The sequence below is a fragment of the Cnephaeus nilssonii genome (genome assembly GCF_951640355.1).
Source record: "Cnephaeus nilssonii genome assembly, chromosome: 17".
Lineage (NCBI taxonomy): Eukaryota > Metazoa > Chordata > Mammalia > Chiroptera > Vespertilionidae > Cnephaeus > Cnephaeus nilssonii.
In genome coordinates this window covers 13175502-13289417 of record NC_137088.1, presented here as the reverse complement: position 1 = coordinate 13289417, position 113916 = coordinate 13175502, and the positions used below count along the sequence as shown (strand labels likewise).

Below are 113916 nucleotides of genomic sequence, written 5' to 3'. Positions count from 1 at the left end.
ATTGATTTTCAGACAGAGTGGAAGGGAAGGAGGGTGAGAAGAGAGAGCAAGAGAAACCCAGGAGGCTAAAAGGGGTAATTCCAATGTAACCCTCCTATTTGGAGGCTAGTGATCTGAATCCAAGCCAGCAAGCTCAGTGTACATTCCTGATAACCTATAATTAAGTCACTACCACTTTCCCAGATACTGGTCTTGCAGAACCGGTTACAGAGGCCATTGGACTGTGGACAGTGCACTGCCCAGAGGGAGGGCTATTAACTCTGACGCCAGGCCAGACCATCAGATATGGCCTGGAGACCCCCAACACCTGGGGGCCTTCTTGCAAGGCCCGCGAAAAGGATAATCCATGTTTGGGGACAAAGATCACAGGGAGGGAGATATAAGGGAGGGCCCCATGCGTGTTCCTTCACTCACATTTGGAAGGCTGTTCCCTGAATCCGCTGGCGTATTAAACAGTGTCCCTCCTACTTCCTCAGAAGCGTCCTTGGTCTTCTTGGTCTTCTGCAACAAAACATTGATTGATTGCCTTTTGCACGCACCGGGAATTGAACCCTCAACCCTTCAGTCCAAGGGCCAATGCTCTAACCACTGAGAAAACCAACCAGGGTGAAACCTTTTAAATTTAACTGAGAATTGTTAAGTTTTTTTTTCCTACAATCTGCTGGGAGGACTTGATTTCTCCCTCCCTCCCATGCCAGACAACAATGACAATTGTGCGTTATTTTACTTGGCTGTTTCTCAACCTCTTAAGTATGAGCCATCCTCTGCCTCTAAATATGAGCCAACCACCGTTATGATCTGAAGAATTTGTTTTTAATATAAATTTCCAAGGAGGGAAGGAGATTGGTGAACCTTAAGGTTTTTATCCTCAGATCTAAGAACTGGTTTTCCCAAAGTTCAAAAAGAAAAAAGACCCTTCTAAAGGAAATCCATACTGCGACTCTGTATCCCCCCACCCCCACCCCGCCCCCGTCTACACAAAGAGGGGGATTCCAGAAAGAAGCTGCTGCCATGGGTGGAGGTTTCTTTCTGGATTAAACCTAACATTCAAGTTCATTTCTGGAAGTTGGAACTACTGAAGGAAGAAAACAAAACTGCCTGAAGCAAAGGCCCAAAAAGCAGTAAATAAAGAGGTTCTACTCTCCAGAGAGTACAGAATTTAAAAACAAAACTAATTTATATATATTTAAAAAAAAAAAAAAAAAAAAAACTTGGCAATTATTCTGGACAGGTAAAAAGCTAATTTTTGTGTGAACTCCATTCCAAATAGCAATGAGGTTGTGAATCTTGAGAACTGACGCAAAGCAGCTTCTACCCTCCGCCCCACTCATATTGGGATAGAAGCCAGAAGGAAGGAAATGATCATGGAGACTCATCTTGATGCAAAGGTGGGTGCCTTTATTGATAGAGACTGTGCCCTTCTTGCCGCCGAATGGCTTACTTTCTGACAGGACACATTTAGGATCATCATATGCTCAAATTTACTAGCAGGCATTATGCAGTACATCATTTCTGGCGATGAAAGCATGCCCGATTGATGTGCATACCAGGGCCCTATAAGTATGACTATTCCAATGTCGAGAGATGGTGTTTAAGTTCTAATAGTCTCCTTGTGAGCATTTATGAACATCATTTGTTTTTTAAGGAGACAGAGAAGAGTTAGTAAATTGGCAGATGTCAGACAGAAGGAGTTTTTATTTTACTCTCCACATCAAACAGCCTGCTTACTACAAATATCATCAAACAAACATTTCGGGATAGGAGACAGAAGAGTTGTGGCATAGTGGCCTTTGGGGTGCAGGGTATTTGGCTTTGCCTTTTTTCTTTTCACGTGGGCAATTCTCTCTTGGAGCCCCAGTATTTTTATCTGAAGATATGAATGAGAGCACCCACCTCACAGTGCTTGAGTTGGGCTCAAATAAAATATTTTGGGTTATGCTTTGTAAACAGTAAAGTACTAAGAAATGGGAGGGAGAGTTTGGGTTTTTATTTTCCTTTCAGCATTTTTTTGCCCCCAATAAAGAGGAATGTCCTCACCATCAAGTACCTCACACGTAGCAATTACCCTGTCAAATGAAAATCACTCACTAAATAGTCCTCTGAGTCCTGAGTCAGTTGATTTCTTGCTAGCAAAGGAGAATTGTTAAGTCAGAATTTGAGGTGGTTGTAATTGGGTTACAACTTAGAAAGGTGACTTTGCAACTATGTTAATTTGGGATTGCAATGATTGAGATACTTCATTCTGTCACCAGCAAAACCCATTAGCAAATTTCAACCCCCTTATGTGTTCTGCTTAGATATTTTTCAAGTAGTTTGACTGACAAATGCAAATGTGGTCCTTAGATAATTTGAATTTTCTGTTTTGTAGCTGTTCTTTCCAACTGGCTCCCCATCAATTGAGTTAGGACAGTGAACTTCACCCTTTCCATCTTTGACTCTAGCCTCCTATTCCCGATTGTTCCCACTGGACTGCATCTATTGGATTTTCTAGCTTTATTGAGGTTTTCCTCTTTGGTTACAGTAAATTAATGCAGAGTTTCTATCTCAGTTCTTTTTCAACTATCTTAGATAAACAAAATTTATTTTTCCAAAGGAGTGCAGTCATTTGCATAGTCATTCACACTTTAATATAATTGGATCCTTAACATCTCTTTAGTTCATTTGCATTCATAAGAGAATGCAAGGTTGAGGAAAATGCATAAAGGAAGAAAGACGAGGAGGGATATAATTTGCAAATTCAAATCAGCCAGATGTGGATGACAGTCTCCTGATTTTTAGTTCTCACTTAATCCTGTGCAGCTGGCACCACTGCTCTGAGACTTACAGACTTGATCAACTGCCTCCCCTCTGCTCTCTGCATGGCATTATGTTAAGTCTGGGGACAGGCTACACTGGGGGCTGCAGCAGCCACCTGGGGTGTGGCACCTGGCAAAATTATCCCTGTCCTGCCAGTTGCTCGCCCACTGGGTTCCCCTATGTCAATGGTGATGAGATGGCCATTCATTCTTTTCGAAAAATGTGATTATTTATTATGCTTTAGAATATTTTTTTCCCAAAAAAAATCATTTTAAAAATCAAAAGCCAACCCAGCCTGTGTGGCTCAGTGGTTGAACATCAACTTATGAATCAGGAGGTCACAGTTTAATTCCCGGTCAGGGCACATGCCTGTGTTTCAGGCTCGATCTCCAAAGAGAGGTGTACAGGAGGCAGCCAATCAATGATTCTTTCTCATCACTGATGTTTCTACCTCTCTCTCCCTCCCTTCCTCTCTGAAATAAAAATATATATATATATATATTTTAACAATAGGAAGTAAACAAAAAGCCATTTATATGTCTTATTTTGGGGGTTCAAAAATATGGCTGTCTCAAATACGCCGAGGTGCCAGGAAGAGGATCCCTACCCTGACAGCCTGGCCTTCCCGGCGTGCCCCCTGGCTGGGCAGTGAGAGCGAGAGAGCGCTCTGCGCTACAACAGAACTCTTCAAACTGATTCAAAATCATTTTACTGTGGTCGCAGGACTGGGCCTGAAGTCAGGGTATTAAGAGGGTCATTCAATTCCCTCACCTTAGGTCAGTGCCAAAATGTTCAGGAGAGGCCTCTTCAAGACTAATTCCCTTCATCTCAAGAACTCATGCTGTGGCCTCTGCTGTTTCTAAAGGTCTGAGTCTCATGGTCTAATGATTATCTTTGTGGGAGACATTATCTCCCGGTTAGAAATTTCAGCCTTCATTTCCCCTTCCTTAATCATAGCAGTCTATTCCATTTGAGGCTTTCTGCCTGCACCCAGTAAGTGAGGGTTCATTTTCCTGGGTCTTAGACAAGCCTCAGTCCCACTTTCTTTTTCCATTTACTGCTGTACCGGTTAATAATGCGGATGTTTTTCAATAGATGGAGTTACACATATGTTGATATATATGCAATTTGATATGTATGCTATTTTGTTGTATTGACAACAAGCTTCAAAACTTCATATGTCAAATTTGCTGAAGGTATTAACATCACAGATATTTTTACACTTAAAAATGTTGAATTTTGTGCCAAAAAAAAAAGAGCATTTGCGGGAAGTTTTAATTCATTACATTATTTTGAAGAAAAGTGCTGGAAAGTTATCATATACTTCAGGAAGCTTATGGTGAACATGCTCCATCTCAAGATACTTGTGAACGCTGATTTAAATGCTTTAAAAGTGATTATTTCGATGTGAAAGACAAAGAACGTCCAGGTCGACCGAAAAAGTTTGAAGACCAACAATTACAAGCATTATTGGATGAAGATGCAGGTCAAACTCAAAAACAACTTGCAGAAAGATTAAACGTTGTTGCTCAGCAAGCAATTTCTGATCATTTACAAGCAATGAGAAAGATTTTAAAGGAAGGAAATGGGTGCCACATCAACTGAACAAAAGACAAATGGAAAACCGAAAAAGTCATCCGAAAAATGTAGCTTCCACGGCACGAAAGAAAGTCTTTTTTGCATCGAATTGTGACTGGCGATGAAAAGTGGATTTATTTTGAGAATCCCAAAGCACAAAATCATGGATTGATCCAGGTCAACCATCAACATCGACTACAAGGCCAAATCGCTTGGGAAAGAAGACAATGCTCTGTGTTTGGTGGGATCAGGAAGGTATGGTATTATGAGCTTCTAAAACCAGGTGAAACGGTTAATACTGATTGATACTGACAACAAATAATCAAAATAAATCCACTTTTCATCGCCAACTACATTGACTAATGATCCCCTGCCCTGCCATCGACCAATCAATGGAGACCATGACCCTGAAAGAGCACACCTGGAAAGCTGATGAATATTCTATTGAGACCCTCCCCTGACCTCCCCTAAGATTTCCACCTGCAAGAGAGAGATAAATATGCTCAGGACAAAGGGCCTAGTGCGCACTCTCCCTCCAAGGAGCACACCCATGGCATTCCCTTCCCTCTCTTCTTCCCCCAAGGCACGGACCCCCTAACCTCTAAGGGACCCCATGAGGCTTGCAACCAGGGGAGCAATGGGCAGTGGCAGCTCGTCCCGAGCTAACCCCCTGACTTCTCCAAGGCCCCCTTTTCTCTGACTTCTCAGTGAGCCAGAGCAGCCCAGCCAAGGCTCTCCTGTTGCTTCTTCTATGCCCTTCCTTGTTTCACTGTTTTGCTGCCATCATGGACCCAATAACCTCTGGCTCAGTGCTGTGTAGCCCTTCCCTTTGGATATCCCCCTGCCCAACCCCTTTTCCTTAAATAAATTCAAGTTTTCTTGATTCACCATCTGAGGCCATTTAGCCTGCCCTCATACCACGGACTTGAACCTTTCAGCCACCACTGAACGTTCTGAGATGGACAGCTTCCCAAACCACTGTGAGTCTTTTCTGGAGATCTTTGGAACTGGAATTGAGAAGAGACTGTCTTTCTCTCCTGGTGGCAGCCTTGGGGAGGGAGGCTTGGGAGCTTTGGCAGCCAAGTTCCTGGCTGTGTGGACAAGGTCAGTGTGCAATGGCAGACGAGAGAGGAAGAGATGGCACCCTGGTAGCACAGGAGTCCTTGAATAAAGGTGTCCTCAGGTCCAGGTACATGTCTGCTCTTCCTGAAGGCTGACTATTCAACATGTGCTTCATGGCTTGACCTCCCCTCCTGATTCCAGGTGGGGTCTGTGCTTCAAACTGAGAGACACTAGCCAGCCAGTGTGGCTCAGTGGTTGAGTGTCAACCTATGAACCAGGAGGTCACGGTTTGATACCTGGTCAGGCACATGCCCGGGTTGCCGGCTCGATCCCCAGTGGGGGACATGCAGGAGGCAGCCAATCAGTGATTCTCTCCCATCATTGATGTTCCTATCTCCCTCTCCCTTCCTCCCTGAAATCAATAAAAATCTTTTTTTTTTTTAAAGAAAGAAAGCAAGCTGTGGGAGAACTGGAACTATTTGGAGGATATCACTTGGAACTTCCACAATTAGATCTACCCAGACCCAGAAACATCTACTCTTCTACGGTCCTCAGACAGATTTTGAATCCAGCTTATACTAGACTCAAAAGTGAGCCAAACAGGTTTTCTGCTTTTTCTAGTCTCCAAAACAACTTGCACAAAGCAAGGATTACACGTTCCTTGCGAGATTAAAATAATACATTTCACCCTGACCCATTTGGCTTAATGGACAGAGCATCGGCCTGCGGACTCAAGGGTCCCAGGTTCGATTCCAGTCAAGGGCATGTACCTTGGTTGCAGGCACATCCCCAGTAGGGGGTGTGCAGGAGGCAGCTGATCGATGTTTCTAACTCTCTATTCCTCTCCCTTCCTCTCTGTACAAAAAATCAATAAAATAAAAAAAAGAGAGATTGGAAAAGATACAAAGAAATACTTATAAAAAATAAAATAAATAAAAGAACACATTTCCAAAACCATCGGCCTGTGATGTTTGATGTGGATAGAAGATCTTTGAGATGCTCTTTCGCAAGCTACTAATACATCCGTTCAAGTTTCCTATTTCGTCTCAAGTGGATGTTTGCTTTTCATATTTTTATATTATTTTATTGCATTTAAATCTCTCTCATATCTAATTTCCTGCTTTTGACTTTGTCATTTGTTTATGTGCATGTTTCCTCTTGCTCAGTCTTTCTAGAAGTTTGTCTATCTAATTGATTATATTGGTGAAACATTGGTCATGCTAAAACACTTTTTGGTTTTGTTGTTATTATTTGCCATTTTACTGATTTTGTCTGTTTATTTATGACTTCCTTTTGCTTTATTTTTTCATGTTTCTCTGTGCTTTAGGTTGATTCCTGAGTTGAGTGATTACGACATTTGGTTTCGGTCTTTATTGTTTGATGATAAACGTATTTAAAGCTATAAATTCAAAGGCACACATTTTGACATATCGTCCACTTGGGAAGCATAAAACATTCTCTTTAGGCCTGATGAAATCTTTGTTTTTATGTCGATATCCTTTGCCTGTGAGATACCACTTCTCAGAATTTGTCCTACAGATATAATCGTACAAGAAGATAAAGCTACGCATACAAGCCATTTGTAATAACTCTTGTGTATAGTGATGGAAGTACCCTAAACGTCCATCAGTAAGGGAATTATATTCACGTCCTGTGGCTGCTGTAACAAATTACCACAAACTTGGTGGCTTAACATAGCACAGGTTTCTTCTTTCACGGTTCTGTTACCAGCATTCTGAAATCAATGCACTGGTCCAACATCCAAGTGTCAGCCGGGCCTCACCTCCTCTGGAGGCTCGAGAATAGAATCTGTCGCTCGTACCTTCCAGCTTCCAATGGCGCTGACGCTCCTTGGCTTGTATCCACAAGACTCTAATCTCTGCCTCTGTCTTCACATCACCTTCTCCTCTGAGTGCACCAAATCTCCACCCAGATCACCCAGGATAATCTCTCCATCTCAACATCCTTAACTGAGTCGCCTCTGCAAAGGCTATTTTTCAAATAACATTTACAGGTTCCAGGGATTAAAATGTGGACATTTGGGGGGGGAGGGGCATTATTCAGTCTACTGTAGAAATAATGAAATAAATCATGATATAATCCTACAAGGAAATATTTTGCCATCATGAAAAATAATGAAATGGAACTCTATATATTAATATGAAAACATGTCAAAGACATACTGTTAAGAGATTAAAAGTACATTGCAGAATAATAAGTATAGCCCTAGCCAGTTTATCTCAGTGGATAGAGCATCAGCCTGCAGACTTGAAGGGTCCTGGGTTCGATTCTGGTCAAGGGCACATGCCTGGGTTGTGGGCTTGATCCCCAGTAGGGGGCATGAAGGAGGCAGCTGATCAATGATTCTCACTCATCATTGATGTTTCTATCTCTCTCTCCCTCTCCTTTTCTCTCTGAAATCAATAGAAGTATATTTCAAAAAAATAAGTACAGCATTATCCTACACTAATTTACATAGATGATACATCTACTTACATGTGTTTAAAATATATATCTTAACAAACACACAAAAGTAGCAATAATTACCTCTGGGGAATGCAATTGGGGATGGGTCAGGAAGAAGAGAATCTACTTTTCCTTTACACTTTTCTATATTGTTTAGATTGGGGAGGGAGGGTGGGAATTGTGGACAAGTGTGTGATTTGTTTGTTTTTTACAATCACTTAAAGTGATTTTGTGATACAGTAAAATATTCCCTAGCCCTCCTGCCTACAGAGCCCTGGCACTGCCTTGCAGGGACTCTTTGCTTCCCAAGCAATCCTATTGTGCATGAGAAGCAGAACAAAACCCTTTTTCCAACACCCTGTGAGGCTCTGTAGTTGTCCTCTTTTGCCACCTGTTGTTGAACCTGCAGTGATAAGTCATAATGAATGGAGAAAGAGGCTGAGTCGGCTTTCATACTGAGCAAACACAGGAGCTATTCAATTAATAGGCACATAAACCTTCAAATCCATGCCCTCCTCAGGCTGGTCGCTCCACTCTCATCATTCCCATTCAACACAGTTCTGCAAGTGCTTGTCCGAGCAATGAGACAAGAAAAGGAAATACAAGATGTCCAAATCAGAAAGGAAGGAGTAAAATTATCTCTGTTCTAAAGTGACGTTATCTTATGTATTGGAAACCTTAAAGATTCCACACCAAAAACAAACTGTTAGAACTAATAAATGAATTGAATAAAGTTGTAGGATACAAAATTACTTGCATTTTTATACACTAACAACTATCCAAAAAAAGAAATTAAGAAAAAAATCCCATTTAAAATACTTGGGAATATACATAACCAAGAAAATAAAAGATTGGTCCATGGAAAACTATAAAACCCTGATGGAAGAAAATTTTAAAATCACAAATAAACGGAAAGAAATTCCATGCTCATGGCTTGGAAGGCTTAGTATTGTTTAAAATGTTCATACTTTCCAAAGTGGTCTATAGATTCAATGCTAACCCCAACAAAATCCCAATGACATTATTTTTACAGAAATAGAAAAAAAATTCTAAAATCCATATGGAACCCAAAAGACCCTGAAAGGCAACGCAATATGAAGAAAGAAGAACAACATGGGAAGCATCAGACTTTCTGATTTCAAAATATGTTACAAAGCTACGGAAATTAAAGCAGTGTGGTACTGGCATAAAAACAGACATATGGAACAGAAGAATAGAGAGCCCAGATATAAGCCCCTTCACGTACAGTGAACGGATCATCAACAAGGGTGCCATGAATACATGGGGGGAAAAGACCATCTCATAAACAAAGAGTGCTGGGAAAACTGGACAGCTACAGGCAGAGGAATGAAGTTGGACCTTTATGTTACACCATGCACAAAAATCAACTCAAAATTGATTAAACTTAAACATAAGATCTGAAACTGTAAAATTTCTAAAAGGAAAAGGGGGAGAACTTCTTGACATTGGTCTTGTCAATGACTTTTTAGATATGATAACAAAAGCGCAGGCAGCAAAAGCAAAAATAAACAAGTGGAACTACATCAAACTAATAAGCTTCTGCATGGCATAGAATACAATCAACAGAATGAAAAGCCAACCTACATAATGGGAGAAAATATTTGCAAACCATGTACCTGATAAGTGGTTAATATCCAAAATAGACAAGGAACTCATCATGGAACTCAATATCAAAAACACAAATAACCTAATTACCAAATGAGCAAAGGACTTTAGAATAGACATTGCTCTAAAGAAGATATGTAAATGGCCAAGAGGCATATGAAAAGGTACTTAATATCACTAAGCATCAGAGAAGTGCAAATCAAAACCACAATGAGCTATCACCTTACACCTGTTAGGATGTTTATTACCAAAAAGACAAAAGAGAACAAATGCTGATGAGGACATGGAGAAAAGGGAACCCTGTGTACTATTGGTGAGAATGTAAATTCATGCAGCCATTATGGAAAATAGTATAAAGATTTCTCAAAAAATTAAAAAAAAAAGAACTATATGACCCAAGAATCCGACTTCTGGGTATATATCTGAAAGAATTAAAATCGGGACCTCAAGAGATAGCTGCACTCTTACATTCAATGAATTCTTATTCATGATAGCCACGACATGAAAACAACCTAAATGTCTACTGACACATGAGTGTAAAAAAAAAAAATGCATTATATACACATAATGGAATATTACGCAGCCTTAAAAAAAGAAGGAAATTCTGCTATATGCAACAACATGGAAGAACCTGGAGGACATTATGCTAAGTGAAATAAGCCAGTCACAAAAGGACAAATACTACTTGATTCCACTTTATATGTGGTATCTAAAGTTGTCAAACTCATAGAAGCAGAGGAGAACGGTGGTTTCCAGAGGCTGGGGGGAGGAGGAAGAAATGGGGACTTGTTTAACAGGTATAAATTTCAGTTATGCATGATAAATAAGTTCTGTGTACAAGAGATCTGTGTACAACACCATGCCTCTAGTGAATAATACCATGTTTGCACTTAAAAATCTGTTGAGGGTTGAAACGAATACAAAATAATGAATGTAATCAGTAATTGGGGGAAAAAAAGTTGTTGGGGGCAGATATCATGTTAAGTGCTCTTACCACAAAAACTAACCAATACACATGGAGAGGAGGAGATACCAGGGATGTGTGTGCACAGACACAGAGGAAGGGCCGTGTGAGGACACAGCAAAAAGGTGGCCCTCTGCAAGCTAAAGAGCGAGGCCTTAGGGAGAACCAAAGCTGCTAACACTTTTATCTTGGATGTCCCGCCTCCAGTAGTGTGAGAAAATAAATTTCTATTGTTTAAGCCACCTGGTCTGTGGTATTTTGTTATGGCAGCCTAACCAGACTAATCCAGAATTTAAAAGCCAATTGTGATAGAAGCTTCATTTGGGAATGCTTAAGAGATTTCATGGAACAGTTAAAACACTAAAAGGGTTTTTCCTGGCATTATAAGAGCCATATATAGATGTTATCGCTTGTTGGTTTTTGGTAATTAGAATACGTTGTCAAAGCTACTGCAATATTTTATAGTTTCAAGTTTTAATTCTGCCAACACTTAAGTTTGGGAAGCAGAATTAAATAGCGCAACATTGGGTAATTCATTTCACTTCTGAGCCTCCATTTCACCATTTGTTAAATAAAGAATTTAGATTAGATCACCTCTAATTCTCTGTTTTAATGTTCTATCATGCCAGGTGAATTTTTAGCAATTACATTCATCGTATCACTAAACTTAAATGAGTGATTACAGTCTCCTAAAAGAAAACCATAGGCCCAGTACGTCAGAAATCAGCCTTGTGCATGGATTGGTGCACTGATAGATATATCAGACTGAATATCTGTGATCTTAGACAAGTGTTCATTCTCACTCTGCTTTTTGGTTGTGCTCATGGCTAGCTGAGATCATTCTAACACCTGTATGTTCACTATAAGCAGACTCCTTCAAATATTTTTTTTAAAATGGGAAACAGCCTTGGGAAAAAAGTTAGTAAAAATGCAATACACGCCCTAGCTGGTTTGGCTCAGTGGATAGAGCATCAGCCTGTGGACTAAAGGGTCCTGGGTTTGATTCCAATGAAGGGCACATGCTCGGGTTGTGGGCTTGATCCCCAATAAGGGATGTGCACGAGGCAGCCGATCAATGATTCTCATCATTGATGTTTCTATCTCTCTCTCTCTCCCTTCCTTTCTGAAATCAATAAAAATATTTTTTAAATGCAATACACTATCTTTGAAGAGATCTTTTCATCCCTGGAACTGGACATCAATGGATGAATTTGGAATTGGTCCACTGTGTCCATTAAACACAACAACAAAAAAGAAAATAATGCTTCCTGTGTGAAAACAGTGGAAATAACTGAATAAAAACAACAGAAATTAATTTAAAATTTTTTCAAAGAACTGAGTAGTGAAAAGTTAAGAACAAGAAGTGAAGAAAGAAAAAATTACAATTGGTAGATATTCCAAAAAAGGATTCATGGTGGAGAAAAAGGGAAAGTGAGAGGGGAAAAGGAATGGGGGGAAAAATAGAGAAAAGAGGGGTGGTAATTTCCACCAAGAGAGGGCCCCGGCCACTGTTAATATGGGTAGTTGTGCAAGCATTACAACATTACAATTTTAGAACATCACCTTCAAATTCTCTTGTACTAAATTTCACAAGTTGAGCCTTCCAAAATCGACAGTAGTTTGAGGAATCGGAGGACATCCTTTAGCAAAGTCTAAAGTTGTTTTTATTCTGTCCAGCCACCAGGGGGTGATACATTCCATTCAATTTAATAAACATTTAGAGAAGGTTATCAAGTGCAGTGTATCTTGAGGCTAACCCATGAATAAGGCACTGTTCGTTATATTCAAGGATACTTGATCATGTATTTACACAAATAATTATAACTCAAGAAGAAATGAGCTTCGGGGCTGCATTTGAGCTAAGTCTTTAAGACTGGGTGGAAATTCATAATAAGCAGAGATGTGTGGTAGGAGGAAGGCAAGAAATACATTTGGAAAGAAAGACTGCTGACAAAGATAAATTAAGCTTCAGGCTTCAATTATAGTTGGAATAGAGAGCATTTCCTTAACTCTATGTTTTTTATACATTCAGCATCCACACACCACTTAATGGAATCTGGTTCCATATATAAATAACTGAACAGAAGTTCGTTATTAAAAAAAGATTCAACACAATTTGTTATATGCAATTATAAAAGTTAGTAGCAAGTGTTTCTTTTCAATAGGTGAGGTGAAATTGTTTGCAGTCTCTCATCATGTTATCTCTATCTGGCTCCATAATCAATAGCTTGAACTATAGTCTGGTTCTTCATCAAATTAGTTTCTTTTCTTATCCTTTATTTCTATTTAACTACAAAATATAAATCACAATTGCACATCTTTCGCTATGGCAGTAAGGGCCTCTGGTTCTGAAAGTTGGTTCTGGATATTTGGATCAAACATGGACTCCAAAGTTTTGGAGAGATTTCTTTCCAAATTCTATGTACAGTGCTCTGTAGAAGCAGAGTGAATCAGCCCATCACACTAAACACCAGAAATCTAGATGCCTGGTCCCCTTCCTTGTAGGATACATTTGGCTCCAATAGTAAAATTTCATAGCTTGTTACAGCATTTCAATTTTAACTTTTGTTCTTTTTTATTTTTTACAGCTTTACTGAGGTATAATTTATATACCAATGTACATATACCTTATAAGTATACAGTTGAACTATTTTAAATAAACCTCCAAAGCTGTACAATTGTGACATTCAAATTTTAGCACATGCCTCCCCACTATTGGGGAGGGGGAAATTCCTCCTCTTTTCCCTCTTAGTCCTTCTGGCTGGGCCTAAGAAAGAAATTGACATAAAACAGATTAACAGGAGAAAATAAAGCAAATAAACCACGGTGGGTAGTGGTTTGGGAAGTCAAAGGGCAGGAAGGCAATTCACAACCAGCACTTCTTGGACACTTTTCCTACATAATTACATAGGACAAACTGGGCAGTTGAGGCTTATGTGCCATCTTGAACTAAAGAGAAGGGGTGGGTAGTGGGTAATGGTTTGGGAAGTCAAAGGGCAGAAAGGCAATTCACATGGAGATGAAAAAGCAAATGTTTGGTAAACAAAGGTTATCCTGGCCCCTTTGGCCTCCCTGGTCCCTCTGGTGATATCTGACTTGCTACATATTCTTTCCTACAAACAAAACACTTGCCATAGGGAACATATATCCTATTTGTAGCTACCCAAGCATCTGTATTACATTACATTGTTGTGCTGTATTATATTGTGTTATATTGTATTGTATTCCTTTTTAAAAAAATATAAAGTGCTTTATTAAAATAAAGCAGGAAAGAAGAAATATGGGATATCTTCAATTCTGTTTTAATTATTTTGTTTTGTAAGTTCTAAGTAGTACCAGACAAGAGTGCATCATTGCTTCATAATCCAGCAGCCCCATGATTTGCAGGCTCTTTATTTACTACATCAAAAATAGGGTGGATGAGCAGAAAACTCTGTGAATCCCGATTCTTTCTTTTTTTTTAATTTATCTTCAGTGTTGAAAGTATTACTGACATCCCCCTTTTTTCCCCCATTGACCCTCTCCCCTCCTCCCCCCCCCCCCCAAGGACTTCACCAAACAATTGTCTGTGTCCATGAGTTATGCATACAAGACTGATGAATCTCAGAGGGAATGGGGTGGGGGGGGGGTAAGCAAAGAATTTGTCTTACTTTTTAATGAAGTATATCTACAGAAAAGTACCTAAATACAAACTGAACACACTCAAGTAACCATATCTAGATCAGGAAACAGAATGCAACCAGCACTTTGGATGCCACCTTCTTGCCTCTTCAACCACTACTGCCCACTAAAGAAAATGCTATCGTTTATTTCCAGCACCATAGATGAGTTGGCTGGTGTTAGAACTCCATACCAATATTATTATACAGAATGTACTGTTCCTGAGCTTCTTCCATTCAACGTTGTTTGCTAGATCCATCCATCCTATTCCAGGGCACAGTGCATTAATGCTGATGGTTATGTCGTTTGCGTTGTGTGAACACTCAATTCCGATCATCTCCATTCTACTGTGATGTGCATCTGGGTGGTTTCCAGTTTGGGAACTACAAACGGTGTTACCATGAATATTCTGGTATCTGTGTTTTGGTGAACAAACGCATGCATTTCTGTTGGGTATATACCTTAAGCATAGAATTGCTGGGTCATAGAATGTGTAGAGTTCAGATGTAGTAGATGCTGCTAAACAATTTTCCAAAGTGGGTGTGTTAACTTTCACTCTCACCGGCAACAGATGAGAGTTCCATTGCCTGATGCTGTCAAGTCTTTTCCATTTCATTCACTCTGGTAGGTATGTGGCAGTAGTATTGTATCGTGGTTTCAGTTTTACTCAGCACCTCTTTGACACTCTTCCTGCATCAGCATCATTTCCTGTAAGTCCTGCCTCCCAGGGTAGAGAGGTCAGACCATCACTTTCCTAGTCTCCCCTGTGACCCAGGCTGCACCGATCAGACACAATCATGTAAGACTTCAACTCCGATGAAGGGAGTAGGTGCACGGCACTGGCAGAAACATCCGATCTGGAGGGACAACGTGCAGCTTCGGCATCTACACCCAGCCTCACGGTGGGAACCGTGGGGTCTGTGGTCAGCAGAGACAACTGTGATGCTTAGGCTGAAGCAGGGTGTCATTTGGGCATTGCTCCCTGCTACATGGCCTTCTAGCCCAACTTCTTGGCCCTCACAGAGATTCTATAAGAACCTTCATATTCTATGAGAAATTCCTTTTCTGCTTGATAGAGCTGGAAATCTGTTCATTTCTATTTAAAACCAGCCCAGCCGATGTGGCTCAGGGGTTGAGCCTTGACCTATGAACCAGGAATTCACAGTTGCAATTCCCAGTCAGGGCACATGTCTGGGTTTCAGGCTTGATCCCTATAGGGGGTGTGCAAGAGGGCAGCGGATCAGAGATTCTCTCTCATCATTGATGTTTCTATCTCTCTCCCCCTCTCCCTACCACTCTGAAATTAATACAATATATATAATTTATTGAAAAACAAAAAAACAGGTTGATGTGATTACAGGGATGCCTAAAGAGACAGCCAAAGGAACTATATAATTCTAAGAGAACCCTAATTGAGTATCACACCACGGTGCCTCCTACCACACACCAATGGTCATGAGAAAAAAGTACAGAAGACCCTCTACCAATTAATAGCTACATTACCTTTTGCCCAGTAAACAAGGATGGTTCTTGGGAAATGACCAGCCATGCCAGCGTTCCCTGCAGGTCACAATGGGAGGCCCACACAGCTGCCTTTGGCAGATGGCGAACAGCTTCTGCTATTTTTAGCTGAGACGGCTCTAAGCTGAGGAAACAGGCACAGGACCACATTCCCCGCGGGGTCTGCTTCACTTCCTCAGTGACACCTCCACGTCCGGCCCAGAGCGGCGGCCCCCCACATCCACACAGAGCCGCATCGGCCCCTCCGGAAGGCCGCTGTCGTGCTCAGAGGGAACACACCCTTCGAGGACTAGGACACGGGCTCGACCGAGAACAGCCATGGGCAGCTCAGGAGTCAGTATTAATAAAAATATGTAAATACTGTATATTCGCTATAAACAGTTATGTATGAAATTCACAGAATATGGAGGCCCTGGCTGGGTACACCAAGGTTGTGGGTTCGATCCCCGGTCAGGGCACGTACAAGAATCAACCAATGAATGCATAAATAAGTGGAACAACACATTGGTGTTTTTCTCTCTTTCTCTCTCACCTTTCCTCTCTCTCTCTCTCTCTCTCTCTCAAGTCAATAAATTTTTTAAAAGTATGAGCAAGCTAAAGAAAACAATACTCATTGGCTCAACAAGCAGAGTATGTCAAGTGTCCTTGCCAATGTTAGGGAAGAGATCCCTCTATCTTGTTCCTTTGGGGATAGTTCTTGTCCAGTGGGTTTTGAATGACCCGAACCTCTAAGGTTATTACTATCACTTACTTACAAATATGAGCAATGCCAACCTAATGCAGAGGCTGGAATCATGAATCAGTGTGATGTGCCTGCAAAGGTCATTGGTTTACTTTATTACTCTAAGGTTTCCTCTTAGGGAGTTCACCTTGACTGCCAAGAAATCTAATACTCGTGGGAAGAGGCCCCAAAAAATAAGGTGAAAATACATCACCTGACTCTAGGTCGTGTCCATTCCCTATAGGAGGGAATATCTGCCGCGGAACCAGAGAAAACCTACAGAGACACCTCGTTCTTATTTGCCAGATAATGGGCCACAGGGCAGTGATTATCGCTTCTCTATGTCTCACACAGCTCCAAGTGCAACCACCAGCAATCAACAAGTAATTTTTAATAATAATAATAATAATAATGTTATATCTGAGAGCAATAAATAGCTAACATTGCCCATTAAAAGTAGCCTATAAACCATTTGTTGAGATTGCTTCCCAGACAATTTCAAACATGACTATTAAACTATTATATAAAACAGAAGAGACTGAGTCATAAAATGAGAATGAGAAATGTGTCCAAGATGATTAGAGGGTGAATTTATAGCATCTAAATTTTCTTAAAGAAGCAAGAGATAAAATTTTACTAGGCACCACCCTTAAGGTATATAAAATATTTTCTGGATGGAATCACATTTTATCCAATAGCAATTCTTTATCCCAAAGGAGTGATGAGATCACATGAAATATTTTAACAAGGGAATTAGAAAGATTAAAAATAATCAAGGAGAATTTAAGTGAAGTGCACCTACTAAAAAAAAAAAGTAAAATAAACTGATGAATAAAAATAGATCCAGAGACACAGAAGCATTGAACAGACCATAAAACCTTAGAGGGAAGGCAGAGGAGAGTGGGACGAAGGGGTAAGAGATCAACCAAAGGACTTGTATGCATGCATATAAGCATAACCAATGGACACTAGGGGGCATTGAGGGCCTGTGCTGGGGAGCAGTCTGGGAGAGGTCAATGGGGGGAAAAGGAGACATATGTAATACTTTCAACAGTAAAGAATTTTTAAGAAAAAGTAAAATACTTCACAATTTTATCATTTTATGAGGAGCAACTGGATTTGTCCTATTAAAATATATCTTAAGCTCATAAATGAAGTCAAGGTCACTGTGTGGATGAAAAAGGGGCCATATACTAAACCTGACAAGCTCAGGGGAGGCCTGCATGGTGGGCCTTACAAACTCAGAGACATAAAGTAAGCACACAGGATGGTCTGAAACTAAAACTCCCTACCTAAAAGTGAGTCATGGCGGGTAGTCATGTCCTAGGCCTTCCTTGACAAAGGTCATGATAACTTACCTTTGGAATGTTAGAGTAATCCCTTTTTTTCCAGACCCCTCTGGGCACAATCTCTCACTAGAACACAAAACCACAGAACCCCTCAGTGTTATCTTGCTCTCCCGCATACCATCTCTATGTGCTATAATGTTGTTTACTGTCCTGTATCCACCAATGGAAAAAAATATGTGCCTATCCATTTTATTTGTTTTGTTTTGTTAATCCTCACCTGACGATATTTTTTCCATTATTTTCAGAGAGAGTGGAAGGGATGGGGAAAGACGGGGAGAGAGAGAGAGAAAGAGAGAGAGAGAGGGGTCGAAGTGAGAGAGACACATTGATTGGTTGCCTCCCACATGCAACCGGACTGGCGCCAGGGAGGCACGTGGGCTTGACCAGAATTGAACCCATGCCCTTTCAGTTCTTGGGCCGACACTCTAACCACTGAACAAAACCAGCTAGAGCTATCTGTTTGTGTTTTTATTTATTTGTTTGTTTATTTATTTACTAGAGGCCCAGTGCACGAATTTGTGCACCAGTGGGGTCCCTCAGGTTGGCCTGCAGGATCAGGCCAAAACCAGCTCTCCCACATCCCCAGAGCAGTCCTGGATTGTGGGAGGGTGCAGGCCAGGCTGAGGGACCCCACCGGTGCTCAATTGGGGCCAGGGAGGTATGTGGGAGGTTGGCCAGCCGGGGAGGGACCGCAAGAGGGCTCCAGAGCGTGTCAGGCCCCTCTTGCTCAGTCCCAATTCACGGACCCCAGCAGCAAGCTAACCTACTGGTCAGAGTGTCTGCACCCTGGTGGTCAGTGTATGTCATAGCGAGCAGTTGAGCAGCCTTAGCATATCATTAGCATATTACGCTTTGATTGGTTGAATGGCCGACTGGTTGACCAGACACTTATTATATTAGGCTTTCATTACATAGGATTGTTTTACTGATTTCAGAGAGGAAGGGAGAGAGAGATAGAAACATCAATGATGAGAGAGAATCATCATTGATTGGGTGCCTCCTGCACACCCCACACTGGGGATCAAGCCCACAACCTGGGCAAGTGCCCTGACCAGGAATCGAACCTTGACTTCCTGGTTCATGGGTTGACATTCAACCACTGAGCCAGCACCGCTGGCTGGTCTTCAAGGCATATTTTCAAAGAAAGTGTTGGCATATCTTCCTCCATTTCTGTGTCTTGCCACATTGGGCTCTTTACATAGCTACTGTCCATTTCCTCAGACATGGAGTTTCTCCTGTGCTCAGATTTTATAATTAGCATGTTACTCAACATTTCTCCTATTATTTCCAATACCATAAAATAATTTGAACTGTAAAGCTCAGCAGGGTGTTTTTGGTAGAATCATTTTGGTCCAACTTCTCAAAATTTAAGATCTTCAGAGCTGTCTCAATTATAAGAAGGCTTTCAAATATCTGTATTAATCTTATGATTAAATTCTATCTTAACAGGAAGTTTTATTTTTTTAGTATCTAGAATTAATTAACTTGAACTTTCATGATCCAATAGAATTTAAAATCTGGCAAACCATAGAACTAGTCCTAAGGTTAGGAGTTTAATTTTAAAGTATCTGGCACCTAAAAGGCACTCAATGAATATTTGTTGAAGTAAATTGGGTGGAGGGGTACCTCCTTGCTAATAAAAGGGTGATATGATTCTGAATTGCAGCCAATGAATGCTATACTGAAAAATAACCAAGAATATTCAGATTCACGCTTTGTTGTGTTATAGGTGACACTGACTTCCCCAGACAGTGTAAAAGAGACAAAATGCCATTAAAACTATTCATACTGTTTGTGACAGGTTTTCCGGGACATTTAGTCCCAGAGTGAGAAGATTAGTTACCCTTAAGACATTAAGTCATTAAAAGTTATGATTGGATTTTCATCTCTGTCTTTAGTGCAAAGAAAGAGGAGAGGAAAGATGAGAAATTAAAAATTTCTACAGACATAAATGCCCTTCTCTCCAAAAGTTCTGAGGCTTCCTGAAAGAAAACTAGTCAATAATTAAAGAGTCTAATCAATCGCAAAGCCCTGGACCTGAAGAAAAATCAACATCAAGATTTCCCAAACTGAATAAAATGATGCTTCCTACTGTGCTTTCTGAGAAAACTAATAACGTCACTGCTCTGGGTCCACACAATGGGAGACTTTAATTTGTCTCCAACACATTACCCAATATTCCGCAACCATTCAGCCAATCTTGGTCAAGAGACTGTATTTGCCAACAGGTAACAATTGCAGGGTCAGTCTGTGAATCCAGCACTGTTGAACTTACATTTATATCTATATTTAATGTCAGAGAGCTGCTATGAGAATGAGGCTTCATCAATGTATGCCAAATCTATTTAAAACTATAAAAATCTAACCCTGGCCAGGGTGGTTCAGTGGTTGGAGCATTAGCCCATGCACCAAAGTATCTCCAGTTTGATTCCCTGGTCAAGTGCACTTACCTGGGTTGTAGGTTCACTCCCCGGCCCCAGTCAGGGAATGACTAGGAGGCAACCAATCCATGTGTCTCTCTCACATTGATGTTTCTCTTTCTCTCTCTCCCTCTCTTTCTCTCTCCCCCCTCTATCTCCCTCCCTCCCTTCCACTCTCTCTAAAAATCAATGGAAAAACTATCCTCGGGTGAGGATTCACAAAAACAAAAACCTACAAAAATCTATAGAATACATAAAAGTAAATGTAGGGTATACAGCTATTCCATAGTCTACAAAAAAGGCAGTCACTGTACATACATAAATTCACAGAGTGATAATGCTGGGAACCGTGAAGATCTCTAATACATGACCATTGGGTTTCTCAGAACTGTTACTAAAGCTGTCTTATGGAAGCAGTAGCATCTACACTCAGACATTCTCGTCACATACGCAGCTGGCCCAACCAGAGAGGATTCGGAGACAGAAAACTGGGGAGACAGGACATACCAGAAAGGTATTTTATAGAAAAAAAATATATCTTAAAACAAAAAATACTCACAACTCTAAAGGAATCAAATAAGTCATTGGTAAACCAGGATTAGATACTGATGTTCTTTTTTAATTAAAATGTTGAGAAAAATAGTGTTTGGAAGAGACACTGAGAGAACAACCATTCATTCTATCCCCCGATCTTCTGCCTGCACAGGAGGAAGCTACCTGACCTCAGGAGGAACCACCGGAAAGGCGTGGGGTGAACATATCTAAAAATCAGAAGTACAGACACATGGATGGGCTTCAAAAAAATCGTATGCTCAATGAAGGAAGCCAGGCACGAAAGGCCAGATCGTATGTTCCAGTTATAGGAAACATCCAGAGCAGGCGAATCCACAGAGAGAAAGCAGACTGGAGGTTTCTGGGGCATGGGGGGAGGGGACTGAATGCTTAATGGATGTGGGTTTCCTTTTGTGGTGACGAAAATGTTCTGGAACCAGACAGTGGCAATGGTTGCACAATACTGTGTATGTACTAAGTGTTACTAATGGTAAGCTTTTTTTTCTTTTTTTCTAGAGACAATGGAAGGCAGGGAGGAGGGGGAGAAAGAGATGGAAAAGAGGGAAGAGAGGAAGAGAGACACATAGATTGGTTGTCTCCCACACGCCCCCCTTCGGGGCTGGGGGATCCGCCACTGAGGTACGTGCCCTTGACCAGAAATCAAATCTGAGACCCTTTGGTCCAGTGGCCAACGCTCTAATCACTGAATCAAACTGGTCAGAGTGCTGATGGTAAATTTTATGTTTATTTTACAAAAATAAATAAATAAAAGTAAAGCTGAGGTCAATTCTGAAGAAGCCAGAGGCTAGAAGCTCTCAGACAACTGCAGCTGGAGGCGGCCAGCCCTTCCTTGGAGGAAGATGTGAGGTGCACCGCACAGGTTTTTGAGGATCAGTTTTTCAATATATGAGGTGATCATGCCCCTCCCTGTTCACCCCGACTGCAAGGACCTTCTCCAACCCCAGGGTCTTTCCAAGGGAGACCATTCAGAAGAGTCCAATCTTTATCTTTGAGTCTCCAAAGGGGAGGTCCCCTTGGCATAAATACCAGAGATTTTGGAAGGGTGTGGTCAGATTCACACTCCCAGCCTCCGGGCTTCAATGCCGGATTAGATCTTAAGGAATCCTGTCCCTGGAGGGGAAAAGGGGTGAGGGGCAGCGATAAAATGATTTGCTGAAAGAACTTGTTTCTCAACGTTATTTGAAATAGTAATTCAATGCAGCCCCAACTTGTCCTTTTCAGGGAAGGGAACCCGATTTTCAAGGGCAAAAAGGAGTGAGAAAGAAAGATGCCAGATAGATTTGGAGGTTCTAGAGGGGACTGTCGCCTCCCTGTGGAGGCCTCCAAGTTCCCGAGCCTTATAAATGTCCCTGCAGCTGGCCTGGCACAGGAGTGAACCATCGCAGGTGGAAGGAAAAGAACCCCAACAACCTCCCGGAGTTCCCTGCAGCCCAGAGAGGTACAGGTGGCAGCCCGTTTTCCCCGTGTCCCTGTAAAGGGGGCAGTTTGAGCTGAAACAGGCGACCTCAAGAGGCCCTGCAGGCCAGGGACAACACAGCGGCACCCTGCTCCAATCCCCGTCCCAGACAGACGTCAACTTGGACGGAAATCAGCCCAGAGCCAGCTCCCTGGCCACTGCATACGCCCAGAGGGAGGAGGAGGGAGGACCAAGCTCAGCAACCCAGACTGGCCCACATCACCCAGAGCTGAGATTAGGTTCTCACACGCAGATGGAAGTTCTCAAAAGAAAAGGTAGACTGACTCATAGAAAAACAAAGCTTTGCATTTTTCTGTGATGTGTGGTTTGAAGATACAGTGCCTGCCACAAAGGCGGTCAAGATTTTTCACACTGTGGCCCAAGCCTACAGTCTCCCTTTCTGCCTCTTTCTGCCCCACACCCTGAAAGTCCAGCAGCGCCAGACTGCCCCACAGCTGGAAACACCCAGGTGCTCTCATGCTTTGTCAGCACACCTGTGACAGTTTCTTTCTTTCTTTTTAATATATTTTTCATTGATTTCAGAGAGGAAGGGAGAGGGAGAGAAAGATAGAAACGTCAATGATGAGAGAGAATCACTCATTGGCTGTCTGCTGCACGCCCCCCGACCGGGGATCGGCCCGCAACCCGGGCATGTGCCCTTGACCAGAATCGAACCCAGGACCTTTCAGTCCGCAGGCCGACGCTCTATCCCTGAGCCAAACCAGCTACGGCTGTGACAGTTTCTTAAATGGCCATACACCTCCCATGAAGAGATGAGGGTCTAGGCCCCTTCCTATGGAACGGGAGCTAGCTAACCTTAGTGCCTCTTTTGTCCCCAATAGGACGTGGTGGGAATGATACCACGTAACTTCCAGCGCTAGGTCAGAAGATGCCATGCGGCTTCTACCTGGTTCTGTGGGAACACTCACTGTGGGAGCCCCGAGCCGCCAGGTTAGAAATCGGACCATTCTGAGGCCACCATTCTGTGAGGAAGACCAAGCCACCCCGAGAGGCCTGGGTCAGGTATTTTTGCTGACAGCCCCAGCTGCTGTCACACCCAATAGCCAGGGTCAACTGCCAGACATGGGAGTGAAGATTCATCCAGGTAATTCCAGCTCCCAACTGTGGGGTCCCCCCTCTCCCCCTTCCTGTCTTCCTAGTTGAGGGCCCCAGACCTTGTGGAGCAGAGATGAGCTGTCCCCACTGCACTGGTGCTGAATTCCTGACCCCAGAGTCCGTAAGCATAATAAACTGGTTGTTTTCTGCTACTAAATTTCAGAGCAGTTTAGTATGCAGTGGTAGTAACTGGAGCATGCCCTTCTCCTCCATTTTGAGGGGTCAAAGTCCTACTCATCCTCCAAAGCCCAGCACAATCGTCACCCCCTCTCTTAAGCCCCCGCTGCCCCGTCTCCAGGGTCAGAATCGATGCCCTGGTCTGACTGCTGTGTGACTTAATCATATTTAGTCGCAGGCTGCTCTGCCTGTCCCTTGTCCAAGGCCAGCCCCTGTTGGACGCTGAGTCAGCGGGGAGCCCTGGACATAACAGGAACTCAAAAATTATTCCACGAAAGAATCTTAATCCTCAACTTTATTTGAAATAGTAATTGGATGCAGCCTCCACTGGAAATTTGCAGGGAAGGGAACCTGGTTTCAGAGAGCAAACCAGGCCTACCTCTAAATGAACGCAATGCTTTAAACAACTCCAGAGTAACTCAATTGTGTCTTCTTTTTAAAGCGGATGTGCCATGTAGACAACATTCGGAATTTAATGCAACATTTTGTTTGTTGCAAGTTTGCAAAATAAAAGAGGCCTTGCCTTTAAGATGACATAGTGGGCGGGGCCAGCAATGAGAACAGTCTGGGCTGAGCACAGAGATGTTTTTTAAAGGTTGTTCCAACTACGGTTCTCTTAGGATGTGGGCATTTCGCCGGAGAACAGTCCGCCTCCCTTTCCGTGTAGCCTCGCCTGGGCTTCTCACAGGTGCCAGAAAACGCTTGCCAGACACCAGGAGCCAGGTTACACCAATGCCTATTGTAAAAGTACATTTTAATAGCAGCTGTTGGGGTGATTTTGATAAGAGCAAACTGATAACTGAGTTCGAGCTAACAGATCGATCTGCAAAAATAAGAAAGCAAAGGCCGTTGGGAAAGAGCCTGAGAGAGGGTGTGAAAGGTGAGCCTTTGTGTACACAGCGATAGCCACCTGGAAATGAAGCCGAGATCGATACTGGAGTGACTATGAGCCTGCCCTCTCCACCGGAGGGAGTTCCAAACCGACAGCATTTGGCCTGGAGTCAGGATTCACAGGCATTTTTAAAGGTGGTACCAGCCCCTCCAACTTGAAAACTATGTCAGCCTCTCAAATTTTCACACAAAATCTTCCTAAAAGTGAGACGTGTGGCGTCGGCTGACAGGGAAGCCAAGCTTCCTACCCTTCTCTCTCACGCCCTGGGGCTGACAGCAGCATTAACAAGAACGCAGGAAGGAATTTGTACGGGTGTGTACCAGGTGTGAACAGATGCAGCCTAAGAATAAATGTACGTGATTAGTCAACAGGTAAAAAGTACACAGAGAATTTCAGCCTCACTGTTTGTCCTGAACCCACTTTCCTGTGGTTTCTTATTTCTTACTTATAGCACAGACTATTATTGCATTGCAAAACTGAGGTCCTCCGTAAATAAAAACACTGCTTGCTTTAAAAAAAAACAGACACTCGGCAAAATCTGTTTTGGTTGTACCCATCTATTCCTTTTGCTTATCCCACACTCCAGTGGCTCTAGTTCTCTCACTGTTCGCCTCAGTTCTACCTTTCCTTACAAAACAAAACAGAAAATCAGAGATCAATATCTGTGTTTTAAATGAAACCCACTTGCACTAATGTAATAACTCTCCCAGCCAGCTGCAATTTAAAGCCTCCTTTGCAAAATGAGTGGTTCTATCTCCTATTAAAATAATGTTTCTGCCACAGCAGGCAGATGGGAAAGGGATGAAGATGTGGGGAGCAGAGGGAGAGAAAAGGCCTTCCTTTTTCCGAACTGTCAATGTCTAAGACTGGCCCCAAGGCTAAACAATCCAACCACCCATCCATGCAGTCAGCAAACATTGACCACCCACCAAACAGTAAAAAGAGTATTTACTCCCATTTACATGATTTCATGTGTTTCTCCCATGAGATCGAATGGGGTAGGTACTATTATTCACCTTATCTTATAGATGAGGAAATTGAGGCAGAGAGTTGAGGTACAACAAATGCACAGCTAATAAATGGAGGCACAGGGACATGAACGTCGGCAGTCTGACCCCAATCTGCTCCTCTAATCACTATTCTCCTCCCTTTCCTTTCCCTTCTCCCTAACTCTGATAACTCCCCTCCCACCTCCCTGCCCCAAATATCCAAGACTTCGAAGATCCGGAACCCATGCTCATACACTGTCTTCTCCCCTGGACACCATTCCTATAGCCTGGCTCTTTCCCTCACACCCCTAGACCCCATCCCACTGTCTACTGATCATGCCATTGCCCCTGGGATTAGTCGTATCTACTCCACAGTGTCTACCCCCTCTGATCTAGACCCACCCTGGTGTGAAGGGCAACATGGAGGCTCAGGTGGAGGGCGCACGAGCCCAGGAGAGGATCACGGACTTTGCTCCGGAGCCTGAGGAAGAATAACCTATGCAAAGGAACCAGTCTGTGGCAAGAGTGACACTGACTTTTAGTGCATGGGCTTGAATGGGTATGCTGATAAGAAGAATTCAAAGAATTGATCATTCATGATGTTACCAGGAATTAAAAGCCATTGACATTCAAAACTCATCTAATAGGGCTCTCAAGATCTGTGTAGCCCTAGCTGGTTTGGCTCAGTGGATAGAGCGTCGGCCTGAAAACTGAAGTGTCCTGGGTTCGATTCCAGTCAAGGGCACATGCCTGGGTTGTGGGCTCAATCCCCAGTAGGGGGCATGCAGGAGGCAGCCAATCAATGATTCTCTCTCATCATGGATGTTTCTCTCTCTTTCTCCCTCTCCCTTCCTCCCTGAAAACAATAAAAATATATTTAAAAATAAAAAGATCTGAGTATTGCACTGCACATAAATTTTACCTAAAAATGTATATATATATAAAAATCTAAACAAGCCTTGATATGAATGTGAATGTGTTTAGGGATGAGGTGGCCCACGTCTACAACTTTGAAATGCATTAAAAAATAAGATAAACTGATGATGGCTAAATGGATAGACACGTGATAAAGCAACTTCAGTGAAATGTCAAATATAGGATCTAGTCTGTGGCTATCTGGGTGTTCTAAGTATAATTCTTTCAACCCTTCTGCATGTTTGAAATGTTTCATAACAAAATGTTAAGATGAAAACATTGACATAAATATGATTATAGATAACTAACAAAATGAGAAGAAAAACATAAAAAACGTATTTTGACTATAGAAAAGTCTGGGTCTTTTTGTGTCCTGATTACTTTTATTTGTTTTAACAGATTCTGAATCAGTAAGCAAACATTAAATAAATTTGTTGGGCTATTTGAATATGTCATCATATTGTAGCCATATATTCCCACTTCAGGCAGTATCATATCTGCTCAGAGAGAAAGTTATTGCGTGGCATTTAAAAAATATATACAAGTACATAGCTCAGAGACAGTAAAGGGAGACAGGAAAGAAAGACATGTCTGAAATAAGGTGAAACTGAGAATAAGAGTAAATTAAGGACATTAAAATGTAGGTGGAACATAAAAAGGACACTTGTCTGATGAAAATAGCCACTGAGTTTAAGGTGGAACAGATGTGACCAGATGACAGGAAATGACTGGAGAGCTCATGCACGCTGGAAATTTAAAGAAGTCAATAAAACTGATGATCAAAAACAGACCCAGAGTCATAGAAGCATGAACAGACTGTTGAACCTCAGAGGGAAGGCAGGGGAGGGTGGGTAGGAAGAGATCAACCAATGAACTTGTATGCATATATGCATAACCCGGGGACACAGACAATGAGTTGGTGAGGGCCTGGGATTGGGGAGGGGGGGAGATGGGAGCAGGCTAGAAGAAGTTTAGGGCGGGGGGCAAGGGGGTCCTATGTAATACTTTCAACAATAAAGATTTAGGAAATAAAATAAAGAAGTCAATAATAAAACAGTTTAAAGAATGAAATTTAAGAACACAACCCATTAGAAAAATAGTCAAAATATATATGAACTGAAATCTCACAGGACAAGGAACATGAGGGGTCCAACCTTGAGGATAAAGCCAGAGGAAAAATGGGGGGCAGGGACATTGGGCCATTACTTTAACCAGCTCTAGAGCTGCTTACTTCCAGACTTCTAAATCAGATAACAAATGTCTTTACTGTTTAGGCAGCTTTTTTTTTATTTGGTTCTTATGTTACTTGCAGCTAAGAAAGCATCCTTGATATATTGGTACTATTTTGAGGTTATTTATGAAGAATTTATTGCAGCATTGTTGGTGATAGCAAATGATGGAATACGACATTTCTAAATACCATCTGGAGGAGGCTGGCTAAATAAATCATATGCCCATACAATGGAATAACACATAGTCATTTAAAAGAATGAAGCAACACAAAAGGTTATACACTGTATAATTCCATTTATATAAATTTTAAGCACAGGCAAAATTAATCTAAGGATCTAGAAGTCAGGATAGTGGAGGTAGTGACTAGAAGATGCCTGAGGGAGATTTGTGGGGTTCTGGTAGTGTTCTGTGATCTGGGTGATGGTTATACAGATGTAAAATTATCTTTGTGAAAATTCAATGAGCTGTATAGATACTTACATTATGTACACTTTTCTGTATGTGCCTGCTACATCAATACAACTTAAAAAAAAAATGAGAGAGCTTTATATGTTGTAACAAGGGATGATAGCTAAAATGTGTATGTCCTACAATAATTCTTAGTTTTTACTAAGAAGACAACTAGATATTATATATATGTATGTAATGGTACATTGATAGGTTAATAAAAGTGATTGAGTAAAAAAACTGAATAAATAAATGCTGGCCAAATTCTTCTGTAGGTGAGACTTGGCCCATGCTGCTCTAGTGTGCACCTACCAGCTCCCACCTCCCACACATTTGCAAGTTAATTCAATGTGTTTTCAATGAGCGCATCATCTCTCTCACAACCTATCAGATGCCCGTGCCAGACACTAGCATTCCCAGTTCCTCCCCTTTCTTACCTGCACAGACACACACACACACACCCATGTTGGTTTTACCACTCCAGCCTCGGGCATCAATATTCTTCTGGATGAACTCCAGCCCCACTTCCTGTCTCCAATCTTTCTCTTCAATTGTAGCCAGAATTAATGTTCAAAAAGGCAAATCTGACCATGTCTCTCCCCAGCTTAAAAAATACTTTAGTGGCTTCCTCAGCCCAGACTTTTTGGCATGGGCCCCAAGGCCCTCCTTGATCTGATCCTGCTTGCCTCTCCCCCTCACCTGGGAGCATTCTCCTGCACCCACTCTGCCCTTCAGACTCACAGGCCTTCTTCAGGTCCTCAAATGAGCCCCACTGAGTCTCCCCTCCCTGACCTCACACGTCACCCTTCTCCCCATCTTACCAACTCCTGCGCCCCCTTCAGGCGCTTCCTCAAAACGGCCATTCATGAGGCCTAGACTGAGTTAGGTCCTCCTGCCCTGTCCCCTGAGCACCCATCTGTCCCCTCTCAGAACAGTCACCACACCTTATTGTAATTACTTAATATCTCTCTTCCAGATAAACTATAAGTACTGTGCAAAATGATATCTGCCTTAAACTACTATGTTTCCAGTATCCAGCCCCAGGCCTGGCACATAGTAGGAGTTCAGTAAATATTTATTACATAGATGAAATCATAAATGAGTGATGGGATGAACACATGCTTTTTAAATTATACACAGTAAAATTAAAGTTACTTATCTATCATGATAGTGGACAGCATCCAAGGCAAAGTCCTTGGGGGAAAACCTTGAAGTCTTACACAGCTTAAAACCCTTTAAAGGAATGCATTGTCCAATGTTGCCTCTCCACCCCAAAGGAGGGTGCAGGTCTTACACAAGTTGCTGGATTTAGCAACCTGGAGAGCTACTTAGCCTACTTAGAGAGAGGTCAGGTGGCTAGTTTTGCTTTTTAAGTATATTTTTATTGATTTCAGAGAGGAAGGGAGAGGGGGAGTGATAGAAACATCAATGATGAGAGAGAATCATTAATCAGCTGCCTCCTGCATGCCTCCCACTGGGGATCGAGCCCTCAACCAGGGCATGTACCCTGACTGGAATCAAACCCTGACCCCCTGGTTCATAGGTCGACGCTTAACCACTGAGCTGTGCTGGTCGAGCTTGTTTTTTGTTTTGAGAAAAAAAGATGATTTCTGGTCGGAAGAAACTAGAAAAAAGTAGAGGAAAAGAAGGAATGCGAATCAATTGTGTGCCTAATACAAGGCTGGCTGGATGGCAATTTGCGATGGCAAAGGGAAGAGCAAGGATAGAATTGGGAGGAGAAAAAGGGAAGTGAGCTGGATGTATAATCTAAGGGAAACCAGGGCAGAAATATAGGGTGCTCCAAATTGGAAACATGGAGAAAGGCAAGGCAAACAAAGACCAAATGAGCTATACACAGAGAACACTGGCCTGGATTCTTGGCTCAGCCCTGACACTAACTTGCTGGGTGGCTTCAGTCAAATCACTCAGTCTCCCCAAGTCTCAGTTTCCACCTTGAAATGAAGAGTTAAATGTAGACTAGGCTTACTATTAGTCCTATTAGTCCAGAACTTTCATAAATGCCGTTCCTCAATGACAACGCTTTTCTCAAAAGACAAAATGAAAGAACACTTGGGTAAATAGTTTCCTTCTTATAAGGCTCTCTAATCTTAGGTATTTTTTAAATATATATTTTTATTGGTTTCAGAGAGGCAGGGAGAGGGAGAAAGAAATAGAAACATCCATGATGAGAAAGAATCATTGATCAAGCCCAAGATCCAGACATGTGCCCAGACCAGGAATCGAATCGTAACCTCCTGGTTCATAGGTTGACACTCAAACAGAGCCACATGGCCAGGATTTAGGTGTTGGTTTTTTTGTGTGTTTTTTTACCTAGTACCAATTTCCCTACAAGTTTCAGTTATGTTTTCATTCACAATAGCTAATGTTTGTATAATATAAATTGTCTTTAGGATTTAGAAGGTTCTTTCACACTGGTCCAGACAAAAAAACTCTGAGTGCAGATATGGAAACTTGCCCAGGAACACAGAGCTCCAAAGGGGAGACCAAAGGTTGGGGTGTGAGCTTCTTGCACAGACCTGAACTTGGTGCCACGGTGGCCGAGGGCTTGGCACTATGGCTCACATACTTCCCTTCCAGCAAAAGACTTGTGGATAGATTATGGGATTCCAGACAGGACAGTAGCATTTGTCAATTATCAGATCCTTAACTTCCTATTTTTATTCCCCAACATGTGCTGCAAATATATGAAATTTAAAAATAAAGATCATCCATACTAGTTTGACAAGCTGATTCAGAAGCATGTGAGAATATCAATCCTTTCAGATGAAAGGCTTCCTATTTCCAGCATTTATTTTTGCCTTGAATGTACGGCCAGAGCACAAATCCTGATATTAGTCATGCATCTTGGATAACCTCAATTCCCAGCAGTTTATGTGCTAAAAGTATTTATACATCGCTTGGACTTGATGAGTGCAATAGAGATCTTTCAAATAGATGGATGCCGTGGGATGGAATAAAAGTTGACTTCTAGCCCTGACTCATTTCCAGTTTCAACTCTTGCCTCTTGGTTGCTGAATCCACTCTGGCATGTTTCAAGAGTAGAACAGAACATTGCATGCCCTCTGGAGGAAGCTAGAAGGGATACTGAGTTACTTCTCAAGAGAATAGGTGGCTGCAGACTATTTTGAGCCCCAGGAAAGAATGACCACTTTCCAATGTAAAACTGCAGTGAGCTGGGAGGCAGATGAGGGAGCTTGGGGCTTAGAGCCACGTGCTGAAGACCAGGAAGGCCACTAGGCAGAAGTTCCAGCTCTCAGCAAGCACCACAGCTCAGGAACTCTGGACCTTAACACAAGGAAGAGTAACCAGGCCCAGGGTAAATAGACCAAGGTCAGAGGTTGAGGGCAGGGCCTTCCATCTGATTAAGGAGGGTTCCTGCACCTCAATATGGGGGATGAACCAATGTTCCTCTTCCCTCAAGGTTCTTTTGGCTGGTCTAACAATCAACTAGACATTGTTAGGGGCAAAATTAGAATATTGGGGACTAGCTGTGGTTATGGGAAATATTAATCATGCTCTGTTAACTGTGACTGCCTTGTTCTGGTTAAAGAAAGGACATTCTAACCTGGTGGGAGTATATGCCCCAGGGACCTGGGAGTCAACCTGAGACCTGGGAGTCAACCTTGGAATGCAGTCTATTCTCATTCAAGAACTGCCTATTATCATGGAAAGATTAACAACCCTGTTGCCTAAACAATGGAGTCTCACCCCAGCCTGCAGAGACTACTTCCCCATGCCTGTAATCCCTACCTCCCCATGTAATCTTTGTCCTACCCTAGATAAGCAGCTGGCTTATGGGGGGAGGGAGGGGGCTGCAGAGTACACTTCTGTGAATGGCCTTGTTTCACTGTCTCCAGATTTAATAAACATCCTCTAAAAACCACCTGGACTCCGTGTTGTGAAATTTTTACTGCACAAAGTCAAGAACACTACCAGCCAGCCTTAGGCTGACCCCATCAGGGCCAGGTCCCCTTTCGGGTAACAACCACCCCCCAACTTCCTGTGGGACCTTTATATCCCTGCCCAGCAATCTCCTTGTGACTTCCCACAAATCATGGGCCTACCTCTGAAAGTTCACCCAAGGACTGGTTTCTCTTCCAGAGATCAGCTGACAAAGAAACCACCAGCCCTGTGTATTTCTCAGCTCTCTCTGAAGACAGCTGCCCACACAGCATGATCTAAAAAGTCAGAGGCCTACTCAGAAATCTCTTTATCTCCTCCTTCAAACAGACTCAGGAATTCCCACCATGAACTCCACTCTTTGGGAGCAGTGATTCTGCATCTTCTGCCCTGTGGGAACAGTGATACTGTAGCTTATGAAACCAGAAGAAAAGATATGTTTGTTTCTTCCTTCGTGTTAGGGTGATTCTGTATCTTCTGCCCTTTGGGAGTAGTGAAACTATCTAGCTACACTAATAAAAGAGAAATATGCAAATTGACCGTACCTCCGTGATGCCCACCAGCCAATGTTGCCCTGATCCAACAAAGATGGCAGGTTAATTTGCATATGCAGGCGCGGAGTGAAGACTGAAGGCTCTGGCCTGAGCAAAGACTGAAGACTGAGGACTGAAGACGACTGAAGACTGAAGACTGAAGAGGCTTGGCTTCTCCGCTGTGGCCAGAGCGGAGAAGCCTCGAGGCTTGGCTTCTTTGCTGCAACTGAGCAGAGAAGCCTAGCCTCAAGGCTTGGCTTCTCCACTGCAGCCGGAGCGAAGGCCTGGGTCCTGGGTGCTGGAGGAAAACCGGAGCCAGCAGCCAGGGGAAGGAAGGCGTATTGCATGAATCTTCGTGCAACAGGCCTCTAGTATATATATAAAAGCCAAGGGATCAGAACGCTGGAATGACTGGAATGACTGGAACGACTGGACAACCAGTCACTATGACGTGCACTGTGGCTGGCCAACTGGCCCGATTTGGGAGGGGGGGGGGAAGCCCCTCCCCCTGATCGGCCCCCCCAACCCCAATCGGGGGCAGGGCCTGCTGGCCAACCTCCCGCAGTCCCTCTGCCCCACCGGCCTTGCCCAATCAGCTCCCATCAGGGCAGGCTGGCCGGACCCCACTGTGCACGAATTCGTGCACCGGGTCTCTAGTATCTAATAAAACAAGAAAAAAAAGATGATGTATTTGTGTCCTTCTCCTAAGGCCTGGGTACTCCTCTTCAAATGCAAATACTTTTTAAAAGTATGTTTTTATTGATTTCAGAGAGAGGAAGGGAGAGGGAGAGAGATAAAAATCAATGATGAGAGAGAATCATTGATCGGCTGCCTTCTGTACACTGCCCACTGGGGATGGAGCCCACAACCTGGACATGTGCCCTGACCGGAATTGAACTGTGACCTCCTGGTTTATAGGTTGCCACTCAACCTCTGAGCAACACTGGCCAGGCTCGACCATCACCTGACACTCCTGCCTGCTGAGTCCTGTCCTGGGCCCACCAGAACACCTTACAGAACCCCTCCTGGATCTGTTTGAATCCAAGCATCTCAGAATCAGTGATGTGACACCTGAGCGGTCCCAAAGAAGAGTTTAGAGTCCTCCTCATCCAACACCCAGAGACCTGCACTCAGAGAATTGCCTCATACTTGTTTGTTCCCTCCCTTCTTGCTCCACATCTAGACCTTTAGCCCTTTTGATTTATCTCTGAGACACTCAGAACTCAGACTGAATGACGTGGCTCTCCCTTTCCAGGCAAGGAAATGTAGTTAGTTCTTTCTTAAATTGGCGTTTAGTGATCTTTATTTCTTACTATTTAACACCCCATAGCTAAGTTTAAGTGGTGACCTGATTAATGTAATTAATACTAAGGTATGAATGACGGGGAGTACTGGCACGTCAAAGCTTTTATCAAAGAGTTGTAGAAAGGAACCAAGACGGTGGCATAGGTAAACGCAGTACTCGCTGCGTCCCACAACCACGTCAAAATTACAACTAAAATATAGAACAACCGTCATTCAGACTGCCTGAAATCTGGCTGAATGGAAGTTCTACAACTAGAGAATTAAAGAAGAAAGCACATTGAGACTGGTAGGAGGGGCGGAAGCAGGAACAGGCTGTGGCCCTGACCAGGAACGGAACCATGACCTCCTGGTTCATAGGTTGATGCTCTACCACTGAGCCACACCAGCCAGGCAGTAAGAACTTTTGGAAGTAGAAACCAACAGGGTCTTAAAATAAAGAACCAAAAGAGTTGAAAGATAAAATATAGAAAGTGGAGACGGCGGCAGGCAAACATTTGGAGATGAGGAAAGGAAAGATGTTAGGAAGGAGATAAATGCCCAAACAGGGCTATAATCATGAAATTTCAAGACGTGAGGATAAAAGGCGGGTTCTAAAACTTTCAGTGGGGATGAGGGAGAAAAGGAGGTCATACAGAAAGGAACAGTGTATTGGGGAAGAATCTAAGCCACTTTAACACAGAGATATAAAAAAAAAATGGAGTGGCATACTCAAAATAGAAATTTAATCCTAACTCGTTTCATGGCTCAGAGGTAGAATCTAGGGCTGAAGTGGCAGCTCAGGAATCTTTTATCCAATTCCGGGTAAAAAAACCCAAGGCAATTATTAAGTCCAGGGGTGGAGGGAGAAAGAGTACATGAGAGGAAATCTTATTACAATGCACTCCTTGGAGCTATAGCTAAATATATTTACACATCATAATAAGTCAAAGTAACTGTGGAATTCACCAGAAACTGTGATGCAAGAATGGAGCAGAGAGGATATGTGTGTGTGGGGGGGGACAGGGGGGTGGAGGGGAGTGCATGTGGAGGTGGAGGGGTAGTGCTGAAGAAGTAAATCCATCCTCATTTACTATTTATTAAGAAAATCAAGAAGTAGCCGGAAACTTTATTCATACTAAGAGAAATGCAATGTAAAAATTAAAATGAGAATATTTTCAACCATCAGATTGGTGAAACCCCAAAAGTTTAGTAATAGACTCCCTTGGCAAGGTTGTGGGAAAGCAGACACTGCCATACATTGCTGGGAAGGGAGGAAACTGGCCTAACCTCTGTGGAGGACGATTTGGCTGTACCTATCAGAGTTACAAACGGGTGCACCCTGTGAACCAGCAATGCCACTCAAGGGAAATCTATCCTAGAGATATAATGCCCATGTTTGCAAAATAACAACAGAGTATTCACTGCAGCGTTTTTGTAAAGGAAATATTGAAAATAATGCAAATGTCCACCTGCTTTAAAAAAAAAGAATAAGGATGCTCCATTTACTGAAATGGCATGATTAATTACATGTTTTCTGAGCTGAAAAAGCAAGGTGCAGAAGGGTCCACATCTGGGGTAATCATCAGTGCTGTTCACCACATCTGGCTCTCCGAGCCCTGGGCGCATGGCGAGTTTGCACTTCCCTGCCCCCTATCAACTGTCAGTCCACGTGGAATGCTTTGGTCACTGAATGGGCTAGAAGTAACCTATGTCACCTCTGGGAAAAAGCCAGTGAGTAGGGGCCGGTGAGTGGTCTGTCATATTCCCTGCCCCTTGCCATTGTAAGCATGACTCTCCAGGTGGTAGAAACTCTGCAGTTTTGCAACCTGTGTGAAGAGAATGTGGAACAACCCAGAATGGACATGAAGCACGAATGAGAAAGAAGCCACTAAGATGGGGAAGGAGGGGGCGGCGGCGGCAGAGTTTGCCACCACAAAATATGCCTTTTTTGGGGGGATACTGATTATTTTAAGCTGCTTGTTTTTAAAAAACAAAAGAGCTCGGCTGACGGGGTTGAGCGCTGACCTATGAATCAGGGGTCACAGTTCCTCTCCCTGTCAGGGTATATTCCCAGGTTGCGGGCTCGATCCCCAGGAGGAGGCGTGCAGCAGACAGCCAATTAATGATTCTCTCTCATCACTGATGTTTCTATCTGTCTCTCCCTCTCCTTCCATTTTGTTAAAAAAAAAAAAAAGACTCAGGAGGAACCTTTGAGCTTCCTAACTGCCTAAAAGGATTTCCACAGAGGAAATTGGTCTCCTTCTCCCCATCCTTGCTGCCTGGATCACTGCAAGCAACAGCTTCTCTAACTATTCTTGTTGCTTCCAGTTTTGTACCTCCCAGGACACTTCCTTTGCTGCAACTCCAGTGATCTTGTAAAAGACAAATATGACCACATCATTTATCACTTTAAACACTTTATGATTCCCCCACTGCCTTAGAAATAAAATCCAAGCTGCTGTAATAGAACCTCCATCATCTGGTCCCTGTCCACCTGTCTGCCTCATTTATCTTTACCTCTTGCTCTACCCTCCAACGTACTGAACTTTCTCAGAGGGACCAATGGCTATTTTTCTTTTGCCCCCAAGCATGGTGTTCTCTCCGCCTCCAACACTCTTCCTCCGTTTGCTTCCCACTCACCCTTCAGTTCAGACATCCTTCTTCCAGAAGGTCTTACCTGACACCCTGGGTCCAGGTTGGTAGCCCTCCTATCTGTTCCTGGAGTCCCCTGTCTCTTATCAGAGCAACACCAGTCTGGGCTCTATGGAAGATACTTGTTTCTTTATCTGACCTCCTTTCTGGACTGTAAACTTTGTCTCTTTTCTTCAACATTGTATCGGCAGCTCTGGGCTCATGGTAGGAGTTCAGTGAATACCTGCTGAATAAGCAAATGAACAAGACACAAATCTAGAACCAAGTCCAGGTTGACATTTGCTTTTTAATCAAGTAGAAACCAAATAAATATCTCTGCCTTTCTCTAGTCAGGAACAATACTAAGCGTGGTAACTTCATCTTTAAAACGTCCAAGGTCTCCAAGTGACCCAAGTGCTTGGCTAAGAGCGGGCTGCTAGACTAAAGGTAGCTTAGAGTAGTATGATCTTTAAAAGAAAAAAAAAACTGATTCTCGCAACCTCCTGTGGCCCATCCCCCTGGCCAGCCCAGCCCCCCGACTCCATCAGAGGTGGCCCCTCCCCCAGCCAGCCCCGCCCCCGATTGTCCCCTTCATCGGGGACAGGGCCAGCCAGCCAACCTCCCGTGTCCCCTCCACCCTGCCTACCCCATCGGGGTAGGCCTGCCTGACCCCACCCGAGCACGAATTTGTGCATTGGGCCTCTAGTCCCCATATAAAGGACTGGTGAAAAGGAACAGTTGGTGAATAAAGTCTGGTACACAAACCCCTTTTATCATTCAATAAGCTTTGATATGAACAGATTACAATTGACACCTGCCTCTGCTAAGTGTCTGGGGCTTTATTTGGTTCTTGCAAGCAGCCAAAACTGCCTTTCATCCATTATGTCTCTAATCCCCAAGGAAGTGAGATGAAATCTCATGTATGTTTCCAGAATGAAGCATTGTTTTCTTCAGCCAAAAATCTGTAATTTCTCATTAGACTGTCAATAGCAATACTGAAGATGGGCAATTTCATTTGAAGCCAGTTGTACCAAGAACAAATGTCACCACTGGGATTGTACAGTGAGCGTGTAATTAGGAAGCAAAGTGGTGACATATGTACTATGAGGATAGAGTAGCTAAAATGTTTCTCTAGGGTGGTCCAAGTGTAAGTCTTACCTGGAGTTAGAGGAATGCATTCAACCAACACCAGCCTGTGAAAAAGGTTTTAGCACCACAGAGAAATGAGAAATAGACTTTGTGGGAGAGTTTTCTGAAAGCTACAGGTATTCTTTTTATTTTTTAATTTTGAGTTTTCATTACGTGCGTTCAATTTTTTTTGGCATTGGCTGACATTTTTACTATGAAATAAAGTTAAATGGGAGCAAGTAACAAAATGATGTGCATGCATAAGAAATTAGTAACGAGTTCCTCAAGAACCTGGAAAGCTACTGGAAAAGGGAGGGAGAGAGAATTTCACTATGCACCCTTTTGATCCTTTTAGATTTTAATAATGTGAATGTATTAATTCGTCACAAAACAAATTAATTAAATTAAAATGAATGAGATGAATTAAAAGAAATAAAGTAAGGTGAAATGAAATAGGAATTGTATATGGCAATAGTTTATGTCCTAACATGGAAAAAAAAAATGGGCAATTCTATGTCAGACTTGAAAACAAGTACAAACATTTTTCATCTATAGAATCCCAAGGTCTGGGAACTATTTCAAAGTATTTTTTCCAACAAGCCAACATGAACTAAGTGTCTTCTCATTCCAGCTAAAGAAGGCTATGTGTTGTTGGTTTGTCCTATCACTGGTAATGTTGACTTTGACCATTTGGTTAAGGTGATGTTAGCCAGTTTTCTCTAAAAATTCTTACTCTTTTATCCTTGTAAATAATTTGTGTGGAGAGTTTGAGGCTAGGTGAATATCCTTATCAAACTTTCATCACTATTCTGAGCAACCACTGATTGTATAGCACCGTCATTCCTTCCATCACAGGCCCCTACAATTTCATCTGGTCTACCTGCATCTCTGACTGAAATACTCCCCTTTCTTCACCTATTTGGTTTTTATATTAACCTTTGTTGTTGTTTTGTTTGTTTGTTTGAACCCTTACCCGAGGATATTTTTTCCAATGATTTTTTAGAGAGAATGGGCCAGAGGAAGAAGAGGGGGGGAGAGAGCGAGAAATATCTACGTAGGACACATGGGTTGGTTGCCTCCTGAGTGAGCCCCAACCAGAGCCAGGCATCAAACTCACAACCCTTAGGTCTGCAGGCCGATGCTCTAACCACTGCACAAACCAGCTAGGGCTATATTAATCTTTGGAACCAGTCTGTAAAACAAAAGACTACTTACTCTGTGGATAATGTGTTGTGTATAACAGGTGACGATATCAGGTGGTCGGTAAACCCCATACAATGATGTTGTATAGGCATGTCCACGGAATAGTCACGTAGCGCATTATCACGCATGTGCAGTCGCAACATTGGGGAACAGGAGTTTCCATATGAGGGATATAAATCTTCTAGGCAAAGGCTAAAAAATGAATCAACCACTTGCAGTAAATCTTCACAATGTACACTCCTCAAGTACATACGTTCATTATTTAACTTTTCCCATTTCGTAACACACATGCAAGAAAAAAATGAATAAAAGCTTGAACAGTCCATTTTCCCCAGCATCCCTGCTTAGGTATCTTCCCTTTAGTGCAAATCATTGAGAGCAAATCATCTGTGAGAGAGGACAGAATGGATCTCTCTCTCATCCACTCTACGTATTTCTTTGAGTAAATATCCTAAGTAACATAGATAAATCTTTCATACGATGTAGAGATGAAAACAAAAATATAGATAAATCTTTCATACGATGTAGAGATGAAAACAAAAATAAGTTAGTCCTCTGGGCATCAAATGAATAGGCCTCGTCTTTTTCTAGGTACTAGAATATTTGTTTCTTCAGCCAGTCTCTAACCGGTATTTTAATTCTCTGGTTCTCAATTTTGACTGCCTTTTGCAATCACCTCTTGAATTTAAAAAAAAAAAAATCTGATGCTTCTATCTCATTCTGGGAGATTCTGACGCACTTGGCCTGGGGTGGTGCCTCGGCAAGGGTTATTTTTTTAAAGCTCCAGAGACTAGTAAGCAGCAGAGTTTGAGAACCACCGGTTTAAACCACTTGGTCCTCCTCCCACAGGGTCTAGCAGGGCGCCGGGGGAAAGGGACGCTCGGAATGAATAGTTTTGTAGGAAGGGAGGGAGGGCGGGTAGTCTCACAACCACATAAGGAGAAAAGGCAAGTTCTGCAGAGCAAGTGGGTGCGGTCTCTCTCTGGCCTTTAGCGGCTACACTCAAGCGCAGGTACCGTCCAGCCAGGTCCCGAAGGCCTCAGAAGTTTTCACTTCATTGACAAGTTCAGGGGTGCCAGGCTGTCTTGCTTCTAGCCAGTGCGGCAGAGGCTGAAAAGACAGGTGTGGGTGTCTCTTCCCGCTAGGGGAGACGGCTCTATGGTAGCGGGTCACCGCGGCGAGCCGAGACCGACCTGCTCTGCCGGATGGAGCGCCGCCTCCGAGGCCGAAAGCTCAAGTCCTTGCGCAACTGCGCCGGGAGGCACGTGGTGCGGTGGGCGGGGCCGCCCCGCGGGGCTCGCCGCAGCCGGAGGGTGTGGACTACAAGTCCCGGCATGCCTCGGGCATGGGTGGGGCGGGGCGGAGAGGGCAGCCCGGCCCAGGCGTGCGCAGTGGTTCTCGGGAGTGGTGGGGCGGGTCCACCGGGGCTGCCCGCTGTAGCCCGGGGCTCCCGGGTGGGGGTGGCCACGGCCATTGGCGGAGAGGCGGGAGGGGCGTGGTCCTCGGGAGCTGCCGCAGGTCAGGCTGAACGGGCGGAGGCCAGCGGCAGACTGGAAAGGCACGCGTTGGGCTGCTGCGTTTCTGTCCGGTCATGGCAACGTCGCCCCTGAAAGTGTGCATCGTGGGCTCGGGGAACTGGTGAGCGGCGGTGGGCTGACGACACGGGATCCGCCTTCAGGAAGCCCCTCTCCGGGGCGTGCTAGGGCCGTGCGTCCCCGCAGCGGCGTGGGCACCGCGCACCACGCGCAGGCAGGCGGGGCGGGCGGGCGGCCTCGGGGCCGGGCTGGGCACCGCGCACCCGGCGAGGCCGAGACGAGGCCATCTCCCCGGAGGCTCGGGGCTCGCGTGTCCTCGGGGAGCAGCGCGGAGAGCGGGGATTGCGCGCCCGCGGGCACCTGTCTGCGCTCTTGTCACCGCGCGGTGGGCGCAAAGAGGCCACCTGCTCTCCACGCCTGGGTGTTATGCGCAACAGCCTAATAAGGGCGTTCTCCATTCTCGGCGGATCGCCCAGGTGGAGGAGTGGAAGGAGGCTCCAATAATCTTCCTGTAGCTTCGGTAACCGGGGAGAAAAAGGCAGAGAGGGCTAAAGGGCGCTTGCTACCCTGGTCTCTGGCGGGACGGCACTGCCCTTCAAAGTGCGAGTCTAGCCTCCGTCGCTGCTGCGTCCTAGTATCTTAGTAACGTTGTGTCAGGAAGAAAACCCAACTTCCAACAGGCCTGGCTCCCAGAATAATCCGGGGGCGTAGAGAATTCTTCTCTGGGGGGATGTTTGCGATGCTTTGCGTCTCTGCGAGGCTTTCTTTGACTTTCACATTTACACAGCACTTTCTGCCAAACACTCTTGTAAGCATTCTATGAATGTCCTGCTCTTTTAGTTCCCTTTATCAAACTTACACAATGCGATTCTCTGGTGCGCTGGGGGAGGGTGCAAAGTCTAGTATAAAATCTGATCTTTTCGATCTCTCTTCTGTTGCCGCGCACTGTTTTTCCCACATCTGAGGGACGGGTGTAGAATCTTCAGAGTGACATTCATTCAGTGTTTTTGTGTATCTGTTCAGGCTTCTAGGAGCGTGGCAGCAATTCCTATTACTACCTACTTCTTGGAGGAAACCTTAACTGGTTCTTGACCTTTCCATTCCTTCAAGTCCAGGGGCCCCTCTGACCTATGACCCCGAGGAAATGATTGCTTATCTGTTTCTACTCCTCCCCATCCAGCACTTGAGAACAGCATCTACCCTAATGTCTGGCATTAATATGCTAAGTAAATACGGAGTGTCTGAAAACGAATTTTTTTAAATACATGTTTTTAAAACTAATTTTAAAAATGCAATTATACTTGATTAGGTAATATATTCACGCGGTTAAAACCCAAAATATACCCCCCAAAAAACTCACAAACAAACAAACACCATGAACCATCTCCCACCCACACTTGTGCCCCAAGGACCTTCTGGAGGAAAACGGGTGTTATCGGTTTCTTCTGTCCTTTCTGGAGGAATTCCATCACCTGCAAATGAATGTTTACATATATTCCTTTCCCTCTCTGCCCTGCAAACACTAGGATATTAATGCACTTTCCTGTTAATAATAGTGTTCTGCACAGCATTGAATGGAGTTGGTACCCATCCACCACGGCAGAGCTTCATTTGGTCTCTCAGCCCGGCTTTGCCAGTTTTGATCCCAAGGTCACTCCAGTGAGATGTCAGCTGCCCGGTTGGCCATGAGACTGGAAAAGCACCCACTTAGCGAGTGTCCTTTTAACATTAGGTTCCTCTTCTGGAAGAGGACACAGAGCCACAGGTGACAGCACCTTTTCCTCATTTGCACGGTGCAGGGGAAGTGGCACAGCTTTGCCCTGCTGGATTTGGGCCTGGATCCGGAGCAGTGAAGTGAACCTCCTGCCCCCTCTGCTGGGATTTGGCTGCCTTCCCCCAGGTTCACTCTGTACTTGACTTTTCTTGGCCCACGCCAGCCCAAGGAGATGGAGTAAAACTTGGCCTGTGACACTGGAGCAGAGCAATTGAGAAATGTGCCATGCCGATGGTTTGGGCTGGCTGCCTGGCCCCAGGAACTAGGGATCGGATGGGAACAGTTGTTGGCTTCCTTGCAACCGCTCTGGGTTCAGAGCCACTCCAGTCCTAGAGAGAGGATCACAGCCTCGCCAGAGATTCAAGAACTTGGGAGCTCATTGCGCATTCAGCCCTGGTCCATAGACATTTGAGGGTTTGGCTTGTGTAGTAGGTATGGGGGGCCTTTCCAGGGATACAGGCACAGCTAGACACAATCCCTGCCGTTAAGAACTTGGCTTCAGATCTGAGATAGATAGAAACTTGGAAGATCAATTAAAAATAAACAGAAAGGGGAATGAAATATCTGTCATAAGATTAGGTGTTACAATGTAAACAGTGTTTCTCAAAATGTGATCCAAAAGCCACTTGCATCAGAATCACCAACTGAAACTAGACTTGTCCCAGAGGTTGGGACAGATTTTTCCCCTGAGAGACGTTAGCTCTTTGCTCATTTTAAAACAGAGCTCTACCTTTCCAGGTGTGGGCTTCTCAGGAATGTGAAGGTGATCGAGCCAATTTTCCACTTGGGCCTTTGAAGTAGCTCAGAATGCTTATGTCAGTAGAAGGGTTGTCACACCTAAGCTCCTAGCTCCCAGGTGGCTATAGCCCTCACATTGAGTGTAAGTGATCAAGAGGACTGAATCTAGCTGACTTGCCGGGGCGCTTCAGCCAGAAAGGACATGTGAGGGGAAGTCACCAGGTTGTGTAACATGTCCTTGTCCTGCCTTTGGCACCTCCTTTCCTCTAAGTCGGGGAGGAGGCTGGTGGTTGGCCCCCAGGCACCCACCCCAGCCCAGCCCCGCTATGCTGCACGCTACAGGGAATGCTGGAAGCTGCTTCCTTAACCTGTATGGCCCTTTATGGTTCCGGTGACGCAGAAGAAAACAACAAAACGCACACATCGTGACTCAGAAAAAAACAACAGAAAGAACATACATGTACACCAGAAAGGCTTCTTAAGTAACTCCTAAGATGAAACAAAGTTTCTTCATCAGAACCTTGGGAAGATCACCCAGACACAGTGCAAGATCCAGTTCTAGAACTGAAATGTCAGGGCTGTCTGTACAGCCAAACCTCTGTGACAGGGAGCGCATGTCCCAGGCCTGCTTTGGAGGCAGGGTAGGCGAAGGGACCTCGGTTTCCGTCTTGGCAGCTCTGAGGCCTTGAGCAAGCTGCTTCTCTCCAGGAATCATTGCTTACAAGGTTGGGACTACCTGCTGTCTAAGATGATGGTTGGGATTAAATGAGATGATCTAGGGAGAGTACAAGGGGAGTAGCACTCAATAAATGCCAGCTACCATTGTCGTTATGATTATTGATTTCATCATCCTTTGGCCAGCACCATCTTGGGTCATAAAGTGCACCGAGTTGGGGTTTGGCCAAGGAGCAGAGGCAGAGAAGGGAGAGAAGACAGAGCACCCCTGGTATGCAGCTGGGGTTGTTTATCTCTTACTAGCCTGAGGCCTGAGACTGAAGGTCAGGGTGAGTTCTGGCCTGTTTTGCATTGGTGACTCAAGGGCGCTGTGTGTGACTCATCTTTTGTGGTCTGCTGGGACCTTCGGAGTGCCGTGCTGTGGCTCTTTGCCCACCTTTGTCACCTCCTCGCCTGTACTACTGTTTCTGTCCTGATTCTCGCTACACTTCCACACGGAGAGCCCAGGAACGGTCTGAGCGGCTGTCCGTGAGCTCCTCGAGGTCACAAATAATCCCTTCTCTGTGGACAGGTAGCACGGACCCACTTCTGCTTTGGAAGCTGGAGTTTAAGGATAGGATGGGTGACAGCTGAACTTGGCAAAGACCCAGAGTCCCCTCTGACCAGGGGGAGAAAGTTTGTACAGTTAGAAAACAACAGCAAACTGATACAGAATCCCCAGTTTGAATTCGGATAGACAGAAAGGCTTTCTGCATCTCCTTCGCCCCCTCTTGATGCCAAGTTGTCCACATGGGTCCTCTTTCCTCCGTGGTTTCTCCCTTTGGTTTTAAGCTTAGGAAGCTTCCCTATCCAGAGATCAAATCAACATGCACCAGGAGGAATCTATTTGAAAAATGCTCCGTGTCTCACATTTGTGTCGGACACTCAGGCATTTGATTGTACTGAAAAGTCATTTGACTGCCAAGAATTACACAACATGCTAGCAGTGGTTCTTCCCCAGGCGGTGAGATTATTCATAATTGCTTTTTCTTCTTTCATGTATTGCTTTAATGAGCAAAGACACGTAATGTTACTTAAACCAAATCTGACCCCTCTGTGTCCTCAGCTCCACGGTTGGGATCAGCTCGTGGGGAGACCTGGCATGGAGCGGGGAACATCTGGCGTTCGGAACCCTTGCTCATTCTCCTTGCGTCTCAGTTTCCTCCTTGCTAAAAAGAGGGCTGGACTGTTGAGTCTTTTCTGGCCCAGAAAGAGTCTGCACCCTGTGAAGGAGCGTGGCCACCAGAGTTCTGTCGGGTTTGGGCCTGACTTGACCCGTGGCCATTCCTTGGGTGATGCAGCGCCTCCCCCAGCCTGATTAAAATATTACACCTTTTTATTTTTTATTTTTTAAAATATATTTCATTGATTTTTTTACAGGGAGAAAGGGAGAGGGATAGAGAGTTAGAAACATTGATGAGAAAGGAACATCGATCAGCTGCCTCCTGCACACCTCCTACTGGGGATGAGCCCGCAACCAAACCAAGGTACATGCCCTTGACTGGAATCGAACCTGGGACCCTTGAGTTCGCAGGCCGATGCTCCATCCACTGAGCCAAACCGGTTAGGGCTCCTTTTTATTTATTTTTTTAAATATGTTTTTATTTATTTCAGAGAAGAAAGGAGAGGCGGAGAGAGATAGAAACAGCAATGATGAGACAGAATCATTGATCGGCCACCTCCTGCACGCCCCACCTTGAGGTTTGAGCCCACAGCCTGCACATGTGCCCTGACTAGGAATTGAACTGTGACCTCCTGGTTCATAGGTCAATGCCCAACTACCACTGAGCCACGCCAGCTGGGCTAAAATATTACACCTTTTTTAGAGGGGTAAGGGTGAGAAGGCTGTGGACAGAGAGTGAATGCCAAGGAAGTGGGGGTGGGGTTGCCAAGGTGGAGGTTAGGACCTCCAACAGGTGGGTGTCCACCCAGCCAGGACCCAGGGAGGGAGAGGAGAGTGTTGAAGACAGGGCCTGGGGTGCGACTCTCTGTTCTTCCACTAACCACCTGTGTTCTCCAGGTTTCAGTTTCTTTGTGTAAAAATTCTATCTAATAAAGAGGGAATATGATAATTGACCCTCACACTATCGCAAAGATGGCGGTGCCCACAGCCAATAAGGAGGGAGTATGCTAATTGATGGCCAAACCCTCAAAGATGGCAGCACCCACAGCCACAAGATGGCGGCGCCTAGTCCTCTCAGCCCGCCAGCCACCCAGGGCCAGCCCGAGGCGCAGGCAAGCCTCAGATGGCAGCTGCTCAGGGCTGCCCGAGGCTCAGGTAACCAGGACCAGCTGAGGTTTGCACTGCCGGCAGTGGCAGCAGCAGAGGTGTGATGGGGGCATCGCCTTCCCCTGATCTCCAGGTTGCCTCCCACCCCTGAGGGCTCCCGGACTGTGAGAGGGGGCAGGCTGGGCTGAGGGATCCCCACTCCAGAATTTTCATGCTCCGGGCCTCTAGTGGGGATAATAATAGTACCTGCCTCAGAGCGTTGCTGAGGCTTCTGACAGATAACTAAGGATGAGGTATGTAAGACAGTACATAGCTGGTACTGAATCATTATTTCCCCCATGTCCCTTTTGAATTTCATTTGCACAACATTGTAGAACTTGTGGATTAGTCTATATTTTGAGGCCCAAGACTTAAGATAATCCATCATTTCCTGAGAAACGTGGTTTTGTTTTTTTTTTAATATATATTTTATTGATTTTTTACAGAGAGGAAGGGAGAGGGATAGAGAGTTAGAAACATCGACGAGAGAGAAACATCGACGAGAGAGAAACATCGATCAGCTGCCTCCTGCACACCCCCTACTGGGGATGTGCCCGCAACCAAGGTACATGCCCTTGACCGGAATCGAACCTGGGACCCTTTAGTCCGCAGGCCGACGCTCTATCCACTGAGCCAAACCAGCCAGGGCAGAAACGTGGTTTTATACATCTGTGGAAAGACCCATGGCTGGCCATCAGCAGACCGGAGTCCCCCTCCCAGTTCTGCGATGACCTGGCTGTCTGACAGAAGGTCAGAGTGACCCTGAGCCTCGTGTGTGCTAATCTGTAAGGTGAAGAGTTTGACTAGGATTAAGCCTCGATCCTGCAGGCTCTTAGGGCTTTGGTTGTCTGCTTCACTTTGTACTATTATTTGCTTATTATACTTTCTTTAAAAGTTTACATCAACTTTTGGTTAGAGTGTTGTCGCAATGCGTCAAGATTGTGGGTTCCATCTCCAGTCAGGGCACATACAAGAATCAACCCATGAATGCAAGTGGAACAACAAATTCTCTCTCTCTCTCTCTCTAAAAATTATCAATAAAAATTTGTTTAGCCCTAGCCAGTTTAGCTCAGACCTGCGGACTGAAGGGTTCCAGATTGGATTCCAGTCAAAGGCATGCACCTCAGTTGCAGGCTTGATCCCAGACCCTGGTTGGAGCATGTATGGGAGACAACCAATTGATGTGTCTCTCACATCGATGTTTCTCTCTTTGTCTCTCCCCGTCCCTTCCACTCTCTCTAAAAAATCGATGGAAAAATATCCTCAGGTGAAGATTAACAAAAAATAAAAAAATGTTTGAGGTTGACTTTAAAAGACAACTTTATGTCACTACTGTAAATGTCATATGTACAAGATAACAACAACAACCAGTAGAATGAAAACAAAGCAGTGCGATAGAATTCTTGCCAAGCACCACTCCCTGACAAGCCCTGAGTCTGAGGCCTCCTCATACTTTGTGAAGAAGGGAAATTAGCACATGTTGGAGAGATGGTAACCACAGAGTCACAGTCAAATGAGACATTCTATACCAGTGATGGCGAACCTATGACACGCGTGTCAGTGCTGACACGCGTAGCCATTTCTGATGACACGCGGCCGCATGCCGAGGATGAAACATTTGCTGCTCCTGAGGATGAAACATTTGCGAAATAATGTTTTTTCCTCAAAGTGACACACTACCCGAGTTATGCTCAGTTTTTTGGCGAAGTTTGACACACCAAGCTCAAAAGGTTGCCCATCACTGGTCTACACTCTCAGAAGGGCCACACGAGTTGGAAAGGACATGAGCAAGTCGGTGTCATTTGGTGCTGTGTGTGGGCACCCGTTCCTCACTTTGGACAACCTTGGACTCATCATAGACCTGCAGGGGACTTCAAAGGTCATCTGCCCCACCTGTCATGTGGTAGATGGATGAGTTGGGTCAGGTGTGGAAGTGGCTGCGCATGCCCTTGCCCCAGCAGTGTGAGGGTCCTTGCCTGACCCTGCTTGTACAATGGCAGGACAACGCCTAAAACATGGAGAGATCCTTCATTTGTGGCCATGGGACCCCAACCATGACCAAGCCACCCACACTGCCTTCAGAGGCTGCAGTCGGCACTTTTGTTTTAAGCTGAGTTCTAATGCATTTGTGCACTTTTTGGACTGGCCCTCTGCAGGCCAGTCACTTTCTTGAGAACAGGATCTGTCACTTATAAGTAGACCCCAGTCCCTCCAACATACTCAGGTTCCTCCAGAACACTCCCTTTGCTGTGTTTGCTCCTGTGTCTTCGTGTTGGTCAGAAGAAGTAACACGTAGTGCCATTTCAGAGCTAAAAAGCAGTCTTGGGTATGGAATATACTCTTTTATAAATAGCCTGTGAAGGTATAATGCTTATATCAAAACACTGGACATGTTTTTTGGGCGGGGTTATATATTAAAAAATATATATTAAAAATATATTTTATTGACTTTTTACAGAGAGGAAGAGAGAGGGATAGAGAGTTAGAAACATCGATGAGAGAGAAACATTGATCAGCTGCCTCTTGCACACCCCCTACTGGGGATGTGCCCGCAACCAAGGTACATGCCCTTGACCGGAATCGAACCTGGGACCCTTGAGTCCGCAGGCCGACGCTCTATCCACTGAGGCAAACCGGTTTCGGCTGGCCCTGTTTAATGTATATCATTTGATGGATTTGAAGATGGGAAACCATCAGCACAGTTGTGGTTCTTGGCTTGGCCGGGCTCACTCGTGTGTGTCCGCGGTTAGTGAGTGTTGGGTGGGAGCTCTGCGTTGCCTGCTCTGCCCATTCCTAATTCATGAAGCCTTTTCTGTTTCCCAGCAGAGGCATGGTCTTCCTCAGCATGCTCCCCATGCCTTCCCCCTGTACCCCACCTGGGGTCTGTCCGTCAGGGTCCTCCCAACAGAAGGCCCAACACGGGAGACCTCTCGTGGGTTAACATGAGTTGAGTTGATTGCATCCTGTGAGCTGAAGTCCATCACAGGGACCCTTGGCCCTTGTCTGGAGGACTGGCATTAACTAGTCGCAGTGCCTTCTCTTCCCTTGTTGGAAAGCCTATGGGGCACCTGGTTCGTTACCAGAGTGTTTAGTCAATAGAGATGCAGAAGATGGGAGCTTGCTGGGCTGGAGCCGGCTGGATGTCTGCTGGAGGGACCCAACACTCAGGCCCCCGGAAAGTGGATTCTCACTCTGCCCTTTTTTTGGAATCCACTCTGGTTCTTATCTTTCCCTTATGACTGCCGTTCCCCAGAACATAGTTTATAATCTGGGGGTTGGCCGTCCAGAGCGGTCATGGCATCTCTGCTCAATGGTATCAGTATCCAGGCTCCTTCTCTCGTTACTTGGCTGTGTGTGATCTTTACTCCTACTGTACGATCTCCTCACAGCCCCAGAGGGCTGCTGGAGTCCCAACAATCACGTTCTGTCTTCTAGCCACAGAAAGAAGGAGGGGACAAAGAAAAAGGAGACAAAGGGCCCCTTACAGTAGCTACATTTGTTATTTTTATTCCATCTCTTAGGAGGATTTCTTCCCTCCCTGTGATCCTCTCTTCCAAGATAGGTTGATGCTTACTCGTTTTAAGGGGTGGTGCTTTTTGACCTTGTACCTGATTCTGGGGCTTTCCTGATCACAGGGATGGTATTTGCAGGTGAAAACCACTAAGTTTTGCATGGCTCGTGGCTGACATTACATCTTGACTTACACGTTCGGTGCTTGAATCAGAACCAGAATGCGAGGCTTCTGAAGTAGAATCTAATGCATTTTCTCTTCTGCCCAAGTGAGTTTAACTTTGTTTCCTTTCCCCCTGTTTCTTGTAGGGGTTCCGCTGTTGCAAAAATAATTGGTAATAATGTCAAGAAGCTTCAGAAGTTCTCCTCCACGGTCAAGATGTGGGTTTTTGAAGAAATGGTTGACGGGAGAAAACTGACAGACATCATAAATAACGACCACGAAAATGTGAAATATCTCCCTGGACACAAGCTGCCGGACAATGTGGTAAGGCTGGAGGATGAAAAGTGCATTTGGTTACGTCGGAAAGCTACGCTTACCTGAATTAACACCTGGGACTTGAGGAAATACAAAAGCTATTTCCCTCTTCCCCTGTTCCTTCCACCTCCCAAGTTCTTTGCTTGGTCAGTTTTGGTTTTCTAGACTCTTGAAATGGGCTTTGGTTTAGTTCGCCGGGGCTGCCATAACAAAGGACAATAGACCAGATGGCTTAAACCACAGAATTTTATTTGTTCACAATGCTGGAGGCTTCAAGTCTAAGATCAAGATGTCAGTAGGATTGGTGTTTCCTGAAGTTCTCTCCTTGACCTGTAGGTGGTCACCCTCTTCCTGTGTCTCCACATGGTCTTCCCTCTGAGTTGTCTGTGTCCTAATCGTGTTGTATTAGGGCATCTCCTAAGGACCTTGTTTTAACCTAATTACCTCTACAAAGACCCTGTCTCCAAACACAAGTCACATTCCGAGGTACTAGGGTTATGACTTAGGAATCTTGGGGAGACACAATTTGGCTCATAACAGGTTACTATCTTCGCAATTCAAAGTGCAGGTCCCCATCAAAGCTGGACTAACAACCTTGCCTTTGGCTGCTCGTGTTCCCTGGTAACTCCTAATATATCCTTTCTGGCCCTAACTGCTTTGGCTCAGTGGATAGAGCATCAGCCTGCGGACTCAAGGGTCCCAGGTTCGATTCCGAGCAAGGGCATGTACCTTGGTTGCGGGCACATCCTCAGGAGGGGATGTGCAGGAGGCTGCTGATCGATGATTCTCTCTCATTGATGTTTCAAGCTCTCTATCCCTCTTCCTTCCTCTCTGTAAGAAAGTCAATAAAATATATATTTTTTTAAAAATTATATATATATATATATATATATATATATATATATATATATATATATATATATATCCTTTCTGGGTACGTGGACTTTGATCCACTCCCTAGGCTACTTGACCTTGGTCTGTAATTACAATCAGGGTCAAGGGCTAAATTACAGGAGATCATGGGGAAAAAAATAGAAAATTGTAAGACTGACAGTTTAAAATTCAAGCTTATTAGGTCTGGGAGGGGAAAATATAGGTTACTGCATGACCTCATTCCAGTGACTTGCGGGGGAAGGAAGAAATGAGCATGGGACATCAAAAGAGGGTACCCCGCTGCTTGTCGGAGTGGAGTTTATGAACTTCTGTTGCCAGCGTCACCCTTTGGTAGCTTTCTGTAATTGTTTGAAAACCAGACCACCGAGGCTGCCTCATTCCTGTGGTGAACCAGCAAAGCTCATCCCCTTTGTTAATGAAATACCCATCCCTGCACATATTCACTCACCAAACCTGGCTGAGCGGGCACTGTGCATGCAAAGCCCAGGGTTGGGTGCTGGAGACAGGAAGAGGAGTAAGATGACCTTGCTTCCCTCATGAGTCCGGCAGCGGGGGGCAGGTCTGTAACCTGACAAGTGCCGGGAGTTGGGAGCGACAGAGACCTGGCTCACTGAAGACTGTTGCTTGGCTTTTGGTTACATTGCTCATTAGTGTTAAGCACTATGCTAAGTAGTTCACGGATATTATCCCATCCTCTCAATAACCCTCTTAGGTTTGGTAAAGAACAAAATTCAACCAAGTAAACTTGAGGACCCAATTGGCTTTGATTAAGCTATTCATGAATTGCATCTAGCATTCCACCTAGCAACGAGAGAGATGCTCAGAGGAGTTGTACAAAATGGGAGGTTTTTATGGGCAGAAAGAGAGTGGGGCAAGAAAGTTAAAAGAGTGGGTTAGCCCAGCAGGAATGGCTCAGTGATTGAACGTCGACCTATGAACCAGGAGGTCACCATTCCATTCTCTGTCAGGGCACATGCCTGGGTTGTGGGCTTGATAGGGGGTGTGCAGGAGGCAGCCGATCAATGATTCTCTTTCATCATTGATGTTTCTATATCTCTCCCTTCCTCTCTGAAGTCAATAAAAATATATTTTAAAAAATAAAAAGAGTGGTTTATTTCAGGCACAGTCACTGTCCTATAGGGGAAAGCAGGGGATTTTAGGGCAGGTTACCTCACTAGTGTTGATCAGGAAATTCAGAGTGATTGGTTTAAAAAGTCCACTCCCCAGAGAGGCTGAAACTGCAATTAGGTTAGTTATTAAGTTTTGTTTTGGTGACCTGGCTTAGCAAAAGTGACTCTGTTATGGCCTGTTGTTTCTTTCTTCCTTCCTTTTTATTCTAACAGGTTGAAACTATGAGTTTTCCTGTTATGCTGATGATTCTGATTTCATAGGGGAGAAACCAAGGCTCAGAGAGGTTAATGAACTTGTCCGAGGCCACATAGCAAGACCTCGGGTTGGAATTTGATTCCTGGTGTACTCATTCCTGTGCCTGCTGAATCTGTTGCCTTCTAACGATGATGATTCTCTATTCTGTGTCACGGAACTAAGGCCAGGCAGCATTTCCCATGGTTATTCTTTTTTAAAATTTTTACCGACAGTTGACATTTAATATTATTTTTTACTAGAGGCCCGTTGCACGAAGATTCGTGCAATAGGCCTTCCTTCCCCTGGCTGCCGGCACTGGTTTTCCTCCAGCACCCAGGACCCAGGCCTTTGCTCCAGCCGCAGTGGAGAAGCCAAGCCTTAAGGCTAGGCTTTTCCACTCCGGCCACAGCAAGGCTTGGCTTCTCCACTCCAGCCACAGCGGAGAAGCCAAACCTCTTCAGTCCTCAGTCTTCAGTCTTCAGTCTTAGCTCGGGCCAGAGCCTACAGTCTTCTTTTCATGCCTGTGTATGCAAATTAACCTTCCATCTTTGTTGGATTAATTTGCATATTCACTCATGATTGGCTGGTAGATGTCATAGAGGTATGGTCAATTTGCATATTTCTCTTTTCTTAGTGTAGATTATTTTCAGGCCCACGGTTATTCTTGATGCTGGTGGTGGGGAGAGAAAGGATTCCTATGGTTCTGATTTTGGAAGTTAAGTTTGTCCAAGTATCTGATGGAAAGAATTAGGGGGGCAGCTAGCTATTCCCATGTCAGTGCGAGGCCTTCTATGTGCCCATTGGCTTGAACAAGTTAAAGGTCACCTGTGGAGCAAGGTCAGGGCCGGTTCCACCTAAATTGCAAGGTTAAAGTGGGGAAGCCTTCTTTCCTGGCATTTATGAGCCTAGCCCAAACTGGGGGTTTTCTTGCTAAGGAAGAAGGTAGAACAGACATCGGGCACCAACAGACAGCCTCTGCCAGAGACCACACGCTCCCGCATCCTTACTAGATGCCCTCACCTCTGCCCGTGTGTCTGTGAGTCTGTGTCTCTCTGCCTGTGTTAAATTTTAAAACTCGTTTCTATATTTAACTGAAGGAAACAAATCATCCTAAGAGCTGACACGTATTGAGTGCATGTCAGGTGTCGGGAATTTTTCTGAATCATTTATTCTTTTTTTTTTAAATATATTTTTATTGATTTCAGAGAGGAAGGGAGGGGAAGAGAGAGATAGAAACATCAATGAAGAGAGAGAGTCATCAATAGGCTGCCTCCTGCACGCCCCACTCTGGGGACTGAGCCTGCAACCTGGGCATGTGCCCAGACTGGGAATTGAACCATGACCTCTTGGTTCATAGATCTATGCTCAACCATTGAGCCACGCTGGCTGGGCTGAATCATTTATTCTTCACAGCAGCACTCTCAAAGTGCTTAACCAGGGAGAATTTACTGTGGGACTGTTCACCGAATGTGGGGAGAATCAAAGGAACCAAAAAGCATTGGTGAAGTGCCCAATGCTTAGCAACAACAGGAAGCCATTGCCACCCCTGAAAGGACAAGGCGACACAGACTGGTGTCACCACACCAGCCTGACAAGAGCTTAGCGACGTGGAAGAGGGGCTGTCTGTCAGGAGGTATAACTGTAGAATGATGCCATGCCAGCACGCCTGCGAGCCCAGGCAGGCGTGGCCCAGGGACACCGTGGCCTGTCTGTCGTCCCAGCTCGGGTCCCCTGACCGTGCCCCCCTTTGGCTGAAGCAACTAGAAGGCAGAGAGCAAGATGCCCAGGGGAAACAGCCCATAATAAGCAGCCTCCCAGGGAACAGAGTGGGGCAAAGAAGGGCAAAAAATGGTTTGGGGGAGCAACAGGGAACAGCCCACACAGTATTATGATGACTCCTTTTACAGGTAAGGAAACTGAGACATGGAGAGGCAGGACCCTCCTGGCTTCAGGAGCAAGTTGGGAATGAGGAAGGCAGAGCACAAGCCTACACTTGCCTGGACTGTCTGTCTGTACAGTGCTTGTGCTCTGCACATGGTCGGCATCTGATAAAGGGTCCGAGAATGAATCACTTGGCTCGGCATGTTTGGGTAGAGAAGTAACTGTTTCCTCCTCCTCGCCATGGCAGGTTGCCGTCCCAAATCTCCAAGAGGCCGTGCAGGATGCAGACATGCTGGTGTTCGTCATTCCCCACCAGTTCATCCACAGAATCTGCGACGAGATCACCGGGAAAGTGCCCAAGAAAGCGCGGGGAATCACGCTCATCAAGGTGACGTGCCCGAGATGGTGACTGGGGCAGGAAAACGTCGCCAGACGTTAGTTCCTGGGAAATGTCGCCTCCTCTCCCTTTCATCTGTTGGAGACAAGGAAGTGAAGGGGAGGTGATGGCAGGGTTTAGGGGTTTGGTTTTTGTAAAGATGCCTGGAAGGTCGTCCAAAACATCCATCCCAGGAGCCTAGCTTAGCTCAGATTTAGGAGGAGGCTGCTTTCTCGGGCCGATGTGGGGGTGGCTCCTCCTGGTGGGCCTTGTTGTCAGAAAGAACCTTCTAGACCAGGTCCTGGGTCTCACCCACATTCTGGAAATCACCAGTGGTCTGTATTAGTTCCCACGCCTGGTATTTTCCCTAAAGAGGGAGTTTTTAACTAGCAGCCCACGAACCACCGCCACAGATCCATGGACAGAATTCAGGAGGTCCATTGTTTTAACTGTGGGGGAGAAATTGCATTTTTATTAGTTTTAACCTCTAACTAAAATGAGCATTTTCCTCATTTGCAGAGGAAAACCACAAGGCAGAGTTTCAGTAACATTATTAGCAGGACCTGGGACCCTCTTGTCAATAGAAATTGGGGATATGTTCATGTCAAATAGCTCAAGGGTCATTTATGCTCATCGCTACTTTGAAATTACAATAATTGTTAGACCTGCCATGACATCTCTTTCTAATTGCATTAATAAAACGGCACATCTGTTACTTTTATAAAAATAATTTTTTTTAACCTTCACCTGACTATATTTTTAGAGAGAGTGGAAGAGAGAGGGAAAGACAGACAGAGGCCCTAGTTGGTTTGGCTCAGTGGATAGTGTCGGCTTGTGGACTGAAGGGTCCCGGGTTCTATTCCGATCAAGGGCACATGCCCAGGTTGCGGGCTTGATCCCCAGTAGGGGGCATGCAGGAGGCTGCCAATCAATGATTCTCTCTCATCATTGATGTTTCTCTCTCTCTCTCTCTCTCTCTCTCTCTCTCTCTCTCTCTCTCCCTTCCTCTCTGAAATTAACAAAATTACATTTTTTAAAAAATCAACCAATGAATATAAATAAATGGAACAACAAATCGGTGTTTCTTCTCTCTCCTCTCTAAAATCAATAAATTTTTTAAAAAAGGAATTAAAAAAAAGAAAGAAAGAAAAACAAGGAAGCGGTGCATGTAGAATTTAGGATGGTGGTTCACCCTGGAGAATGGATGGACTTGGGGAGAGACACAGGGGATTTCAGTGGTGTTGGTAATGTTCTGTATCTTAACCTGGGTGGTTCCACATGTTCATCTTCTTGTTATTCTTTAAGCAGCACGTTCTCAGCATATGTGTTTTCTCTTGCCAGAGATATTTTTCAAGATGTACATACTATTGGATGTCTTAATCTAGATAACTTACAAAGCAGTGATCCCATACCTCTTCTCTATGGGTGGTTTGTTTTTCCCTAACTTCTTGACCTCCTTATAGGGCATAGACGAGGGCCCCCAGGGGCTGAAACTCATCTCCGACATCATCCGAGAGAAGATGGGCATTGACATCAGTGTGCTGATGGGAGCCAACATTGCCAACGAGGTGGCGGCGGAGAAGTTCTGTGAGACCACCATCGGTGAGCTGCGGGGCGCGGGGACCTGGGCCTCTGGTATTTTTACCTGTACATTTCCCCTGTCTGAGATTTCCTGGAGTGGACTTTTCCCTGTCCCCTTCACATTCCTGTGGTGGACCTATAGGGGGTTGGGATTTTATGCAAAGAGGCCCTTCTGTGGAACTGAAGTGTTTCAGCAACTTCCAGGATGAAAGGAAAACCATGAGGACCATTTTGACCCGTCATGACCCCGTAACGTTATCGAGGTTAAACACAGAAATAAAGGTTTGCTTGTGCCAACGAGCAGGTGGTTACGTCCGTGGTGGGGCTCCCCTGGCCTTAGAAAGCCAGCTTTTCTTTACTCACAGATGCCAGTATCTGGATCATCATTGGGTTCCGTTGAGGTCTGAAAATGGGTGGGAATGATCCCTGTTTCCAGGTGAATAAGCTGAGGCTCAGGGGATACTGGTAAATTACCTGCCCCAAAATCACACAGCTCATACAGAACCCAGGCATGCACTAGGATCTCCTGTTTCCTGAAAGAGAAAGTTCTTTCTAGTCTTATATACAACCTTGATGTAAAAAAAATTTGTTTCTTTAGGGCTTTGGAATTCTCAGGTGCTCGTGTACCATAGTAAAGGGCTCGTAGAAGAGGAATATGTTTGTATTTGCAGTTGTTTTGCAAGAGTTTATTTAAACGTCTCTACCACTTGAGAACTTACTTCCACCCTTGTCAAACACTCGGGCAGTGTGAGTCATCTCGCCCTGGCAGACTTGTAACTGGAAGCTCTGAGGGAGGTCAGGCTCTCCTGACTAAGATGGGATGCATGGGAGATGTAGCTTCTGAGTCCGATACATGCCTGCAATTTCACTTTTTTTTTTTTTGCATTTTTTGCTTTATTTTTAATTGCATTGATATTATGTCATTAGTGTGGAAAACAGAGGTAATCAAAACAAAACCATTTTTATTATTTCACTTGATTTCCATTATTTTTTTCTGTTTGTCCACAAAGTTTATGGTTTGTAATTTAAATCCATATTATGTTATAGTTGCTTTATTAATATATAACAACTTTTAAAAAGTCCATCAACATACATCTTCATAGCTGCATAGTATTCCATTGACAATCCAATATGTGTGGACACTTAAAACTTTTTTTGAGAAATAATATTTTTGGAGAGGAGAGGTATCACAAATAATATAAAAAAGAAAACAAAGTGGCCTAGAACACCATTTCCCAGGTTGATATTTTCAAAAGTGATAGAGCCACAGATAAAGCAACTCAAACATATAAGAAGGTACAAAATTAGAATTAAGATGGTAATTTCCCATCTACTCCCTCTTCCCAAAGGGAATCACTGTTAGCAGCTTCTAAGTATCCTTCCAGAAAAAAAATGTACATATGCATATATACCACTGTATATAAAGGTTTTATTTTTTCACAGTTAATTCTTTTATCCATCTGTGATTTAATATAGCCTGTGAAATTATTATGCAATTCAGTTTTTCCAAAAAAAAAAAATGGTTAACCAGTTGTTCCAACACAGTCCTATTTGCCAATAATCGATTGGCAATCAGTTTTGCCAATTAGTTGGTTGGAATTGACTGGTTATCCCAATCATTCCATAAGGCGGAGCCTTGCGCGCCAATCCCTGATTTAAACCTTGTGTCTACCTATAGGTTTTGGTGAGGATTTTTACCTGCCTCTAAGCTCTGTTTGCTGTAGGAAGGTTTCCAGTGGGGCGCAATAGGCCCTTTTGGTTTGTAAAGACAGACAAATGCACAGAAGTCCACCTCTTTCCCTCTGGCTTCTGTTTACCCAGGGCTTCCACTGCCTTCGCTGTGGGTTGGATCATAAATGACAATAAAAGGGTTACGGGAGTGTCAGAGACTAAAGAAGGTCAGGGAGTGAAGGACAACACTGAAAGACAGCATTGCCATCATTGTTAAGATTGGAATATGGTTGTATGCCAGATCATTGCATTGACATTAAATTTCCTGTATTTGATCATTGCGCTGTGCTTACCCGGATCCCCTTTCTTGATGACATTAGCAGCCAACATATTTTTAATTATGGTAGATGCAGGCATTTCAGCCCACTTGAGTCTTCCATAGAAGAAGAGAAAATGGCATTATTGTTAGTATCGGCTATAAATATTAACTGGCTTGGTGAACTATGGTGCCCCCTTGTGGTAAGAGTTCCCTTCATTCTTGGGATTGATCTCGCAGAATCCAATAATACTTCTACTCAGTCGTCCCCCAAATATTTTTCAAAGCCTATTATGTGTCAGGCACGCTCTAACCAAGTAAGCTACCTGGCCAGGACTAACCATTTTTAATTTCATCTGTGTCCCCACAGTCTCTCCACTCACCCCTGGATTGTGTTGAGGGTTTTGACCCCTGGATTGTGTCCAGGGTTTCAAAGGAGTCATTAAAGAGGTTGACTCTCTCCCTGACTTGGCATGAAAGAGAAGGGGGTTTTCCTGTCCTTTGGTTCACACTGAGTTTGGAGCGGCCTTCCACATGGCGGTAGGGCATTACCTGTTTCGTACCAGATGGTCTGGGGCCCTGCTGGCCACATTACTGCTTATGACTGGTAATAATCATAATACGGTTAGGGCTTTCTTATCCATGATTTAAAATAATCTCCAAGTACACTTGAGAAACAGTGTTGATTGCTGTAAATCAAGCTCATCTCTCTAGTCAACACTGAATAATTTGCTGCCGCAGAAGAACTGACAGATCCCACTTTGTGTCTGTGGCAAATGGAGAGCGCCCTTCTCCCGGCCTGTTTCTCAGGTGGCTCACAGCAGCAGCAGCTCGATGAACGTCATGTGATGCTCAGAAGCATCCTTCATGTCGGAGGCACTGAGCAGTGGCCATGGTGAGGGACAGAGGAGAGAGACAGCAGTGATGTCATGGTGTGGAGGCTGGGGGCTCGCTGACCCAACCCGGGTGATGAAACAGGATTGCACAGAATCACCCAGGTGCTCTGGTGACTGTTTAAAAAAAAGGAAGAGGACAGTTTGCTCAAACTGACACAGTTATATTTGGAAAAAGGAGAACTCGGCTAAATTGATAATAGCAATGCATGTAGAATAGAAAAGGTGTTTCTAGGTATTGGGTGTAGATATTTTAGACATCTTGTTATGGAAAATTTCCTTGAAAACCAAAGTTGGCGATCGCTGGCCTAGAGGCAGGCAGAGCCCTAGTACTGTAGCCTTCAGTGAGCTGTCTGCCATCTGGTGGAGACGTTGGACTTGGGAGCCAGGACTTGGCTGGTGGGTTTATCATCTGATTTCTAGAGCTAAGCCCTCCCCGCTAAGCCCCCAACAACCAGAGCACCCTTCACATCAGGTTTTCTGTATAACATTTTACTTCTGTTTGTTTTTAACCCCAAGTCCCTAAACCACAGCAACAAAAAGTCAAAAACTACTGAGCATCCGTCTCATTCTAGGAACTGTCCTATGGGAGGGGGATCTAGCGGTAGCAAAAACAAGGACTCTGAATGCAGTTCTGTGTGAAAATATTTGTCGGTGTTGCATCCTTTCTCCATTGCCATAGTGATGCCAAGTAATAATCACAGGATCTCAGTGGCATACAAAATAAGTACAGCTACCACGTCCGTGGGCCTCTGGGGGTTGGCAGATCTTGGCTGAGACAGCCAGGTGGCTCTGCTCCATGTGTCTGTCACCCTCCTGGTGGGCCTTGTGGGCGAGCCAGGGCATCTTCTTCTTTTCTTTTTTTAATATATATTTTTATTGATTTCAGAGAGGAATGGAGAGGGAGAGAGAGATAGAAACATCAATGATTGATCAGCTTCCCCCTGCACGCCCCCTGGTGGGGATCGAGCCTGCAACTCAGCATGTGCCCTTGTCCGGAATTGAACCCGGACCCTTCAGTCCACAGGCTGACGCTCTATCCACTGAGCCAAACTGGCTAAGGTGAGCCAGGGCATCTTCTCACAGTGATGGCAGAGGCACAAGGGAACCAGCCCTACTGCACAGAGGGCATCACGCTTCTACTGCATCCTGTCTGTTAATGTCCCCTTGATCAAAGCAAATCCCACGGCTGAGCCCAAAGGCAGGCGGGGAAGTATGCCCACTCACTGTGAGTCTAAGCATGTTGTGGATAGTCAAGCATAACATCCATAGAAAGGGATGCACTCTTCTCCCTCGGAAACAGGGTGGATGATTTTTAACAAGAACCTGTAATAGAGAGAAGCACAGGAATCCAGCTTATAAGTGTTCATGGTAGCAAAAAGTTGGCAACAGTTTTAGATTTCAAACACTAAAAAGATACTTAGATATAATACATGGACACAGTAAAATACAAAGCGGCTCTTAAAAAATGATGTAGAAGCCCTGGCCGGTTTGGCTCAGTGGATAGAGCGTCGGCCTGCAGACTGAAGAGTCCCAGGTTCAATTCTGGTCAAGGGCACATGCCCGAGTTGTGGGCTCAATCCCCAGTGGGGGGTGTGCAGGAGGCAGCCGATCAATGATTCTCTCTCATCATTGATGTTTCTCTTTCTCCCTCTCCCTTCCTCTCTGAAATCAATAAAAATATATTTTAAAAAGAAAAGAAAGAAGAAATAAAAGAAAGCTTTAAAAAAGAAAGAAAGAAAGTGATGTAGGAAAGATATGCTGTCGTTGAAAATTAGTCATGTTGAGGCCCTGGCTGGGTAGCTCAGTTGGTTAGAGCATCATCCCAATGCACCAAGGTCTCGGGTTTGATCCCTGATCAGGGCACATAGAGGAGTCAACCAATGAATGAGTAAATAAGTGGGCCAACAAATTGATGTTTCTCTCTCCCCCTTCCTCTCTTTCTCTAAAACCAGTAAGTAAATAAAAAGAAAGAAAATAAAATTAGTTTGTGCCATAAAATGGGAACCACATATACATTATGTTCCCAGGTTTGAGAACAGCTATGTATATTCATACTTCAGTCCGTTGAAGATGTATGCCAAATTGTGAGTGATCATCTGTGGTGAAATTCTGGAATATTTTTATCTTCTACTTGTACTCTTAACGAATTTTGTAAATTCTCTATAATGACCATATGTTACTGTTATAATAAGGAAAAACGTATTTAAAACTGTGTTAGGTGTGAACAGTTAAGATTAGAGGCTGTTATGAGTTTCCTTTTTTCCTAACTTTTCAACAGGCAGCAAAGTAATGGAGAATGGCCTTCTCTTCAAAGAACTTCTGCAGACTCCAAACTTTCGCATCACGGTGGTTGAGGACGCAGATACTGTTGAGCTCTGTGGCGCTCTGAAGGTAAAGCCAGCCTTTTATTCCTGCTCAGGGGGAGGAGTCCATCATGCGTGGCCACTGTTAGCGTTGCTGAATCTAATCCGGAAGAATGGGCCCCGTGTTCCGTGCACTTAACTCCGGCAAAGAATAGTGAATGGAGAGCCTTGTTTATCACTTCCTGCTCTGCCCTCGCCTTTCCTGGGTGGGCCCAGTTCCTCTCTCACTTCTGGTTTGCGTTTATAAATCTGGGAGAATTGCGGTGTTTTGTTCTTTGGGCAGTTGGCAGCATTAATATTTGGGGAGCATGGCGAGCACCTCGATTGTAGAGGTCTACCTGGGGGCAAAGTCTCCTATTCATTCACATGTTTCTCCTACGTGTTACCTCGAGTAGGAAAAGGAACTGTTTCCTCTGAATTACACACTCTGTTGGTGTGATGGTTCAATGGGTTGGGTTGTTCTTGTTAAAGGAAAGGAGTCTACTGCTTAGGGAGGTTTCTTTTTTTAAGAATCATTTTATCTCAGGGGAAGATCAGATTCAAGAAGCAATTCCTATTGGCAAGGGGCTTGGGAGGGTAAAATAAAGGGCTCCTTACTTGCCTCCACTTAAAAGATAGATAGATAGATAGATAGATAGATAGATAGATAGATAGATAGATAGATAGATGATAGATTGATTTCAGAGAGGGAGAGAGAGAGAAACATCAATGATGAGAGAGAATCATTGATTGGCTGCCTCCTGCACACCCCTCACTGGGGATCAAGCCTGCAACCCGGGCATGTACCCTGACTGGGAATTGAACCGTGACCTCCAGGCTCATGGGTCAACGCTCAACCAGTGAGCCACACCGGCCGGGCTTGCTTCTACTTTTTAAAGACTAGGTCAGTGTCCCTCTCACTATCCTGGCTCTGGGAAGTAGCCTGGAGCTGGGTTGCTGAGTCATTTCTTTTGTAGCAAAATCTGCTTTTCAGGAATTTGAGTACATAGGGAAGGAAATTAGGGGATCTGGCATTCACCTCACTTTGTTAGGTGAGAATTGCAACGATGAAAAGAATGTCGAGGAGACCAAGATCCAGAAAAATGCCTTCCCACTCTTTCTCTAAACTGTACATCTTGTTTTCTCGTCAGAATTTAAAGCCACTTTCTAGAATTAATAATGTGTGTGTACGTGCGGTCACATGTCCCTGTACAATGACAATTTTTAAAAATTAGAGCCAATCAAAGACCTTGGCTCCCAGGTAGCACGTGCCCATATTTCTAAATGCTTGGGGGCATTCTTCTCATTCTGGGCAGGTCCTGTTATATATTTGAGATGCTGGCTTTGGCTGCTCTGTTTTATGTTTGTTGGTTGGGATTTTTATGTGTTTTTAACGGTCCTTCGTTAGTTTAATGACCACTGGGCAGCAGGACCATCACGAATGCCTAATTGCTTGCTGGTCTGTGTGGCTCCAGAGCTGTTTTTAGGTGACTGGATATTTTGGGTGGCGGATGGGGACGCTGTGAGATCCTATGCTGGGGAGAAGACTCTAGAAAGATGGACAGCTCTGGCAAAGCTCTGCTAATGAACGGGACCCATGCTGGTCTTGTGTCTGAGCTGAAAACAGCTTTTCATTTGTGTTGGCGGGAAGCCTGTGCGTGGATTGGTACCTGCTACCGCGGGAAAGTGGTTCATTGGGGTGCATGCGGGAGGGGTGAGAACTATCTATCGTCCTTTCCCTCAGCCATCCTCTGAAACGGGATCAGTGACCCTCATTCCTGTCGGCTTGCATCGAAGCTGTGGTTTTTGCAAACCGAGAAACAGGCATTTTGGCAGTAATCGAGTCTAACCACAGATAGGGAGATAGAGATCCAGAGGCCATAAGTGACTCAAACACAGCAAATACTGGCACCAATGCAGCTTTCAAGAGTCTTGGTCTGGCTCCTTGGTTACTATGTCCAACCTGACTTTTCTGGTTTGTGTCTGGGCCGTTGAATAAAATGAAGCCCTCCCTTGTCAGAGCCTTCCAAAGCAAGGACAAATGGACATATGTTCGTTTTATTACATAATTAACCATTGTGTTTTCCTGATTATAAAGTTGTGCACATTTTACACAACAGCAGAGAGGTGTAAAGAAGAAAGTGAAAGTCACCAGTAATCCTTACATCCTGAGATAACCCCAGTCAGTGTTCGCTGTGTACCCTTCTAATCTTTCAGCAAGTGTGTGTAATGTCCCCTTTTTATTTCAGGGAGAGGAAGGGAAAGGGAGAGAGAGAGAAACATCAGTGATGAGAGAGAATCATCGATTGGCTGCCTCCTGTATGTCCCCTACTGGGGATGGAGCCCGAAACTCGGAATGTGCACTGATGGGGAATTGAACCATGACCTCCGGGCTCATGGATGGATGCTCAACCACTGAGCCACACCAGCCCGGTACTATGTCCCCTTTTTATAACAAAGACTGGATCTTACTTTTCAAATAGTTTGACATGTTTTACTCCTTTTCTCATTAACCTTTAGTAATCTTCTCCATACTCACAAATTTGAAAAATGTACACTCTTTTTTGTGCTCAAAAACATGAGGTCATGTGACTGGGAAACAGCTCCTTACAAGAGTAACAATAAAAAGAAAGTGCAGAAGGATTATGCAAAATCTTTTGTACCAGTGCATCTCATTGCCTTCAGAATGTCCTGCGCCTCCTACTTATGTTCATCTCTGAAGCAGTAACGGAATGTTCTTTTTAAAGTGTCAGCTTTAAGCATAATTCCTGTACATTAAACTGCGTCCCTTTAAAGGATATAATGCACTGGGCTTCACCACCACGATACAGAACATTTCCGTCACCCCCAAGCAATTCCACGTGCCCCCTTGCAGTTCACACCTCCACTCCCCGCCCCAGTCAGGCAGCCACTGATCTGCTTTTGTACACGAGATACGTGCATTTTCTAGAAATTTTATAATGAAGTTTATACAGGGTATCTTCTTCTGTGTCTGGCTTCTTTCACTGGGGAGGTATTTGTGTTTTCATGTAAATTTTAAGAGGTACTTCATACAGAAAAGTAGAAAACTCCTAAGTGTATAGTTCAGCCTATGTTATCATTTTGAATAGATGCTTTATCCGGATTAAGTTTCTTGAACAGAGACCCAACATAATAGTGACTGTGAACAGGTGGAAGTGTATTTCTTAGGTAAAAATCCTGAATCCCTACAACAACTCAATTGCACAGAATTCTTCGGAACCCAGGCTCCTTCCAGCTCACAAGGGTATGGCCCTTTTTTTTGTGGGGGAGGAAGAGGTCCTTCTGTCTGGTCTAATCATTAAATTGACTATGAGCCAGATTAGCGAGAGAAAATAACAAAATTTAATTACATACTTATGTACGGGAACCCCCTATACCTGACCGAGTCGGAGACCCCCACATACCTGAGAGGTTCTAAGACAGAAAGGGGAAACGAAGTATACGTGACTTCCTGGGCTAAGGAAGGAGGCAAGGCTCCTGGGGTTTCTGGATTCACATGCCAAAGTGGCACATGTTGGGGAGGCCTGTGCTGAACCCCTTCATCATCCTCATGTTCTAAGATGGTGACCAGAGCTCCAAGCATCACATCTGCCTTCCAGGCAGGGTAAAAAATAGAAGCAAAGGACAAAGACCATGCAGCACCTGTCTTTTAAGGCAGGTCCTGGGAAGTTGCAATGGAGTCCTTTGCCTTCATCTCAATGGGCAGTACTTAATCGTGTGACCATACCTAGCTGCAAGGGAGGTTGGGAAATGCCCCCCCACACCCCCTCCAGAGCCATATACTTGCATGAGAATCAGGGACTCTATTACTCTGGAAGAAGGGGAGAATAGATTGGGGGATAAATCCATAGCCTGTGCCGCAGACGTTCCTTCATAGGGCTGTCTGTGGTGAGGTGAACCACCCCTCCTTGCTGAGGATGTAGGATTCCTCCAGGGTTTTGGCTGTGACAAACCTTGCTGTGAGGACAGCCTTGTGCCTAGTCTCTAGCCAGGGCCACTGCCAGACCCCTTTGGCCATGTATGGCTATTTACATTTACATTCAAGTTAATTCACACTTTAAAAAAATTTAATTCTGTTTCTGAGCCACAGTAGCCCCATTTCAAAGACTCGGTAGCCATGTGAGTGTCAGTAGCCAGTGGCTACCGGCTGCTGTAATGGATAAGCAGATATAAAATATTTACGTCGTTGCAGAAACGTGTAGGGACAACCCTGCTCGAGCCGAGACAGCTGCTTTCCCGGTGCCGGGCCCGGCGGACCAAGTGTGGGCTTGACTCAGCCCCCTGGGCTTCATCTCAGCCAGGCTGCCTTCTCCAGGGCCCAGCCCGCGAACCCCACGTGCTGCGCCTCCTTAGGGTGAGCCCACCCCCTGCAGACAGAGCTTCGTCTGAGGTCACGGGCACGGGGAGCTGGCCTCCGGACGAGCCGGCGGGGTTGTGGACTTACAGAAAACAGTGAGCACTGACTTGGTTTCCGCGGAGCCATTCTTCCTAGGTGGTGAGAGTGTCGGCGTGGCCTGCCGGTAGCCTGGGCCGCCTCGCCAGTTTTACATGCCTTTCGTGGGAGAAGAGGATGGGAGCGGGAGGAAGTGAGTCCCGCCTAACCCGCCCCCATTCAGAACTGCAAAGGTGGCGCTTCGGGGTGGATGAATGCCACCACCCGGGAAATGGAGAAGGGCTTAAGCACGTCTGTCTCCTGAAAACCGTGGTATTTTTAGCTCCAGAGCAGTTGAAAGCAGATTTAAATGCACAGTGGATAATGATAACTTTCACAGCTGAGCGACCTCGGAGGACATCTGCTCGGATGCTATGCAAACACGATCTGACTGGCTCCGTGTGTTTATCTTTCTTTTGACAGTGATAAGCGGTAGAGAGAGAGAGAGAGCGAGGATTTCAAGATCCATCATAGATTCAACTGGGTTGGGGCCCGAGGTCCCCCCTCGGAAGGAAGAGTTTACGCTGCAGTAGCCCCTTGTTCCCCCCCACCCCGGCCCCCAGGGGGCGGTTGGCTGTCTAGTGGAGACAGTGAGGTGGTCCTGACCTGTGTACCCTGCAGTGAAGGGGCCGACAGCGTGGCCGGAGCCCCCAGGCCACGGGCACCCTCGTCTGCCTTTTCTCGGGGTGCAGTGACATGAAGATCAGAGGTAGTTCTTCGGAGCTCAGGGTCGGGATGCTTCCGGTGGCGGACAGCTTGCCCCGTTGTCTAAGTCTCTTCAGTTGGGTGGGGCCAGCTCTTCCTATTAGAAAGTTCTCATCTTGACTCTGCGGTGGCCCCTCTGTGCCCTGGAGCAGTGAGGTGTGACCCCCCTGGAGAGGACTGGGGAGCCAGCTCCTGGGTTGGAGACCCAGCCTCTGCAGGTCGTGGCTGTGGGACCCTGCAGGCTACTTATCCTGGGCGCTTGAGTTTCCTCACTTCCCACCCCGCATCTACGAGGACCTGCCTCGTAGGAATGTTGTGAAGATTGAATGCATTAATAATATATGAAGCATTGAGAACAGTTCGCTAAGGTTAACTTGTGTTGTTATTTTTATTATTTGCTCCCATAAATCTTTTCTCCTCCTACGCCTCCATGCAGGCAGGCAGGTGGGTGGGCACTCCCCCCTGACATCTAACCGCAGGGTTCCAGCTGGTCTCTGACCCAGGGAGGAGGGGTTGGCCAGGCCAAATTGGCCACAGCGTGGAAGCAGGCAGGCACAGGGAAGAGTGGGGCTGTGGAACCAGGCAGTCGACCCTTAGTGCTGACCCCTGCACTGGATTATCACCTTCTGCAGAGGCAGGTTTAGCACAGGTAATGAATGACCCAGCAATTCCACTCCTAGGTATGTACCCAAGAGAAATGCCTGTGTGTGGTCACCGAAGGATACGAACCTGGATGTCCTTACAGCACCCTTTGTAATGGCCCCAACCTGAAAGCTACCCCAATGCCAACCGATAAAAGAATAGATAAATAGATTGCACTGTATTCACACAGTGGAATACAATACAGCAATGAAAATACTAGTAATTGTTCTGCGTGTAAAAACAGGGCTGAATCTCACAAACATGTCAAATTTGAGACAAAGCTAGACAGAAAAGATTATATGCTGTATGATTCTATTCGTATGAAGTTTAAAGACAGGTAAAGCGAGTCTGCTGTTATAAGTCAGGACCTTTGGTTGGGGGCGTGGGGGACTCTCTGAGGCCCTGGTTATGTTCTGTTTTTTTAAAAGGGTGCTGGTTACATGGGCGTGTTCAACTTGTGAAAATTTAAGCTGTGCACTTAGGATTTATGCTTTTCTGTATGAATGTTATATTTAAACTAGAGACCCAGCTCACGAAATTCGTGTGCGGGTTCGGTTCCTAAGCCTGGCCTGCAGTTAGGACCATCTTCCCCAGCTGTCCGCAGCTGGCCCCGCCCCCCACCGCCACCCACCACAGTTCCCTGTTCGCCATCGGGTGATGGGAGCCTGCTGGCCAGGGAAAGGGACCGAGAGGTGTTCAGTGTGCCTCATAGTGACTGGTCAAGTGGTCGTTCTGCTGTTAGGGTCAATTTGCATATTACCCTTTCATTATATAGGATAGAAGTCTGGTACAGAGGTGGGAGCCAGCTGGCCTGCCCTAATGGGGACCCCGGATCAGGGTGGGGGTCCCTACTGGGGGGCAGGGCCGGCTGGGGCGAGGGGCCGCAGTCATTCTGGTCTCTGGTCGTTCTGGTTGTTCCACCATTTTGTTCGCTGGGCTTTTATTATATAGGACAAAATAATTGAAAACAAACCCAAAAGGTAAGGCCGTTGATCCAAACAGTATTTAACCGGAGACCACTATCAGCGTTCTAGTTTTCTGGCTGATGCTCGTCAATTGCTGCCTCCTGCTGACCCCAGATCTGGGCTCCTGTCCTGAAAATGGGTCCCTTCTTTCATCTCTCTCTCTCTCTCTTTTTTTTTTTTTTTTACAGACTGATGGTTGATAGATGGGAGGGAATTTGGGGGACTGGGTGAAAAAGGTGCAGGGACTAAGAAATACAAATTGGTAGTTACAAAATAATCACAAGGATGCAGAGCACAGCATAGAGAACACAATCAACGATATTGTAATAACTATGCCTGGTGCCAGGCATGCACTGGAAATATCAGAGGGAACACTTTTATAAAGTATAAGATTGTCTAACTACGATGCTGTGCACCTGATATTAATACAGAATAATATTGTATGTAAATTGTAGTTGAAAAAATAAATGGGTCATCTATCTTTCATCTCTCTTGCTCACGGTCCAAGAGCAGAACCGAGGGCTGTGCAGGAACCAGTGGTCCTGTCCCGGCCTCTCCCCACCTGCCCCGCATCCTCACCCGCAGGGATGTGTGACAGCTTCCTGGCCTCCTTGTCTCCTTCGCAGAACATCGTAGCGGTGGGAGCGGGCTTCTGCGACGGTCTCCACAGCGGAGACAACACCAAAGCTGCCGTCATCCGCCTGGGACTCATGGAAATGATCGCCTTCGCCAAGATCTTCTGCAAGGGCCAGGTGTCCACAGCCACCTTCCTGGAGAGCTGCGGCGTGGCCGACCTGATCACCACCTGCTACGGGGGCCGGAACCGCAGGGTGGCTGAGGCCTTTGCCCGGACGGGAAAGGTAGCCCCGGGCCTGCCCTCCCCACCCCTGTCTCCCACTTGTGACCCCTGGGCTGGGTGGGTGAGCACAGTGCCGCGGAGGCGGAGGCCAGGATTTGATGGGTGCTGGTTTGTCCTGTTTACCTGTCTGCTTTCAGTTAAAGTACTTCAGTCTTACGTCCTTTATCTTGTACATCTGTTTTTTTAATACATATATTTGTATTGATTTCAGAGAAGAAGGGAGAGGGAGAGAGAGATAGAAACATCAATGATGAGAGAGAATCATTGATTGGCTGCCTCCTGCACGGCCCCCCCCGCCCCCCACAACTCCCACTGGGGACTGAGCCCAAAACCCAGGCTTGTGCCCTGACCGGGAATCAAACTGTGACCTCCTGGTTCCTCGGTCAAGGCTCAACCACTGAGCCATGCCGGCCAGGCTATCTTTTACGTCTTCATCTTTCTTGGGCTTGTAGCAGAGGAGTGCAGCTCCGCTTTCCCACTCTCCTCTGTTTTGTTTTTTTAAGTATATTTTATTGATTTTTTTACAGAGAGGAAGAGAGAGGGATAGAGAGTTAGAAACATCGATCAGCTGCCTCTTGCACACCCCCTACTGGGGATGTGCCCGCAACCAAGGTACATGCCCTTGACCGGAATCGAACCTGGGACCCTTGAGTCCGCAGGCCGACGCTCTATCCGCTCTATCCGCTGAGCCAAACCGGTTTCGGCCCACTCTCCTCTGGAAATGAGTGACTCTCTGGTCCTTACCGTAGATTGTTTTTCACCCTTTGTTTTTAAGACCATTGAAGAATTGGAGAAGGAGATGCTGAATGGGCAGAAGCTCCAGGGACCTCTGACTTCTGCGGAAGTGTACCGCATCCTCAAGCAGAAGGGGCTGCTGGACAAGTAAGTCCCGTGTCTCCCCGAGACCGGAGAAACGCTTATCATCCCTCTCCCCTCGTGACCGCCAGCCTGGTCCTTTGTCTGGCGTGAACGTCTCTGGCAGGAAACACCCACCTGCCCTGAAAATGGGTGTTGACACAAAACACAGACCCAGCTCAGCTTCAGGAAGAAGAGCTTCATTCTTTGTATTATGAAACAGGAAGTTTAGGACTCTGGGTTGTTTGGTAAGACCCACGCGTTACCCGTTTTAAATGAAAACAAGTAATAAATGAATGCTTTGTTGGCTTTGTAAAAAGATAGAATCTTGTTAATAAACTGCCAGGCAATTCAGAAGTGAAGGGAAGACACGTCACCCCAGAATTCAGCCGCGGGCAGTGCAGGGACCTGTGTGAAGGTTTGGTGAGCAGCCTAGCAGCCTGCCCTCGTGTGGATGGATGGATGTTTGGACGGACGGACGGACGGATGCATGCATCCGGTCTCCGCTGCACCTTTCAGGCTGGTCACGTGGTAAAGGTGGGCTCAGGTCAGCTTGATTTGCCACCAGATCGAGAAAGGAAGCCCCTCAGCACCACGGGAGCTCCCCGGCCACCCTGAGGCTGCCCCTGGCCCTTTACCTTGCTGATTTGTTGAGCCTTCCTCCATAATCACGATGCTTCACAGTGATGTTTCCATCTCTCTCTCCCTCTCCCTTACTCTCTAATGCTTGTGCAGTGTATTCTGTGCATCCTTAACTCTCCGTAATACTCTGTGGGAGAGGGGATGTCTGGTTGCCCGGGAGAGTAGGGAGCTAGGCAGCTTTGTGGATGCTGCCAGGAGGTGGGTTACGGGCAGCGTCTCTCTAGTTGTGTTTCCTTCATCCTCTCACGTCAGCCCAGGTGTCTGCTGGTCCCAACCTGGCATCCTTACCTTGCCCTGCTCTCCTCGTTCTACCCATAGAATTCCCGAAGGAACGTGGAAAATGAGGGAGGACAGGGCATTTGTCTTCCTTCTTTAATTTGCATTTTATATTTCCGAAACGGCTTTCAAAATCGGCCAGGCAGAGATGGAAGTCATAAACAAGCCCCCAGAGGAGGAGAATTGCCTTTAAACCGTGACTTCCAGGAAAACACCTCCGACACGCATGGCTCCCCTCGCATATTTAACAGCAGACAGCGATGCGCTGGTGTGCGTGGCTGGCCGCCTCACTGGCCATTCAGTCTTCATCAGGGATGTGTTTAAAGTCTTAAAAAACACCTGGGTGTTTGGTGATGGTTAGTATCTCCCAGTCACGATTTTAAAGAGGGATCTGTGTGACGAGTTTATAAATTCACGAGTTGGCTGGCCATCTGCATTCATCGCTTCACCCGGGAAGACACAGCCTGAAACGGGCATTCTGGGATCGGGCCCTGCCTGCTTTAAAAAGCAGGTGTAATCAAGGAGGCAAAGCTCGGCTCTGAGCAGACGCCTCTCCTCAGTCATGTCCCATTTTCTCCCTTCTGACTAGAAATTGAACAGGCTGTGCTGGTGCTTAATGAGGTCTCTGGAGGGGGCTCCCCCTTCTCCCGGGCTGGAGTGTAGAGCATGTGGGACTCTCCCTCCCCTGCACCTGCTTCCCCGACCTGCACAGACAGAGTCGAGCTCTAACCTTCTCCTTTGTGCCACCTCTTGCCTTGATTTTTTTCTTTTTTCATTCCGGCCCTCATGACTCTGCTCTCCCTCTTATATCCTTCTCTCCTCCCTCCTCGGTTGCTATGAAAAGAGCCCTGAGCAGGAGGGCAGTGTTTAAGGCCATCTGCATCTTACTAGCCCCATAGTCTTAGGTCAACATTTTAGCTGTTCTGTGCCCCCGTCTCTTTATCCACAAAACCAAACTGGTAGACCAGATGATCACCGTGGTTCCTTGTCCCTCGAGTATTCAAATTCAGAGGCCTCCTGCTCTGACCGAATGAGGGCTGCAGTCCTTGGGCTGACATGTGAGACTGCCCCTCTCAGTCCAGTACAGGCTTACCTCATTTTGTTGTACTTCACCGATGTTGCTTTTTTTCACAAATTGAAGTCAAGACCACCACCGCCCTCCTCAGCCCCCGCCAGGAAAAAAAGATGTACTTGCTTTACTGTGTGATACGTGTTTGGTTGTAGTGGTCTGGAACTGAACCCCCAATACTCTTAAGGTTTGCCTGTACCAGCTAAGCTCCTGGAGTTTATCTGTGGTTACATTCATAAGCTGTTATTTATTGCACATCCCCCATGCACCAAGTGTTGTATGCTTTACATGTAAGCCATTTCATACAATAAGCCTGAGTGTCCAGCCCATTTTACAGATGAGCAAACTGGGCCAGAGAGGTTGTGAAACTTTCCCAGAGTTAATAGGCTGTGGAGTCAGATTTGATTAAGTCTACCTGACTCAAAAAAAAACCAACATTCTGAACCTTAAAAACCCCACAATGATAGACTGTCATTATAGGGTTCTAACTAGATCATTTTCAGAATGGCCTTTAAGACTCTATTGATGCTTCCAGCTCTCTTTGGGCTGTGTGTGTAGGCCTGCATGTTTAAAAGCGTGATTGAAATTATGTCCTTAGTGACATCTGCCATAGTACTTGCTGAGCCACTTGTACCCGGGATAATGTTATCTTTTCTTACAGTGGATTATTAACCCACACCTTCACACCCTCATCCCTTTCAAGCTTTCACTTACATGTTTTCACATCTTGGAAGAAAAGGCAAAATAAATCCAGCTTCCAGCATGAGATCAGTGCTCTGCTAATGGTGGGTCCCCACGTTGGTTCTCCCAGGAGCAGTCCAGGCTGGGTTATTCGTGGTGATGTGTGGGCTGCTCGTCTTCATCCTTTCTGGAGAAGAGAGAGCAATACCACGCCTTGCAATTTAATATGTATTCTCCAGTCTTTTAAAATAGTGACAGAAACTTGGACTCATTCCAGATTTGACCAAGAGCCTGAGCCACAAGTCTTTATGGGAATGGCCATAGATTACCCCATAAGGTTTATCACGTGACTTGTTTGTAGACAGTGCACTCCCATTAGGCAGAGGATGATTTAGGTTGTACCAGGATCGTATGGCCGACTGTGCAGAGACCCTGTACAGGCCAAATAATAAAGGAATCTAAACCTGGCCAGTGTGGTTCAGTGGTTGAGCATCGACCTATGAACCAGGAGGTCACGGTTTGATTCCTGGTCAGGACACATACCCGGGTTGCAGGCTCGATCCCCAGTAGCGGGTGTGCAGGAGGTAACTGATCAGTGATTCTTATCATTGACATTTCCATCTCTCTCTCCCCCTCTCCCTTCCTCTTTAAAAATCAATAAAAAAAGGTGTGTGTGTGTGTGTGTGTGTGTGTGTGTGTGTGTGTGTGTGTGTGTGTTTAAAGGAATGTAGGAGATGGTCACAGGTAGCACACTAATCTGCAATCTGTTAGGTCAGAAAAACTAATCCTTTGTCTGAGGTAAACCAGATGGCTTAACTTGTCTTTTCCTATTTTCCCCCAACTAGGTTTCCATTGTTTACTGCCGTCTATCAGATCTGCTATGAAGGCAAGCCTGTGCAAGAGATGCTGTCTTGTCTCCAGAGCCATCCAGAGCATTTGTAAAGTGGACCGTGCAGCATGTCAGGCAGCATAAATCATGTTTGGGGTTCACGTGGAAACTGGGACTTGGCAACAAGATGTTGGCTTGACTGTAATCCCATCATGGATGAGTATGAATTTTTACAGGCTCGTTTTTGAATTTCGAGAAGCAGATCATTGGCTAAGATGCACTGGGCAACAACTAGACGCACATATGTGAATGCATGAGTGTGTGCGTTCATTTCTCATTCTGTGGATGTTTGCATGCATGAATCAAAATTAAAAGTCCTTTTTAAAGATTACTTTTGAAACTATCCCACTGTGGTAGCTTATAAGATTGGAACTATCTCAGCTGAATTTTTTAGACCTAATTTATATCTTTGAGTGAAGGAATTTTTTTTCTCATTCTCTTGATGTTAAAATTTAACCAGCATTGATAATGTGGTAGAATGGAAGAGCGAATGCGTTCAAAGATCAACGGACTGTAACTTTTAAACACTATCTCAAAGCCAGCATAATTAATGACTTTGTGAGTTGATCTCTCTCTTTTTTTTAACAACTAGATGTTTTTACTTAGGTAATCCACTCTGTAACTCCCTCTCACTGCCGTTTTCTGCGTTTTTAGCCTCTTTTCTCTCATGAGCTGCCAGGATGTGCAGAACACAGAAAACTCATCTGGGATTTTCCTGCTGTGACTGACACATTCTTCTGATTAACCACACTTGTGCAATGGTTTTTGTTTTGTGCAAACATTTCCTTTAAGCTTCACAGATCCTCTGAGGGGGGCTGCTGTTATTCCTTTTGTAGATGCTGTCACAGTGCCTGGTTACCTGATAAGGAGGGGGCAGAGCCAGGAGGCAAGTCTAGTGCTCCCTGCCCCACCCAGGTGCCCCTGGACCTTCTCAGATGTCCCTGGGCTGATTTGACCTCCAGCTAATTGGTTGTGTCAGAGGCCACAGGCAGCCTTTCTGGAGGCCATGGGAGGGCTTCCTGCAGCTGAGATTTGTGTGGGGCATTGTCTAGACTGATGCCGCTCAGAGCGTGGCCCTCACTTCATCGGCTTCGCTTGGAGTCTCTTAGAAATGCAGGCTCCCAGGTCCCACCACAGACCTCGGAAGTGGGGAACGGTATCTGTGCTTTAACACCCCTCCCACGTGTTTCTGACGTTCACTACGATTTTAGAAGCACTACTGTAGAAAATTTACTTTACAATAGCATTTCTCAACCCGTGTTCCATAGGCAACTAGTGTCCTGGGACCCAGCAGTGGGGGCTTCTGGGTATTTCCTGGCAAGGTCAGGTGAGTTTGGGGAAAGCTGAATCTTAAAAGGTGTAGAATGTATGTTAGCATGTCAGCGGAACCTGTGTATGTAACCTAGCCAGGCCCAAGCACATTCGATGACGGAGATTTTTATTTTGGCCAGGAAACCTGCGAAAGTTTCCAAGGGACACTGTTCTAGGCTGAGGTCACCTTCGATAACTCAAGTTTACCCATCTCTCCCCGCACGAAATTAGGATGAATAATGACCTGTGGTAGTGTTCGCTCTCACCTTTTCCAGCTCAGGCCTGCCACAAAGCTCTGATGAAGGTTTAAGGTGACACTGGCAAGTACAACCAAGTAGGTGTCAGCTTCGCTGAAACGCACATTATGGGGAATAAGTGCTTTTAATTCTAGAATTAGAATGGGAATCACTGTGTCTTCTTAAATGAGATTGGTTTCGGGATAGCATTACAATGACCTTAGATAGCACTTGATAAACTATTAAGGGAACATATGAATGTCACTTATATATTTATGGATTTTCAGTCACTTTGTGAGATTTTTTGACCTTTTCTATTTCTGTGGTAATTTTAAAAACTCTATCCAAATAACTTTGGGGGTGTTATAACGCCCCATTCACAGACGTATGTGAAAGCACACAAAATGCTCCAAGTTTTATTGATTTTAGTGCCACTATTAAGTCAATCAATTTTTGCTTGTCACGTGATTCATGTTTTTTAAAAGTTTGTACATAGGTAACAAAGTGTTACTTTTTAAGATACATAAAAGGGCTGTGAGCTAATTGTGGTGTCTATTAAGGAGGATAATCAGAGCTGAGGAATTCTGTCTTTTGTGTGTTCTCACCTGCATTCACCCTTCCTGCTCTGGGTTTTGTATGTGAGGGTTTTTTCTTTGCAAATGCTCTCTTACCACTCGGAAGTCTGCTGACTGTACCTCTTGAACATACTTATGCTATGCCACACATCATGGAAAAACCCAAATTTTATTATACGTTTGTGCTCTGCTGTCGCTATTTATTACTGTATGAGTTATCTATTTTTGTAATCACCTGTGGTCTACCATCTCTCACTAATTATGGTAACAAAGAGGGAGACATCCAGAAGAGAAGCTTAATTTGTACTACTTCAGCCAATCTGTGAATGTAAAAACTACACTGTTGCCTTGCTGTATCCCAGCCTACTGTAATGCGGAACAGTTATCTGTCTTCAAATCCAGCCTAGCCGGTAGAGTGGAGCTAAACTCGCCCTGGTTTTTCATTAAACTGTTTTAACTATAACAAGGCCCCGTGGCATCGGCCCGAGGAGTGGTGGGGCGCCGGCATGCAAAGGGTTCTGTAGTTTTTCCATTAATTCTAATCAAAGAGCCTTTTACTTACATGTGTACTGTATTTGTTTACAGACTATATAGGTGGATATAATTGATATAATTTAAAAGCTTGGTTTAATAAACATTTAACCCCCAAACCTGTGCTACTGATCTTATCCTTGTTTAAAATCAGTTAATGGCTTTATCTATTTAGGGAAGCTCTTTTTCCCCCTGAATTGTACTGCATTAACAATAATAAAAAGGCAATTTTTAAAAGAAAGGCTTCATTTCTAATTCCAGTCTTCAAACACAGCCCCGGTGAGGGCACTTGGGGAAGGCAACCAATCAATCTCTCTCCCTCTCTCTCTCTCCCTCCCTCCCTCCCCACCTCTGTCCTTCTCTTCCACTCTCTAAAAATCAATGGGAAAAATACCCTTGAATGAAGATTAACAACAAAGAATTTAGAAGACTACCCTACCAGTCCCACTGTAAAAAGTAAAAATTTACTACAATTTTGGCCAAAACCGGTTTGGCTCAGTGGATAGAGCGTCGGCCTGCGGACTCAAGGGTCCCAGGTTCCGGTCAGGGGCATGTACCTTGGTTTCGGGCACATCCCCAGTAGGGGGTGTGCAGGAGGCAGCTGATCGATGTTTCTCTCTCATCGATGTTTCTAACTCTCTATCCCTCTCCCTTCCTCTCTGTAAAAAATCAATAAAATATATTTTTTTAAAAACTACAATTTTGTTAAAGCAGCCAGCTGATTAATAGTTGGTGGTGCTGAAAGTTTGGATGGGCACAAAATGGGTCATGTAAGTGAAATGTTTTCAAGGAATGTTGAAGCAAGAAAAAGGAATATTAAAAACAAACAAAAAACCACTACAAATTGACCTTTTAGGCAAAAGCCTATGAAAAACAAGCTGACCTTGGGGTAAGGTGCTCGGCTGAGGAAATTCATTTCCAGTGAACCATGATGCTCCCGTCCACTAGGGGTCACTCTTTGGGAATGGCTTTTCCTGAGGCGGTTGGCAGTCTGAAAAAAAGTTGCATCATTGTTCCTGTGACTTTCTGGACAAGTTTTTAGAACACATTTCTTATGAACAAAGCTGAGTTTTTGCTTGGCCGTTGCCAAGTGTCTAGGTTTCATTTGGACTTTTTAACTCAACACCCACCACACATTTTGAGGAACATCATTTTTACTTTCACTGTGCCCTCTACCCACTTAGACATCTGGTTGGATTTTTTGTTGTTTCTGTATCCTTTTCCCTTCCTTGGTGTTGGACACCGCTTCTGTCTGATTTGGCCAAATATCTGTCTTTTTCTCCCCCTTATCCTGACACTGCCATTCTAACAAAAGCAAAAACACCTGCTGCTTGCTCTTTGCTCTCAAGAAAGACCTGGGAACATACCTGGGGAATACTTCTAAAGAGTGGACCTTTCATGCTTTAAAAAAGTTTTAGCAAATAGGGTGGCAGACATTGAAAAGAAAAATCCTGCCCAGCCGGCATGGCTCAGTGGTGAGCGTTGACCTATGAACCAGGAGTTCATGGTTCGATTCCAGGTCAGGGCACATGCCCAGGTTGTAGGCTCCTCCCGGCAGGAGGCAGCCGATGAATGATTCTCTTTCATCGATGTTTCTCTCTCTCCTTCCCTCCCTCCCTCCCTCTCCCTTCCTCTCTGAAATCAATACATAAATATTTTTTTATTTAAAATAAAAATCCTTCCCTCTGGTTTCCCTCTCCATTATCTTTGGAGATAGGTATGTCTATCTCTGAATTTTCATTTTGAGGCCATTTTATCAAGTCCCTTCTAAGGCCCTGTACCTACCTTTGTTTGCTTCCATTCGTATTCTTTTTCTTAGAGTTCCTTGCCCTCCAGTTGCAAAAGCTTCTGGCCCCTTAACATGAATTCACGCTTCGCTTCAGGATTTTGGAGTTAGATGGGGATTCAAACTTTGAATCTCTCTGAATTTGGGCGAGTTACTTAACCTCCCTGGGCTTCACTTTTCTGGTCTATAAACAGTGTCCGGCTTCATGAGAAGTCAGAAAACAAGTCATTTGCTTTTCACAGTTCCCTGAACACAGCAGGGGACTTCAAGATGGAAAGTACCCAGGGAGAAAAGGACGTCCATATTTGGTTTGAATTGCTTGGGGCCCTCAAAGCTCCGGAGATGTCCTGGAGGCAAGAGAACATTCTGGTCTACAGCTCAGAAGGGAATGAGGAGCTAAGGGGTTGTCTGGGTGAGGCGGTTAGGAGATCAGAGCAGAGTGAAGGAGGTATCTGTGAGCCAGGAGGGAAGGGGGAGGTCAGGGCCCAGTAACAGCTACGTGAGCTAAGACGGAAGTGTCCAGGTAAGGTCTGGACAGAAGCTCACTTTTCATTTCGGGGGGAACAGCGTTCATAAATCTGACGCCCATTCCTCAGGATGTACTCATTCAAGGCCCTGTTCTCATGTTCGTTTCAGCTTTATTGAGGCAGAATTGACAAACGTGATGATTTAATATGTATATACATTGCAAAATGGTTGCCACAAGCTAATTGACATATTCGTCACTCATATTTACCTTTCTGTTGCGGTAGTGGTGGTAAGAACCCTTAGGATCTGTATTCTCTTAGCAAATTTCAGGTATAAAATACGGTATTATTAACTAGAGTCACCAGTATGTACATTAGGTCCCCAGAACTTACTCATCTTATAAATGAGCATCTGTATCCTTTGGCCAACATATTTCCATTTCTCCCCCCAACCCCAGCTCCTGACAGTTCCCACTCTACTCTCTAATTCTATCAGTTCAACTTGTTTAGGTTCCACATAAAAGTGAGATCACACAGTATTTGTCTTTCTCTGTCTGGCTTATTTCACTTAGCATCCGTGTTTTCACAAATGGCAGAATTTCCTTTTTTGTGTGGCCGAGTAATATTCTTGTGTATAAATATACTGCATTCATTTATGCACTCATTCATTGACGGACACATAGGTTTCCTATACCTTGGCTATTGCGAATAATGCTGCGATGAACATGGGAGTGCAGATATCTGTTCGAGACAGTGATTTCATTTCCTTTGGAGATATACCCAGAAGTGGGATTGCTGGATCATATGGTGTTCTAGCTTTAATTTTTTGAGGGAATTCCATGTTGGTTGGTATTTGTATTTACATTCCCACTAACAGTATGCAAGGGTTCCCTTTTCTCCACATCCTTGCCAACACTTGTTATCTATTGTCATTTTGATAATAGCCATCCTAACAGCTGTGAAGTGATAGTTCACCGTGGTTTTGATTGTCTTTTCTTGATAGTTAGTGATATTGAGCACCTTTTCATGCACCTATTGGGCTCCATACTCCTATGATTCTCCACTCAACAAAGCCATTGACAGGCAGTTTAAAATCATTGCAATGCCCAGAGCAATCACTTGAGGGCAGCACCGCACAAGGGTAATGCAACCAACATCATTGATTCAGCAGAGACTTATTGAGGGCATACTAGTTTACTAGTAATGTGCTAAGTGAGTTTGTAACCACAGCATTGACCTAGCCTGAGGAAGTCACCCTTGAACCCTCCCCAAATGCATGTCCTTAGCCATGAGGCATCACAGACTGTTTACCAGGCCCTGAGATCAGGGCTTGGCCTGTGACTTGCTTTGCCAATGCAATCTAGCAGAAGTGATGGTGCGACAGGTCCAAGAACTTTTGTTCTCTTTAGACTCATTTCTAGGAAATAATATGAATCATGTTTAAATATTTCTATTACATTTAGTAGCTCAAATTCATTTATTTTTAACTGCTATCTCATTTTCCATTATATGGATAAACCCCAATATAGTTGCCCATCTCCCTATTGGTGGCATACAGGTTGAAGATTTTTACTAATACAGAAAATGGCAAGATATTCCTATGCATGCCTCCTATATACATGGATGAGACTTCCTTTTATGAACATACTAGCAAGTCATGGAATATACACACTTCACACTTATTGAAATATTGCTAAATTGCTTCCCAAAGATTTTGGACCAATCTACTCTCCCACCAGCAATATGTGAAATTTCTCATTTCTCCATATTTGCCATCATTTAGTATCATCATATTAATTTTTATAGTTCTTTTTCCCAACCTGATGGGTCTAAAATGGTAGTTGGTTGATATATTAATGTATATTTTGCTGATTTCCAAAGAGGCTTGACCTCTTCCCATGTGTACATCAGCCCTTCCGGTTTCCTCTGGTGAATTGTCTGTGCATATCCTCTGTTTATTTTTCTGCTGAGTTGTTTGCCTTTAAAAAAAAAATAAAAAGTCTTGCTCCTACAAATCTTTATGTAATCTTTATATTTCATGTTACATATTCTATACATAACATATATCATACATGAAGATAGTACATAAAGAATATATTGTATATTTATATGTATATAACACATAAAAAATAGTATATTTTCTTTAATGTGTTTGTTTGGTTGCAAAAACCTTCTTCCAGTAATTTTTTATTTTGTTTTGTTTTGTTAATCCCCATTGATTAAGTCCATTGACTTTCAGAGAGAGTGGAAGGGTGGGGGGAGAGGGAGAGAGAAACATAGATGTGAGAGAGACACATCAGTTGGTTGCCTCCTGCACAAGTCCCCACTGGGGCTGGGGATCACACCTGCAACCCAGGTACCTGCCCTTGACCGGGAATCAAACCCACAACCCTTTGGTGTGCAGGCTGGCGCTCTAACCACTGCTGGCCAGAACTTTTCCAGTAATTTTTAACAGCTTTATACAGATACAGTTCCCATATCATACAGTTCGCCCATTTAAAAATGTGTAGTCACTTTTCGAACTTTTTCACAATCTCAGAAAGAATCCCTGTACCCACTAGCCATCACCCCTCTATTCCCCCATCCCTCCTGAGCAACCACTCATCTACGTTCTGTTTCTAAAAACATGCCCATTCTGGATCTTTTCTATAAATGAAACTGTGTTACATGTGCTCTTTTGTGACTTTTAAGCATAATGTTTTCAAGGTTCATCCATGTTGTAGTATGCATCAGAACTTGGTTCCTTTTCATGGCTGAATAATTGTCCATTGCAGGGATATACCACCTTGGTTTACTGACTCATCAGTTGAAGTAACTAAACTGTAACTGAACATTGCTTTTCTCGTTTCTGCCCATCTGGCCTGATGGCTTACTCTTCCCACACATAAGAAAGCCTTTTTTACCACTGGCTTTGAACTGTACTTTATTGGTGAGAAGCCTTAGCTCCGATCCCATAATTAAAGAACTCATCTAGCCCTAGAGACCCCCGTCATCCCAAGCGTGGGCCCTGGGTGGTCAGCTTCAGCGTCCCCTGAAGCTCGGCTCTCCAGCCCTCCCACACCTGCCAGAATTACACTCTGGTCAGGAGATCCCCAGGTGATGCGCATGCCCATTAAAGTTTGAAAAGCGCTGCTCTGTACCACTGTTTCTTCCCCTGCCTCTAAACCGAAACACGTGGAAGGCTTTTGAAGCAGCGCCAGTGGCCTGCCCACTTGCGGTCAGCGGTTCAGATCGCACTGGTCTAGACTAGAGTGGGTCAGTCTCCCCAGGTGATCCCACGGAGCTGCCAAATGGCTTGGAGGAGCAACCCCACCTTGTTTCTGTAGACCATTTTAATCGAGGGACATTGATGCTACGTGTTTGAAGCCGCGTGTGTGGTTCTGTTTAGCAAACCTGATTGAGCAGCTTCCCAGGAAGGTCCCTGTGTCCCTTTCCTAAGGAACTGGAGTGTGACGGCCAGGGACATCGTCTGCCCTCTGGCCTCCCGCTCCGAGTCCCTGTTCAAAGCTCTGTTGACAAAGATGGTCTGTGTTTTTAAGAAAACACAGCTGAAGCCCCCGCACGGCGGGTGCTGCCCAGGCTGGCCTGGTTTTTCACGGTTCACTCTCAGTATCCAGTTTGCAAACTGGCTCTGCCAGGAACGGCTACCGCTTTAAGCAGTGTTTACCCAAATACGGCTTCTTCCTTGCTCCTGCCGACAGATTAAATACGGTAGGAGCAAACATCTTGGGTCCGCACCAGGATCTGTCTCTTTTTAAACAAACCCAGCCTCGATCTTATCTTTGCTGAGGAAGCTGTGGCAACATCAGGCCGTCAAGTCTGTTTCCCTCAACTTCTCCTCGTGGCTCTGCGGGTTTCCTTCTGGGCACTGGCTTCCTCCCGGGCCTGTGTGTCCTGGGATCTCATGGCAGCAGCTGCAGTCGCCGTCTCCTGAATCAGGTGGGCTAAACGGCCTCCACCTTTCACATCCACAAAAGGTGTTACCGCTTCACCAGGGTTTTGTCTGCACCTCCTTGTCACTTTTTTAAAATACTTTTCTATTGCCCTAGCCCCGTGGTCGGCAAACTCATTCGTCAACAGAGCCAAATATCAACGGTACGACGATTGAAATTTCTTTGGAGAGCCAAATTTTTTAAACTTAAACTTCTTCTAACGCCACTTCTTCAAAATAGACTCGCCCAGGCCGTGGTATTTTTGTGGAAGAGCCACACTCAAGGGGCCAAAGAGCCGCATGTGGCTCGCGAGCCGCAGTTTGCCAACCACGGCCCTACCCGGTTTGGCTCAGTGGATAGAGCATCAGCCTGCGAACTGAAAGGTCCCTGGGTTTGATTCCGGTCAAGGGCACATGCCCAGGTTGTGGGCTCGATCCCCAGTGGGGGACTTGCAGGAGGCAGCCGATCCATGATTCTCTCTCATCATGGATATTTCTATCTCTCTCCCCATCTTCCTTCCTCTCGGAATCAATAAAAATATATTTAAAAATAAAATATTTTTATTGATTTCAGAGAGGAAGGAAGAGGGAGAGAGAGATAGAAACATCAAGGATGAGAATCATTGATCGACTGCCTCCTGCACGCTCCCTACTGGGGATCTAGCCCACAACCCAGGCATATGCCCTTGACCGGAATTGAACCCAGGACCCTTCAGTCCCCAGGCCGAAGCTCTATCCACTGAGCCAAACCGGCAGGGCCTCCTTTAGTTTATAATCCTGCCCTACATCTGCCTCAGATAGTGTCACTGCGATGCCCTGGCCCTGTGGCTGAGGCCACGTTTGGGGAGTTAAATGAAACAGGAGGGAGAGGGAAGGAAGCTATTTTGTTCTGCGCATCCGGCCATTAACCGACTCACAGATACGTGTGCAAAGTCCTCCGAACCGTCCCGTCTACATTCTCTTCAGCCCCCGAGAGCTTGGTCCGCCTGGACTGACTGAGAGGCATGACCGTGCAAGAATCACAAGAATCAAAGGCCCTGAGGTTCGTGAAATCCACACCACGCGGGGCGGGCGCTTACAGGTGTCGGGTAGCTTCTTGGGTTCTCTCCGTGGGGAGCTGAGTTGCTAAGCTGTTAACTTGATCTGCTTCTCTCAGACGGGGCCAAAGAGCCCAGCTTTATTTCCCAGCCACCGAGTGCTAATTTCCCTGTGTTTCTAACACTCTCCTAATTCCAGCTCCGGGACATTTCCCTGTTGTTAAAGCAGACACCCCGGAGGGTTTTCATCCAGGAAAGAGGCCGCAGACCTGGGCAAGTCAAGGTCTGAGTCTCAGTCCGAGAGAGGACGGGACTCATCGGACCCACCGTTTCAAAGCTCTCTGCGGGGCCAGCTCCGTACCAACAGGAGCCAGCCACGCTGGCTCGGTGGTGCGGAACCTGGGGCCTGCCGCCGGCAATTGCTCCTGGTTTTGATGTTTGTTAAAGACCTTTGCTTAATTTGCTGCTACACTGCCTCTCTGATCCCATTACAGGCCTGCACCTGTGTGTGTGTGTGTGTGTGTGTGTGTGTGTGTGTGTGTGTGTGTCCTTTGTAAATAACAGCCTGTTCTTTTCTTTCAGCCAGTCCTTGCCTACTCCCCGACCCTGCCCTTTCAAATTTTTTCTAAAACTAGTTTCATTCTTCTAAATTGGAACTCCCAATAAATAATTCAGACACCTGAGCCCGGGTCCCTGCCTCCCGGAGGTGGGAGTGCGTGCACGGTGTGCACCGGTGATTTCCACACCAGGGCGCCGAGCGGTTTTGCAGGGAGATTTCGTTCTCCCTCTAGAAAAGCCCTCTGCAGCTGGCTCTGTCTCGGATGTCCTTGGCAGACTCCAGCCTGCATGCTCTGGCCCACGCTCCCTGACAAGGATTTGATGTGAACATCATTTCCTTCACTTTTATGCTTGTGTCTGCACAAGAGCCTGTGTTCTTGTTGGTTCTGAGACCCGCGTTCTTAGTTTGCTTCTTGTATAGAGCCTTCTTGAACCACAGCTGGGAGTGTGTTTTGGGGGTGGGGGGGGGTGAAAGAGAGAGAGAGAGAGAGGACACAAAACAGTGTGCATGGATTGATTTCATTGGATCATTCTAAGTTTCTAGGTCTTTTCTCTATCTGTCTGTCGTCTGTCTGCCTCTCCCCTTCCTCCCCTACACTATGCCACCTCTCTTTCATTTATTTACTTATCTATCTATCTTTATTGTGGAAAGTATTACAGATGCCCCCCTCCCCCCCTCTTTCTTTACCCCTCTTGTTTCTTTCCTTCATTTCTAGCCACTCATTTTAACTGACCTTAATACAGAGCCTTATATATAATTCCAAATTAATAGAACTTATTAATGGTAACAGAATAGAATGATTTCTCTTTTTATTTTATTTTATTGTTGACAGTATTACAGATGTCTCCCAATCCCCCCCCCCCCCCGCCCCCGGCTTCTACTCCCCTCCTCTCAGCCCCCCAGATCTTTCCCACCCTATTGTTCGTGTCCATGTGCTAGGCACGTAAGTATTTAAGTTCTTTGGTTTATCTCTCCTTGTCCCCCCACATGGAGGTCCGTCAGTCTGTTCCATGCCTCCATGCTTCAGGTCTTATTTTGTTGGTCCATTCGTTTTGTTCATTAGATTCCACAAATAAGTGAGATTCTATGATATTTGTCTTTCTTTTTTTTTTAAAAAAATATATTTTATTGATTTTTCACAGAGAGGAAGGGAGAGGGATAGAGAGCCAGAAACATCGATGAGAGAGAAACATCGATCAGCTGCCTCCTGCACACCCCCTACTGGGGATGTGCCCGCAACCAAGGTACATGCCCTTGACCGGAATCGAACCTGGGACCTTTCAGTCTGCAGGCCGACGCTCTATCCACTGAGCCAAACCGGTTTCGGCATGATATTTGTCTTTCTTAGTTTGGCTTATTTCACTTAGCATAACCCAGTGGTTGGCAAACTCATTAGTCAACAGAGCCAAATATCAACAGTACAACGATTGAAATTTCTTTTGAGAGCCAAATTTTTAAAACTTAAACTTCTTCTAACGCCACTTCTTCAAAATAGACTCGCCCAGGCCGTGGTATTTTGTGGAAGAGCCACACTCAAGGGGCCAAAGAGCCGCGTGTGGCTCTCGAGCCGCAGTTTGCCGTCCACTGGCATAACCCAAAGGGTAAGAGATCCCTCTTTTCTTTCTCTCTCTTTTTTTTTTCTTACAGAAAGGGACAGGGTGGTAATTAAAATGTTTCTTTTCCCTCTCAGTTTTTGTTCAATGCCATATATGTGGTTTTATTGAAAAATTTTGGTCACCCTGTATGATTCTACTCTTTTCATTTTACCTTAAATGAAGAGTATTTTCCATAGTACTAAATATTCTTAGAAAATATATATTTTTTAAAGTCAATGCCATTTCAGTGTTTGCTTTTTAATTTTAGGATATACAACCTAATTATATCCATTGGTTGAATTACAGGTAGTAAAATTACAGGATTTAGAAGGCATATTTTTAAAGATGTCAATAAATATAACCACGTGGCCTACTAGTCCTGTAGGTGGGCCCAGCTTCCTGCCCTTCTAGCTGGCATTGAGCAGTATCTTGAAAAATACAACTTTGCCCACTTACTAGGTGAAAATAGCTATTTTAATCTGCATCTCATCAACCACCAATGAATTGGAAAACTCAGAGATCACAACATTTAGGAAAGGAAAGTAGTTTACTCGCAAGAAATGCGAGACTTGGAAGGACCTACTCATCAAATAAAAAAGCGTAGCCGGTCATTAAAGCCAAACGCTGAAAAATCACCAAGGTACCCGAACTCATAATTGGTATGCTCATTGCCGAAAACCAGCAATTTTCTTACAGGGTTATCATCTCTGCAAAAGCTGTGCCCAGTCTTCAGACAGCAGCATTGCAAAAGTCGTGGATAAAGCTGTTTGCATTCAATAGTCAGCAACTGAGGCGATGCTCAGGAGTCCATTCATTGGGGTTGGGGGCAGTAGGCTGGAATTAGACACCTTAAAAGTGTTTACTGTCCCCTAACCATGGCACTAAATGAAGGCAAGATGTGAGTTTTGCTTCCACAAGATTTTTTGTGTGTAGGAAGGATCACATATTTCATTTCGAAGTACATACAGTGTGGGGCAAAAGTAGGTTTACGTCTGTGAGTACGCGAAAACACCAAATTCATTCTTGTATTATTTTCTATTAATTATTGTATTATTTTTCGTATGAACTATTGTAAACCCACTTTTGCCCCACTCTTTAGTTTATGTCTTTCTTTTCTATCTGAATGCCTTTTATTTCACCTTCTTGGGTAAATACCTTGCCACTTAGCTGAAGGTTGAAGAAAAGGAGTGAGACCAGACCTTCTTATCTTGTTCCTGATCTTAGGAAGAAAACCTCTGTCATGCCCCAATAAGTGTGATGTTAGCTGGGGCTTTGTTTTGTTTTGATCAGGTTTAGGAGCTTCCCTCCTGGTCCTAGATTAGTGTGTGTCTCAATCATGAAAGGTTGTTGGATTTCATCAAATGCCTTTTTCTCTGTCTGTTCCTATAATCACGTGGCTGTTTTCCCTTTTCCATTGCATTGATTGATTTTCATAGATTGCCACCTTGCATTCCTGGGATAAATCCCACTTGGTCATGGTGTGTAATTCTTTTTATACCCTGCTGGATTGTGTGCACTTAGTATTTTGCTGAGGATTTACAAATCTATATTTATAAGAGATATTGGTCTGTAGTTTCCTTATGATGTCTGTTTGGTTTTGATATGAGGGTAACACTGGCATCATACAATGAATTGGGAAGTGTTCCCTCCTTGTCTACATTTGGGAAAAGTTTGTGAAGAATTGGAATTCATGGTTCTTCAAATGTTTGGTAGCCTTGACCAGGGAAGCCATCTGCATGTGGGTGGTTTCTCTTATTACTCATTCAATCTCTTGTTATTGTCTCTTCATGAGCATTTTTTTTTCAATGCTTACACAATACTGTGTCAGATGGAGTGCCAATTCTTAGATTTCTTTTGGGAGAATCAAACACTAAAAAGAGGGAGAGTGGCTGGATTCATACTTATGCAGGTGTTCTTTCAAAAGACTTCTAGGGTACCTCTGGTTGGTTCTGTACAGGCCCTGAGGCTACTGAGACCAACAAAACAGTCAGAGGAATGACCCTGAGGATCACAGAGTAGATGAGTTGACTCTATTTTATTTTTTATATATTTTTATTGATTTTGGAGAGGAAGGGAGAGGGAGAGAGATAGAAACATCAATGACAAGAGAGAATCATTAATCGGCTGCCTTCTGCAGGCCCCCTACAACCCAGGCATGTGCCCTGACTGGGAATCAAACCGTGACCTCCTGGTTCATATGTCGAAGCTCAACCACTGAGCCACTCTGGCCGGGCGACAAGTTGATTTTAGATCTGAGTTTGGGCTGCCCCTCCCGTGAGTGAGAGGAGACTCAGGTGTGCTCCACACAGCAATGTCTTGGAGTCCTCTGGCACATTCCCAGTTACCAAACACTCTCTCTTATAGTAAAATCTCATTACAATAGATCCGTAAGGATAACTTGGCCAAGTTCATTATCCCTCTTTCCAAAAATGAAGGAAACCAAGGTACAGAGAATGCCAGTATGAATTCAGACATTTAGGTAGTGCCTCTCCTGTACCAGCTGCAAGTAAGGTACTAGGAAATAAAGATGAAATGGTGAGCCCCAGCCGGTTAGGCTCAGTGGATGGAGCGTCAGCCCATGGACTGAAGGGTCCTGGGTTCGATTCCAGTCAAGGGCACATACCTCGGTTGCGGGCTCCATCCGGCCCTGGTCGGGGCTCATGTAGGAGGCAATCAATCAATGTCTCTCTCACATCGATGTTTCTCTCTGTCTCTCCCCCTCCCTTCTGCTCTCTGTAAAAATCAATGGAAAAGTATCCTCAGGTCAAGATTAATAAGAAAAAAGATGAAATGGTGAGGTCCTTGCCTTCAAGGAGCTCTCAGTCTGAGAGTGACAAGGCATCAGAGGTGCACTTAAGTGTTATAAGTCTTTGAGGGACATCTCTCCAAGGTGTGAAATGCTGGCAGGGGAGTGGGAGGCTCCGAAAAGGCCCCACCGAAAATGTGGCCCATGAGCTGTGGCTGGGAACAGCCTGGCCATTAAAACAGGAAGTCATAAAAGTCTTGCAGAACTAGGGCGACCGTATGTCCCAGTGTTTCCAGAATAATCCTGGTTTCCTTGTGTTACCCCCGGTTACTCTCAAAACATCCATTTGATATTTACATAGTTTCAACGTATTTTCCTAAAAGAGTATCATAATAACATGGGGGGGAAACAGTAAGTTTATAGTGGAGAAAACTGGCGAACATTTAACCCAGTGACCAAAGTTAACATCATCACTAATGGGACAAATAAATAGCATGCCTCCCGATACGATGTGCGGAGGACACAGCAGAACCTCTGAATACAAAAATACATCATCGGAATCTATTCCCTAGGAAACAGCAGACAACCCCAAAATGAGGGACCTTCTGCAAAATAACTGGTCTATACTCTTGAAAAATGTCAAAGTGATGAAAGACAAGAAAGACAAAGGGCCCATTCTAGATTAAAGGAGACTTAAAATATGACAACTAAATATAACACATAGTACAGGATTAGACCTTGGGCAAGGAAAAGAAAAAAACATTAGTGAACCACGTAGTGAAATCTAAATAAAGTCGGTGGATTAGTCAGTCGTACTGTCATCATGGTAGACTGTCACTGGGTTTAGAGTGGATGATAAATAATGGGAGCTCCCTCTCCAGAACCCAGTGAGAGCCCAGGTACATACACCCCAGCCCCAGGGCATGGCCTTCCAGAAACAGTTTTTATTTCCCTGTCTCTTACTTCAATGAATGTTAGCTCCCCACAGGAATCAGAGGCTGATAGATGACCCAGTGCCCCAGCTCTGCCTCTGATCTCCACTCTGTGAAGCACCTGGAAACATCGGAAGTTGCTCCAGGGTTGGGAGGAGACCCCCAGCTCTCTGCAAGCTCAACCAGAACTTTGTGGCAGTGGCAGGACAACCCATTGTCTGGGATTATCTGATCTCTCTCAGTAGGATTGCTTTCCTGTTGATACCTGATGCTCTCAACAATGAGCATAAAAATAGAATTGTCCTGAGTAGTCCAGGGCTTTAACATGACCAACAAAATGGCTTAGCAGATGCCTTTGTTGACCTTAGACACTCTTTTTTGTCTTGTTTTGTTAATCCTCACTCAAAGGTGTTTTTTCCATTGATTTTTCTTTTTTTTTTTTTTCAGAGAGAGTGGGAGGGAAAGAGAGACAGAGACACATCGATTGGCTGCCTCCTGTTCGAGCCCCAACTGGGGCCAGGGATCAAATCTACAACCGAGGTACGTGCCTCTGACCGGGAATCAAACCGGAGATGCTTCAGTCTGAGGGCCGATGCTCTAACCACTGAGAAAACTGGCCAGGACAACCTTAGACATTTTTTAAAGGTTATTCCTTTGACACTTACAATGAAGGAAATTGGACATTACATTCAAATGACCCAATTTTCCTTTCTGAAGTGGTGAGGCAGGGATTAGTGGAGGTGTGATAATTTGGGCAACAGCTACTTAGGTTGATGCACATACATTACTATAGTTCTTTATAACACATTTATGTCATGAATTATGTCCGATATGCTACAACCAGTCTAGTTACATTGAAGTGCCATAACTCTTTGGAAAAAGTGATCAATTGATTTGGAAAATAGCAAATGAAGGGGCTTTTTTAAATGTCAGAGAAAAATACACATTCATTCATTCAAGATTTTCTGGAGGGTCTTTGCATTGGTGTGGCATTTCATAGGGTACTGTTTATTTTATTTATTTTTTTAAATATATTTTTATTGATTTCAGAGAGGAAGGGAGAGGGAGAGACAGAAACACCAATGATGAGAGAGAATCATCGATGGGCCATCTCCCGCACGCTCCCCACTGGGAACCAAGCCTGAAACCTGGGCATGTGCCCTTGACCAGAATCGAACCCGGGACCTTTCAGTCCACAGGCTGACACTATAGCCACTGAGCCAAACCAGCTAGGGCGGGTACTGTTTATTGTTTTGTCCACATTTTATAAAATAAACCATTAATTTAAAAGCAAAAGCCTTAAAAGTCATGCTTATCCATTTTGCAGATGACCCTAAACTGGGAAAATGGCAAATAAAAAAGATGGTGTGATCAAGATTTAAATGATTTCAACAGATCAGAAAGCTGAGCTGTAACCAATAAGACGAAATGGAAACTATTGCTGTACTTAAGTACAAAATACGTGAACCTGCACAGATACAGGATGAAAGGTGCATGGTATTGTCCCAGTTCTTGTGAAAAAGGTTTGCTGCAGAAACCAGGTGAGATAATACAGGTTTTTGCTGTACAAGCGGGAAAAAAAGGTAGTTGTGACCTTGAGAGATAATAGCAGCCCTTGGTACTCTATCTGTCTTCATCTCCTTTGAGTCACTCTAAGATCCTCGAGGCATAGATCTGTCCCCCTGACTCTCTGTTTGGTCCCAGTGCCTGGCCCACATAGGTGCTCCATGCATAGCTGATGAGAGAATGAAGAAATACGGAATTGAATGCAGGCACCCCACTGTCAGAGTGTCCATCTTGCTCTGGCCAGTGTTTTCCAGTGGTTAGAGCATCAGCCCGCATACAAAGGGTTGCAGGTTGGATTCCCAGTCAAGGGCACGTACCTGGGTTGTGGGTTCAATCCCTGACCCTGGTCAGGGTGCATGCAGGAGGCAACCAATCAATGTGTCTCTCTCACATCGATGTTCCTCTCCCTCCCTCTCTCAAAATCCATGCAAAAAAAATATCCTCAGGTGGGGGATTCTGGGTATGATTAACGGGGCCACAGGAAGCTCGGGGTGAATGTGTGGGATGAACCTCATTATGACCATAAAATATCCAGAGGGAAGTCACGGGAAGGAGAAGGACTGTGCATCTTGGTCCAGAGCCCAGAACCGCACTTCTGGGTCAGAGAGCAGGTTCAGGCTCCATGTAAGGACCTCCTCACGGTGAGAACCGTCTGCGATGCAAGACGGACAGCCACGCACGGCAGTACATCCTCTCCCACTGAAGCGGTCCAGCAGCCCTAGACAGGTTTGAGAGGCTCCCTCTACCGAGGAAAGAATTATATTTCCCCCCAAGTAATGTTTATTAGGTTTCCTCAAACACAGAAAAGTATGAAGGAAACAAAATGGTCCATTTCCCACCACCGAGGAAACTACCAACGGTGAAAAAGAAATGTTTTGAAAAGTATTGAAGCCTGGTCGGTGTGGCTCAGTTGGTTGGGTGTGGTCCAGTGCACTGAAAGGTTGCTGGTTCGATTCCCAGTCAGAGCACATGCCTGGGCTCAATCCCCAATACGGGGTGTGCAGGAGGCAGCCCATGGATGTTTCACTATCACATCAATGTTCCTCTCTTCCTCTCTCTGTAAAAATCAATAAGAAGGAAAAGAGAGAAAGAGAAAGAAAGAAAGAAAGAAAGAAAGGAAGAAAGAAAGAAAGAAAGAAAGAAAGAAAGAAAGAAAGAAAGAAAGAAAGAGAAGGAAGGAAGGAAGGAAGGAAGGAAGGAAGGAAGGAAGGAAGGAAGGAAGGAAAAAAAGAAAGAAAAGGATTTAAAACATTATTTTAAATTCTACCCATTGAAGTTTAAATTGCTAGTGGAAATGGATGCTGTAAAATTTTTAGCTGGAGCCAGATTATGGACAGTCTTGACTATCTGGCCCCCAAATCTAGATTTTATTAAATGTTCTCAAGTAGCTTCTTGTTTTTAGGGCCAAAGTTGGCTTTCAAAAGCTGAAATGTTCAACCAAACAAGTTGTTCTGAGAAACATCTGTGGGTAGCTTGCAGCCATCAAGGATCATATAACTTGAAACTTCACACCTTCTCAGAGCAGAGACTTCCGGAAAGAAATGAATCGCATTTATTGCCTAAGCCTGCTGGGTTTGTTTCTTTAAACATAAATCTCCACAACATCCACCCAAACCTGCATTAAATTGTCAGAACTGAGTCTATAAAGTAATACAAGTCCTCTCTTGGGGTTGTAGCCAGGGAGCCCATTTATCAGGCCCCGGCTGCCTTCCTTGGCACTTGGTGGAGGAGGGAAGGAGTTTTTATGAGCAAGTCCTCGAAGACAGCGTGCCTTCAAGTCAGGATTGTGTGCCTGTGGTGGATCTGTCAGCTCAGGATGGCACCCCTCTCTTCTTCTGGCTCTGTGCCTTGTCCCAACCCGAAGCTTAGAGATGTCTTCCTTCAGATCTCACCCCCTAGGCCAGTGATTGATAGAGTGGTAGGCCCCTGGCCCCAAATAAGCCAATCACATCATTCAATCTTTTACCACTGTAATTGGTACAAAGATCCACCCCAAACTGGGCCAAAGGCAAGAGGGGCATCCCTCTCAGATGACAGAGCTGAAGGTGGGAGCCTGAGAGTCATGGTTGGCCATGTCATCCATGCCTGGCAGAAACCCACCAACGGAATGAAGACAATACATGGAATGGCAGACTGTGTTTCCAAAAAATGGCCAGAGTGTTATTTCTCATCCCACATGCTTTTCCAGAACCTGGCCACTCCCCTTCAAGAGGAGTGGGGTTTATGACTGCCCCCATTCCGTAAGCTGGGTGGGCCTTTGTGACTGCCTCCACTGAGCGGGAAGGGCAGAGTGTTACTATCTGATGTCTGAGGCTCACTCATAGGAGGAAATACAGCTTCCTCCTGGCTCTCTCTCCCATGCTTGTCCTTGGAATCCAGCCCTCAGCCCAGCTGATCTCCCAGCTAACAGCACCACTTGCCAGCGTGATGGAGCCAACCTAGAAGCAGATCCTCCAGACCCTAGTTGAGGACTCCAGCTAACACCACATGGAGCAGGGATGAGCCTTCCATTCTCTGCTAAACCTTGTCCAAGTTTCAGATTCATGAGCATAATAAATGTCTGTAGTTGCTTAAGCTGCTAAGTTTTAGGTTGGTTTATCATGCAGCAATACCTAATGGGTATACGTGGGAAGATGGAGAGAGTCTCAGTGGCTTTCCAGTGTGTAGTTCCATTGTCTGTGATGACCTTCTTGAGGTAAATTCCCCTTTTGTCTAAGATCATTGGATTTCTGTCACTTGCCATCAAAAGAATCCTGATTAGCCCTGGCTGGCTTGGCTCAGTGGATGGAGCGTCGGCCTGTGGACTTAAAGGTCGCAGGTTTGATTCCGGTCAAGGGCACATGCCTGGGTTGCTGGCTCGATCCCCAGGGTGGGCATGCAGGAGGTAGCTGATCAATGATTCTCTCTCACCATTGATGTTTCTATCTCTCCCTCTCCCTTACTCTCTGAAATCAATAAAAATATTTAAAAAAAAAAAAAAAAGAATCCTGATTAACACTAGTGGTCACGATTAAGGAAGGATTCTGCTCAAATAAGAATGTTGCCTGACACCCACAGGGCCTGGTACACTCCCTGGGACACTAATTCTAGATAACTGAATTTCAAGATGAATAAAATTGCCCGTCTTCCTGCAGCCCCTCGTCCTAAAAAAATAAAAAACCTGTAATAACAGAATTGCCAGCTTTAATTTTGTCACATTAGACCATTAAAAAATGGGCTATCTACTCTTACTACAATCTTATATAAGAAAAGATATTTAAACGTTAAAAATGTAGGAAGGACATCATCTCAGAGTGAAGAAGAGTCCTTTATATTGAACACATTTGGTTTCATGAAAAATTTACCACATTGACTTTTTCCCCCCTTGTCACTGTGGTGTAGTGAAAAGTTTAGCATAGCCAGGTATTGGTTCCCAAAGCTTGGATATTGGAAAGTTGCTGGCTACTGTGGGGGAGGGGAGTAAAGTCGAATATAGCACAGCCTGTCCTCCAAGAACTAACTTAAAAGAGCCCTACGGTGGCGGATAAAAGGCAACTGAGTTGGGGTGGCTGGCCCTTCCTAGCAGTGTTTTGTCCAGAGCTGTCCTTCTCTGGAGAGACCGAGATGTTAACGGATGGCCTTGTTTCACAAAGCAGCATTGGCTATAATGGATAAGTCTGCAGATTTGAGAATCAGAAGCCAGGTTTAAATTTCAGTGTCACTCACTTTTTTATTTTTTTTTTTAGCTTGAGCAATTGACTTCTCAGTTTCCCCGATTGTCACACAGAAACGTCTTAGATTGACTTTCCCAGAAATAGACCCTGAGGCCAGGTTTCGGGTGAAATTATGTATCAGGAAGTGTTCCCAGGAGAAACCCTTGGGGGGAGTCAGATGGTGAGACGGGGAAGGGAAGAGCAACATGGAGCCAAATCCCCAGGGTCATTCTGGCTCACTTCCATGCAGCTAAGGACACCAGGCATTTACAGAGGCTCCCAGTAGCCTGAGGGACTTTCTGGGACAAGGTAACCAAGGAGACTCCGGTGCTGGCTAGGGAGCTTGTGTGCAGGGAAGGAGTCGTGAAAGCCAAGGGGATGTAGGACACAAATAGCACCCAACAGGGGATAACAACAGTACTTACCGCCTCATTTTGTCACTGTGCCTGGCTCTTGGTCACTACTTAATTTAAAAAGAAGGAAGAGAAGGAGAAAGAAAAAAGAAGAGAAGAGGAGGAGGTGGAGGAGGAGAAGAAAAAGAAAAAGGAGGAAGGGGAGGAAAGGTAGGAGGTCTGCTTGTGTGATTGTCACTCATAAAGGGAAGAAGCAGGACTGGGAGGCTCAGACTCATTTCTTCAATCTTCGTAACCAAAACACAAAACTGAGGTGGGACAGCTTGGATAACTAGGCCTCCTTTCCTCTCCAGTCATTTTTTTATTTAAGATGATGTAACTATTTTCTTTAAGGCTCTAAAGAACGGACGTACAACGCTAAAAATGATGGTGTCCAGAGAATGCAAAAGTCCCATGCAAGTTGGTAATGAAGACACACAAGGTTTGAGCTCCAAAGAGAAACTTACTGACAGGTTTTTCCATTTCATACGAGTACAAAGAACACACTCTCGTAGAGACCTCCTAGACAAGGTTCAACCCTTTCAGGAAACCCTTAACCCAACTCTGAGTTGGGGTGAATGAGATCAGTCCACTTCTGTCTTTCCCTCCCTCCCCCACCCCAAATAGTACCCGATGAGTTGGACAAAGCTGTACTCTTTGAAAAAAACAGTGTTGGCTATCAACTTATCACTTCTCAGCTCCAAATATACCCTTCGATTATATGCTCTGTGATCAACAACAGAATTCTTGTAAGCATTCCCTTGAGTTGAGCATGAGGTCAATCAAGCTTGCTCTGTAGAGGGCGCAGGAGGGACACTGAGGAGGAAGAGGCCCTCTTGCCTTTTCTGGAGTCAACCTGTAGGCGCATGGACTTGGAGGACCTCCCATAGAGCCTGCCCCAGCCACGGGCCCAGAACGCAGTCCCTCTGTGACATTACGGCTTCGGCCTGGCAATAACCTTTCATGGCCTTCTTGACGTGGAAACCAAAGCCCCCGTGTAGCCTGCGTGCTCCGAAGCATCCTGCCCTGAACGGACTCTCACTCCCTGCTCACACCACTGCAATCTGGGCTGCATAGAGGTAAAAGGAAAATATATTTGTTAATATATACATAACGTGTATACTTTACAGAGAATGTGTATATATGTTATACATATATTATGTGTGTAAATATAATGTGTAATAAAATTCACATTCTTAGTCTTATTCTTCTGAATCACTTTTCAATCCAGAGTCTTTATGTAAACGTTTTTCCATGTATGTTGTTAAATATATTTTTTAAATTGATTTCAGAGAGGAAGGGAGAGGGAGAGAGAGATAGAAACATCGGTGATGAGAGAGAATCACCAATAGGCCCCACCCTGGGGATCAAGCCCGCAACCTGGGCATGTAGGTGCCCTGACCGGGAATGGAGCCACCTGGCCCTGTCTAACGTTTTTCCATATTATTTGTCCTCTAAGACATCAAAAACATCATATATTCAGGATCTCTTAGGACAGTGGTCGGCAAACGGCGGCTCGCGAGCCGCTGCGGTTTGCCGCTCTGTTGACTAATGAGTTTGCCGACCACTGTCTTAGGATAATAGTACTCCACTGTTATCTCCAGGATTTCCTCCAATGCCCTGACACCCTTTTTGTAAGTTTAAATGTTGGTATTTATAGATATTACCCAAGGTGTCAATGAAAGATCTCAGACAACAGCTAGGATTCAAATTCCTTCTTCAAATGCTTCTTAAATGATTTGTGAAAATATGTTTAATCCAGCATTGTGTACCCAGTGCCCAGGCCTGTGACTGCCCACCAGGTGAGCTTCGGTAAGTCTTTCTTAAATAAATACATTTATGTTTTCATCTTCAAGATTTCTTTGCCTTGCTATTTTCCACTGTCCAGTAGTTCGGGCCTATAAAAATATACTGTTATTATGTTTTCCAAGCCCCCAAACCACCTGCTTAATAACAACAAATTGTGTGGTGGGAATAATTTCCATATTATTGGTTTTCTTGGATTTTGCTTAGTGCAACTTCAAGAGAGAAGGAGTTGATGTACCAAATGAAGGTGTTTCCAAAATAAATTAAAATGTGCTGCTTTTGAGGAACTAATGTGTGGCCCTGGGGGCAGGCATTTATATTACAGCTAAAATATTGGTGTCTTAATTCTATTATTGTTTACAGATGCTGCTGATTGCTCTTTGAAGCAATGCTCCAAAGGGTACATAATGCATTTAAATAGTACTTTAAAGAAAAATTTATTCTCAGTCTCATTACCACTAAGTATAAACGTGTTTGGTCCATCGATATCATTTGTTACTCTAAATTCAGTTTATTTAAAGTAGGATGGCACAGAATTTAAACCATCAAAGCCCATTCAGTGTTTTGTGAGGCTTCTGAATTTTTGTTGTTAATCTTCACCAGAGGATATTTTTTCCCATTGATTTTGAGAGAGAAAGAGAGAGAGATCAATGTGAGACAGACACATCGATTAGTTGCCTCTCCCTTGTACCCCAACTGGAATAGGGGATCGAGCCTGCAACCCAGGCAGGTGCCCTTGACTAGGAATAGAACCCGAAACCCTTGGGTGTGTGGGCCGACGCTCTAACCACTGAGAAACTCCAGCCAGGGCTAGGCTTCTGGATTTCGACATCTGTCCAGGCCTGTGACTTAATGTCAGGTTACATATAATAATAAAAGTTGCTCTTCAGTCCTGCTACTATAATGATACCTTGAAGAATAGTTTTATTTGGGTGTAAAGAGTCCAAGGGGCCTCTTGTCATATTTATGTCAGGGTACCCCCCAATTACTTGGTATTTCAAAAAGAGATGATCGTGTCGATTTTCTGGTTTGGTTAGTATACTATTCAGACGTAGCCATTAGGGGTGAAGGGTCCCTGGAACCTCTCTGAACGATTTTTGCAACTTCTTTTTGACTTGTCTTAATTTAGGTTGCTATGACAAGATATCATCCATGAGGTGGCTTATAAGCAACACAAATTTATTTCTAACATTTCTGGAAGCTGGAGATCTGAGGTCAGGGTGCCAGTGCTGGGTTCTGGTGAAATCCATTCTCTGGGTTGTATCCTCACAAGGCAGAAAGAAAGAAAGCTAGCCCAGCTGGCATAGCTCAGTGGTTGAGCGTCGACCTGAGTCATGAGGTCACAGTTCAATTCCCAGTCAGGGCACATGCCCAGGTTGTGGGCTCGATTCCCAGTAGGGAGCGTGTAGGACCTAGCCTATTGATGAGAAAGAAAGCTCTCTGACCTCTTCTTATAAGGCCACTAATTCTACTCAGGAGGATTCTACTCTCATGACCTAACCTACCTCCAAATACCCTCCTAGTGGGAATAATTTCAACAAGAGAATAAGTGTATGCATCAAAATGACTATGTCTACTATCTCGCTAAATAAAAGTAAACTACATAATATTAAAACTGCATCTTAGCATACATTTCCCCAAGGGTCCTGGATATTTTCCTAACGGAACAGACAGCTATTGTAATTCTTTCTATAAAGTATCAATTTTGTTTTCAAGATCAAAATATATCATCCTACAGCTACAAGCACAGTCATATACTAGAAACAATTTTACCTTTCCAGCTATATGACTGTAAAAATTGGAAGATCTTTATAATTTTTGACTGCAGGGTAGATTGCATTCTCCAAACTTTGGTTTTGCAGTAGCAGATCCTGTGAAGTAAAAAGATTCTGGGGTCATTTCTGTATTTGGAACACTGCCTGGCTTTGGGTCATGTTCACCTCCTCCTCTGTTTTCCTTCGCCTGGTATTTTTTTTTGTTTTATCACTGTTTCTTTGTCTATCATACTAATGGCCAACTGCTGATTCGCTAATAGGCTCAAGCCCACTTCAGCAAATAGAATGAAATCATTACGGCTGCACTTAATCAATATATCTCAATAGAGAATATCAGTCCTTTGGTGACTGACTGGCTGTTCATCTTCAGTAAACACGTCCCGAGTAGCTCTCGTGTGTCAGATCCTGTTCTAGGCACTGAGGACAAAAGGGCAAGAAGAACCAAGACAGGGTTCCCCTCCCCAAGGAACCCAGAGTCTCCACAGGGAGACACCAGAACCCAGTGTGACCTGCACTCTAATTAGGGCGGCCAGGTAGTTTATCCTGAAGGTGGGACAGTTTTGAGGGTCACAGGAGACGCTATTAATATGATACCCAGACATGACGTGTAAACTCAGACTGTCCCTGGTTCTAATGGAAGTTTATACAACGTGTTATGGTAACAAAAAGGAAGGAACTGGCTGGGAAAACAAAACAACTGAAATCAAAATTACCATCCATTTCAGATCCCCTCGTACTTTAAGCTATGCTTTTAAAAATCATGTGCAATTAAGTCATTTAACTTGTGAAGAATGTTTATTTAAACAACCATTGTATGAAAGGCATTTTTAAAAATTGATTTTTAATTGATTTTTTATTTTATTTTAGAGAAAGAGAAACATCTATGTGAGAAACTCAATTGGGTGCCTCCCGCACGCACCCCGACTGGGGACCGAACCCACAACCTGGGCATGGGCCCTGATTGGGAATTCAACCCGCCACCTTTGGTGTATGGGACAATGTTCCAACCAACTGAGCCACACTGTCCAGGGCTGAAAGGCATTTTTAAAAGGTTGCCCAGTATAATTTTTGAAAGTTGTGTGAACATTTGGATACATGGAGAAGGTTAAAGATAATTTGTTCTTAGAATAAGTATGCCATAAATATATTCATTTAATATCAAAAGTTAACAAACCAGCTCTAATGGAGTAATTATTTGAAAGCCCTCATCCAAATCTTTCCTTTCGCACACAATTGCTATTCCCAGCACTTAAAACAAAACAAAACCTGCAATCCTAGCTACAGCAGATCATTATATATGCTTGTCTGGCTTAAGGAGTAAATTAATTTTGCATGTAATTCCTCCCAAAGATCTATATGACAGGCAATTCTATTTTATACCTTTTTTTCAGAATGGCAAAAAACAGCACAAGATACTGATATGAAACTATACCTGGCTAGGGTTAAAATGTCAAACTATTTTTAAAAACCTACTTGCTTAGATATTTCCAATCCAAAAGGCAAAAGTTTGTTTTATTTTATTTTTTTCCTAGAGGGACTTAGTTAGAACCCTGTAGAGTGAATGTTCTGCATACGTCTCTAATGGCTGTGCCTATCAACAAATACGTTTGTTTTCCCAAGTCAGCTGCATGGGGTGAGGTGGGCTGTACGTACTGTGTGTACAGAGGCACTCAGAGGGAGCAAAGTCTTGTTTGCCATCCAAACAGGCCACTCCATCGGGCAGGCTGGAAATTATATTTGCATGTGGGTTGCCGGTGCCCGAGCAGAAGGTACAGTGTGAAAAAATACCTGAACACCCACTCCATGATATTTTGACACATGTGGGTTGTCCCTGTCTGGACGCTGGGTCCAGGCTGCTGTGAGGAAGAGGAGGAAGTTCATGCCTTAGCTCTGAGCAGCCAGCCAGCCAGGTTGCCTTTGTATCTATAAATTGAGGGTTTGGGGGGTCCATGGTCTCTGAACCCCCTTCCTACTAAAAGAATCCTAGCCCAGTCCACAGCCTTGAGACAACACTTCATCGCAAGCAATTTTCTGATGGTGCAGTGTGCCAGCAGGGACGCGGGAGGTGACAAAGGAGGAGATGCGGTAACCCTGATTTGTATACATAAGGCTCTCTCCTCAGCCTGTGAGTCCACCTTCTCTGGGATACTTAAAAGCACAAAGATTCAGGGTAATCATATAACACCTCGGAAGTCACCTACAACATTGCCTCATTTTCCAAAGAAATAAATAACAATAATAATATGCTATTGTTACCTAAATAATAATGATCACTACTAATAATGAACTTGAAGACAGACCCAGGCTTTGTGGGGTCAGAAGCTTTTGCAGTTTGAGGGCCCACTTAAGAAAGAGTATACACAAGTATGAATACAAAATTAGGTGAGAAATCAAAGACATTGGTTAGGGGCCCTCATCGAGCCTATGGAAGGACCTGTGCAATTGAGGAGCTTATGGCTTAAGCGCCATGCCCTTCCTGGTGAGGTCACCCCTGATGTCTACTATCATAGCATTAGCATGTAAGCTCCAAAAGGGCAGGGGTTTAGTCGATTTTCTTCACTGCTGTTCCCCCCAGTGCCCAGACCAGGGCTGGGCACACAGTAGCTGCTCACTAAAAACGTGTTGCACAAATGAACAGAGTGTGAAAGTGATACCTAACATCCCCTGTCCAGGAACTATACTGAGTATTTTACATGCATGAATGTATGAACTCAATTGATACTTACATCGTAATGATGAGATCATAACTGCCGACGGTTACTGTTATTTGGTAGCAGGTGGTAGCTGTTCTCACTGCTTTACAGTAATTGATTCATGTAATCCTGACACTAGCACTACAAGGTAGGTGCTCTTAGGAAGATCCCTGGTTTACAGTTGAAATATTACAGGTTAAATCAGCTGTTAACAGTCACACAGCGAGAAATGGCAGAGCTGGGATTCAAAGCCAGGTATTCTGGCTCCCAAATCTGTGCTACTGCCTCCCAGATCAGGATGAGAGAGATCCAGTGGCCAGCACTATTTAAAATAGGCCAGCTTTTGTTCGTGCCTAAAATCAGCCCAAGCCTCTTGCATTTGCCTACCGCGTACAGTCCTTAGATACAAAAATATTGACTCTTCACTAGCAAATGAGTCTCAGCTTGGTCTTTATTAGAACCCAGATGTGGTTGGAACATCAGAGAAAAGAGAGAACGGAGTTGAAGTCACATGGTACACCTATTTGAAAAAGGAACAAAAGCTGGGCATCTTTCCATTTAAAAGATGGTAATTTCCAGGGCTCAGGGGAGTTACCTTAATCACTGACTCCTCTCACCATCCCCTGCTGTTAGCCCAGCCCCAGTCCCAGTCTAAGGAGAGACACTCCTCCCAATGTGGCTATCTGGCATAATGTAATTTAATAGAAGATTCAAATAGATTTAGACTATGTCCCACTGCCTCCTCCACCACCAAAGAATAAAAAATAGAAAATCTTGGTCTGATAACATCAAGGAACTTGGATGCAAAGACATATTTCTTTTTTAAAAAAAACACACATACATATATATATGTGTGTGTTGTTGTTGTTGTTGTTAATCCTCACCTGAGGATATTTTTCCATTGATTTTTAAAGAGAGTGGAAGGAGAAGAGGGAGAGATAGGGAGAGAAACATTGATGTGAGAGAGACACATCAATTGGTTGCCTCCCACACACACCTCCAACTGGGGCTCGGGATCGAGCCTGCAACTGCGGCATGTGCCCTTGACCGGAATCGAACCTGGGACCCTTCAGTCTGATGGCTGATGCTCTATCCACTGAGACAAACCAGCTAGGGCCAAAGACGCATTTATAAGGAGAATGACTGAGCCTCCCCTCCTGGGAGTGTCATTCATTTCCTTGTATCCTTGGGAAAGTTACTGAATCTTTCTTGAGCCTTTTACGGTGTTCCCACTGAAAATTAAATCAGAATAATGGCTGGGCTGGATGGCTTCCATTTGCTTCTGTGATCTCCTCTCTACCCTTTCACATCCTGCTCTGGCCCAGGCTGCCCTCTCTAGGCAACTGAAGCCTCAGCAGAAGATGGGGAGGGGGGTATAGGGACGTGGGGGGGCGGGATGTGGGGGAGAGATGAGGTAGGGTTGTTTATTATTACAACTTTCTCTTGCAAGGTTGACACAGGCTGGCTGCTTCAGCTTTTGAAAGACAGCACCTCCTACCGCCACCGCACAGCCTCTCCTGTCCTCCTTCCTCCAGGCCTGGGAGCAGTAACACCCCCCACCTGGTAGGAGCTCTGGGGTACTGCACCCTCCCACCCTTCTCACAACTTCCCAAGCTCTTTTCAAATTACCCAGCCTGAGTGTGCCTTCCGTCTCCAGCAGGGCCCCTGACTAATGCAGATCTCTTATGAACTAGGATGTTGTGAGAATCGGGGAGGAAGGGAATTTGGCAGCTCCGGGCTTCAAACGAGGATTCCAAGCCCGGCCGGCACGGCTCAGTGGTTGAGCATCGATCTGTGAACCAGGAGGTCACGGTTCGATTCCTGGTCAGGGCGCATGCCGGGGTTGTGGGCTTGAACCCCAGGGTGGGGTGTGTAGGAAGCAGCCGATCGATGATTCTCTTTCATCATTGATGTTTCTCTCTCTCTCTCTCTCTCTCTCCCCCTCTCTGGAATCAATAAAAATATATGTGTTTTTTAAAAAAAGAGGATTCCAGGAACTAAGACAGAAGCTGCATAGCCTTTTATGCCCTAGCTTGAGAAGTCACATAATATCACTTCCACCCACATTCAAGGGTCAGGCGTAGCTGAAGGAACACAGGTCTGACATCTGGATGGGAGGAGTATCAAAGAATTGGCAACTATGTTTTAAAACCACCACCACAGTGGAACACAAATTCAACCCCAGCCAAGACTCCAGACATGAGGGACACCATCTTGGATGACCCAGACCCATCCATCCACCAGCTGAGCAACCTCAAGTGCCACCACAGGGATCAAAAACATCACCCAGAGAAGTCTTGCTCAGATTCCTGACCCACAGAATCTGTAAGATAGAATAAAATGGTAGTTGTTTCAAGTCACTAAATATTGGGGCAGTTTGTTACGCAGCAATAGTAACGAGCACAGTCCTTTATTTCATGGAATCCTTATGGCAGCCACTATTTTTTCCAGATTAGGAAACCAGGGGAGGAGAAGTTAAATAACTTAACTGGCACTGCCCAGCTAACACCTGGGGCTATACCCCAGATCTTGCTGAACAAACAATCTTTGTTCCTTCCATTGTCACAGACTGCTTCTGGAGGGTGAGAAAAAACCTGGATGAAACATTGGAGAATGCTGCAGATGCCCTGGGGAGCCTTCCTCAAGCTTTTGTCTGGGTCAGGCTTGTTCCAAGAGTATCTGTATATATAAAAGCCTAAGCAACCGTCCAACCTTCCGACCATCTGACTGGTAGCTATGATGCGCATTGACCACCAGGGGGCAGACGCTCAATGCAGGAGCTGCCGAGCAACAGCAACTTTGCAGAGTGCCCTTTCGCATTCCAGGATCCCTTGAGGAATGTCGGACCGCTGGTTTTGGCCCAATCCCTGCAGGGACCCCATCTGCCAGAGGGACCCTCCTCACTCTGCAGATGCCCTTTGAGCCCTGGCACCGCCCCAGGTGCAGCTGGCCAGGGAGGAACCGTGGGAGGTTGGCTCCAGGGCGTGTCCGGCCCTTCTCGCCCAGGCCCACCCTGCCGGCCACCTTCTAATTAATTTCCTTTCAATGTGCATGAATCCATGCACCGGGCCTCTAGTTAATTATAAAAACCAATAGCTCTCCCCAAGGTTCTAGGGCTAGCCTCCAGTAGTCATCATTGTCTTCAGAAAAGTCTTGTTTGTTTGTTTGTTATTTATACCTCTCTGGGTGCCAGGAAGGACAGGAAGCAGCTGGAGAGAGCAAGAGGTTTATTGTCACCAGTGGCGATGTCACCCTGGAGCAGTAAAGTCCCCTTTACTGACTTCCCATCTCAGTTAAAGGCAATTCCATCCTTCCTGATCTTCAGGCCAAAACCCTGGCAGTCCTTGTCGGTTCTTCTTTCTCTCCAAGCCCTCAGAAAATCCTGTTGGCTCTATTTTGAAAATATACCCATAACCCATGGCTTCCCACCCCCTCCACAGTTTCAGGACCAGGGGGATCAAGCCACCATTATTGCTTGTCTAGGTTTTTGCAGCTTTCTCCTCACTGGTCTCCCTGCTGTCTCTGCTCCTTAGTGTCACAGTGACCCTTCTGAATGGGCCCCTCCCCTGCTTGAAACCCTTCAATGGCTTCCTTCCCTCACTCAGAAGAAATCCCAAGGTCCTTGCCACGATATAGAAGACCCTGCTGCATCTGTTCCCTACGCCTCTCTTACCTCCACCCCCACTGCCTCCCTCCTGCTCATTCCCCTTCAGCCGCACGGTACCCTTTTTGGCCCAGCGGTGCCTCTCCTTGAGGTCCTTGCTCTCGCTGTTCCCTCTGCCCAGAAGGTTCTCTCCCAGATCTTCCCATGGGAACGCGCTCCATCATTCCTCTCAGGTCTTTGGGACAGATGCCACCATTCCTGAGAGGTCTTCCCTGGCTAGATAAGCAGCACACACCTCCTTCCTTCTTTCCTCCCTTATCTTCCTATGTGGCTCTTCTCCCCATTTACAATCCATTTTCTGTCTCCCCATCTGGAATGGAAGTTCTGTGAGGTCAGAGATTTTGCCTGTTTTGTTCACGGCTTTATTCTCAGTGCCTAGCTCAGTGTCTGTGTCATCAGCACCCAAGAGTTACCCAACGCCGTTGAATGAATTGAGTCACAGATTCTTGAAGCTCTGATGACAGCAAAGATCTTCTCTTCAGGTAAATGCCCAGACATGAACAGTTTTTCAGACACCCCCCAATGATGGAGGGTATGATAGATGTGGGGGAGGCAACCTCACTGCCCACCATCCCCATCCTGTCACACAGAAACTCATCCTTCAACTTCAAGCCCTGCTTCAGGAAGACCTAAGGAACTGTGGCCTGTTGTCATAGTTCCCGCTGGCCGCTCATCGAGGCCAGATTGGGGGAGATGACGAAGTTCCTGGTTCATTCAGTCTTTCTATGTCATCTCTGCCCTGTTCCACCCGTCACTGATGGCTGCAGGCCGCCTCCCTGCCACAGATTTAAGTTCTCTGGTTTTGCGTTTCAACATCTGCCTCGACCCATTTTCGGTAACCTGACTCTTTCCCAAGAAAAGAAAAAGGCGGGAGCTGGGGAGGTTGAAAGGTGACCAGGAAAAGCCCAGGATTGGGGTGATGATGGGCATTGGGGTCGGGAGGGGCACAGATCCTTTCCCGAGAAGCTAATTTGGAGGACAACAAAGCAAAGGGCCTCCTCCCCCAGGGAAGGTCACCTTCTATAAAAGGACAATTGTTCCGCAGTAGCTTTCGGCTAGTTCCCTCTGATGCTATCTGGCCGAGAGAAAACAAGAGCCTGCTTGATGGGCGCCGTCCAAAGGCAGGGATCGTAAGTGAAGTGGAAACTTGCCCTGGGTTCGGACATCGGATGAAGAAAAAATGGCGTTCTGTGCTGAGGGCACCGAGGTGAGCATCCGGAGGCCTCATCTTTATTCCACCTTCGCCTGCCTTCAGAAAGCGGTCTGGAGTGAGCGAGCTCCAGGCTGACACCTAGGGGCGCGGCTCTGGACTGGGCAGGGGCAGAGAATTAGGCAGGCAGGCAGTCTCAGAATCGATTCTTGTAAAGATACAAGAACATTTAGGGCTGCATTCTTGCCTGGAGCTATTTACCATCCGTAAGCCTAAGTCAAATAGTACAAATAGGATAACAGCTTTCTTGGAATTCACCATCCTAACAGAGATAGAATGTTCAGCACTGATTCCTTAGTTTTGAAAGGGTTCTTTGCTAAGATATATTGCAGAAAAACCTACTGTGGCCCACAAAGAATCCCCTGGGGAATTCTCCCCAAAACACCAATGGCAGGACTCCATCCCCTCCAGACCAACTAAATCATAGTCTCTGGGGGTGGGGGTGGGAGTGGGGCTTGGATGTTTTTTTAAGTTCCATGGGTGATCTTAACGTGCAGCTAGAGTGGAGTGAGGACCCCTGAACTGTCATCTGGTCCTTACTGCTTCCAGGGGGGTGACCCTCCCCAATCCCACAAGGATGCAAGTGCACCTGCCATTGTCAATGGGGTGAGGAGGCAGGCAGCAGGCTTAAGCTACACTATTGGGCGCCCCCTGCCTGGGAATTTGAGTGATATATGCAAATTCCATCTCAGTCTGGCTGCCCTGGTTATCCCAGGAGGTTATGTAGTGGGGAACTTTTGGCCAACATTTCCCTCCAGTAGACCAGGAACAGAGACAGCTGGTCTCCTGCAGGAAGGAAGAGAGGAGGCGCCACAGGACTTGGGACTTGGGGGTCTCAGGTCTCCTATCTGGAGGCCATACATGGGCAGGGTGAGGGAGAGCCTCGGTAACCGTCGCCTTTGTTTCCGGAAGAGGGTCAGCTTCCAGGTTGGAGCTTTATGCGACTGACCCCTGCACCCTGGAAGGTCTAATGTGACCAATAACCCTTGACTATAGTTAAACCTTTTAGGAAAACCCTCTAAAACTCAGGTTAAACACAGCACTTCTGTGTCACCAGCAGCTGGCCTGCCTCCACTCCCATCCTCCACCGTTGAATTCATACAAATGAGAAGACACTTCACAGATTTCAAGAATAAGGACTTCTGGGTTCCCAAATGGGTTCTATGTGTAGAACAGTCAACAGCCTTGAATTTCTGCAGCTGTGGCTTTTAAAACCTTGGCCTTCTGTTGACTTTGGGGATATAATTGTTTGTCTTGTTTTCTTATCCACAAAATGGAACTCAGAGTACCAATGTGATCAGATTGCTTTGAGGAGTAACTAATAAAAGGGCTGTGAACCCTGATAGAGATGTAGACATGCCTCTCATGAATGAGTCACTGTAGAATGGTGAGAAAGAGGCCTTTGGGAAAGCTTTGTTGGAAGTTTAGCCTATCAACCAAACTATGTGATCTCAGGCAAGTGACTGAACCACCCTGATCCTCAGATCCCTCATTGCAGATCCTGGCTAAGGCCGCCTATTTGCAGAACTTCTGTATGGAGCGAAAGAGATAATGCCTGAAGACACTGGATACAGGCACACCTGGTTTTATTGCACTTCACTTCACCGATGTTGACTTTCTTTGCAAAAAAATTGAAGGCAACACCCTCCACCAGCAAAAGATCACAACTCACTTTACTGCGATACTCACTTTATTGCAGTGGCCTGGAACCGAGCCCGCAATATCTCTGAGGTATGCCTGTATACAGTAGGTGCTCAAAGGCGTTGTGTCCCTCCCTCCACGACCTCCCTCTTTACCTAAGGTAAGTTAGGCTGTAACTTCCCTTCCTTCCCCAAACGCCAAAGGTTAAAGTCAGACAAAGGTTTCCTTCTCTCGTGTGTAAACAAGCTGAGCATCAGGAGTCCAGACTGAAAGGCTCGTCCTATGGAGCTGGGCACTCAGGCTCCTCCACAGGCGGCTTCCATCCTGCAGTTGAAGATGGTGATTTCTAGGAAGGAGAGTGGGGCGACGGAGAGCAAGCCTCTCCCCTCCGAGGGCATGGTCCGGAAGTTCTACTCACATCCCCTGCGGCTGATTGTGAGCTGGAATGCAACGCTGGGGCTTGCATTTGTGGTAGAAAGCCCAGCTCCACCATCTACTTTCTGTGTGGTCTTGGCCAAGTCACTCAACGTCTTTGTGCCTCTGTTTCTTAATATTTCCTGAAGTGAATGTGAAAAGTAAACGGGTTAATATACCCCAAGCACTCGGGATAGTTACCGGGCACAGAGGAGTGAAAGCTATTATTAGTATCTTCATTTGTTTAGCCACATGGCCACACTTAACTGTGAGGGAAGCTGGGAAATGTCCATAACCAGCTGGCTGTGTGTCCACCTACACGTTTGGAATTCCATTGCTCAAGGAAGGAGGGGACAGGGGACATTCAGGACATTCAGTTATTTTAGCAAGTCTCTGTCATGTAAGACTTGCTAAAATAACCAAAAAGACTGCTGGCGAGGATTTTGATCTCTAATTTGGGTCTAAAAAAAAATCTATGGAACGTCCTCCTTGTGTGACGGGGTGGGTGTGATCCATCCCTAGAGATGGAGACAGTCATAAAAATAATGAAAATGTGTGAGGCTCTGTCTCAATTGTCCACAAGACCTGTCTCAAGGTCCCACAAAACTCTAGTTTTATGAAAAGTATCACTTTTTTTTTTTTTTTTTTACCCCACTCTTTCCCCAGATCTTACTGAGGGCTTATCTGCCAGGCTAGATGTCCACGGTGAATGCCATCGTTGCTGGCAGTACCATAATTCTCTCACGTTTATGATATGTATGAGGCTCTCCCAGGCAAGGCGCCAGGATTCCTGACTCTGAAAGGTGTAGATCCCATGAAGACAGTCCACCTGCTCCTTGTCCATCAGCACCCACCGATGAGTGAGCCAGGAGATCCAACTGGCTTTTCTGGTCACAGATTCTCCACCAAAAGGAAGGGGAGGAACTGGAGTGCAATCTGTCATCCAATAATAAACCTGGTGCTAATAGGACTTCAGCTTATGCAAAGGAGGCTGTGCTACCCAGGCTCAGAGCCTGTCTCCCAACACCCAAAGCAAGTACATGCTGTGACCAAAGGAACAGGTACTTACCTCTGAGCAAAGTGGAGCTGACCACAGAAATGAAAAAACTAATAAACAAAGGGGGTGATTTTGGAGCATTATAAATAGGCAAGAGAATTTCTCAAGCAACCCTACATTGTATTTTACCTTTGACTTTTTGCCAGCAACTCTTCAAGAATGCATACTTAAATGTATCCTTTTGTACACATTTGGTGTTTTATGGGTGCTTCTTGGTGATGACTCTTTGGATAAAGATCCTCATCACCTTTAAATTTCTCAGCTCCATCATCTCTCCTCAATCAAGCTCATCTATAAACAAAACTCTCCAATTAATCCTTTCTAAAGCCAAAGTACTTGGTAAGCAAATATCTACTCCTTAAATTGCTTGCCCTAATATGTCCCTCTCTGAGAATCTTCTGGGGAAACACATGATGAATATAATTACTCTGTGTTTCATCTCTGCTGCCCATGTTTTCTTGTGCGCTTCTGATTTCATTTAGGAAAATTCTTGGCACTTCCTCGGAACACAGGTCTTTGCTCATCCAGTACCTCGGGCAGAGGAATTCACGAGTGGGTGCGTAATCAACACTAATGAATAAAAGGTGTTGGCATTAGGGTCCTCCACTTCACCTCTGCTTCAAATTGTTATGAGAGCCTAGAATTTTCTGTCCTACAAATAAAGCCTGTAGGTTTTGGCCCATGGACCCTCGGCAAGGTACCAATAATAAGCACAAGGTATTTTTAGCAGCGCTGTCTTCCCATTTCCCATCACTCTTCGGCGGGGCGGGGGGTGGAGGGAGTCTCCTACAGACTCAGCGGATATCCTCTCTGAAACCAGTGTCCATGTCGCTTGGGCCTCACCCTCAGATACAGTCCATTCATGGGTTTCCATCTGCTTGTGATTTCTGTCATCTGCTTCCTGGTTTGAACGTGATACATGGGTCCCTGCAAGACATATTGCCGGGAAAGTTGCCCGTCCTTCAACAAACCTCAGTGATTTTCCACTCGGCAACCTGCGTGGGGGGTCCACTAAGCCGCCCTGCAGCAGAAAGTTCATGGCTACCCTCCCCACCTCCCAGTCCTCTTATTGACTTTTGGTTTTGTAGACTATCATATATATCATTAATTTAATTTAATTTTCTACTGGCTTTTAAAAAAAGTAATTGCTGCGGGGGAAAAAATGTATGCAGACCAAGAGTCTCAAGTATATGACCCTACTTTACTAGTATTCATCCCTTTAACAAAAATGACAAAATGACATATACGTAAAAGACACACACACACACACACACACACACATTCCTGCACCTCTCCCATGTCTCAAACCGGGGGGAGGTATGGTATAACCTCAACCTTCATACATGCTCACTGATGGAATTTCTCCACATCTTCCCCTCTGCCAAGCACAGTTTAATAACCACATGGAGAAGGAGCAGCGAGGGCCCACTGCTTTCTATGCTCGATGGCAGGGAAGGCTGGGACTCCCTCTAGCCACATCTCTCAGCAAACACACTGGTCCGGTGGTTCCTGATCAGAGGGGTTGTGTCCTTCCTCCTGAAATTGTATCCTCTGCCCCCTTGTTCTTTGCTTTGTTAACTTTGAATGGCCCTTGAAAACAGTTTAAATGTCTTCTCTTAGAGGAAACTGTCCCTGGGCCTCCTTGCCACCCTCCCCCTGTGTGGGCTGACCCTGGGCCCATCCCTGACCTGGCAGGGATCCCACCCATCAGTAATTTACTGGTCACTCTCCCACCCTCTTAATGACATATTCATTAAGGGAAGGGACAGTATCGTACTGAGCTGTGGACTGCAGTAGTGCATGGTACATAGTAGGTACTAAATGTTTCTTGAGCCAATGAACACAGCTAAGAACTTTGGGGACTCCCATCTTTCTCATTGAGATCCCTAAGGTGTTTTTTTTTAAAAAATCAGTGACTTAATGGAATTATTTAGAGTTAAGGCAGTGCTGCACACAAAATAGGCCAATAATAAATACGTTACTATTTAGTTATTATTATGACATCTTCCAAGAACTCCTGTCTATATATATAAAAGCCTAATAAGCAAAGTGTTCCCTTGGGAGTTCGGCCATCCCAGAGTTTGATCACTCGCTATGATGTGCGCTGACCACCAGGGGGCGGCGCGGAACAAAGGAAGCCTCGGCCAGCAGATGGCAGTCACTAGGGACCCGTAATGGTGTACGAATTTCATGCACTGGGCCTCTAGTTTCTAAATAAGCTGATTCTATCTTTTCCCAGCCTTACCCTTCCTTGGCTTCAGAAAATCCTCTTCTGTCCTCAGTACCATTCCATTTATTTCATATTTTACTCACCACCCTCTTCAGTATTTCCTCCAGCTAGTCTGCTCTTGGAGTCATCCCCTCTACCTAAACTCTGTCCTCCCAGGCAGCTAGAGGGCCTCCAAGGGGAAGTTGAGCATCTAAGGGGGCTGGGAGGGAGAAGAGGGCCTATCCCTTTGCCTGAATCTGAGGGTGCCAATTGACAGTTCTCAGATACATTTTGTTCAGCCCACAAAGGTGGCACATACAGTGTTTTAAAAGAATGGACATTAGTTGCCAGTATTTAAAAATCCATATCCCTGGCAATGCTAGGCCCAAATTCTCACATTGTAACAATTGAGGTGATTCAGGGTATATATCAGAAGAGACCCAAAACACTAATTCGAAAGAATATATGCACTCCTACCTTCATTGAAGTATTATTTACAATAGCCAAGATATGGAAGCAATCCAAGTGCCCATTATTAGATGAGTGGATAAAAAAGTTGTGGTAATATATACAATGCAATATTACTTGGCCATAAAAAAGAATTAAATCTTACCAGCTGTGACAGTATGGATGGACCTAGAAGGTATTATGCTAAGTGAAATAAGTCCGTTCAAGGAAGACAAATACTATGTGATTTCACTTATATGTGGAATGTAAAGAACTAAATTAACAAACAAAATTGAAACAGACTCATAGACACAGAGAGTGGATTGATGGCTGCCAGAGGGGAGGGGGTTTGGGAGACTGGGTGAAAAAGGTGAAGGCATTCAGAAATACAAATTGGTAATTACAAAATAGTCATGAAGATGTATAGCATAGGGAATATAGTCAATAATATTGTAATAACTATGCCTGGTGCCAGGTGGGTACTGGAAATATCGGGGGCATACTTTATAAAGTATGTGATAGTCTAACCACTATGCTGTACACCTGAAACTAATACAAAATAATATTTAAAATATATTTTTATTAACCTCAGAGAAGAATAGAAGGGAGAGAGAGATAGAAATATCAATAAGAGAGAATCATTGATCGGCTGTCTTCTGCATGCCCCCTACTGGGGATTTAGCCCACAACCCTGGGCATGTGCCCTGATGCGGAATCGAACCGTGACCCCCTGGTTCACTCAACCACTGAGCCATATCAGCTGGGCCAAAATATTATTGAAAAATAAAAATTCAACTGAATACACACAAAGTACTAGTTGGCCTTTTTAAGTGATTAATGAATTGGGAAGTATCCCATTTAGCAATTAGAAGGGTGCTTGGAGGAGTTGTACAAAATGGAAAGGTCTTATAGGTAGAAAGAGTGGGATAAGAAAGTTAAAAGAGTGGATTATTTCAGGCAAAGCCACCTTCCCTTAGGAGAAGAAGGAGGGTTGTGGGGGTGGTGGCGGGGGGGGGGGGGGGGGGGGGGGGAGGGGGAGGGGAGTTATCAGGCAAATTATCTCACTAGGACTGACGAGGAAATTCCAGACTAATTGGTTTAAATTCCACTCCTGGGAGAGGCTCTAGCTGCAATTAAGTTAGGAATTGAGTCTTGATGGGGCTTAGCAAGAGTGATTCCATTTTGGGACTGTTGTTTATTTTTAACAGCTCTTAATAAAATGTCCCTCCTTTTTAGCCTATCTGTTCTCTCATCATGATTAAATTCAGGATATTTATTTTGGTAAGAATACCGCAGAAGTGATGTTGTATCTTACTCAGTGCCTCATAGCAGGAGGTACATGCTGTCTGGTGATACTAACTTTGAAATCTGCTGGTGGCTCACAAGTTTCTCCATTGCAAAGTTACTTATGAATTAGGAAGGGAGAATAGTATCTTCTAGGGAAATACTTCCAGATGAGATAAAGATCCCCCCTTTTTTTTTCATCATACTTTCACCTACTAATTCTAATATCCATTGATGATTCTTGCCTGAAACAATCACAAATAATTTTAAACTAGAATAATAATGAAGAGAAACATGATCGGCTAATCTATGAAAAGTACTTCATAAATGAGAATGCCCCTTAATCTTGTCTCTCTCAGATAGCAGGTGGAAGTCACAGGGTGTCCATTTTTTCACTGAATTATTTATGAGCCCGGGTCCCCACTGAATGGCCTGGGTTCCAGGTCTCGCCTGCCCACCTTCTCATCCATTTTTACAAGTCATATACTTCCCACAAGTCTCAGCTCAAAGCTCTGTTCTGCATAAAGTCTTTTATGGGAGGGCAGGGTCTACCCTTATTTCCTCTGATATTTTTCTGCACTTAACAATAACATTCGGGTCTCAGCACTCCCCCGTTGCGGTGGTAGGAAACAAAGAAAGGTGATTCATAGTTCCCCAAGAAACAGTAAAGAGAAGTGCATGAAAAATTAATGAATTCTAAAGAAAAGAACAAGCTTTATGGAAATCCAGAGGAAATCATAGAAAAAGTGGCTTTTGAAACGGGACTTGAAGGATGCAGAACTTGAGCTGTGGGTGAAGGTAGGAGGCTTTCTAGATTGAGAAAAGGTGGTTGTGGGCATAAACTGGTCATACCTGCAGAGACATGTGACAATGTACTGGGGGCTGGGCAGGCCTGGCAAGCATTCTAGACGGGTTGGGTAAAGGGCGGGGAAGAGACTCAGCCACTATATAGAGACTTTAATGCTGTTAGTGTGGGATGTTAGCCCAGATTTGAGCCTGGGGTTTCAGGGCAATAATTCTTGCAGGACGGTGGGGAGGAGGGGAGGGTGGTTGGATGAATATGCCATTGGAGGGACGGACGCCCATCAGGAGTGTTCTGGACAAACTATGAGCACCTGAATTTAGGTAGCTGTTAGAAAGGAGCAGCCAACTGGTCAACAGCCAGTGTTCCGCTGCTTCTTTGTAATTCTGAAATCTAACAAGTTGAAAACCACCCGGCTGGTGTAGCTACTCAGTGGTTGAGCATCGACCTATGAACCAGGAGGTCACGTTCAATTCCCGGTCAGGACACATGCCCGGGTTGCAGGCTCCATCCCCAGCAAC

General features: G+C 45.0%; 1 protein-coding gene and 1 long non-coding RNA gene across 3 annotated transcripts; one reads left to right on the top strand and one right to left on the bottom strand.

The window, feature by feature from the left end:
• Positions 1 to 426: 426 nt before the first annotated feature.
• On the bottom strand, positions 427 to 39065 carry LOC307113720. Its single transcript, XR_013814885.1, has 3 exons — positions 38674 to 39065; positions 36377 to 36577; positions 427 to 501 (listed from the first exon to the last, which is right to left on the bottom strand). It is a non-coding gene; the product is annotated as an uncharacterized lncRNA (long non-coding RNA).
• A 1074-nt stretch (positions 39066 to 40139) lies between these two features.
• On the top strand, positions 40140 to 75809 carry GPD1L (glycerol-3-phosphate dehydrogenase 1 like). Of its 2 annotated transcripts, none has more exons than XM_079795417.1 (8): positions 40140 to 40299; positions 49511 to 49688; positions 54067 to 54207; positions 55659 to 55797; positions 60938 to 61050; positions 68393 to 68626; positions 69401 to 69507; positions 72994 to 75809. In XM_079795417.1, exons 1-8 carry the CDS (start codon positions 40253 to 40255, stop codon positions 73088 to 73090), a joined length of 1056 nt encoding a protein of 351 aa, XP_079651543.1. In that variant the 5' UTR covers positions 40140 to 40252; the 3' UTR covers positions 73091 to 75809. The 2 variants fall into 2 exon arrangements, with proteins under 2 accessions (XP_079651543.1, XP_079651544.1); XM_079795418.1 differs by lacking the exon at positions 40140 to 40299 and adding an exon at positions 45037 to 45123.
• Positions 75810 to 113916: the final 38107 nt, after the last annotated feature.

Excerpts from the sequence above, each read along its gene's own strand:
- GPD1L (XM_079795417.1), top strand. The coding sequence starts at position 40,253 with ATGGCAACGTCGCCCCTGAAAGTGTGCATCGTGGGCTCGGGGAACTG. Across the intron at positions 61,051-68,392 it reads AGCTCTGTGGCGCTCTGAAG|AACATCGTAGCGGTGGGAGC; the intron begins GTAAAGCCAGCC and ends TCTCCTTCGCAG. Across the intron at positions 69,508-72,993 it reads CAGAAGGGGCTGCTGGACAA|GTTTCCATTGTTTACTGCCG; the intron begins GTAAGTCCCGTG and ends TCCCCCAACTAG.